This window comes from Salvelinus fontinalis, chromosome 37 (genome assembly GCF_029448725.1).
Source record: "Salvelinus fontinalis isolate EN_2023a chromosome 37, ASM2944872v1, whole genome shotgun sequence".
NCBI lineage: Eukaryota > Metazoa > Chordata > Actinopteri > Salmoniformes > Salmonidae > Salvelinus > Salvelinus fontinalis.
In genome coordinates this window covers 22,389,334-22,502,984 of record NC_074701.1, presented here as the reverse complement: position 1 = coordinate 22,502,984, position 113,651 = coordinate 22,389,334, and the positions used below count along the sequence as shown (strand labels likewise).

The 113,651-nt window shown below is 40.5% G+C and overlaps 6 protein-coding genes across 7 annotated transcripts; 2 read left to right on the top strand and 4 right to left on the bottom strand.

Annotated features, from left to right (window-relative positions):
• The first annotated feature begins 2,235 nt into the window (after window positions 1-2,235).
• LOC129836372 (serine/threonine-protein phosphatase 2A 55 kDa regulatory subunit B delta isoform-like) lies at window positions 2,236-7,189 on the top strand. The gene is made up of 10 exons (XM_055902436.1): window positions 2,236-2,415; window positions 2,566-2,640; window positions 3,446-3,543; window positions 3,711-3,876; window positions 3,954-4,066; window positions 4,182-4,359; window positions 4,664-4,828; window positions 4,959-5,128; window positions 5,275-5,366; window positions 5,506-7,189. Exons 1-10 carry the CDS (start codon window positions 2,409-2,411, stop codon window positions 5,783-5,785), a joined length of 1,344 nt encoding a protein of 447 aa, XP_055758411.1. The 5' UTR covers window positions 2,236-2,408; the 3' UTR covers window positions 5,786-7,189.
• A 2,473-nt stretch (window positions 7,190-9,662) lies between these two features.
• bnip4 (BCL2 interacting protein 4) lies at window positions 9,663-22,217 on the bottom strand. Its single transcript, XM_055902437.1, has 6 exons — window positions 22,018-22,217; window positions 21,517-21,676; window positions 13,246-13,306; window positions 12,967-13,073; window positions 10,628-10,777; window positions 9,663-10,314 (listed from the first exon to the last, which is right to left on the bottom strand). Exons 1-6 carry the CDS (start codon window positions 22,058-22,060, stop codon window positions 10,272-10,274), a joined length of 564 nt encoding a protein of 187 aa, XP_055758412.1. The 5' UTR covers window positions 22,061-22,217; the 3' UTR covers window positions 9,663-10,271.
• A 25,429-nt stretch (window positions 22,218-47,646) lies between these two features.
• On the bottom strand, window positions 47,647-51,388 carry LOC129836371 (alpha-2A adrenergic receptor-like). The gene has a single exon (XM_055902435.1). It carries the CDS (start codon window positions 50,854-50,856, stop codon window positions 49,645-49,647), a length of 1,212 nt encoding a protein of 403 aa, XP_055758410.1. The 5' UTR covers window positions 50,857-51,388; the 3' UTR covers window positions 47,647-49,644.
• A 464-nt stretch (window positions 51,389-51,852) lies between these two features.
• smndc1 (survival motor neuron domain containing 1) lies at window positions 51,853-58,320 on the top strand. Its single transcript, XM_055902434.1, has 6 exons — window positions 51,853-51,992; window positions 54,547-54,666; window positions 54,815-54,957; window positions 56,753-56,908; window positions 57,036-57,189; window positions 57,521-58,320. Exons 2-6 carry the CDS (start codon window positions 54,547-54,549, stop codon window positions 57,656-57,658), a joined length of 711 nt encoding a protein of 236 aa, XP_055758409.1. The 5' UTR covers window positions 51,853-51,992; the 3' UTR covers window positions 57,659-58,320.
• A 145-nt stretch (window positions 58,321-58,465) lies between these two features.
• Window positions 58,466-69,765, bottom strand: LOC129836369 (max-interacting protein 1-like). The gene is made up of 6 exons (XM_055902433.1): window positions 69,412-69,765; window positions 66,245-66,347; window positions 65,986-66,015; window positions 64,375-64,489; window positions 60,791-60,968; window positions 58,466-60,167 (listed from the first exon to the last, which is right to left on the bottom strand). The coding sequence occupies exons 1-6, from the start codon at window positions 69,626-69,628 to the stop codon at window positions 60,004-60,006; spliced, it is 807 nt and encodes a 268-aa protein (XP_055758408.1). The 5' UTR covers window positions 69,629-69,765; the 3' UTR covers window positions 58,466-60,003.
• Window positions 69,766-77,597: 7,832 nt separating this feature from the next.
• Window positions 77,598-111,752, bottom strand: add3b (adducin 3 (gamma) b). Of its 2 annotated transcripts, none has more exons than XM_055902432.1 (15): window positions 111,507-111,752; window positions 97,626-97,906; window positions 90,540-90,684; window positions 89,465-89,616; window positions 89,077-89,157; window positions 88,278-88,427; window positions 87,587-87,730; window positions 87,210-87,308; window positions 83,738-83,911; window positions 82,302-82,562; window positions 81,871-81,987; window positions 81,371-81,460; window positions 80,197-80,320; window positions 79,926-80,018; window positions 77,598-79,672 (listed from the first exon to the last, which is right to left on the bottom strand). In XM_055902432.1, exons 2-15 carry the CDS (start codon window positions 97,824-97,826, stop codon window positions 79,443-79,445), a joined length of 2,061 nt encoding a protein of 686 aa, XP_055758407.1. In that variant the 5' UTR covers window positions 97,827-97,906; window positions 111,507-111,752; the 3' UTR covers window positions 77,598-79,442. The 2 variants fall into 2 exon arrangements, with proteins under 2 accessions (XP_055758407.1, XP_055758406.1); XM_055902431.1 differs by lacking the exon at window positions 111,507-111,752 and adding an exon at window positions 99,273-99,536.
• Window positions 111,753-113,651: the final 1,899 nt, after the last annotated feature.

Here is a 113,651-nt window from a genome sequence, read left to right as displayed (position 1 = left end):
ACATTGTAGAATAATAGTGAAGACATCAAAACTATGAAATAACACATATGGAATCATATAGTAACCAAAAAGTTTTAAACAAATCCAAATTTATTTTAAATTCTACAAAGGAGGTACTGACAGCTATGCACACTCTGTATGTAATCAAGATATATTAGTGTTTATTTTTCATTCTTTTTAAAATTTTGAAATGTTTAAATCAATTTTAATCCCACTTTGTAAGACAACATTTTGAAAAAGTCAAGGGATGTGAATATTTTCTGAAGGTCCTGTATCTCTTCAAAGTGTGACTCAAGTTACTAAAATGATCTGTTTTGCTAGGCTTGAAGTACACTATATATATACAAAAGTATGTGGACACCACTTCAAATTAGTGGTCTCGGCTATTTCAGCCACACCCATCGCTAACAGGTGTATAAAATCAAGCACACCGCGATGCAATCTCCATAGACAAACATTGGCAGTCGAATGACATTACAGAAGAGCTCAGTGACTTTCAACGTGGCACCGTCATAGGATGCCACCTTTCCAACAAGTCAGTTCGTAAAATGTCTGCCCTGCTAGAGGTGACCAGGTCAACTGTAAGTGCTGTTATTGTGAAGTGGAAATGTCTAGGAGAAACAACGTCTCAGCCATGAAGTGGTAGGCCACACAAGCTCACAGAACAGAACCATAGAGTGCTGAAGCAGGTAGCGCGTAAAAATGGTTTGTCCTAAGTTGTAACACTCACTACCGAGTTCCAAACTGCCTCTGGAAGCAAGGTCAGCACAATAACTGTTCGTCGGGAGCTTCATGAAATGGGTTTCCATGGCCGAGAAGCTGCACACAAGCCTAAGATCACCAAGCGCAATGTCAAGCGTTGGCTGGAATGGTGTAAAACTCGCCGCCAATGGACTCTGGAGCAGTGGAAAAACGTTCTCTGGAGTGATGAATCAAGCTTCACCATCTGGCCGTCTGATGGCCGAATCTGGGTTTGGCGCATACCAGGAGCACAATTGCATAGTGCAAACTGTAAAGTTTGGTGGAGGAGGAATAATGGTCTGTTTTTCATGGTTCAGGCTAGGACCATTAGTTCCAGTGAAGGGAAATCTTAACACTACAGCATACAATTACATTCTAGACGATTCGGTGCTTCCAACTTTGTGGCAACAGTTTGGGGATGGCCCTTTCCTGTTTCAGCATGACAATGCCCCTGTGCACAAAGTGAGGTCCTGACAGAAATGGTTTGTCGAGATCAATGTGGAAGAACTTGATTGGCCTGCACAGAGCCCTGACTTAAACTCCATCAAACACCTTTGGGATGAATTGGAACGCTGACTGTGAGCCAGGACTATTTTCCCAACATTAGTGCCTGAACTCACTAATGCTACGACGCAAAGGTCAGGCTTAGCTATAATGCCACTAGACGAAGCTTTAGGCCTACTCCATCTAGCCACAAAGGTAAAACTTAAACAAACCATCTGTGGCAACAAACCATCAGAATCATAATACCCCTTCAAAGTAGGATTATACATATGCAAATAAAGGATGACTGGTCATTGGTCAGAATAATCCAAATCATATTGTGATGTCATGCTGTGGGCCAAAAACTCCATCCCACCAGAACAGGCAAAAATTACAGGTGTATTTTTTTCTCCAAAAGCTCTTACACTAAAGGGGAATTATCATCGTTTTTTTGTACAATTTCAGTGTTATTTCAACCTCAATAGGATGGAAATATATATTTTTTTAAACGGAAAATCTAGTTTTTGACTGCACTGACTGGTGCCATGTTGACACTGCCAGTGCAATACAGGTAACCACCAGGAGTCACAATAAACAAATAAAAAGTTGTTTCTTATAAACATTTTTATTTTTCCCGCAAATAATATATGGCACATTTCATAACATTTCTTATTTTTCATAATATTATTTCAACACAAATGATTGTTTATCAAATTGGCTCTAACAGTAGTAGCCAGTCACTTTAATTGCTTTACAGACTCTTTGAACAAGTAGTCTTCTTAGGTTACATTTACAACCATACATGCTTTAACTTGAACTTCAGTGATCAACATGAGGGGTGAGGAGCCATTTTAATTTATCCAGTTTTTCTGTTGTCTTAATTAAGTTTTAAGGAGTATGGCCAACTGACTTCAACACAGACAAAACTGCCTACAGCTGGGGATGGATGGATGGATGATAGATGATATAGATAACTGAAAGATGCTTGGAAGCGTGTTGAAATGACGTCATTGTGTTATGCAATGTGCGCCATTTTGGATGTAAAAAATCACGGACGATTTCCGTGATCCCTGACTCCTCACTTTGCCTGTGAATGTTGACTATTTTTACCTCACGCAAGTTGCATTGGTTGAATAAGCAGTGCAATCCGTGTTCAGTAATAGCTAACTCTGCTAAATGAAACAATGGCAGGTAAGCTACTTATGTAGCCGGGAAAGGGTCACAATACCACTTACTGCTGTGTGGCCTGAATGCAAGTTTTAAATTACACAGCATTTGACTCTAAATGGGTTGGTGAACTGACGCAAGCGAAGTAATGATTCCAATATTATTGTTATGCAGGAGTTGCCGGTGGAAATGATTTTCAGTGGTGTTTCTCACAAGTGAAGGGGGCGATAGATGAAGATGTTGCAGAAGGTGAGTACAGTTACGTTAACGAATGAGTTAGCTAAACGTTAGCGTTTGAGCTCAAATGTGATCAAAGATGTGATGCTGTTATCTTATTATTTCGCTAACTACGCCTTTGACTCACTGTCTTTCACGAACAAAGTCATGACACTGTTCATGTATATGAGTACCACTGCTGGGCAATGCTGAGTTTGTTTTTCTTACTAACAACGTTAGCATGTTAGCTAGCTCCTCTTGCTTGCAAATCAAGTTGGCTAGCATTATTAGCAAGCTAACGTTATACCCAAACAACTGTACCCTGTAACTTATGTCCCGCACATGTATGTAACATATATAATAAGGATTATGCAGTCAGAGTACGTCTTATTATTGTAATGTAGTAAGACACACGCACTGTCGTAAACTAGCGCGTCATCTTGCTAACTACTGTAGCTAGTTATTTGTGGGCGATTTTGTCAGTGACGTTGAAGGTCTGCGTCGGCAATATGGCAATTGAACGTTCTGATGCAGTAGGGGGGAAGTCAGTGTGTTTGATTCATTCAAAGTCATAGTCATTTTTCTTGGGTCGACTGATAAATCAATTATTTTCAGGGAGGTAGAAATCCAGACGCTGCTCTGTCGGCTACTATGCATAGTGTATGCATGCACCCATGAAAGTTGCACCAGGATTGTTTTTTTATATTGGTTTTGATGTTATTATTTACTAGGTGCTGTTCTTTTGCTGATGTGTATATATTTGATTAGAACAGCCCTTATACATTACACACAATAAAATTCCAGAATCCAGCTTTAATGGGACATGTCCTCCTTTCAGCTGATATCATCTCAACGGTTGAATTCAACCATTCTGGAGAGTTGCTAGCAACTGGAGACAAGGGAGGCAGAGTTGTCATATTTCAACATGAACAGGAGGTGCATTTTATAATTACCAGCGAAATGTATTTTCATGAACAATGGCATACATTTTTGGAGTTAGATATAATAGGTTGTTATGGAAAGGCACTGGATTAAATTCTAAACATAATACATGCTTAATATCCAAGTTTGTCACACAGTGCATATCTACTTTTCTCTTTCAGTGTAAAAATCGACCAAACCTGCGAGGGGAATACAATGTTTATAGCACTTTTCAGAGTCACGAACCTGAATTTGACTACTTGAAAAGTTTAGAAATTGAGGAAAAAATTAACAAAATAAGATGGTTACCCCAACAAAACTCAGCTCACTTTCTACTCTCAACAAATGGTAAGAACATTTTTGCTTTAATCTACTAACATTTTTGTTAAGTTCTCTTCACACTCAACATATATTTTTTTGTACAGATAAAACGATCAAATTGTGGAAAATCGGTGAACGAGACAAGCGGGCTGAGGGTTACAACTTGAAAGATGAAGACGGACGTCTCAGGGATCCCTTTAGAATTACCTCCCTACGGGTTGGTTTAAACTTGCTTTACCTTTTAAGATTTCAACCGACACTGCACAAGAAAAGACACAGTCTATGCATGCTTATAGATTCCTCCCCTAAATAAATCTGTCCTGTGGTTACAGGTACCAGTGCTGATGCCCATGGATCTCATGGTAGAAGCAAGTCCTCGTAGGGTGTTTGCCAACGCTCACACATATCATATTAATTCAATTTCTGTAAATAGCGATCATCAAACATACCTCTCCGCTGATGATCTAAGAATTAATCTATGGCACTTGGAAATCACAGACCGAAGTTTTAGTATCCTCTTCTGTCTTCTGAAAACATATCAGTCCTCATCCTCATGACTTTTAGATGCAAATGTTTGCTTCATCCAAACTGTCCTCTATTAGCGTAGACACTTCTCAATTTCAGTTTAGATTTTTTTCTTATTGGTCCTGTGCAGTTGTAAGTCAAACAAATACATGTGTGAACACCAAAAGTTTCTTAAATTTCAACTTATTTCAGAAGAGATAGTGAATCGTGCAAGGGAGCCTATGTTTGACCACATCGGTATGAGCCTTTAGACCTATTTCAGTTAATTTCCTTAACAGTGTCTTCTCAGACATTGTAGACATCAAGCCTGCCAACATGGAGGAACTGACAGAGGTGATCACAGCGGCTGAGTGCCATCCAAACCAATGCAATGTATTTGTGTACAGCAGTAGCAAAGGCACCATACGCCTCTGTGACATGCGAACAGCAGCACTCTGCGATAGGCACACCAAGTGTGAGTATTCATAGAGCCTAGTTCTCTGCATTCTAAATTATGTTCATTCACAGATAAATTAGTTTAAATTAATCTATTTTCAGGGGTTTTGTCTGTCATTTTGAATATCCCTCCATGTTTGTGATTGCAGTCTTTGAGGAGCCTGAGGATCCAAGCAGCAGGTCATTTTTCTCTGAGATCATCTCGTCCATCTCTGACGTGAAGTTCAGTCACAGCGGGCGCTACATGATGACACGGGACTACCTCTCCGTCAAGGTGTGGGACCTCAACATGGAGAACAGGCCAGTCGAGACATATCAGGTACCTGCCTTGCTCTGCCTAGTGATAACACTACCAACAATGGAATCATTTTCAGTGTGGTCCACAATTGTCCAGTTAGGTGTATGGAAATAGTTGGATAGATGCAATTATTATCCAAATACATTAATCAACATTCTCCCGCTCAGGTTCACGAATACCTTCGCAGCAAGCTTTGCTCGTTATATGAAAATGACTGCATATTCGACAAGTTTGAGTGCTGCTGGAACGGTAGCGACAGGTAAGAAACTCTCGCGCTTTCTGTTTAAGGCAATCTGCACCTACAATGTTGTTCTTTGGACAACCTTTCTGCCAATATGTAAGTTTAAGGAGTATCTTTGGAGAATTATAAATGACCCACTGTTTCCTTCCTTTCTCAGTGCCATCATGACCGGCTCCTACAACAACTTTTTCCGGATGTTTGACCGCAACACCAGGAAGGACATCACATTGGAGGCCTCTAGGGAGAGCAGCAAACCGCGGGCTACACTCAAACCCCGCAAAGTCTCCACCGGTGGCAAGAGGAAGAAAGACGAAATTAGTGTGGACAGCCTGGACTTCAACAAGAAGATCCTGCACACCGCCTGGCACCCCAAAGAAAACGTAATCGCTGTGGCGGCCACCAACAACCTGTACACTTTCCAGGACAAGATCAACTAAAAAATAATTGGGCTCCATCCTGAGGACAAGGCTTTACTGTTCCTGCATAGTTAAGCCTAGTGGTTTATCTGTAACAGAAACAAACAGCCCTCTCGTCCTCCTGGTGAAGTTTAAAGCACTTGTCTCCTTTTTTTGTGGCAGGCGGTTGATTGGTCGGCCTGTTTTCTTTTGAGTCTGAGGTTGATTTAGCCTTGGGTAAATCAGTGCCAGGGCCAAGATCGGACCCTGAGAGCCCACCTTGTGTTGAATCAATGGAACGGCACTCATAAGAGGTCAAACTCTTGAACATTGGTTTGTGTTGACATTTTCAGCCTTCATTTCATAATCTTAACAACCAAACTATGGAAAGCCCTGAAAATGACCTCTTGTCATTGTTGTAACACCCTCATTAAGCTTTTTTGGCCGTTCTGAAACATGGATATTTCATGGGTTATAGGCCTACCTGTTAACATTCCCCATTGACCATGCATTCAGGCTAAAGCACTTGCAACAGGTCGTAAATTTGGAAAGTGGACTTCTTCTTTTCTCCACCCACTCCCTCCTATCCAAAATTTATCCCCCAGACATGGTAACGTTATATCACAGACTGTATCTATTCAAATACACCTTTATGGTGTCATCCACTTAATAAAAGTAAATAGAACTACATATGTGTTTTAGAATTTAAATCATGTTTATAATTGCTTTGCATGTTTTTATGTTGTAGTGAGGTGGAAAAAATGTAAAGTCGCACCACAGTCTTTTGAGTAGTTCGTTCAAGCTATCTCTAAAATAACTACTCTTAAGTTTCAGAATCATCATTTGAGACTGACCATGTGCAAGTGTCAATATGTATTTATGTGTTGCTCTCATTTAAGATACAGGCTGGAAACTTAATGTGAAGAGACGCAAGACAAAGGGAATCTGCAGCCTTAAAACCTACGTCTATCAATGACAGCTACCGGTTATGTCCCAAAATGTTTTACAAACCTTATGTGCATTATTTTTTTATTCTATTTTATAGATTTATGTCTCATATTACTGCTGCTATTTGTGGCTGTCTGTGAAAACAAGGTGTATATAATAGTCAAAGAGTACTGCACACCATACAGATAGATCTAGTGATATACAGAGTTCCTCCAAAACATGGAAAGTTCTTTGTGTAGTAAGAGAAGGAGATTCAGACAAACCTCTTACATGTGCCCTTTAAATCATTCATTGGTATGCCACTAAAGTCAAAACTGCATACTTTGTTTTCCAAGTTATATCAATGCAAAAATGAAGGTTGAATAGACCTGTACTGATTTTATAAACAGGAACATCGGTAATAAAGCCTTTCTCTGTTTAATCATTCTGAACATGGTGGCAGTGTATTCACTTGTTTGATTATGTTGACCAAAGTTAAATAAAATCTAATTGTGTTCATCTGCTTTATGCCTCCATTACTTTAAATGCGTGAGAATAGTCCTGGAGCTACAGTTGAAGTCAAAAGCTTACAAACACTTAGGTTGGAGTCATTAAAACTTGTTTTTCAACCACTCCACAAATTTATTGTTAACAAACTATACTTTTGGTAAGTCGCTTAGGACATCTACTTTGTGCATGGCACAAGTCATTTTTCCAACAATTGTTTACAGATTATTTCACTTATAATTCACTGTATCATAATTACAGTGAGTCAGAACTTGACATACACTAAGTTGACTGTGCCTTTAAACAGCTTGGAAAATACAAGAAAATGATGTCATGGCTTTAGAAGCTTCTGATAGGCTAATTGATATTTGAGTCAATTGGAGGTGTACCTGTGGATGTATTTCAAGGCCTACCTTCAAACTCAGTGCCTCTGCTTGACATCATGGGAAAATCAAAAGAAATCAGCCAAGACCTAAAAAAATAAAATGTAGACCTCCACAAGTCTGGTTCATCCTTGGGAGCAATTTCCAAACATCTGAAGGTACAACGTAAATCTGGTACGCAAGTATAAACACCATGGAACCACGCAGCCATCATACTGCTCAGGAAGGAGATGTGTTCTGTCTCCTAGAGATGAACATACTTTGGTGCGAAAAGTGCAAATCAATCCCAGAACAACAGCAAAGGACTTTGTGAAGATGCTGGAGGAAACAGGTACAAAAGTATCTATACCCACAGTAAAACGAGTCCTATAGACATAACCTGAAAGGCCGCTCAGTAAGGAAGAAGCCACTGCTCCTAAACCGCCATAAAAAAGCCAGACTACGGTTTGCAACTGCACATGGGGACAAAGATCATACTTTTTGGAGAAATGACCTCTGGTCTGATGAAACAAAAATAGAACAGTTTGGCCATAATGATCATCGTTATGTTTGGAAGAAAAGGGGGGAGGCTTGCAAGCCGAAGAACACCATCCCAACAGTGAAGTTCGGGGGTAGCAGCATCATGTTGTGGGGGTGCTTTGCTGCAGAAGGGACTGGTGCACTTCACAAAATAGATGGCATCATGCAGAAGGAAAATTATGTGGATATATTGAAGCAACATCTCAAGACATCAGTCAGGAAGTTATAGCTTGGTCACAAATGGGTCTTCCAAATGGACAATGACCCCAAGCATACTTCCAAGTTGTGGCAAAATGGCTTAAGGACAACAAAGTCAAGGCATTGGAGTGGCCATCACAAAGCCCTGGGCAGAACTGAAAAAGCGTGTGTGGGCAAGGAGGCCTACAAACCTGACTCAGTTACACTAGGTCTGTCAGGAGGAATGGGCCAAAATTCACCCTTCCCACTTATTGTGGGAAGCTTGTGGAAGACTACCTGAAACGTTTGACCCAAGTTAATCAATTTAAAGGCAACGCTACCAAATACTAATTGAGTGTATGTTAACTTCTGACCCACTGAAAGAAATACAAGCTGAAATAATACTCTCCTATTATCCTGACATTTCACATTCTTAAAATAAAGTGGTGATCCTAACTGACCTAAAACAGGGAATATTTACTAGGTTTCAATGTCAGGAATTGTGAAAAACTGAGTTTAAATGTATTTCGCTAACGTGTATGTAAACGTCCGACTTCAACTGTAGATGATACTGTAGATGTATATTCAGTAAATTGCAGAATTCAGAGAAAATGAGGGAATTCATTTGAGCGCTCAAAAAAATACAATGTAAGTAGCAAAGATAGCTTATATGTCTTACTGATCATACAAAAAATTGGAGACATCTTATTTCACAGTGATATTGACTTGTTATTTGCTTTAAAACTGTATGGTAATTACATAACTTGGGATGCTTTGAAACAAGTGCCACTGCAGATGTGGTACCATGTACTTCATTCTTTACCTGAAAGTACCACTTCTTAGCATATTACGTACCAAATATAGTACCAGCTGAGACTGTAAAATAGTTACCAAATAAAAACATTGTTTTGTATTTGTAACATACTATAGCTATGAAAAACAAACAAAACATTATGATTGTACTCAAATAGTTGCTACATTTATGGACCTAATTGTAGACATGTTTTTATCTGATTGTCAATCACTGTGCACGTTCATCCACTCCACTAATTCCAGCATTCAAACAGTCCACTGTGCACCAGTCATTGGATGAATGGAAAGAGACAGTTGTTACAAAACACCAAAACATGTAATGACATCAGTGATTGTCATCGGGTCTTCACTCTTGTAGCCTGAATTAAATCATCTTGCTGACAAATTGAGCTTTTTTGTAAAAATAAAAAAGTTGGGACATCTGAAAAGGGGCTGATATACAGGAAGCAAACAAGTGTCTGTCCTGAGCTCATCAGCATGGGAAACTGAGGGCTCAGTTGACAATGTTGCAAGTTTGCTAGCTAGCTGAATCCAGTCAATACAATGTTGCATGTTTGCTAGCTAAAGCTCAAGACAGACATACAAGAGATGAATGCAATTGAAAGAACCTGAACCAACGGTCACTGGTTTAAACCATGACAGAGTGGTGAGGGTGTTCATTTAATTTGGAATAAGCTTTTATTTTTTTCATCTTTACCACTAACAGTAAACAATAGAATTTTAAACAAATAGGAGAATAGGTTAAATTGGAGACCCCCCAAAAGTTGGACTTTTGTTGCAATTCACACCCTGCCTTTCACATGTTGCATGAAATGTATTAACCCCAGCTTTTTTCAAAGAAAATGAGTGCAGGAAATTATTTCACAATTAATATTCATTCACATTAATCATTCCCTTAAAAATAACAAACAGGCAAAACACAAACTCAATATGCTTAAGAAAATGAGAAACAACAATGCCAATTGGCAGCAGTTCAATATAAAAAACATTCTAAATAGCGAGAGGAACAAGGCAGCACAAATCAGTTCCTGATTCAAGGCATTTCTGGGAGAAAGAAGCAGTCACAGCATTCAGAAAATAAGATGAGGCAATCAGCTAAAATGGAGAATGCTACATCAACCACCTCCTTGGATTCTGAAGTTTCCCCCATTTGAAGGCATGCCAGCTGTATGAGTCAGTGGTGTCATAATGCAGCGTCAGCTTCAGTAGGTGCTGTATGTGCTGAGGCGCCTCCCAATGTATATCCTGAGAAGAAGAACAAAATAGCAAAGGGCCATTCAAAATATTATTTTGATTCAAGTAAAAATGTATCATGGCTACTCTGAAATATCTATCCATGTCCAGCGGCAAGCTTTCACAAAGCCTACATTTCCTCTACAGGGTAGTGTTTCCTTTATTGTATTACAACTCTCAAAAGGCATTTAGCTAAAATACAAAACAATTCGACACCCATCTGGGGCACCATACTTTTAGGAATAGTAAAAGGCAGCTTTGAACGTATTCAATAGACTGCATGTATTTGTACTGTGTTTAAGTTACAAAATGCTCAGTCCCTTACCCCAGGCCAACTGCGAGTATATGAGAAATGAATAATGAAGGAAGGAAAAGCTTGAGGAAGTCAGGGGAGAGAACGCCTCCCTTCTTCATGACGCTGGTCTTCCTGATGCTGAGCGAGGCTGAGCGCCTGGGGTGTTTCAGCAGAAACTCCCTACAGAGACACAACACAGTTACAACTGGGTTAGTAAATCTTATATTAAATCAGTGATTACAGGTATCTTTCTGCGATTGAAATTCTTGGGTGGGCCACCTAAGCATTTTTTCTGGTCGCCTAAGTCTAAACAGTGGGTATGGAAAAACACTTTCAGTATAAAATTAAAACGACTAAAACCAGATATATAGTGCCTTCAGAAAGTACTCAAGACTTTTTCCACATTTTATTACGTTACAACCGTACTCTAAAATTGATAAAATAAAATAAAAATCCTCTGCAATCTTCACACAATACCCCACAATGACAAAGTGAAAACAGGTTTGAACATCTCTGGAGAGACCTGAAAATAGCTGTGCACCAACACCTGACAGAGCTCGAGAGGATCTGCAGAGAAGAATGGGAGAAACTCCCCAAATACAGGTGTGCCAAGCGTGTAGCGTCATACCCAAGAAGACTCGATGCTGTAATCGCTGCCAAAGATGCTTCAACAAAGTACTGAGTAAAGGGTCTGAATAATTATGTAAATGTGTATTTCAGTTTTTATTTTTTATAAATTAACAAAAATGTCTAAAAATCTGTTTTTGCTTTGTCATTATGGGGTATTGTGTGTAGATTGACGAGGGAAAAAATTATTTAATACATTTTTGAATACGGCTGTAACCTAACAAAATGTGGGAAAAGTCGTCTCGGGCTGGTAAACCGTGCCAATATATCCTCCAAACACAGACTTCGAGAGCATTATCACTTTTATACAACGGGTTACCAACATTTTTAAATAATGATTTACATATTTCCATTAAAAGCGTTATTTTGATTAATGTATTCATATTATTTCATCCTTCCACAAGATATAGTCCCGACACAAATATAGGGTTGCTACCCAAGCCGACAGGTCGTTCGTTCTATCGGTTCGTTTGCCGTAGACGCAACCCAGTCGTTCAGTGTTTTTGTTCTTCATGTATGGACACAACCCAGTCGTTCGTTCTAAATATTCCATTGCCATACTGGCTGGCAACATTCTTATCCCTTACTTGCTAGCTAGCCAACTACGACTAATTTACAGTCACGTCAAAAAGTGCAGCCAGAATAACCACTAAGTAAATGCATTTGAGTTTGTTTAAGCTGTTTTCTAGTGACATTTATTTGGATCCATCCACAACAATGAGCTAATGGTGAACAGTTTCGCCCGGCATAGAAAATGGGCTCGTCAGGACATGGTTGTTCAGAGGCGCTAGCCAACAACACAACTAACACAATCACTTCAAACTGAAGCTGGAAAGAAATCAAACTAGCTGCAATTCGTATTGCTTGACCTGTTTTCTATTGATATATATCCATAAAAATTATGCTGATTCATGATTTCGACTGGCTGAGAAATGCTGCCTGTCTGTCTGTCTCATCCCTCACACGTTCATTAATACAGGACAGCTGGAGATGTAATTTGAATATTGAAACAATGTTGCAAATGTCAGAGACAGACAGCAAGGTTTATACAAATCTCCACTGTTGAAAACTAAATGTTAAGACTAAAATAAATGTGAGATAACGTTTAAATGTTTTTATAGTGGAGAAGTTGATAAATTGCCTGGCTGGGCTGATGAGACAGTGGATTGCACAGGAAATGTTAACGTCATAGAATTAGTCGGTGGTACGTTGTGGAATAGACACCAGCTGGAATGCGGTTTTAACCCATCAGCATTCATGATGAGACACACTCGTTGTATAAAGATTATGGACCATTATTTTTTCATATATAATATAATCTTTGAGAATTTACAAATCACCAAAATAAAAGCTAGACAGTCAGAGAAAATGTAAAATTCCCAAAACAATGACTTTAGCAGTAATGATTTTGTTATTATGTTTGAGCAAAAGAATACAGCATTAGCTATGGCAAAATGCATATAATTGCAGGAAATTAGTTTTAAAACGGCAAGATTTTTTTTTCAGCTCCATGGTAGAATATGTAGAATTGCAGGACATTTGCAACATTTTCTCGCAGCTGCATGTCAAAATGTGTAGAATTGCAGGGAGTTTCTTTTAAAATAAGTCTCTCATCCACTAAGACCTCTAAAATTATCTATACAATTCAGTTGTGCCAAAATGTTCTCTCTCTACATTCCATTTCCATCTTCAGCATTATGAACATTGGGCCCTACTGTATATAATTACGAGGTACTATGCACTTTGGTGGGTTGTTCTCAGGACGACTGGACCAGTCCCAGATCCAGTCAGCATTCTTCTTCAGTAGATTCTCTACTTCCCGGATTCTTTCTTGGTTATCTTCCTCAGACTGAAATCAATGAAGAAATTCCTTAGTAAAACCACTTTCCACATTATAATCACAAACATGTTTCTATTATTCACCAAATGTAAAGTCTGGTATTATCATGAATTATTACCCTCTGAACATCACAATACATATCAGAAGACAACCTTACAACCCCTAAGGACCATGTATTTACCTGTGAACTGTTTCCCTCTGAGCCTCTAAACAGAAGAAGAGGAGTCTGTGACCTAAGCGGACTGGAAAGATAGACAATAAAGATGACTCAGGACATCCCTAGAACTTTTGAAATGTGTATGAGGTAATCTGCTAAGAAAGAGCATTATAAATGACATAATCCTTATCTCCACATTCTCAGGCCTTGAACAGGGATACCAAGGCTTTGCCTGGAAACCATATGTTGAAATGCATTTAATTGTATAAGGGGCAAAAACGAGCATTTGAATCAGGAAAGTTTCCTCTCACAACCTCTACAAGCCAAAATGTTGAATAAAATTATATTTTAATATACCTTACCGGTTTGCAGTAGGAATGTGAGACCATATATCCACTAAGATGGCGCCGAAGAGGATGGCTGACATTTTACATAATCCTGACCAAATTGTGCTATTTTGTTAGTTTTTTTGTAACTTATTTTTTAACTTCTTTTGTACATAATGTTGCTGCTACCGTCTATTATGACCGAAAATAACTTCTGGACATCAGAACAGCGATTACTCACCACGAACTGGAAGAAGCTTTTTCCTTTAACGAGTCTGACAAGAAGGATGCACTGCTCTCCCGGGAACAGGCCCAAATCCCTGTCATTTGCGTGAAGAAAATACGGAGCAAAAGAGGATGCAGATCAGGTTGCCTTCTGAGAATCCGTCGGCGAGCGAGTAAACTCCCACTGCCTTCCGTTCTACTTGCTAACATGCAAAATAAAATTGATAACATACGATTACCCTACCAACGGGACATTAAGAACTGTAATACCTGAACGACGACACGGATAATATAGAGCTGGCGGGATATTTCATGCACTGGCAGAACAGAGATGCTACATCTGGTAAGACGACGGGTGGGGGTGTGTGTCTTTTTGTCAATAACAGCTGGTGCGCGATGTGTAATATTAAAAAGGTGTCGATGTATTGCTCGCCTGAGGTAGAGTACCTTACGATAAGCTGTAGACCACACTATCTACCAAGAGAGTTCTCATCTAAATTATTCGTAGCCATCTATTTACCACCATAGACCGATGCTGGCACTAATTTCCCACTCAACGAGCTGTATAAGGCCATAAGCAAACAAGAAAATGCTCATCCAGAAGCAGCTCTCCTAGTGGCCGGGGATTTTAATGCAGGCAAACTTAAATCAGTTTTACCAGCATGTCACATGCGCAACCTAAAAAATAATTCAATTAAATTAAAACTCTAGACCACCTGTACTCCACACACAGAGATGTATACAAAGCTCTCCCCTGCCCTCCATTTGGCAAATCTGACCATAATTATATCCTCCTGATTCCTGCTTACAAGCAAAAACTAAAGCAGGAAGTACCAGTGACTTGCTCAATATGGAAGTGGTCAGATGACACTGATTCTACGCTACAGGACTGTTTTGCTAGCACAGACTGGAATATGTTCCGGGATTCATCCAATGGCATTGAGGAGTATACCACCTCAGTCACCGGCTTCATCAATAAGTGCATCGACGACGTCCCCCCCACAGTGAAGCCATGCATTACAGGCAACATCCGTATTGAGCTAAAGGCTAGAGCTGCCGCTTTCAAGAAGCGAGACACTAATCCGGACGCTTATTAGAAATCCCGCTATGCCCTCAAACAAGAAAGCATCAATACAGGATTAAGTTTGAATCCTACTACACTGGCTCTGATGCACATCGGATGTGGCAGGGCTTGAAAACTATTACGGACTACAAAGGGAAACCCAGACATGAGCTGCCCAGTGACGCAAGCCTACCAGATGAGCTAAATGCCTTTAATGCTCGCTTTGAGGCAAGCAACATTGAAGCATGCACGAGAGCAACTGCTGTTCTGGATGACAGTGTGATAAATAAACATTGGCTACCAAGAGGGTTATTTAAAAATATATATATATTTCACCAGGTAGGCCAGTTGAGAACAAGTTCTCATTTACAACTGCGACCTGGCCAAGATAAAGCAAAGCAAAGCAGTGCAACAAAAATAACAACAGAGTTACACATGGGATAAACAAACGTACAGTCAATGACACAATAGAAAATCTGTATACAGTGTGTGCAAATGAAGTAAGGAGGTAAGGCAATAAATAGGCCATAGTGGCAAAGTAATTACAATTTAGCAGTTAATACTGGAGTGACAGATGTGCAGATGAGGATGTGCAAGTAGAAATACTGGTGTGCAAAAGAGCAGGATTTTTTTTTAAATTTGGGGACGAGATAGGTAGTTGCTTGGATGGGCTATATGTCTGGACCTCTGGCAGTCTTTATGGGGGTGCCACAGAGTTCAATCCTCGGGCCGACTCTTTTCTCTGTATACATCAATGATGTTGCTCTTGCTGCTGGTGATTCTCTGATCCACCTCTACGCAGACGACACCATTCTGTATACGTCTGGCCCTTCTTTGGACACTAACCTCCAGACGAGCTTCAATGCCATACAACTCTCCTTCTTTGTGTCACTTCTCTTGCGTTCATTGCAAGCAGTCAGTGTACATGCAACAGTTTGGGCCGACTAATTTGCCAGATTTTTACGTAATTATGACATAACATTGAAGGTTGTGCAATGTAACAGGAATATTTAGACTTATGGATGCCACCCGTTAGATAAAACACGGAACGGTTCCGTATTTCACTGAAAGAAGAAACGTCTTGTTTTCGAGATGATAGTTTCCGGATTCGACCATATTAATGACCTAAGGCTCGTATTTCTGTGTGTTATTATGTTATAAATAAGTCTATGATTTGATAGAGCAGTCTGACTAAGCGGTGGTAGGCAGCAGCAGGCTCGTAAGCATTCATTCAAACAGCACTTTCGTGCGTTTTGCCAGCAGCTCTGCTGTTTATGACTTCAAGCCTATCAACTCCCGAGATTAGGCTGATGTAACCGATGTGAAATGGCTAGCTAGTTAGCGGGGTGCGCGCTAATAGCGTTTTAAACGTCACTCGCTCTGAGACTTGGAGTGGTTATTCCCCTTGCTCTGCATGGGTAACGCTGCTTCGAGGGTGGCTGTTGTCGTTGTGTTCCTGGTTCGAGCCCAGGGAGGAGCGAGGAGAGGGACGGAAGCTATACTGTTACACTGGCAATACTAAAGTGCCTATAAGAACATCCAATAGTCAAAGGTTAATGAAATACAAATGGTATAGAGAGAAATAGTCCTATAATAACTACAACCTAAAACTTATTACCTGAGAATATTGAAGACTCATGTTAAAAGGAACCACCAACTTCATATGTTCTCATGTTCCGAGCAAGGAACTTAAACGTTAGCTTTCTTACATGGCACATATTGCACTTTTACTTTCTTCTCCAACACTTTGTTTTTGCATTATTTAAACCAAATTGAACATGTTTCATTATTTATTTGAGGCTAAATTGCTTTTATTGATGTATTATATTAAGTTAAAATAAGTGTTCATTCAGTATTGTTGTAATTGTCATTATAAAAAATAAATGTATATAAAAAATAAAAAATAATTAAATAAAAATCGGCCGATTAATCGGTATCGGCTTTTTGGCCCTTCAATAATCGGTATCGGTGTTGAAAAATAATAATCGGTCGACCTCTAATGTGGATAATGACAAATACCTAGGTGTCTGGTTAGACTGTAAACTCTCCTTCCAGACTCATATTAAGCATCTCCAATCCAAAATTAAATCTGGAATTGGCTTCCTATTTCGCAACAAAGCATCCTTCACTCATGCTGCCAAACATACCCTCGTAAAACTGACTATCCTACCGATCCTTGACTTCGGGGATGCCATTTACAAAATAGCCTCCAACACTCTAAACAGCAAATTGGATGCAGTCTATCACAGTGCCATCCATTTTGTCACCAAAGCCCCATATACTACCCACCACAGCGACATGTACAGGTCGTGGCCAAAAGTTGAGAATGACACAAATATTTATTTTTCACAAAGTTTGCTGCTTCAGTGTCTTTAGATATTTTTGTCAGGTGTTACTATGGAATACTGAAGTATAATTACAAGCATTTAATAAGTGTCAGGGACTTTTATTGACAAGTACATGAAGTTGATGCAAAGAGTCAATATTTGCAGTGTTGACCCTTCTTTTTCAAGACCTCTGCAATCCGCCCTGGCATGCTGTCAATTAACTTCTGGGGCACATCCTGACTGATCGCAGCCCATTCTTGCATAATCAATGCTTGGAGTTTGTCAGAATTTGTTTTTTGTTTCTCCACCCGCCTCTTGAGGATTGACCACAAGTTCTCAATGGGATTAAGGTCTGGGAGGTTCCCTGGCCATGGACCCAAAATATCGATGTTTTGTTCCCTGAGCCACTTAGTTATCACTTTTGCCTTATGGCAAGGTGCTCCATCATGCTGGAAAAGGCATTGTTCATCGCCAAACTGTTCCTGGATGGTTGGGAGAAGTTGCTCTGGGAGGATGTGTTGGAACCATTCTTTATTCATGGCTGTGCTCTTAGGCAAAATTGTGAGTGAGCCCACTCCCTTGGCTGAGAAGAAACCCACACATGAATGCTTTCAGGATGCTTTACTGTTGATATGACACAGGACTGATGGTAGCACTCACCTTGTTTTCTCAAGACAAGCTTTTTTCCGGATGCCCCAAACAATCGGAAAGGGGATTCATCAGAAAATATGACTTTACCCCAGTCCTCAGCAGTCCAATCCCTGTACTTTTTGCAGAATATCAGTCTGTCCCTGATGTTTTTCCTGGAGAGAAGTGGCTTCTTTGCTGCCCTTCTTGACACCAGACCATCCTCCAAAAGTCTTCGCATCACTGTGCGTGCAGATGGACTCACACCTGCCTGCTGCCATTCCTGAGCAAGCTCTGTACAGGTGGTGCCCCGATCCCGCAGCTGAATCAACTTTAGGAGACGGTCCTGGTGCTTGCTGGACTTTCTTGGGCGCCTTGAAGCCTTCTTCACAACAATTGAACCGCTCTCATGGAAGTTCTTGATGATCCGATAAATGGTTGATTTAGGTGCAATCTTACTGGCAGCAATATTCTTGCCTGTGAAGCCCTTTTTGTGCAAAGCAATGATGACAGCACGTGTTTCCTTCCAGGTAACCATGGTTGACAGAGGAAGAACAATGATTCCAAGAACCACCCTCCTTTTGAAGCTTCCAGTCTGTTATTCAAACTCAATCAGCATGACAGAGTGATCTCCAGCCTTGTCCTCGTCAACACTCACACCTGTGTTAACGAGAGATCACTGACATGATGTCAGCTGGTCCTTTTGTGGCAGGGCTGAAATGCAGTGGAAATGTTTTTGGGGGGATTCAGTTTATTTGCATGGCAAAGAGGGACTTTGCAATTAATTGCAATTCATCTGATCACTCTTCATAACATTCTGGAGTATATGCAAATTGCCATCATACAAACTGAGGCAGCAGACTTTGTGAAAATTAATATTTGTGTCATTCTCAAAACTTTTCGCCACGACTGTATGCTCTCGTTGGCTGGCACTCGCTTCATATTCATCGCCAAACCCACTGGCTCCAGGTCATCTATAAGTCTTTGCTAGGTAAAGACCCGTCTTATCTCAGCTCACTGCTCACCATAGCAGCACCCACCCGTAGCACGCGCTCCAGCAGGTATATCTCACTGGTCACCCCCAAAGGGGGTTCTCTGCTGCCAATGACTGGAACTAACTGCAAAAATCACTGAAGCTGGAGACTCATATCTCCGTCACTTACTTTAAGCACCAGCTGTCAGAGCAACTCACAGATCACTGCACATAGCCCATTTGTAAATAGCCCATCCAACTACCTCATCCCCATACTGTTAATTTTTTTTCTTTTTTTCTCCTTTGCACCACAGTATCTCTACTTGCACACTCATCTTCTGCACAGCTATCACTCCAGTGTTTAACTTCTATGTTGTAATTATCTCGCCACTATGGCCTATTTATTGCCTTATCTTATCCTACATCATTTGCACACACTGTAATATACTTTTTCTATTATATTATTGACTGTATGTTTGTTTATTCCATGTGTAACTCTGTGTTGTTGTTTGTGTCGCACTGCTTTGCTTTATCTTGGCCAGGTCGCAGTTGTAAATGAGAACTTGTTCTCAACTAGCCTAACTGTTTAAATAAAGGTGAAATAAAAAAAAATACAGATGGGCTGTGTACAGCTGCAGCGATCAGTAAGCTGCTCTGACAACCGATGCATGAAGTTGGTGAGGGAGATATAACTCTCCAACCTCAGTGATTTTTGCAAGGCCTTTAAACAGGTAAACATTCACAAAGTCGTGGAGCCAGAATGATTACCAGGACATTTTCAACCTATCCCTGACTGAGTCTGTAATACCTACATATTTCAAGCAGACTACCATAGTCCCTGTGCCCAATTGTGCGAAGGTAACCTGCCTAAATGATTACCGACCCATAGCACTCACATTGGTAGCCATGAAGTGCTTTGAAAGGCTGGTCATGGCTCACAGCAACAGCATCCTCCCGGATACCCTAGACCCACTCCAATTCGCATACCGCCCAAACAGATCCACGATGACGCAATCTCAACCGCACTCCACACTGCCCTTTCCCACCTAGACAAAAGGAACACCTATGTGAGAATGCTGTTCATTGACTACAGCTCAGGTTCAACAGCATAGTGCCCACAAAGCTCATCACTAAGCTAAGGACCCTGGGACTAAACACCTCCCTCTGCAACTGGATCCTGGACTTCCTGATGGGCCACCCCCAGGTGGTAAGGGTAGTAGGCAACAACCCGTCTGCCACGCTGATCCTCAACACTGGGGCCCCTCAGGGGTGTGTACTTAGTCCACTCCTGTACTCCCTGTTCACCCATGACTGCATGGCCAAACACGATTCCAACACCATCATTAAGTTTGCTGACGACACAACAGTGGTAGGCCTGATCACCGACAACAATGAGAAGGGCCTATAGGGAGGAGGTCAGAGACCTGGCAGTGTGGTGCCAGGACAACAACCTCTCCCTCAATGTGAGCAAGACAAAGGAGCTGATCGTTGACTACAGGAAAATGTAACATCAACATCAATGGGGCTGTAGTGGAGTGGGTCGAGAGCTTCAAGTTCCTTGGTGTCCACATCACCAACGAACTATCATGGTCCAAACACACCAAGACAGTCGTGAAGAGGGCACGACAAAACCTTTTCCCCCTCAGAAGACTGAAAATATTTGGTATGGGTCCCCAGATCCTCAAGAAGTTCTACAGCTGCACCATTGAGAGCATCCTGACCGGTTGCGTCACCGCCTGGTATGGCAACTGCTCGGCATCTGACCATACAGTGCTCCAGAGGGTAGCGCGTACGGCCCAGTACATCACTGGGACTAAGCTTCCTGCCATCCAGGACCTATACAATAGGCGGTGTCAGAGGAAAGCCAATAAAATTGTCAAGTGGCTCCAGTCACCCAAGTCATAGACTTTTTTCTCTGCTACCGCACAGCAAGTGGTACCGGAGCGCCAAGTCTAGGACCAAAAGGCTCTTCAACAGCTTCTACCCCCAAGCCATAAGACTGCTGAACAATTAATCAAATGGCCACCGGACTATTACATTGACCCCCCCCTTCCAATTGTTTTGTACACTGCTGCTACTTGCTGTTTATTATCTATGCATAGTCACTTCACCCCTACCTACATGTACAATTACCTCAACTAACCTGTACCTCCGCACACTGACTCGGTACTGGTACCCCCTGTATATAGCCTTGTTTTTGTTATTGTGTTACTTTCCCAAATTTTTTTATTGAATTTTTACTTTAGTTTATTTGGTAAATATTGGCTTAACTCTTCTTGAACTGCATTGTTGGTTAAAGGCTTGTAAGTAAGCATTTCACGGTAAGGTCTACACTTGTTGTATTCAGCGCATGTGACAAATAAAGTTTGATTTGATTTAGTTTTCAAAGAGATGGTTCAGAATTCTATAACCTGAAGCATGTGCACAAGATAAAAATACGGGTTTACACAGTTCTGCACATGCTTCAGATGATAGAAATCTGAAAGCACTACCAGGGCTTTGAAATGTTTATTTAATTATACTCTCCTGTGGATATATTGTTTCACATTCCTAACCCCAAAAAGGTACAACTGCACGGGCAACAGGTAGTTTAAATATATAACTGTATTCAACATTCTTGCTTGTAGAGGTCGTGAGAGGTAACTTCCCTGATAGAAACACTAATTTCTGACCGACATAGAATTCAATGCAATTCATCTTCTGGTTTCCTAAGACACTAAGGCTCAACACTGTAACCATTTCCTTTCCCCATACCTGTCACATTGTGAGCTTCCTCTCGAGGTACTCCTGCTTGACTCGTGTTGGGCGTCTAGTAGTAACTTCTCCAGGTCTACATCAAGAGTGGTTGTTGAGATCTGCTCCTGGCACACCTGACTCCCACTGCCAATGTTATAGTGCAGCTCCACCCAGGAACCTGGGGATACATATTACCCACAGATAGATAGAAACTAGTTTGGCAACTTAGCTAGTAACGTTAGCTAGATATTTTCCTTTGTCGCGTTTAGTGTTGACGTTAGCTATTATTTGACAGGTTACGTTAGCTATTATTTGACAGTAGTTACGTTAGCTATTATTTGACAGGCCTTAACAATATTCCCCTGACCTGATAATTCCAGTTGAGGCCAACATTAGCTGAACTAACGTTAGGTATATTAACTAGTTTGTTAGTCAGCTATATAGACTTGCATACAAATTATGTGGTCAGCTAACGTTAGCTAAAAAGTAGCGTATTTGATATTTAATTTCTGTACTGACCCTGCAAGTTCTCCTCATACGGAATTTCCTTCTGAAGCGACATGTTTATTTAAAACGCGTTCGAATCTACCGATAGAGCTCTGTCGACGAACTATGAAAACGTTTGGTCTTATATTAATCGATCACAAGTAAGCACTAGAAGTTGTTGTGCAACACTACCAGGCAGCAGGAAAACAATTATAATGAAATCTTTTGTTGACATCGGCTAACTGAAATGTGATTGGCTAGTAACTTATGGGCTGTCGTTGGTGAACTTCATGCATGCACTGCTCACATGTACACTACTAGCACAGTGTGTACGGTCTTTGGTCAGAGGAAGAGAAAATTCGTCTCCCTCAAGCAGGTGGCGTTTATCACCCAGGAATCGATAATTTTTTTGTATGGAGGTCAAGAGAGAGTCAAATTTGGTCAACAAAAAAATGAGTGTCTTATTTACTGTGTCAGGTTTATTTGATTGAATATACGTTCCGTAATGCTTAGGTTGTTACGAATGCACTGATATAAGTAGGATACATGACATCCCCGCAATGTTTATTGAAAAAAAACACTTTATGTCGGAGTTGTGTCGAGATGGCTATGCATATTCATAACATGAGGCTAGTAGCATAGGATCTCTATCCATTGAATACAAATGATTGACGCCAACAACCCTTATCGAATATTCAATTATTAAAATAATGAGATGTATCTACCAATCCAAAGAAAGGATAGGCGGGAGCTAGACAGCCCGCTGTGCTGCTTTGTGGACAACTAATCCAACTGTTAGGGCAGAAAGACAATTATCTTGACATTATATCCATAATATTTGTTTAGGTACGAATGCACTGATATAAGTGCACACATGGAGCTGGTCGTCACTAGTTACAATAGCCACAAAGTCACAAACCCCACCTATTTCTACAATTAGAAACAGTGGGTTAACTGCCTTGTTCAGGGGCAGAGTGACAGATTTTTACCTTGTCGGCTCAGGGATTCAATCTTGCAACCTTTCGGTTATAAGTCCAATGCTCTAACCACTAAGCTACCTGCCGCTCCAGCTTGAGGCTCGTGGGGCGTTTAATCCCTGAACAGTGCCTGACAGGCAAAACTGTCTCCCAGGCTGCATGCTGCCCCCAAGACCACAGCCAATCGCATGCAAGGAACAACGAGCCATCGAGTGACAGTCAGAGACAGAAAGCCATCTAATGCACATTCAAATGTCATAAATCAACACTGCAGAGCTCTCCCTATCCTCTGCCTGATTGTTTTACTGCTTTTGATATCTGGCAATGTGCATTTACACCCTGGCCCATCTAACGTTGCTAGGCCCAATTCTGACTTGTGCTCCAATATCTGCTTCACTGATTTCTGCTCTCATAAAAGCCTGGGTTTTCTGCACGTTAACACTAGAAGCTTATTACCTAAAATTGATAAATTGAAAGTGTGGGTTCACAGCTCCAATCCAGATGTGTTGGTCATTGCTGAGACATGGTTAAGAAATAGTTTTTTGAACAGTGATGTTAACCTTTCTGGTTATAACCTTTTTCGGCAAGACAGATCTTCCGAAGGTGGTGGAGTGGCAGTCTTTACCAAGGATCACCTTCAGTGCTCGGTCGCCTCTACCAAGTCTGTCCCCAAATAATTTAATATGCTGTTTTTAAGCATTAACTTTCAAATAGCTCTTTGTTGCCTTTGCTGGGTGTAATCGTCCACCATCAGCACCGGCCTGTACTCCAAATGCCCTATGCACTCTCCTGGCCCCATACACTAAATCCGAATTTGTCCTGCTAGGTGACCTAAACTGGGACATGTTTAAACCACCTGTCGAAGTCCTAAAGCAATGGGACTCCCTAAATCTTTTTCAGATTATTAACAATCCCACAAGATAACTCCGGGGGGAAAAAAACAGAAAAGATTACTCTCCTTGATGTTATCCTCACAAATAATCCTGACAGGTATCAGTCTGGTGTTTTCTGTAATGACCTTAGTGATCAATGTTTTACAGCCTGTGTTTGTAATGGCTGCTCAGTGAAATGACCTGTCCTGATTTGTCAAAGACGCTTGCTAAAAAACTTTAATGAGCAAGCTTTCCTTCATGATCTGGCCTCTGTAAATTGGTCTGGAATCAGCTTGATCCCCTCTGTCGAAGACCTTGGACCTTCTTTTCTTTCTTTTTTTCATTGGTATTGTTGACAACTACGCCCCCATAAAGAAAATGAGAATTAAAAACAGGTTCAGTCCCTGGTTCGACCGTGATCTGGCAGAGTTACTCCACCTCAAGAATTCCATTTGGTGAAAGGCTCGGCACACGCATACTCAGGCTGACTGGCTCTAATTCAGGCAAATGAGAAATAAGTGCACTCAGGCTACCAAAATTAGTTACTTTAAGGAGCAGTTCTCTCTCTGTGCGTCTAACCCCAATAAGTTCTGGAAAACGGTTAAAGACCTGGAGAATAAACCCTCCTCACAGCTGCCCATGTCCCTTAATGTTGATGATGTGGTTGTTACTGACAAGGAGCACATGGCTGAGCTCTTTAATCACCACTTCATTAAGTCAGGATTCCAATTTGACTCAGTCATGCCTCTTTGCCCGTCTAACATTTACTCATCTCCCACCCCTTCTAATGTGACTAGCTTCTCCCTCTTTTACCCCTGCCCCACTGCAAAGGTTCTCCCTGCAGGCGGTCACTGAGTCAAAGGTGCTAAAGGAGGTCCTTAAACTTGAACCCAAAAAAACATCTGGGTCAGATGGTTTAGAGACCCTTTCTTCTTTAAGGTTTCTGCCCCTATCATCGCCAAGCCTATCTCTGACCTTTTTAACCTCTCTCTCCTCTCTGGGGAGGTTCCCATTGCTTGGAAGGCAATGACGCTGCATCTGTTATTTAAAGGAGGAGATCAAGCTGATCCTAAATGTTATAGGCCAATTTCTATTTTCCGCTGTTTACCAAAAGTGTTGGAAAAACTTGTCAATAATCAACCGACTGGCTTTCTTGATGTCTATAGTATTCTCTCTGGTATGCAATCTCGTTTCCACTCAGTTTATGGATGTGTCACTGCAACCTTAAAGGTCCTAAATGATGCCACCATTGCCCTTGATTCTAAGCAATGATATGCTGCTATTTTTATTGACTTAGCCAAAGCTTTTGATACGGTAGACCATTCCATTCTTGTGGGCCGGCTAAGGAGTATTGGTGTCTCTGAGGGGTCTTTGGCCTGGTTTGCTAACTACCTCTCTCAAAGAGTGCAGTGTACTGTATAAAGTCAGAACATCTGCTGTCTCAGCCACTGCCTGTCACCAAGGGAGTACCCCAAGGCTCGATCCTAAGCCCCATTCCATTATCTTGGTGTTAATGGACTTCCCCTTTGAGTTGTCTTGCTGAAATTTTCTTACTCTTTCAAATGACTGCTCGACTTGAACTTGTTTAGTTGTTGGTGTGCGCTTAGTATTCTTCTGCTTTTGTTCTTTGTAGCGCTGTATTTTTCGTGGCGTCATTACGTCATCTACCTACGTTATATAGGTATGCAAGTCAGCTTTGAAATCGGTTTTGCACATCGCCATTAAACTAGACATCGGGATGATGCTGATGTTGGCATTTTTAGCTAATATCGTCCGATTCTGATATGCTTACTGATATATCGTGCATCCCTAGTCCTTAGCCTAGTGATGAGCTTTGTGAGCACTATGTTGTTTAACGCTGAGCTTTAGTTAATGAACAGCATTCTCACATAGGTGTTCCTTTTGTCCAGATGAAAAAGGGCAGTGTGGAGTGCAATTGAGATTACGTAATTTGTGGATCTGTTGGGGCGGTATGCGAATTGGAGTGGGTCTAGAGTTTCCGGGATTATGGTGTTGATGTGAGCCATGACCAGCCTTTCAAAGTGCTTCATGGCTACTGATGTGAGTCGCACGGGGCAGTAGTCATCTAGGCAGGTTACCTTCGCTTACTTGAGCACAGGGACTATGGTGGTCTGCTTGAAACATGTAGGTATTACAGACTCGATCAGGGAGAGGTTGAAAATGCAGTGAAGACATTTGCCAGTTCGTCCTCGTACACGTCCTGGTAATCCGTCTGGCCGTGCGGCCTTGTGAATGTTGACCTATTTAAAGGTCTTGCTCACATTGGCTATGGAGAGCGTGATCACACAGTCATCCGGAACAGCTGGTACTCTCATGCATGCTTTAGTGTTGCTTGCCTTGAAGCAAGCATAAAAGGCATTTAGCTCGTCTGGTAGGCTTGCTTCACTGGGCAGCTCTTGGCTGGGTTTGCCTTTGTAGTCTGTAATAGTTTGTAAGCCCTGCCACATCCGACGAGCGTCAGAGCCAGTGTAGTAGGATTCAATCTTTTTTTATTTTTTTTATTTTTTTTATTTATTTTTTATCCCATTTTCTCCCCAATTTTCGTGGTATCCAATCGCTAGTAATTACTACCTTGTCTCATCGCTACAACTCCCGTACGGGCTCGGGAGAGACGAAGGTCGAAAGCCATGCGTCCTCCGAAGCACAACCCAACCAGCCATACTGCTTCTTAACACAGCGCGCCTCCAACCCGGAAGCCAGCCGCACCCATGTGTCGGAGGAAACACTGTGTACCTGGCCCCCTTGGTTGGCGCGCACTGCGCCCGGCCCGCCACAGGAGTCGCTGGAGCGCGATGAGACAAGGATATCCCTACCGGCCAAACCCTCCCTACCCCGGACAACGCTATGCCAATTGTGCGTCGCCCCACGGACCTCCCGGTCGCGGCCGGCTGCGACAGAGCCTGGGCGCGAACCCAGAGACTCTGGTGGCGCAGTTAGCACTGCGATGCAGTGCCCTAGACCACTGCGCCACCCGGGAGGCCCTAGGATTCAATCTTAGTCCTGTATTGAATGCTTTGCCTATTTTATGGTTAGTCTGAGGGCATAGCGAGATTTCTATAAGCGTCCTGATTAGTGTCCCATGCCTTGAAAACGGCAGCTCTATCCTTTAGCTCGATACGGATGTTGCCTGTAATCCAAGAATCAGGAGGATAGAATTATAGTCAACAAAATGCATTGTGAGCAATGATGCATATTGTGGAAAATACAGCAGTTCAGTCTAAGATTCTTATTGGTCTTGCACAAAACCCCATATGTAAATACTCAGTGTCTTCTTTTCATGACTCGGGACAAGCTCATAGATACCATTTGGAATTATAGATTCACAAAGTATATAAATAATTGAATCCTTATATCAGGAAAAGAAGAGAAGAAGAAGATTTGAAGAACATTGCCATAAGATTGGGCTCTTGAGTGGTGCAGCGGTCTAAGGCACTGCATCTCAGGGCTAGAGGCGTCACTACAGACCCTGGTTCGATAAAGATATCCTTCAAGGCAGTATTTTGTCTGTCTGCAAGTGGCAGTGAAGGTCCATTGTAAATTCCTAGTCCTGGTGTCAAATTCTCTCCCTCTCTGTGTGACTTTTTGTTTCGATTAATGTCCTGAATGGACAGATAATGTACTGTGCCTCAAGTCTGAAAGGCTCTGGAATAAAGACAAACTTAATTTGAACAACTTGTGAACTGTAGTTTTGTTTTCTTATCCTAGGGGGATAGGAAATATAGGGAGCTGACATTACAATTGGATGCCAGCTACCTCAAAGGGCTGGTTCTTGGCAGGATAAGATGGTTGAAGTTGGGCTTTTTGCTTATTGGTGAGGACTAGCTTAATACAAATTGCCCCAAGATAGAAGCTGTTAGAATCGATAGTCATTGTAATGTGGACTTGCTGTAAGGAGATAAATTGACTGAAATTAAATTACATTTGGCTATAACTTCAACCAATGGGGAACGTATCCTGATGCAAAGACTGTCCCTTTGGAGTGAGAAGGTTTACACTGGATCATTTTAATCCATTTATAAGAATATATCTTTCATTCCTCTCTGGGTGAAAATAAGATAATAGGATGAGAAAAATATAACACAGGTAATAAGATCCTTGAAGGCAGTTCAGTCGTTTTTCTGCAGATGGCAGTGAAGGTCTGTAGTAATTCCTGGATGCCCAACTCTCGCTTTCTTTTGCTTATGAGACCTGTCTTGTTTCAAACTGCCCCTAAATCGGAAGCTGTCCAATGCACTGGACATTTCAACTTCAACACTCCTGGGAATTTATTGTGATGCACTAATCAATTCAGCTTCAGATTCCATATACTGTACCTACATGTCCTCATTCTCTTTCTCTCTTCCCTATCTCTCCCACACTCACAGTTCAGAATGATATAACATGATATAGGAATTCTCTCCAGTCCATAGATGGAAAGAATACTTTTGTCGCACTGCACCACAAAATTACACTTCAAAGTTAGTATGGGAATTCACAAGCAAACCAGCGGATGCATCAAACAGATACATTTCACACCCTTATTATTATTATACATTCTCAGGAAAATGCATACCATATTATAGCCTGAAATCCAGTCTGTTTCCACTAACATTCCCTCCTTGTACTCTGTCATTTGTTTGGTACATGACAAGGAGTGACAAGCAGTGGAATGATAGCTAAACAGACTGGTACCCAGGCTAACTATTATGCATGGTGTGATTCTGTTGTTCAGATGGAATGGTGCAATGACTGCATGGTTAAAAGGTGCAATGCTTTGTGTTGAATCCCCTACAGTAAACATATTGCAAAATAGGCAAATATATTCAGAGAAATCCACATTATCAAAATGACTATGGCCTCAACAGTAGGTGACTTTTCTGAAAGGTTACAGGAGAGGAAAATATTTATCAAAGGATGGCATGATATTTTAATCACTGAACCTCTTATACCATCATTCATCTTCAGCTAGTATGGAGTTTAAAAAAAACTGCTCTCCAAAATATACTTATTTTTTTGGTGGAAATTCTAAAAGTTATTTGAACTTAGATTGACCTCTGTTTTATGTAAAAACAGTCTTACAGTGGATGCAGTTAGCCAGCCAGTCAAGATTCAGAGAGCTTGACATGTCACCCCGTTTTATATGCAACCTATACTTCCTGTTATTTACCTTCTTCCTTGTCAGTGTTTAGGAGAATATATACTGGAAAAATTGAATGTGATCATTCTGTAGATATCCGGAAAGAGACTAAATCGACACAAATATGAAAAGTGCATAGAAATGACATATCGTTTTTTTCTGCAGTTAGCACAGCAGATCTGTTTCGTATAAGTTTTGGTATCTTTCAGTGTTTGCTCCAATATTTGCACTCTTGGGGCCCGATTCAAACTTATGCCCCATTCATATTAATTATATAATAAGGTTTTACTATATAATTTCTTCCATCCTAGCCAAATTTACTCATCTGCTTGCATATGCCTCTCCTATATCATGGTGTTTTGGTACCTCTCTTATCCACTATGCTTTTCCGCTTGCTAACTTTTACTATACCATGGGTCAATATAGTCTACCAGTCTGTCTATCTTGCCCATTATCCACCATTCATAGTGACAACAGTAGTAGGTGGATCGTTTGTCCAGATTTGCAATTGGCTGACTAGCATATCACACATAAAAGCCTTCAATGCTGCATCAATTTTCAATATGAATCCACAAGAACAAATAGGAATAGCTGATAGGCAGTGGAGAAACCAGGTGTATCATTGCGCATGAAAGAACAGTGAAGACATGAGACACGCAGCTCAATAAGCTCCCCTATAGATCTTGTTTACGGACAGTACAATTATCCTAACTAGACAAGCCTACAACACCACAACGAATTTAATAATTTCATTATTATTTTCAAGTGAGTACAAAATTCCACTCTACAGTGAAAATGTCATTAGAATAATTCTGCAAAAAGCCCTGTATTTGAACATCCATTCCATGTGGATCAGTTGGGGGTCTAGTCAACAGTTTATAAGGTCTAGAAAGGCACAGTAGCAGGCCAGTCTGACTGTATTTCTACTTCTGATACTGAGATGTGCTGTCTGTTGCAGATCGTAATTCTCCCAAGTCGTCCTATAATAATGTGGAAACATACTGTATGTTCCCGGCATGCCCACACAGTTAGCCGTTTTTGTAATTGTATCAGTAACTAACTGTTTTAATCAACAGTATGATAATGTATGAACTGAATACAGTAAATTAATGTAGAATGCAGAGTAAAATACTGTACATTTGATTTACTGTGCATTCTAAGACCTTCCTGTAATCTCAACAGTAAAACACTGTAGAATGCACAGTAAAATACAGCAAATGTGTTTTACAGTATTAATTATGGTGTATTGTGAGAAAATGTGGGCGGTGAAAGAGTCTCTGGCTCATTAACATATTTTAAGGTGTAACAGGCTATATTTGTTGCACCCGTGAGTGAGAATGCTGTACCCCCACAGAATACGGTAATATCATGTTTTTTTTTAGGAATTCTACAAACTTTGCCAATTGCTGCCAGTAATTTACTGTAATTCAGAATATAGTACCATACTGCATTTTTGGAATGCCAAAAGCCTTTTGAATGCTAGTGGGTATATGGTATTGTTGTTTCTCACTCATTAACATATTTTGAGGCATGTCTTGTAAGAGCCTATATTTCTTGCTCCTGTTTGTGAAAGTGCTGTAACAATTTAAGTGATATGTGGTAGTGGTACTCTAACAATAAAATGTTTAAAAGGGGCAGATTAGAATGGCAGCAAGTCTCAAACTTTTAATGGTTGAGTGGCTAGCCAGGTCTTTTTGTTCTGTTTTGCTCTTTAGTCACAGTCAGTTTAGAAGCCTTTGTTAAGACTTAAAGTGCAAATGATATCAAACACCAAATATCAGTTGGTATGTTGTATAATAAACTGTGTGTGGTTCGAGCCCTGAATGCTGACTGGCTGACAGCCGTGGTATATCAGGCCATAGACCACGGGTATGACAAAACATTTATTTTTACTGCTCTAATTACGTTGGTAACCAGTTTATAATAGCAATAAGGCACCTCGGTGGTTTGTGATATATGGCCAATATACCACAGCTAAGGGCTGTATCCAGGCACTCCGCAAACAGGTACAAAAGTATCTATATCCACAGTAAACGAGTCCTATATCGACATGACCTGAAAGGCCGCTCAGCAAGGAAGAAGCCATTGCTCCAAAACTGCCATAAAAAAGCCAGGCTACGGTTTGCAACTGCAAAGGGGTCAGAGGTCGTACTTTTTGGAGAAATGTCCTCTGGTCTGATGAAACCAAAATAGAACAATTTGGCCATAATGATCATCGTTATGTTTGAAGTAAAAAGGGGGATGCTTGCAAGCCGAAGAACACCATCCGAATCATGAAGCACGGGGGTGGCAGCATCGTGTTGTGGGGGTGCTTTGCTGCAGGAGGGACTGGTGCACTTCACAAAATAGATGGCATCATGAACCAGGAAAATTATGTTGATATATTGAAGCAACATCTCAAGACATCAGTCAGGAAGTTAAAGCTTGGTCGCAAATGGGTCTTCCAAATGGACAATGACCCCAAGCGTACTTCCAAAGTTGTGGCAAAATGGCTTAAGGACAACAAAGTCAAGGTATTGGAGTGGTCATCACAAAGCCCTGACCTCAATCCTATAGAAAATTTGTGGGCAGAACTGAAAATGCGTGTGCGAGCAAGGAGGCCTACAAACCTGACTCAGTTACATCAGCTCTGTCAGGAAGAATGGGCCAAAATTTACCCAACTTATTGTGGGAAGCTTGTAGAAGGCTACCCGAAATGTTTGAACCAAGTTATACAATTTAAATGCAATGCTACCATATACTAATTGAGTGTATGTAAACTTATGACCCACTGGGAATGTGATGAAAGAAATAAAAGCTGAAATAAATCATTCTCTCTACTATTATTCTGACATTTCATATTCTTAAAATAAAGTGGTGATCCTAACTGACCTAAGACGGGGAATTTTTACTAGGATTAAATGTCAGGAACTTTGAAACACTGAGTTTAAATTTATTTGGCTAAGGTGTATGTAAACTTCCGACTTCAACTGTACATTTACTGCAGCATACTGTAAATGATGGTGCATTGTGGAGAAATATTGAGGAAGGAGAAAGAATCGCTGGAACATTAACATATTTTAAGACTTGTTTTAAGTGCCTATATTTGTTGTACCTGTTAGTGAGAGTCCTGTACCAATTTAAGTGATATGTGGTAGCAGGTCCCTAAGAATTAAATGTCGGTAGGGAACAGATCACACTGGTAGTGTGTCTTAAACCTTTTAATTAATGGTTAAATATTTACCCATGTCCATTTGATCTGTTTTGCCCTGTATTCACAGACAGTTTGGAAGCCTTTATTTAGGCCTCTACAAGTGCAAGTGACATAAAACAAGTATTATTTAATATGCAAATGCCTTTAGCCAACCTGCTTGCCCTAATCCCTTGCAATTACAGTAAAATACTGTAGAAATTATTGCCTTGCAGTTTAATAGTCACTTTGAATGTATTATACTGCGCTTCATTGCTTTGGCATCAAGTTACTGTGAATATCTCAGTATATCATAAGATAGCTTGTTGTCATTTTTTTTGCTCCTTCTTCAAAGTAGCCATCCTTTGCCTTGATGACAGCTTTGCACACTCTTGGCATTCTCTCAAACAGCTTCATGAGGAATACTTTTCCAACAGTCTTTAAGGAGTTCCCAAATATGCTGAGCACTTGTTGGCTGCTTTTCCTTCCCTCTGCGGTCCAACTCATCCCAAACTATCTCAATTGGGTTGAGGTCGGGTGATTGTGGAGGCCATGTCATCTGATGCAGCACTCCATCACTCTCCTTCTTGGTCAAATAGCCCTTACACAGCCTGGAGGTGTGTTTGTCCTGTTGAAAAACAAATGACAGTCCCACTGAGCGCAAACCAGATGGGATGGCGTATCGCTGCAGAATGCTGTGGTAGCCATGCTGGTGGGAACCACACATGCAGAGATCATCCGTTCACCTACACTGCGTCTCACAAAGACACGGCGTTTGGAACCAAAAATCTTAAATTTGGACTCATCAGACCAAAGGACAGATTTTTACCGGTCTAATGTCCATTGCTCGTATTTCTTGGCCCAAGCAAGTCTCTTCTTCTTTTTGGTGTCCTTTAGTAGTCGTTTCTTTGCAGCAATTCAACCATGAAGGCCTGATTCACGCGGTCTCCTCTGAACAGTTGATGTTGAGATGTGTCTGTTAGTTGACCTATGTATGTGAAGCATTTATTTGGGCTGTAATCTGAGGTGCAGTTAACTCCAATGAACTTATCCTCTTGAGCAGAGATAACTCTGGGTCTTCCGTTCCTGCGCCCGGTCCTCATGAGTGACGGTTTCATCATAGGGCTTGATGGTTTTTGAGACTGCACATGAAGAAACTTTCAAAGTTCTTTCAATTTTCCGGATTGACTGACCTTCATGTCTTAATGTAATGATAGACTGTCATTTCTCTTTGCTTATTTGAGCTGTTCTTGCCATATTATGGACTTTGTCTTTTACCAAATAGGGCTATGCTCTGTATACCACCCCTACCATGTCACAACACAACTGACTGGCTCAAACGCATTAAGAAGGAAATAAATTTCACAAATTAACTTTTAACAAAGCACACCTGTTAATTAATTAATTAAGTGACTGCCTCATGAAGCTGGATGAGAGAATGCCAAGAGTGTGCAAAGTTGTCATCAAGGCAAAGGGTGGCTACTTTGAAGAATCTCAAATATAACATATATTTTGATTTAACACTTTTTTTTGGTGACTACATGATTCCATATGTGTTATTTCATAGTTTTGATGTCTTCACTATTATTCTACAATGTGGAAAATAGTAAAAATAAAGAAAATGAGTAGGAATGGAATGAGTAGGTGTGTCCAAACTTATGACTGGTACTGTATGTACAGTATTTGTTGATTAATCTACTTCTACTTTATGCTTTTTGTTAAGTTTTACAATAGTTTTTTTGTTTTCGTGCATTCTGCGCTTTGAAGATCATTCAAAAACCTTTTTTTTTAAATGTCCCATCTTATTACAGGGAAGACCCCTCTCCCCATTCTGTTCCATCATCCTTTTTAGATCTGCTGGAAATGGATGACTCATTACTTTTTGACAAGATAGAGTGCCTTCCATCAAGTGAAGGACACACACACACTCACACATACACACACACACACACACACAAACACACACACACACGCACACACACACACACACACACACACACACACACACACACACAGAGAGAGAGAGAGAGAGACATTCTGACTTCCCAAAATACATCGGAATATATCCAAATTCATTAGCATTCACGGTCTGTAGCTCCTGGATGTTCTCAGTTCTTTTAATCAAAATTACAACCAGGAATATAATGAAGGCATGCGTCATGCATGGTCAGCTATGCATACATTACAATTAAAAGCAGTTTTTAACTGACACTAAAAAGGTTGAATGTGAATGCATGTGTATTAATCTCAATTGCTCAAAGTGTTGAGGAAATTGTGGAAGCAAAGACGGTAGCCTATTTGTTGAACCTTTGACTTGATAATTGCTGAAAGCAATGCCGTCATCACAGATAAGTTATGTTCATTTACATATGGATGTTACAGGCATGATCAAACAAGTATTACCTTTTGACCTATAACCCCTTTGATTGAGCATAAATTTAACGCTGATTTTTTCTTTTATTCCCGGTTACGATAGCACTGTAGCACTATCGTCATTGCTACACTTTCGCACACATACAGTTTTTACTCTGGATTTCCGTCAATGATTTATTTCCCACTCTAAGGTTCTCGAACATGGTCGCAATTTATGGCTGTGACACCAAGGCTGGTAAAAGTATGCTTTATAAGCTGCGTATGGCAGTAGTTCCCACTGCTTTCACATCGCTCTCAAGTCTGCCTCTCCCTATTTCACCCTTCTATATAAGCCACAGTAAGTCACAGTGATTCTGGAAAATTCGACTGCGCTGTCTGAAACATTGCTGGTGTATTCAGTGCCGGAGGGGGTTTCACGCAGTAGGGAGAGAAGGTCAAATACAATACTGAACAGGTTGAGGGAGGAGCGCCTGTAAGAATGAGAAAAAGTATGAAACCAAGGCACAAAGTGTCAGAGCACATGCCAGGAATACTGAGAGGGTAAAGTGTACATAATCAAAAAAAGATCCTGCAAGACCACAACAAAGAGTAGCTTCTATCATCACTACATGCAATTGTTTGGAAAGTTAATTGACATACAGTATGGATATGAAAACCATGAGAAGAGAGGTGGATTATCATCAGCATATACTGAGCAGAAGAAAAAGAAGTAGCATGACCGCTTCAGGTATTCCAAAACAACCACAGGTGCTCTTGGAGGGGAATAGCTAGGCCTACTAGAAAAGGAAAAGGAAAAATTCTAACCACAAATAGGTGCGAAGTGGCATACAAAATCCTAGTCCAGGGACTTGTTAAAAAGTCTAAGTGTGCTCCTGAGTGGCGCAGTGGTCTAAGGCACTGCATTGCAATGCTTGAGGCATCACTACAGACCCGGGTTCGTTCCCAGGCTGTGTCACAACCAGCCATGAGCAGCTCACATGTCCCATAGATCAGCTCACAATTGGCCCAGTGTTGTTAGGGGAGGGTTTGGCCGGGGGGACTTTACTTGTCTCATCGTGTTCTTGTGGCAGGCGGGGTGCCTGCAGGCTGATTACGGTTGTCAGTTGAGCAGTGTTTCCTCTGACATATTGGTTAAGCAGGCAGGTGTTAAGAAGCGTGGTTTGGCAGGTCATGTTTCGGGGGGCGCATGACTTGACCTCTCCTGGGCCTGTTGGGGAGTTGCAGTGATGAGACAAGATTGTAATTGGATATCATGGGGATGAAATATAAAACCTAAGTGGGTTAAGTTAGTTTTTAAATACACCCTGATGATGGTGTAAGCCAATAAACGTTTGTGTATATACAGAGTTGGGACAATTTATTGAATAAATACAAAATAATGATAATGAATTGAAAATATAATTCTCTTCTATGGACCATCTCTCAAAAGACAGTTGAAGAAGTTGGTCTAGTTTTTTCTTATTTCTGATCTTTGAGTGGACATTTGTAGATAAGGGAACATGGGCATATAGATTTATTCATTTCAGTCTTTTCTTAGCATGAAGTCGGCTAGGCTATATTGTGTTGGGGATATTGCAATATTTTTCCTTGTGTAGGACATACAGCAACTGTACCTCGCTATTGCCAAACAGTACCCTATCTTTGCCAAGGTAATTGATTGTGTTTTTCTTGCCCTTGAACAGTGCATTGCCAATATTCTTGAGATTTACCAGATACAACATAGGATTATATATGGCACATTTTCTATACCTCTACCTCGTTGAGTTGAGTTTATTTTTACAGGGACAGTGCACATTAATTAACGTTTCAGTAAAAGTGCAAGTTTTAGCCAGCCGGCTAATTTTCAACCGCAGTCCCTGGGTAGGTTATTAAAAACAATTACAATATAGACAATCATTGAGCAGTGAGCACATGCAGAGCAACATAGGACAAGCAAGACATAGCATACAGACAGAGCAACATAGGACAAGCAAGACGTAGCATACAGACAGACAAGACATTGATTAAAACGTTTCTATTTTCAGAGGTAGGCCAACTTATTATTCAGCCACTGTAATAGCACAGCAAGTTGTTGAATAACTCATATTTGTATCTCGACAGTCCCTTATTTACAATGACAGCCTACTAGAGAACAGTGGGTTAACTGCCTTGTTCAGAGGCAGAACGACAGATTTTTACCTTGTCAGCTCAGGAATTCAATCCAGCAACCTTTTGGTTACTGGCCCAACGCTCTAACCACTAGGCTACCTGCAGCATCAGCAAATGAGCTGCCAAGTATAGTCTGTCCAATTGGAGTGCTCATTCAGTGCCTCCCTACTGTTTGATGATCGATCAGGCTAAAAAGAGATTACTAACTTGTCTTGCAGTAACTCAGCTCTACTAAGCAGTGTTTTCTATTAGATTAAACCCCTGGTTATTCTCAGAAAGTTATGCTAGTGTACTGTTTTGTGGCCATTGAGACCACTCCTATTGGAATGTTATAAAACGGCTGCCTTTTAACAAGCATGAGATCTCTCTTACATGAGAAAGATAATGAGAGAGAGTGATCGCTTGGATGAACAAATTCCTTTGGTTTCTTTCTTTACTTTGCTCATCAGAAAATGCAAAACGTGCTTGTCTGATAAGGTTTCATGACCCCCATGGGAAACTCACAGAGCATAGAGCATGTGGATGTGACAAAGGATAACACACCAATCAAAAAATAAGATTTCAGTTTCTATGGGACAGCCGGGGGAGCTTCTGTAGAGTACACTCAGACTGTCTGTGTTTTACAGACTGTATCAAATAGAAAAGTTTGATTTTTTATTTATTTAGGCCATTGCTTTGAAAGTTTGATAAATTATTCAAACACTACACAACACTTTCACAGAGAACATCTCATCTGGTGTTCAATTTTACCATCGTGAAAAGAAAATACAGAATACCTTTTTCAGGTGCTAAGAGTAAAAATATGTGAGCATTTTTTAAAGTGATTACATCTGTACACTAAGCCAGGTGTTTCATTACTTAAAGATGAAAAGATCAGGACTATGGGACATCAAATCAGGATCAGATATCTCCAAGCAGTCGAAGATTATTCACTGTATGTTCTCAAAGCCATACCAGTTTTTATGTGCTTAAATTTGTCGATATTCACCTGATTAGAGCTCATCTTCATATTCATGTGGTTAATACATAGCTACTGTATATCAGCAGTAAACCTATCTCACACGTCAAAGACTTTATCAAATGGTGTATGATTGCTAGATGGTTTGGATCATCAGTTTGGATTACTTTCTCTGATTTGTCTCTGAAACCCCTACTGTGTAATGATTGGCCAGGATTCAATGTGGTATTCGTAAATCAAACATTCCTATGAGAAGTCTATTAAGTTTGCCTCACTAGAGGTTACTACTTTCCAGACAAATGAGGTACCAGGATTTTCTGGGGACACTCTGCCACAGATTTTATTTTGAGTGCATTGACACACATTTATAAAGTCCTCCCACCATATAAATGTAAACAACTAAAATACACTAATGGATCCTTTGAGTGAACTTCTCTGACCCCATGAGAGAGAGAGAGAGAGAGAGAGAGAGAGAGAGAGAGAGAGAGAGAGAGAGAGAGAGAGAGAGAGAGAGAGAGAGAGAGAGAGAGAGAGAGAGAGAGAGAGAGAGAGAGAGAGAGAGAGAGAGAGAGAGAGAGAGAGAGAGAGAGAGATATGAGGGCATTTTGTTTACAGAGGGATGTACTGTATCATAAGTTGTCAAGTCCTTGAACATTTCCAGTTGGTTCAACACTTAGAAAAAAAAGGTTATTTGGTTGTCCCAATAGAAGAACCATTTTTGGTTCCGTTCTTCAAAGGGTTTTCCTATGGGGATAGCCAAAGAACCCTTTTAGGTTCTCGACAGCACCTTTTCTTTACCCCGTTTTCTCCCCAATTTCGTGGTATCCAATTGGTATTTACAATCTTGTCTCATCGCTGCAACTTCCGTAAAGACTCGGGAGAGGCGAAAGTCGAGAGCCGTGCGTCCTCAGAAACACAACCCAACCAATCGCACTGCTTCTTGACACAATGCCCACTTAACCCGGAAGCCAGCCGCACCAATGTGTCGGAGGAAACACCGTGCACCTGGCGACCGTGTCAGCGTGCACTGCGCCCGGCCCGCCACTGGAGTCGCTAGTGCGCAATGGGACAAGGACATCCCTGCCGGCCAAACCCTCCCCTAACCCGGACGATGCTGGGTCAATTGTGCGCCGCCCCATGGGTCTCCTGGTTGCGGCCCGGCTGCGAGAGCCTGGACTCGAACCCAGAATCTCTAGTGGAACAGCTAAGCACCTTTTTTTCTAATAGTGTACACTCAATTCAAATAAAACTGCCAAAGAGTGTGTCTCTGCTCATAGTTCTTCTTACTAATGGAATGGTTTTTCATAACTCATCACATGAATCAGATGTAAAGATGCTCTACCCTGCATCCACTTGCAGCTCTCGTTTCTCTCTGTAACAAATTCTACAGTACATTGATGCCAAACCCTGCTCTGGCTAATCTCCCACTCTGGACGCCATAATTCTCTTTTAGCCGCCTCACCTTGTCTACACTATCGATCTACTTCAATTCCAGCCTGGCCTTTTCCTCTGCTCTGCTCTCCTCCCCTCCCCTGTTGTATCCACCTTCCCTGATGCCTGGTTCCACTGGCTACCTCTACCCAGCAGCTCAGATCAGATTCCCATCATTGCTGTACTTTATCTCTCTAGTCAGCAGTCAGCAGTGCTGGATCACAAATTACCCCTCAGTATGTTGTCTATTACCATTCCACTTGCTGTAGATTACAGTGCTATGTGCCATAAATCCCTCCTCAATGGTCTTTCTGCTTCTGTTAGCCGCTGCAAGTGGCATTGGATTGTCCAGACATCCAGATATTCTCTCATTTAGACAGGTGCTCTCTGGCAGAATGATAAAATACTACACATATCCATCCAATAGCTCTGTCAAGTGCTGCATGGCTTTAGCACTGAAGGACTTCAAGATGTTTCCATTGTTACATATCTCGTGACTAAACCTCCTGGTAGACACAAGAGCCTGAGAATTTATCAGCAAGAGGGTAGAAATGTCTGTCAACTAGGTGCAAATGTATGGTCTTTTAAAATGATAAACAACAACGGCACACATGAACACCCACAACAGAGGACGATGGTGTGATTAACCATCACACTCAGATTTGTAGGCGCAAGGAATCTCTCCAAAAGGAGCGGTGTTCTGATTTTGTTTACCTGTAAATGCCTCAAGTTATAACACATCATTTTCATTTGGCAGTGGTGAAGTAGGAACCTCTGGCAATGTGTTCCTTGAATACCAATGGGTGCACCTATCACTATCTTTAATATTTAACATTCTATGATGGAGAGAAAGTCAGTCACCCATGACCTGTCAGTCCAACTAAGACCCTCGCTCTACTATGTGGGATAATTGTCTTGATTTAACATATTTTTCATATTCATCATAATACCCCAAACTCTACCAAAGTCCCCAGCTATCACAGCGTTTGTTTTCATTTAAGGGAAATGTAGGTATGGAAAATTGAAGAATGGAAATATATGCCATACATGGAAAATCAAGACAATCTCAGTGAGCTAGCTATAACTTTTCCAATATTGTATCTTGTTTTACTCCCAAAAGTATCTGTAACCTGATTACAATATTTTTGTTGATAACATAACTGATTACAGTTACTGTTTTTTTGTTTTAATCTGATTACATGTAACCACCTTTATGCGCGATGAAACAATGAATAAGGTCGTGCAACCTGTCGTTTCCAAGTGAAACACCTACTTTTTTTTGTCCAATACAAATAACATTCTCCATGCACTGTAATTTACAAACTGATAAAAGGCTGAGCTGTTGATAAGAACTAGGTAAATGAGTAAGCTGTTTGGATAAGAGGATTGTAAATATAAATGAAAATTGTTGTCACGCCCTGACCATAGAGAGCCTGTTAATCTCTATGTTGGTTAGGTCGGGGTGTGACAAGAGTGGGTCATCTAGGCAATTATATATCTATGTTGGCTTGGTATGATTTCCAATCAGAGGCAGCTGTTTATCGTTGTCTCTGATTGGGGATCATATTTAGGCAGCCATTTCCCCATTGTGCTTTGTGGGATCTTGTCTAGGTATAGTTGCCTGTGAGCACTACTCTGAGCTTCACGTTTCGTTTGTTCGCGTTATTGTTTTTTTGTTCTTTTAGTTTCTCTTCTAAATCAAAGGATGGAAACATGCCACGCTGCATCTTGGTCCACTCCTTATAACGATCGTGACAATTGTTTTTGATATATTTTACCTTTTAATCGCTGGAGACATGGGAAACCAGTAATACGGCTGAGAACAGAAGCATATCAGCATATAACATTTTCCACAGTGAAGTTGGAGACTAACTATAGGCTTCTGTAGCCATGCGCAAATGACAGATATAAATGTACACTACCATTCAAAAGTTTGGGGTCACTTAGAAATGTCCTTGTTGAAAGAAAAGCACATTTTTTGTCCATTAAAATAACATCAAATTGATCAGAAATACAGTGTAGGCATTAACAATGTTGTAAATGACTATTGTAGCTGGAAACAGCTGATTTTTTTATGGAATATCTACATTGGCGTACAGAGGCCCATTATCAGCAACCATCACTCCTGTTTTCCAATGGCATGTTGTGTTAGCTAATCCAAGTTTTTCATTTTAAAGGCTAATTGATCATTAGAAAACCCTTTTGCAAATATGTTAGCACAGCTGAAAACGGTTGTACTGATACAGGAAGCAATAAAACTGTCCTTCTTTAGACTTGTTGAGTATCTGGAGCATCAGCATTTGTGGGTTCGATTACGGGCTCAAAATGGCCAGAAACAAAGAACTTTCTTCTGAAAGTTCATTAGACAAGTACATTAGAGTGTCTAGTATGAGAAACAGATGCCTCACAAGTCCTCAACTGGCAGCTTCATTAAACAGTACCCACAAAACACCAGTCTCAACGTCAACAGTGAAGAGGTGACTCCGGGATGCTGGCCTTCTAGGCAGAGTTGCAAAGAAAAAGCCATATCTCAGACCTGCCAATAAAAAGAAAAGATTAAGATGGGCAAAAGAACACAGACACTAGACAGAGGAACTCTGCCTAGAAGGCCAGCATCTCGGAGTCGCCTCTTCACTGTTGACGTTGAGAATGGTGTTTTGAGGGTACTATTTAATGAAGCTGCCAGTTGAGGACTTGTGAGGCGTCTGTTTCTCAAACTAGACACTCTAATGTACTTGTCCTCTTGCTCAGTTGTGCACCGGGGCCTCCCACTCCTCTTTCTATTCTGGTTAGAGTCAGTTTGCACTGTTCTGTGAAGGGAGTAGTTCACAGCGTTGTACGAGATCTTCAGTTTATTGGAAATTTCTCACATGGAATAGCCTTCATTTCTCAGAACAAGAATAGATGGACGAGTTTCAGAAGAAAGTTATTTGTTTCTGGCCATTTTGAGCCTGTAATCGAATCCACAAATGCTGTTGAAGGCCAGTTTTATTGCTTCTTTAAATCAGTACAAGCATTTTCAGATGAGCTAACATAATTGCAAAAGGGTTTTCTAATGATCAATTAGCCTTTTAAAATTATAAACTTGGATTAGCTAACACAACGTGCCATTGGAACACAGGAGTGATGGTTGCTGATAATGGGCCTCTGTACGCCAATGTAGATATTCCATTAAAAATCAGCCGTTTCCAGCTACAATAGTCAATTACAACATTAACAATGTCTTCACTGTATTTCTGATCAATTTGATGTTATTTTAATGGACAAAAAATTAGATTTTCTTTCAAAAACAAGGACATTTCTAAGTGACCCCAAACTTTTGAACAGTAGTGTACATTTATATCTGTCACTTTAGCTTCCTTGGATTTTTCATGTAATCAGTTAATTATGCTCCAACCACTTATTCTCAAAGAACATTGGAAACTATATGAAACCATGTTGTCCCAAGTAGAGACTCAAATAGGCAGCAAGACTTCTATTAAATTAAACTATTATATTATGTGACTCCTGGTGACAGCTGCAACTGGCCAATGATATTTTCTATGTTATCCGTAATGTAACTCAACTTTATATAGCGAGGTACCGTGGCCAGCAAAATGTTTACATCTTTGTGTTTTATTCCATAACAACAGGCATAAGGATATGTTTCTGGCAGAAAGCCTTTGTCTGTAGTTACCATGGAGATAACACAGCACCATTATCTCTCTGTCCATCCCAACAGGACAGGCTTGTCTCAGACTCTCAGCAGGATGTGACATAATGAGGTCACCACACTGCAAATGTCCTTATTTCAGCCAAGTTGCTCTAAATTGCCGTCGAAATTGGACATATTTCCATGTCCTAAGGACGTCGGGAAATTACTTCAAAACCAGACACTAGGGCAACAGTGCCATCAAGTAGGGTTGGGTTTTGCTAGGGCGTTGTGGATAGGTATAATCTCATGACTCTGGATCAGAAGGTTGTGTGTTTGATCCCAGTCGTAGACACATTGTTTTATGTTGACCATGAGAAGCAAGATTAACTTAACCATTCAGAATGATTGCCTAAACTTAACCCTTATTAACTTTAAAAAATGTGACTTTTGGAGAAACGGAATATACAGAGCAGCAGGAGCAACAAAAACACAGAGAACGTGGATCAAATCAAATCATATTTTATTGGTCACATACACATATTTAGCAGATGTTATTGCGGGTGTTAGAGAAATGCTTGTGTTCCTAGCTCCAACATGAACATCTGATTCTGCAGTGAGACTGTGAGAGCCTGTTGCTTATTTACCAAGGGGGTCATACCGACCTGAGTTAAGCGCAGGTAAATGGAACGTAATTCCCTTTTTATGCACTTTTCTCCCTAGGTGTATTCTGACCTTGAACTTAAGCATCAGAATAGCATGCTATTTTCACCTGCTATTCGTTTGGGGTGAATATCAAAGAAATCAAGGTGTGGCAGAGGTGTGTCTACAGATACACAGTATTTTGACATTGACTTAATTCCCTCATAATTCCACCACCTTTATGCGTGATGAAATTATGAATAAGGTTGGGCAACCTAGCGGTTCCAAGTGGAACAACATCTACTTTATTTTTTCCCATAGAAATAACACCAGGCATGCTCCATATATTGTAATTTACAAATTGATAAGAGGCTAAAATATTGATAAGAGCTAGGTAAACAAGGACATTCAGAGACTTGTCCTGAAGCCACTCCTGCACTGTCTTGGCTGTGTGCTTAGGGTTATTGTCCTGTTGGAAGGTGAACCTTTGCCCCAGTCTGAGGTCCTGAGCACTCTGGAGCCGGTTTTCATTAAGGATCTCTCTCTACTTTGCTCCGTTCATCTTTCCCTCGATCCTGACTAGTCTCCCAGTCCTTGCAGCTGAAAACAATCACCACAGCATGATGCTGCCACCATCATGCTTCACCGTTCTGACGGTGCCAGGTTTCCACCAGACATGACGCTTGGCATTCAGGCCAAAGAGGTCACGGTTGGTTTCATCAGACCAGAGAATCTTGCTTCTCATGGTCTGAGAGTCCTTTAGGTTCCTTTTGGCAAACTCCAGGTGGGCTGTCATGTGCCTTTTATTGAGGAGTAGCTTCCATCTGGCCACTCTACCTTAAAGGCCTGATTGGTGGAGTGCTGCAGAGATGGTTGTCCTTCTGGATGGTTCTCCCATCTCCACAGAGGAACTCTGGAGCTCTGTCAGAGTGACCATCGGGTTCTTGGTCACCTCCCTGACCAAGGCCTTTCTCCCCCGATTGCTCAGTTTGGACGGGTGGCCAGCTCTAGGAGGAGTCTTGGTGGTTCCAAACTTCTTCCATTTAAGAATGATGGAGGCCACTGTGTTCTTGGGGACCTTCAATACTGCAGACATTTTTTTGGTACCTTTCCCCCAGATCTGTACCTCAACACAATCCTGTCAACATTTCTAAAAACCTGTTCTCTCTTTGTCATTATGTGTTATTGTGTGTAGATTGATGAGAAAATGTTTTTATTTGATCAATTTTAGAATAAGGCTGTAATGTAACAAAATGTGGAAAAGGGGAAGGGGTCTGAATACTTTTCGAATGCACTGTCAGATGGTTCGTGGGAATCCATCAAAGATGGATCTATAATTTACCATCTGTGGTGAGTAATAGTTGTATTTTAAGACTGGCAACATGGCTAACCCCAAGTATGTGTAGCACAGGAATGTTAAACAGCAGAACTTCTGCAACAGAGACATAGTCCATCAACTGGAATGAGAAAGGACTTTTGGATATGAGTTATGAGAATACCAAATGGTGTGTATTTTACTGTGTGCCTTCCTCACTGGCAAATACAGATATGAAAATGTTTTATAACAACAACAAAATGAAATAACTAATATTTCAACTGATAATAAGAATGCCACCATCATTCTGTTGTATAAGACTTGAAGAATGAGTGCAAACTTGTTTCAAAGGGAAACAAATAGAGTAGCCTCTAACATTTCCACAGAAGAAAAGAGCATGCTAATCAAAGAAACTGTCTGGCACGGAGGCAACCATAAATAAGGTTGTGAATATAACCTCACAATGAAATTACATGCCCCATAATGTGTGTGCAGGGCCTATAACAATAACCAATAAAATGTGGCTCTTGGTATGTTCCTTGTTTGACTTGGGGGAAGGATGTAATGATATCTCAAACTGTAACGTTATCATTTCTTGAGAGCTGAACTGTTCTGTGTTCAATATTGTTGTGCCAACCATGACCTTGTAGGCATAATTTCCCTCTCGTTTGATTGCCTTGTTCTCATTGGTAGTTTGGAGAGGAGGGGGCTCTTTGAAGGCAATGCAATTTGTTTTGATCAAAAGTTTCATCACCCAATTGTGAGCAGATGATGAAACATAAGGAGATCTTGGCTCCTCGGAATACACTTATCATGTTCCAATTGCCCTCCTGAATAGGGCTTAATGTAATGTTCATGCTCTAGATTTTCTGCCATTTTGTATTGATTTCAGTGCTATATTCCCCTGCTCATGTTCATAATATGTCATTCTCAAATAAGCTTTTATTCAAAGGTTTATTCCTTATGGAGACCATTTCTAGTCCAATTAGCCTGATGAGCTAAGGAAGGACATAACACAGAATATGGCGTGTGATTAATTAAAGGAGAGTTCCACAGCCTGTTGCATATCCTTACTTATGTAATAACGTAAACAGAACAATTTACTAACTACAGCGCATTCGGAAAGTATTCAGACTCCTTGACTTTTTCCACATGTTGATACGATAGCCTTATTTTAAAATTGATTAAATAAATGCAAATACTGATCAATCTACACACAATCCCCCATAATGACAAAGCAAAAACAGGTCTTTAGAAATTGTTGCAAATTTGTTCAAAATAAAAAACTGAAATATCACATTTATGTAAGTATTCAGACCCTTTACTCAGTACTTTGTTGAAGCACCTTTGGCAGCGATTACAACCTCGAGACTTCTTGGGTATGGCGTTACAAGGTTGGCACACCTGTATTTGAGGAGTTTCTCCCATTCTTTTCTGCAGATCCTCTCAAACTTTGTCAGGTTGGATGGGGAGCGTCTCTGCACAGCTATTTTCAGGTCTCTCCAGATATGTTCGATCGGGTTCAAGTCCGAAGTCTGGCTGGGACACTCAAGGACATTCAGAGACTTGAGCCGAAGCCACTCCTGCGTTGTCTTGGCTGTGTTCTTAGGGTCATTGTCCTGTTGGAAGGTGAAACTTAATCCCAGTCTGAGATCCTGAGCGCTCTGCATCAGGTTTTAATCAAGAATCTCTCTGTACTTTGCCCCATTCATCTTTCCCTCAATCCTGACTATTCTCCCAGTCCCTGCCGCTGAAAAATATCCACACACCATGATGTTGCCACCACCATGCTTCACCGTAGGGATGGTGCCAGGTTTCCTCCAGACGTGATGCTTGGCATTCAGGCCAAAGTGTTCGATCTTGTTTTTCATGGTCTGAGAGTCCTTTAGGTGCCTTTTGGCAAATTCCAAGCGGGCTGTCATATGCCTTTTACTGAGGAGTGGCTTCCGCCTGGCCACTCTACCATAAAGGCCTGATTGATGTAGTGCTGCAGAGATGGTTGTCCTTCTGGAAGGTTCTCCCATCTCCACAGAGGAACTCTGGAGCGCTGTCAGAGTGACCATCAGGTTCTTGGTCACCTCCCTGACCAAGGCCCTTCTCCCCCGATTGCTCAGTTTGGCCAGGTGGCCAGCTCTAGGAAGAGCCTTGGTGGTTCCAAACTTCTTCCATTTAAGAATGATGTTGGCCACTGTGTTCTTGGGGACCTTCAATGCGGCAGACATGTTTTGGTACCCTTCCCCAGATCTGTACCTCGACACAATCCTGTCTCGGGGGCTCTACGGACAATTACTTCAACCTCATGGCATGGTTTTTGCTCTGACATGCACTGTCAACTGTGGGACTTTATATAGACAGGTGTTTTGCCTTTCCAAATAATGTCCAATCACTTGAATATAACACAGGTGGACTCCAATCAAGTTGTAGAAACATCTCAAAGATTATCAATGGAAATAGGATGCACCTGAGCTCAATTTCATGTCTCATCCTAAAGGGTCAGAATTTTTATGTAAATAAGGTATTTCTTTATATATTTTTTTCTATATATATATATATACACACACATTTTCAAACATTTCTAAAAAACGGTTTTCACTTTGTCATGTGGGTTTGTGTGTAGATTGATGAGGAAAAAATGTATTTAATACATTTTAGAATAAGGCTTGAACTTAACAAAATGTTGGAAAAGTCAAGGGGTCAGAATACTTTCCGAATACACCGTATATAGTATGGAAAACCGTTTTTTCTTTCAGTCACATTGATAAGGCAATAGAACTCCTCTATTTGAATTAATTCAAGCTATCTGAAATGGTTGTGTTAAAGCAAATGGAAGTCCCCAGAGAGAAGGAAGTGAAGACAACTGCATAGACAGGTTGGTTGTTTAGCAACAAAACCGATGCGTGCACAACTATGGGGCAAAACAGACAGGGTTGGCATAGATTGTTGACAACATGTAAACTATATTTTATCTCCAATGTTTATTGAAAACATAAATACATTTACACAGTGAGCACCTCTTGTCTCTCAAATACATTGTTACAGATGTTGATTAGTTGGCTCGCAAATATTTAGCTATATTAGCATTAGCATAGATATGACATCTGTCAAACACCTCAAAACAAGACATGGTATCAAGAACAAGATAAAACTAGCTGAAATGAGCCACATACGATTCCCCACATGGCAGCTTCTTGTCATTGTTGCTAGCTATCTGGCCATCCAGAATTATAACCACACACAGCCTTCTGCTCCATTTGAAGCACGCATCGTTTTGTGACATTGTCAGCTAACCTGTCAATACATATTATGATTATATAGTTCGTTTTGCTATGGATCATCAACAGGGGTTGCAGTGAGTCATGTGTGCATCCCTAACATAATTTACTATTCTCTGATGGCAGAAATCCAACACCCATCGATTAAAGGAAAATTCCAACCAAAAACTATCTTTTGGTATTTGTTTCATTAGTCCATTGTTGATATAGTTCCAAAATGTTTTGCTTGTCAGCAATCAAGTTTTCAAGATATGCAACTTTCAAAATAAAAAAATCATCCCCATATGATGCATTATGCATCATATGATGCAAAATGCACTATCATATGATGCAAAAAAAACATATATTTTGAAACTTGATCAGCTTGATCAGTGACAAGAAAAACATTTTGAGACTGTCAACAATGGGCTAATGAAACAAATACCAAAATACATTTTTGGGGTGGACTTTTCCTTTAATGTACTAATGTTTTAGTGAAAAAAATTATAACCTTTTCTTCTTTTGTGTTCATCCTGCCTTTTTGCAGGCTGTGAGTGAAAGATCATATAAATAATATACTGTATTTAGCATGCACCATAAAATCAGTTGATTCTGGGTGGATTACTGGCATGGTGTTTCCTCTCGCTACTGATAAAGACAGAAATAATCAAATTATACTGGTAGGGATGTCTGCAGTAGGATGATTCAGTCTGTCTTGCCATGTGGGAAACCAGGGATCTCTTTCTGTTATCTCCTCTGGGTCTGTGCAATATGGTACATGAAGGTTGAAACATTGTCCTTATTCAGTAGGTAGAATACAATGAACACATTTAGAGCGCAGTGTTTTGAGTTATAGTACTGGTTTTCTGGAACATTTACATAATGTACAAAAATCATACCCCTCAAACTCAATTGGTACCCCAATGCATGTATGCTTATAGAACTTACTGTAATATTCAGGGAATACTGTAATATTCAGGGAAGACATGTTTAAATATGTTTATTCATAATACATGCATATGCTCCCTGACATTATGCATGAAAGAATTATAGCCTAGATATTAACATTTAGCATTACATTATGGGCAGCAGTTAGCCTAGTGGTTTGAGTGTTGGGCCAGTAACTGAAAGGTTGCTGGTTTGAATACCTGAGCCTACTGGGTGAAAAATATTTTGCTCCATATTTTGCTCACCATACTACTATGGCTGATCCTGTAAAACAATACATTTCACTGCACCTATCTGGTGTATGTGACAATAAAAACATACTTTTTAAAATGTATTTTTATTAAGCAAGATCCATGGAGATATTAGCCAGCTCCCTCACAACATGCGTGGAGTAATAAACAACATGGCATTCATTAGTTTCAAAGTCAAATACATCTAAATGGTTGTAGTGGGATTAAAGATTGTAATGAACTCAAAACTATTGTACATTGACACACATAAAAACTGTAACAGATGCATTACAATTGATCACAGTTTGCTTGCAGCACCCCACTGGGCACAAATGTCAATTTAACGTATATTCCAAATTGGTTCTACGTAATTTCATTGAAATTACATTGAAACAACATTGATTCAACCAGTGTGTGCCCAGTGGGACAGAACTGAATATGGAACATTTTGGGAAGTTGGGAAGTTTTTCCCAATAGGTACATTTTCTTTCCATAAGAGACTGTACATGACCCCAACTTGTAAACAATGAAATCTGTATTCAGACAGGAAATAGTAGCTAGTCCAAAAAAAAGCTGATTCATAGCCCTCGTCGATCCCTTTTGCAAAGGATCTTTTTGAAAGACCTCCTGAAGTCATTGTTGAATATAGTGTATATGACTGGATTCAGCGAGCTATTGCAGTATCCGAACCAGAAAAAGAAATTGAACAATGTCTCAGGGACACAGCAGGAGTCACATATTGCGGTGAGTGTGTACGTGAAGAAGAAGGGGAACCAGCAGACAACAAACACTCCCATGACCACAGCCAGAACAAATGTGAAGCGCTTCTCTCTGTTCTGCCTTCCTTTCCACCGGCTCACTTTCACATACTGCTGTGCATCATCACCTTTAGGGGACGGTTCTCCTAGTTTCACCTGACACACTTTGGTCTTTTCCTTGCTCCGCTTCATTTTGATGGAGCACTGGTTCTCATTCCCATCAGACGAGGAGCACTCTTCCTCCACATTTAGTCCATTGACCTCCTCGTCCTCCTCCACTCCATCTCTCCCTCCTTTGTTCCCTCTCTCCAAAGGGTCCTGCTGAACTAAGCCATACTGACTTTTATCTGGATTATCGTTTTCTCTTCTCCTCTCACCCGGAGGGGCCCTGGTTCTCTTCTTGGCAACCTGGTAAATTCGAACGTACACCAGAATCATGATCACACATGGGGCGAAGAATGAGGCGGTGCTGGAGAATATGATGTACCACTTCTCCTCATTGATCTTACATGTGGGACCCTCCTCTTTGGCTCCTTCCTTCTCCATCGAAATGAGAGGTGGGAATGATATAATGGCAGCCAGCACCCACACGAATAACACTATACATTTGATCCTGCGGGGCGTCCTTTTTGAGTTGTACTCAATGGCTTGGGTGACCGACCAGTATCTGTCCAGACTTATGGCACACAGATGTGTGATGGACGAGGTGCAGAACAGAACATCCAGGGCCAGGTAGATCTCACACCACACTTGACCAAAGTACCAATATCCCATCAATTCATTAGCCAGAGAAAAGGGCATTACCAGAGTGGCCACTAAAATGTCTGCACATGCTAAGGACACTAAAAACAAGTTCTGAGGGGCTCTTAGGGCCCGGCTGGTGAACACAGCGATGACCACTAGGACATTGCCGAACACTGTGAGTAGAATAAGGATACCCACCAGTATTGTCAGAGGCACAGAAGTCTGCACAGTGTAAGGGAGCCTAGCAGGCAAAGTCCCGTTGCTGTTGGTCAAGTTATCACAACCCATAAGGATGAAGCGTGTGTCTGTATAAGAAGAGTCCTTGTTCGAAGAGCCACAACCGATCCACTATTTTCACACATTTGTTAATGAAGCAGAAGTAGCCTTCATTTTTGCCCACTGGGGAAAATAATGTCATATGAACAATCTAACAAACAAATCATCTCAATGTTAGTTATTTTTGCTGATAAAAAAAAGTTGATAAAAAAAAATAACCAGGTAAAAGAGAAAATACTCCTTAAACAGAACTGTAGTTTTACTCCCTCTTTGTTTTCCAGCATCAAAAAACTCAGCTTTACCAACTACAAATTCAGGAAAAAAGTGGTCAATTGTTATCCTTCAAAAACGTAAAATGGCCCCACGTTGTACGTAGAATAGCATCTGAGCAGGATGATATTTTTCTGCCCACTGAAACACTAGTTGGTGAAACAGACCTTTATGTGGCAGAGGATGGGATTGCTGCTTTATATATGGTTTGGAGCCTTCGCTCCTCAGTCAGTATATTTCAGTGGGAATTATGGGCGGGGTCCAACTCCTATCGCAGCTACAGATTAGTTGTATTGCTGCTTTCCAAACTGAACATTGACAATATATCGTCATTCCGAATATTCTTCGGATATACATATATATTTTGTATTTTGTGACTACGTCTACTGTTTATTAATGAGCCAAATTAGACATTGATACAAATGTTAATGACAGGAAATAGCCCAAGATAAACGCTGCAAGCAGTAAATTATTGTTTAATATACTAATTGGAGCGGGGGTTAAATTGACATGAAGACAACTTAATGGCTTTTATTTAAGAAGACAACATATTATAGAATAAGATTTACAGTCAGAGTTGACCTTTTACAGGTAATTCGTCAGGGAGTCGAATCAAAGACCCAATTGTTAAATTGAATCACCATGGACAAAAATTATTGGGATAAAGCCCCATCTGCTGACAAACCACGATATGACACTTTAGGATACTGTAGTATCGCGAGAAGAACATGTTATATCAACAAGCGGCATTTCCGGTAAAATTTGCTGAGGAGGAAGGGAACTGTTTTGTTGTTGTCTACGATTTTATTTTATTAGAAACAATTAAAGTAAAATCTGAATATCTTGAGTCTGTATTAATTTGACGCAAATACGGGAAGGTAAGATTATTAATGAACATTTAATCATTTTGAATGAGTTTTTTTATTGCCAAAATTGTCATTGCTGCCAGCGGTCGCTGTGTTGTGGTTGTGATGATGGCCTAGCTACTAACGTTAGCTATCTAGTGGTAGCTAACATTCTAGCTAGTGATGCCTATTTGAAATGAATTTGAAAGTCGGTAGCTAGATTTTATACCTATCAGAGTATGGAAATATAGGTCAATAACTAACTAGTTACTTTAAAAACGAGTGAAAATGTGTTAACCTTCCCCTAACACCGAAATGTAACTAGCTAACGTTAGCTAAGCCTACTACTACTTAGCTTTGTAGCTAGCTAACTTATTTGCTATTTGTTGGTCGTCACAACTTGCCACAAAGTCATAATTATAGATAAACTGCCTATTTTTACATTCTGTTTAAAATCCGTTTTTAACCATAAACTTTACGACACTGCTAACCTTATGCCCAACCATATCCCTTGATCATGACTCTGTCATTCAATTTCACACAAGTAACGTTATTTGCTTTGGACAAAGCCGTCTTCTGAAGGGGGGGACTTTTGTTAAGAGCAGCGACGCTCGGTCTGAACATTAACACGCATCGCTTGCGGTTATGTTTTGGAAGCATAAGGAGCAGAGATCATATATTTTCAAATCGGCGGAAAAAATGTTAAATTGATATTCACCTTTTATGGGTTCATGGTTCCCACGGGGACATATTTCCATGTTACAGCGCTTGTTTATGAAAACAGATGGAAGACCGAGTGGAGTAGCTGTGCTAATTGGCTGTCAAACACCAGTGGCGTAAAGTACTTTTAAGTATTACTTTAATGTATTTATACTTCAAGTTGTTTTGGGGGGTATGTCTACTTCACTATTTATATTTTTGACAACTTTTCCTGAAATACATTTCTAAAGAAAATGTTGTACTTCTTACTACATACATTTTCCCTGACAACCAAAAGTACTCGTTACATTTCGAATGCTTAGCCAGACAGGTAAATTGTCAAATTCATGCACTTATCAAGAGAACACGTGGTCATTCCGTCTGCTTATTGCCTGGTAGACTAACTAAACACATGCATCTTTTTGTAAATAATGTCGGGAGTGTGCCCCTGGCTATCCGTAAATTGTAAAAACAAGAAAATTGTGGTGTTTTCTTTGTTTAATATAAGGAATTTTAGATGATTTATACTTTTTTCTTTTGATATTTAAGTATATTTTAGCAACTACATTTACTTTTGATATGTAAGTATATTTAAAACCAAATATTTTTAGACTTTTTCTCAAGTAGTATTTTACTGTCTGACTTTTACTTGAGTAACTTTCTAATTAATGCATCTATACTTTTAGTATGACAATTGGGTACTTTTTCCACCACTGTGTTTTAACGGAAGGCAGACGCCTCAAAGGTGTTATTTTTAACTGTGTTAATTAAGCGATAAGGCGTGGTATATGGCCAATATACCACAGCTAAGGGCTGTTACGCGGAGTGCCTGGATACAGCTCTTAGCCATGGTATATTGGCCATATACCACAAACCCCCGAGGTGCCTTATTGCTATTATAAACTGGTTACAAACTTAATTAGAGCAGTAAAAATATGTTTTGACATACCCGTGGTATACAGTCTGATATACCACGGCTGTCAGCCAATCAGCGTTCAGGGCTCGTTACATCCAGTTTATAAAACCGGTTAAAAAATTGTCGAGTAAATGTGTATTTTGTATTTGTGAAATCATTTTTTGTGATTGGAAGTAGCGATTTCTGTTTATAGAACAATACTGTAATTGAGAGTGGAATCCATAGCCAATTCATCCTTTCCACAGAACATGTAATGTTCTTTGATTAAGGAGTAACGTTAGTCCAATATTGAGCTAGCCTAACCCTAGGAAATATGACGTTTGCTTCCAAAACCGGACTGCCACTCATAACCCCCCCCCCCCCCTTACAAAAGAAGCCTTCGTCCAATGACTCTTATGTGTAATGTAATGGCACTAAGAGTCATAATCAACGGCTAACCTTAAATTAAGACAAAAAGCACATTTTAGTTTAAATTAATTTTTACGATGTAGCCCATTTTGACTTTGTGGGCATGGTAACTAGTGACAACCATATTTGTTGTTAATGTATAGATAGTTAGCACCACTAACAAAGTAGTAGAAATGTATTGATTTTATTTGACACTTTAAAAACACAATACAAGCACATGTGGATACGATGCATTCAAAAATGTCTAGGATAACACAACTTATTTCCATTGTGGTCCTCTTCAAAAATATAAATCATGTTACCCATTCACAGCTAAAAGCTGAATTGTAATAAACATCACCAAAAATAATGAAAGAATGCAAAGACCAGAACAATAACACATTTAAATAGTCCATCAATGTCCAAACCCCGTTAGTTGCGACGCCTTGCGAGTAGCCTGGCTCCGCCTTGCAAATCTTTCCACTGCCTTGCCATCCTCGCTGAGTTGTTTATTTGCTATTGTTACTTTGTTTCAAGTGTAATTTTACTCTGTTGTATCCCCCCCCTTTCATTGTCCATTATTAGATGTCAGAGGATTTGTTGAAACAGTTGGGCAGCTACAAAGCCCAGTTACAACAAGTGGAAGCCGCCTTATCAACCGATCCTGAGAATGAAGACCTTCTCAAATTACAGAAAGACTTATCGGTAACTAGCTATCCATGTCACGAGTATTAGCCATGACATTTTTTGGTTTTTAAGTCAATGAGTGTCAATAGGTTTCTTAGTGTGTCTGTCTTCAAATGTGATTATTATCTCGGAACAAAATGACCTCAATGTTATGTATCCTTCACAGGAAGTCATAGACTTGACAAAAGACCTCCTGACGTCGCAGCCCTCTGAAGGTACTGCTAGTGCCAACAGCTCCGATGCAGCCCCCCTGAAACACAGCTGGAGCGTTGGGGACAGGTGTATGACTGTGTGGAGTCAGGATGGACAGTGAGTGTCACCAGAAGTTCCTCAGTCAATATTAACCTACACTGAACAAAAATATAAATGCAACCTGCAACAATTTCAAACATTTTACTGAGTTACAGTTCATAAAAGGAAATCAGGCAATTTAAATTAATTAATTAGGCCCTAATCTATGGATATCACATTACTGGGAATACAGATATACATCTGTTGGTCACATATGCCTTAAAAAAAGGTAGGGGCGTGGATCAGAACCAGTCAATATGACCACCGTTTGCCTCATGTACCGCGACACATCTCCTTGACATAGAATTTGTCAGGCTGTTGACTGTGGCCTGTGGAATTTTGTCTCAATCTTCAATAGCTGTGTGAAGTTGGTGGATATTGGCGGGAACTGGAACACGCTGTTGATCCAGAGCATCCCAAACATGCTCAATGGGTGACAGAACTGGGACATTTTCATCTTCCAAGAATTGTGTACAGGTCCTTGCGACGTAGGGCCGTGCATTATCATGCTGAAACATGAGGTGATGGTGGCGGATGAATGGCACGACAATGGGCCTCAGGATCTCGTCACGGTATCTCTGTGCATTCAAATTGCCATTGATAAAATGCAATTGTTAGTTGTCCGTAGCTTATGCTTGCCCATACCATAACCCCACCGCCACCATGGGGCACAATGTTGACATCAGCAAACCGCTTGCCCACACGATGCCATTAACGTGGTCTGCGCTTGTGAGGCCGGTTGGACGTACTGCCAAATTCTCTAAAATGACAGAGGCGGCTTAACATGAAATTATCTGGCAAGAACTCTGGTGGACAGTCCTGCACAGTCAGCATGCCAATTGCACGCTCCCTCAAAACTCCTTCAAAACCCCACCACGGGGCACTCTGTTCATAATGTTGACATCAACAAACCGCTTGCCCAAACCATGCCACACACGGTCTTCCATCTGCCTGGTAAAATTGAAACCGGGATTCATCTGTGGAGAGCACACTTTTCCAGCGTGCCAGTGGCCATCGAAAGTGAAGATTTTCCCACTGAAGTCGGTTACGACTGAACTGCAGTCAGGTCAAGACTCTGGTGAGGACGACTGGCACGCAGATGAGCTTCCCTGAGAAGATTTCTAACTGTTTGTGCAGAGGTCCTTCTGCAAACCCACAGTTTCATCAGCTGTCCAGATGGCTGGTCTCAGATGATCCCGCAGGTGAAGAAGCTGGATGTGGTGGTCCTGGGCTGGCATGGTTCCACGTGGTCTGCGCTTGTGGGGCCGGTTGGACGTACTACCAAATTCTCTAAAACGCCTTTGGAGGTGGCTTATGGTAGAGAAATTAACATTAAATTCTCTGGCAACAGCTCTGTTGGACATTCCTGCAGTCAAAATGCCAGTTGCACGCTCCCTCAACTTGAGACGTCACAACACAACGCCATAAACAATTACACATTTTAGTGGCCTTTTATTGTCCCCAGCACCAAATAATTATGGGACCAACACTTTATGTGTTGCGTTTATAGTTTTGTTCAGTGTAAAATAATCAACTGATACATGACCAATTTTACAATGCTGCTAAGTGGGAAGGTCATCTTCTTGCTTGCCCACTATGGTCTTGACTTACCATTTGACCTACACTCTTGTAATTTATATATTCAATGAAGCAGTGATAGTCCTGACAAAACTGTTGTGAGATATTTTTAATTAAGAGCCTAGGCCCTGAATAACAATAACAAACACTCAACTGTATTTCTTCACAATGTTGTGTAGTAGGGCTTGGGTCTGTGGCTCGTACTCACCTGCTTACAGCCGTGATTCTTTGACAGGGTGTATGAGGCTGAGATTGAGGAGATAGACGGCGAGAACGGCACGGCGGCCATTACCTTCTTCGGCTACGGGAACGCAGAGGTGGTGCCACTGCAGAACCTCAAACCTGCCGAGGAGGGCAAGCATTCTGAGGAGGATGGAAAACCCAAGTCCAGGTAGGGGAGACAACGCTTATGTTAAATATGTTCTGTGTAGGGTCAGAAGTTTTTCACTTTTCCATGATGTCCCGAACAGTCCATGGAGAATCTAAAATTGTAACTTTGTGTGTGCGTGCCATGACAGGAAAGAGCAGATAGCAGACCAGAGGGAGTACAAGAAGAAGAAGGCCCAGAAGAAGGTGCTGAGGATGAAGGAGCTGGAACAGGAGCGAGAAGACCAGAAATCCAAGTGGCAAAGTTTCAACAACAAGGCCTACAACAAGAACAAGAAAGGACAGGTAACACATGTCTACTTTACACACACATCTTAACACTAGAAAACATTTCCTCCCCAAACTGCTTATAACACTAACTCTGTCATATTGACATTCTAACAACGTCAGTGTTAAATAGACTTATTTAGGAAAATGTAAGGATGAATGGGGACACGACTTAAAAAATGGCAAAGATATTACAATTTGAAATTCATGTGAAGTTAAAATGACAGTCTGCGCTTCTAGTCTTAACATATGAAATGTTACTTAGTTTATTTGCACATTTTCAGCCATTGCTTTGTTGCAGGAGTGAGTACCATCACAAATAGTCTGAGATTTCCATTGTGTGTTGCAGGTGAAGAGGAGTATATTTGCATCGCCGGAGAGCGTAAATGGAAAGGTGGGAGTAGGAACATGTGGCATAGCAGACAAACCCATGACCACGTATCACGACACATCCAAATATAACGTCAGGCATCTCATGCCACAGTGACAAAATGTTTTCTTGGTGTTTAAAGTATCCCATTGTATAGTAGGAGGATCAGTGTTTACCATTGTGTTTATATGGCTTAGGTTACTCAAGTAAAGGAGCTTTGAAACTAATCGCTTACTCACCATTGGTTGGCTCATTGGAATATTGTTCTTACCGGTATGTCATATAGAACAGCAGAATTCTTAATAAAATAAATTACCCCTGTAATGGATCAGCACAAATAAGTGTACTCAAGTGTTTAGATTGTGGTGACATTAGTCTGGGTTACTGTATCTTTCTGGATGCAACAAAGGCAAAAACTATAAGATGTGCATGTTTCAATGTTACACATTTTTTATAGCTTTTTCTGGGTGAACTGGACTATATTAGACATTTTTACTTTTTTGCTGTTTAGTGGTAATAACTCTTTTTAAAGCATTTCAGTTTTGTACATTTACAGTAAAACAAATTGTCATTTTTGTTGAGGTAAGATGTCCCTCTCATTTTGCCCTGAAATTACGAGTAGGTTTCCATATTGGTACTGAATGTTTAACAGTTCCTCCAGATGGCAGTAATGCATTTTGTACCATCTTTGTTTCCGTGATGTACATCAATGACCTTGTATCACTGCTGGCGACGTAAGCTTTTCTTTTTCTCAATTAAAATCAGGGATGAGTTGTGTAGTCTCCTATGTTTGTGATTTATTGCATCTGTCTGGTGCTAGCGCAGAAGTGTACTGCAGAGAAAATACACGATTTCAGTAATGAATAGTGTATATATGATTATAGCTTTGGACACACCAATAACAAGGAACAACTGGACACTGTATAAGTACATGGGGTGGTAGAAGTTTATTGATCAAGTTTAAGGGACCACTACCAGGAAACACAAAATGGTGGCAGGGGGCCAGCAACATGTTCTTTTGTAAAAGTCACCTTTGATGGCTGATTTAGCGCAGTAGTGTTAAGAGACACTTTCTTAGAACAAGTCTTTTTCATAGTGCATTTTACAAATTACCCAACACTGACATTGAATAAAGACTTGTAACTAAGAAACCTGTGCAAGAGTCAATTTAGCCATGTTAAGACACAGTTGGTGGTGATAATCTATTTAGTTGTACCACAAAAATATGGGTATGGTCATAAAATGACATTTCCAATTTGGTTAGTGGAATAGTCTTGCAGTGCAATTGGGGGAAAGTGTGATTTTTGTACATAAATACTCAGAATATAGTGTCAGGGTTTTAACATTGGAATGCTTCTCAGCTACAATGCAACAAATAAGTTACTAAGTAAAAACTCTGCCATGTGTTCATCAATCCAAAGCCCATGATGAAAAAAATGGAGAACTACATTCAATACACATGCAACATGACTTTTGTTCAAACCATTATCTTAATATTGATTACTATTTGTAATTAAAGCTATTGAAGTTACAAAACAAGCACATTCAATTTGGTGTTGGTGGCCAAAATGGTGTGCCTAAAACAGCCAACTCAAGAGTTGACATGAAATGGCAAGTGTTATTGCTTCAGAATTGTGCTTGGGCCTTGAAGTGCGGTATATCTCATAGCTGCCTAATGTATACAAACAATTATTTTGACATCTCAACGGGGATAAATGTCAATCTCACAACAGACCAGAGTGATACATTTAGCGTGTCATGTACCATTGCACTAGCTTTTGTCTAAGAACTTGTCAACGCTCAGTTCATAACCACAAGACTTATATAAAACCAAACATTACAGTTGTCAAAATATCCAAATAATATTATCCATTCATTTCATAATTCAAGTGTGACCAAGACAGTACAGCATGATAAATATTGGGAAAATAAATACATTTCTTAATCATAAAGGTAGGAATAACATTGGTGGCTTGTCAAAGATTAGGGGTATAACTGTGGGTACTGTATAAGAAAAATGGTTTGGATTGGAGATAGAGAAGCCCTAGTAACTTGCTTGGTGATTGACAAGAATTGTTTCTTTTCTCAGATGGTCATCTGCTAGGGGTTTCCAAAGTGGGGGAAAAAGTTGCCCTTGTCACTGGTGCGTTTCTGGCTGGTTTTATATAGTTTTTGTGCTGGTTTTAGGAGGAGACGGGTAACAGACACATCAGAGTCAAGATTTTACAGTTGAGGTAAGATCTGTCCTGCCAAACTGTAGGTGGGGTTTAGCTTTTAGCTGGTTCTTGATTTAGGCTGGTTCTTAGGAGGTGAGTCCAGATTTAGACTGCATAAGGAGTTGAACTTCAGGTTGGTTCGTAGTAGATGACCAGTTATAGACTGCAGGTGGAGTGGAGTTTTAGACTGGTTCTTAGAAGCCCAGTTTAGACTACAAGGGTGGATGAGGAGCTTCAGGCTGGTTCTTAGGAGGAAAAGGGCAGTTTTAGACTGCAGGTGGAGTAGCCCTCGTCGCTGGCCAGGCTCTGCCGACTGTTGTGGTCTTCCAAGTCACTGCAGCCATTGGTGCTGATACTGTCCAAATCTCCATGGGAGAGGTCAGTGCTTTCCACGTCCACCTTGATCTCTTCTACAGAAATTAGAGTCAGAGGAAAATATGTAATAATGATACTCCCACACTTATTAATCAGGTAAATGTATTGAGTGACAATTAATGCTTAATGACACCCAATGCTACATTATATAGACTGTAACACATGTACATTCTATTGACTGGTTTGAAATGGAACTGAACTAAACTGTCTTAGTATAATATAACATTGCCACTATCAGACAAAATACCGTGAGCTCCAAAAGTATTGGGACAGTGACTGTTTTGTTTTGGCACTACACCAGCACTTTGGATTTTCAATTTGAAACAATGACTGAGGTTAATGTGCAAACTGTCAGCTTTAAATTGAGGGTATTTTCATCCATATCGCGATGAGCAGTTTAGAAATTACAGCACTTTTTGTACATAGTTCCCCCCCCCCCCATTTTTGGGGACCAAAAGTATTGGGACAAATTCACCTATATGTATTAAAAGAAGCAAAAAGTTTAGTATTTGCTCCCATACTTATAACACACAATGACTACATCAAGCTTGTGACTACAAATGTGTTGGGTGCATTTGCTTTTTGTTTGGGGTGTGTTTCAGATTATTCTGTTCCCTCTATCTCTAAGGGACTAAGCTCTGTGGAATGGTTGGCTCACCTTGGTCCGAGTCAGAGTGTTCTGAGGCCAAAGGGGAACCTAGGCTGTCCATACGGACCCTGTCCCTGTCTCTGCCTCCGGGGGTCTGCAGGTGGGCCAGCTGCCTCTGCAGGTGCCTCTGCTCTCGCTCCAGGCTTTCCAGCTGGTGCTGGCTCCTCCGGTCCATCTCCTCTAGTTTCTACAAACATACAGAGAGGAGAGAGAGTTAATCAACCTAATGTGTGCATAACCCTTAATATTTTATTAATAATAATTGCATATATATATATATATATATACTTTTTAAATGTAACCTTTATTTAACATATAAATGGTGTAGGCTAAAGAGCAGCTATTTATCAAATTTCCTCAGACATCTGCACATCGCGAGTGGCACAGCGGTCTAAGGCACTGCCTCTCAGCGCTAGAGTGGTTCGATCCTGGGCTGTATCCCAACCGGCCATGATCGGGAGTCTGATAGGGGGGCACACAATTGGCCCAGCGTCGTCAGGGTTAGGGGAGGGTTTGGCCGGGGTAGGCAGTCATTGTAAAATAAGAATTTGCTCTTAACTGACTTGCCTAATTAAATAAAGGATAAATAAATACAAAAAAACACAGCACTCTTTCTCACAGTACACATTCAGTTTTACTGTACAAACTATAGAATCTTCAACAGCTGCCATTTACAATTTTTTTTTAATTTAATGTTTTAATTTTAATTTTACTCTACTCTTGCAACATTCAAGATTGAGGGATAAACTGTGTGTTGTGTTCTTCTGAGCCTGAATAATCATATGTGAATTCATCCACATCAGACCAGGCTAAAAATACCAACAGATCCAAACGGCTGTAGTGGCAAAGTAATTCCTGACATTTTTGTATGATGGCCAATTGTAGACCTGTATTTGCTGCTTGGAGGAAAAAAAAGGCAACAGCTGTGTTGGTTAAGGCTGAACATACAAGCCACACTTCCTTTAATTTTGTATTTTAACTCTGAAACACAGTAATGTGCCAAACATCTAAGATCCATTGCAAAGGCTTTTTCTGAGTTAACAAGGGGGAGACAAATAGGTTCTCCAGACTCAGGGCCGGTTGCAGGCTTAAGCAGTCACCCCCCCCCCCCCCCCCCCCCCAAAGAATACATTGTATTCGTAAAGTACTTAGACCCATTGACTTTTTACACATTCTGTTATGTTACAGCCTTGTTCTAAAATGGATGTAATTGTTTTTGTTCCTCATCAATCTATACACAATACCCCATAATGACAAAACACATATTTGCTAATGTATTCAATATAAAAAACTGAAATATAACATTAACACAAGTATTCAGACCCTTTACTCAGTACTTTGTTGAAGCACCTTTGGCAGCAATTACAGCCTCAAGTCTTCTTGGTTATTACACTACAAGCTTGGAACATCTATATTTGGAGTTTCTCCCATTCTTCTCTGCAGATCCTCTCAAGCTCTGTCAGGTTGGATGGGGAGCGTCACAGCACAGCTATTTTCATGTCTCTCCAGAGATGTTAGATCGGGTTCAAGTCTAGATTCTGGCTGAGCCACTCAAGGATATTCAGAGACTGGTCCCGAAACCACTCCTGCGTTGTCTTGGCAGTGTGCTTAGGGTCGTTGTCCTGTTGGAAGGTGAAGCTTCGCCACAATCTGAGGTCCTGAGTACTCTGGAAAGGTTTTCATCAAGGATCTCTCTCTACTTTGCTCCGTTCATCTTTCCATCGATGCTGAATAGTCTCCCAGTCCCTGCCACTGTTAAACATCCACACAGCATGATGCTACCACCACCATGCTTCACCGTAGAGATGGTAGCAGGTTTCCTCCAGACGTGACGCTTGGCATTCAGGCCAAAAGAGTTCAATCTTGGTTTCATCAGACCAGAGAATCTTGTTTCTCATGGTCTGAGAGTCTTTCGGTGCCTTTTGGCAAACTCCAAGCGGGCTGTCATTTGCCTTTTCCTGAGGGGTGACTTCCGTCTGGCCACTCTACCATAAAGACCTGATTGGTGGAGTGCTGTAGAGATGGTTGTCCTTCTGGAAGGTTTTCCTATCTCCACAGAGGAACTCTGGAGCTCTGTCAGAGTGACCATCAGGTTCTTGGTCACCTCCCTGACCAGGACCCTTCTCTCTTGATTGCTCAGTTTGGTCGGGCGGCCAGCTCTAGGAAGAGTCTTGGTGGTTCCAAACTTCTTCCATTTAGGAATGATGGAGGCAACTGTGTTCTCGGGGACCTTCAATGCTGCAGAATAGTTTTTGTAACCTTCCCCAGATCTGTGCCTTGACACATCCTGTCTCGGAGCTGTATGAACAACTCTTTCGACCCCATTGCTTGGTTTTTGCTCTGACATGCACTGTGAGACCTTATATAGACAGGTGTGTGCCTTTCCAAATCATGTCCAATCAATTGAATTTACCACAGTTGGTTTCAAGTTGTATAAACACATCAAGGATGATCAATGGAAATGGGATGCACCTGAGCTTAATTTCGAGTCTCATAGCAGAAGGGTCTGAATACTTATGTAAATAAGGTATTTCTGTTTTTGCTAAAATGTCTAAAAACCTGTTTTTGACTTTGTAATTATGAGGTGTTATGTGTAGATTGATGAGGAAAATGTTTTATTTAATCCATTTTAAAATAAGTCAAGGGGTCTGAATCCTTTCCGAAAGGTACTGTATATATATATATATTTTTAGTTACTCCATTGGGGTCTCAACTTACTATTGAGAGTAAGAATAGGAAAATACACCTGGTGACATTTGGTTGTGCATCAGCAGGTTCTCTCTTGTTAGAGTAGGCTATGTCAGTCACTCAATTAGGCATGTCGGCTAACTATTTTTAGATTGGTAGTTAGATAGCTGGCTAGACTATCTAAACTTGTAGTAATCATGGCCGAATACCAACCGGACATGCAGGGCACATGCCCAGGGGCCCTGACCTCCAGTGGGCCCCCATAGATTTTGTCATTCTCACTCAGATATAATTAGGCATAAGTCATTACAAAATATGTAAAATTTCAGGAAATTAGCTGTAAAACTGCAAAAATGTCCCATAGCAAAAAGAATAGAATTGCATGACATTTTGTATAAAATTGCAAAGTTCACTCTGCCTCATTGCAAAATGTGTAGAATTGCAGAAAACTTAATTCAAAACGGCAAAATCTTCTGTACACCCATTGCAAAATGTGTACAATTTCAGGAAATTAACTTTAAAACGTAAATGTTTCTCTCGTTAGAGCTGGCCCTGTCCAAACTACATCTACAACTAGATAGAAAGGTTTCCCCCCCATTTTAACCAATCATGTTTGATCAATCAGTTAGACCCATTAAAGGTATATTCACATTTTCATTGGATTTGCTTAAGTTCCATTGGATTTGCTTGAGTCAGGCCCAGAAGTGTGCAGTCAGGGGTAGCAAGTGATTTGCAGGCTGAGAAAGTAGATCACATTGTGTTTCTGTGCTGCAGTGCTATGGCAGGTCATGGGAGCACAAAGCTTCTCTATCCATAGGCTAGGGGCTTCAATTTAACCATTCACCAGATCCCATGACACCATGGTCCCCATGACACCACCATGGCGGCATTGTTGACTACAATACCTTAATGTGACCCTTGGCCTTGTTAAGCAACCCCAGGGTAGTGTGCCGACTGCAGTCTGGTCCCAGTGGGATCAGCATCTTTAACCTCTCCAAACACAGGCGGAGATGTGCTCGTCTGAGAGGGGGAAGAAACAATAGAGGACTAATCTTTAGTGAAAACAATAATAGGAACAGTCTCTCTACATCCAGATGCAATTCCTGGAATTGAATGACATGATTGATTTTATACATAAATTAATTCCTTGATGAGACCCTATTATTCCCATCCCCTCCACATTGATGGATGAATAAATTCATATATTTGGACAAATCAGACATTGAGCTGTTTTTTAGTAATGACTTTACCTATAAAAGCAGACCCTTCATATATTTTTTTCAATTTTGTTGGATAGACAGGCTAATCCATTACTTAGTTGGAATACATAGTCTGTGCCCAGAGCTATGAGCTGACAGGAAGGCAGGCAGACAATCTCATTTTAAGGCCAGGGCCTTTGCACCATAAAAACTGAACATCCTAGTGTCTAGATTTGGAAGGGCATTATTCTTACTATCAAATGTATTGAAATGTAAGTCAAGTTGGGATGTCAACTCCTGTCTGGCTAATGATGACCAAACCTTTGTAGTACAAAGAGTCTGTTTGAGATTACGTTTTTATCATCCAGATGCCTGGCCCTTCGCTCTGTGATCTACATGATTCCCACACTGGCTGCTCTCTCCAGATTAGCACTTGTCACTGTATTTTGGGAACCGTGCCCTGACATGTGCTTTTCATTGGAAACAAAGATCAGGTCCTGTGCAATAAGCTGGTTTTCAATGCACAGAAAAGCTTAGTTTATGTGGAGGGAGGGACACCATCTAAAACAAGCAGTTCCAGTTCCAACTGTGGCAACGTATGGTTAAGAACCTGTACTGGACTACACGCCCTAATTTGCCTTGCAAAACAGACATCTTTGTTCTATGCATTATGCTACCCCCAGAATGCTAGCATGACCACCACTGTACAAACAAGCTTGAAATTGTGAAGATGTTGATCAAATAAGTGGTGTTTGAAGTCCAGCCATGAAATAATAAATAAGTCAGTATTACATTTCAAATTGTGGGTCAATATATTTAGCATATCACCAGGATATCCAAAAATATATGCAGCCTCCAGAGTATTTTGGATTATCAGCTTGAAGTTCCATTTTGACAAGACAGATTGCTCTAGAGATAAACTCCCCGGAAATAGCTATTTGCCACATTACTTAAAATTGCATGAAATCTGTAGAAAAACAATATTTCCATCCCTGTATTATATGTGTGCTATCAAACCATGTATCGGTCTGCACAGTTGAATGATTTTGTGGACACATAATGCACCATAAGATATAAGCACAATATCTCTTTGACTAATGAATTATCTTGTAACTCAAGTGTTTTACCCCGTAGTACACAGTTGTGTGAGCAAATCACAGTTCGGTAGGGAACGGAGTAGAGAAGAAAATGGCAGATTAATGCAAATGTAGTACTTACGGAGATCTTCAATTGATCAATAATAACCATTTACTATCAATGGAAATACTCGTAATGGACTCTAACACAGAATGATGGTCACAACCCCTTCTCACTCACCTGTTTTTTTCCAGCTCATTGTGTGCTGACCTGGGTGTAAAAGAAAATGGACAGGTTATAGACATAAATCAAAAAACAAGATATGTTAGCAAGAGAGAACAAAAGACTGGTTTGACAGTTTCTAGTTGCAGTGTTTTTCCCCACATTTGACTGATGTTGGAGCCAAGTCCAATAATGAAGGGATAAAAACTAAATGTTATCATGCAACTGTAACATGGGTATTTATAATAAGAGTTATGAATAATTATGATTAATTTACCTGTTGTGAATATTGTCAATTTTTTTATTCTTGAATTTCCGTTGTCTCTGATGATGCGTGCTCTGAGTTGCAGGGTATGTTGAGGCATATCCATGTTCACATTCTGGTGATGAAATATACACTAAGTATACAAAACAGTAAGAACACCTGCTCTTACCATGACATAGACTGAACAGGTGAATCAAGGTGAAAGCTATGATTCATGTTGGATGTCACTTGTTAAATCCACTACAATCAGTGTGGTTGAAGGAGAAGAGTTAAAGAAGGATTTTTAAGCCTTCAGACAACTGAGACATGATTGTGCATGTGCGCCATTCAGAGGTTGAATGGGCAAGACAAAAGATTCATGTGCCTTTGAACGGGGTATGGTAGTAGGTGCCAGGCGCACAGGTTTGTGTCTAGAACTGCAAAGCTGTTGGGGTTTTCAAGTTCAACAGTTTCCTGCGTGTATCAACACTGGGGGGGGGGGGGTACCTAATATTTGGTATACTCAGTGTGTAAGTACAACCGTTTTCAGCTGTGCTAACATATTTGCAAAAGGGTTTTCTAATGATCAATTAGCCTTTTGAAAATGATCAACTTGGATTTGCTTACACAAAGTGCCATTGGAACACAGGATTGATGGTTGCTGATAATGGGCCTCTGTACGCCTATGTAGATATTCCATAAAAAAATCTGCCGTTTCCAGCTACAATAATCATTTATAACATTAACAATGTCTACACTGTATTTCAGATAAATTTGATGTTATTTTAATTGACATTTTTTTCTTATTTTCTTTCAAAAACAAGGACATTTCTAAGTGACCCCAAATGTTTGAATGTAGTGTGTGTGTATATATATGCCTGTAGCTTGACCCAACACTGTCGTTTACCTTCTCAACAGCTGACAAGAGGACAGTTTTAAAGCCACCTGCAATGCATTTTGGGATAAATTCGATCAAGATTATTTTGTTTGAGCAGCAACAAGTGATTTATATATACTGTATATACACACTAGATTACTGATAGGGGGCTCTGTGTTGAAGCCACTGTTCCTCCATCTTGGCACTCCCCCACCATTCAGGCAGTCGTCCTGATGAGCCCTTCCCAGGCCCAGCAAGGTTATGCTGGCAACAGCAGCATGGTGCTAGTTGAAACTTGTCATCTGGATTTGTTCACCATCTCCAATTCTTTCCATTCCACTTGATTTTATATAGAGTAGTATAGCTGCCTACATGAGAAATAACTTGTAATATTGATTGTTACCATCTGGATGTCACTGTGATGCAATCTACACTGCTCAATGGGGAGAGTTTGCACTGAAAGCCGGCAACACAACCACACTGGACACAGTGTCCATTGCTCCCGCTTGCCACAGTAAGGAGAGGGAAGCGGCCGCTAGATAGTGCAGCCAATATCAGGCCAGGGTGACAACTAAAGAAGATGTATTGTAGTGATTTTCACCGAAAATGTACAAAGTTATGGCTTTAACATCTAACATTTCATTTTTGTAAAATAATAATCACTCTTGTAAAAACGGAATTATTCTAAACACTCCCATGTCCTAACTTTGGCAGACAAGTTTAAAATTCCAGTTGAAGTTCCTATCCACAAGCATAAAATAGCTGGAAGGGATGGGCTCATCAGGACAACTGACTGAAACTGACTGAACCAAATCTGTTTATCTCCACTCATCAGATGTCATCCATTTGGGCACCAAGCATGTCAGTATAGCTTAAAAATGTTTTGGAAGCTATAGAAATGCATTTATTAATATCTACATTCGTTTTTGACACATTGTATTATATTACAGACACATTAATGCATACTTTTAAATTATATGTGAGCTAAACAAAGTATAATTATTTGAGATAACTAATGTTACTGTCCCCACTACAAAAACAAAAAATATTAAATACATGTAATTGTGTACTTGAAACGTTTAATTGAATTACTGTATAAGTCATTCCTATGGAGGCCTGCTACTACTGGGGAGTGCCAATATGGCCGACATGTGGCTTCAAACCCCCCCAAATGCCAATAAATAGCAACGTCATCGATCCAGTTTATATACATCATTAGCAGCAACCTAGTGTTCGTGCTGCAAAGCACGTAGGACTAAACCTATATTTTGTACATGGTTTATTGAAAAATACCATCGAACTCTTTCTTTAAGACATAGGCCTATTCATTAATTAGGTAATGATGGAATAACACATAGTAGAATATTACAGTACGCAATCAAATGCATATAGAAGACTAGTGTCTATAAGCCTACAAATCCCAGAGACACTTTGCAAATCGGAATGCGACGTCAAAGTTGAACCTGTGTTTGGTTGGATAACTGCAAGGACTCGGAAGATGGGAACATGTGTTTAGTCCAATCAAAACGGTACATTTTGCTCCATGTGGATAGAGAGGAAGCGCAAATGACAGGAATAAAGAAATTATAGGGATGGAATTATAGGGTTTCTCTATTCAGTTTCTGCACAATATGTCGAGTTTTCTCAAAGAAAATTAACATTTGTAAAAGGTTTGATTTGCCTCATTTGACTTTGGTCTGAAATAAACAGGCCGCCTAGGAAATAAATTGCTTTTCTTCGGCCTGCAGGCATCCACAGATAGAAGTTGAAGGAAACCCTATACTAAATGTTGAGTAGGCTAGGTAAAAATAAAAAAAAGTGAGTGAGTTTGATAGATCGATTAGCCTATTATTTAGCCTAAATATTTTAATACATAATTCGACGTGCTCAAATGAAGACAGTCTATTTTACAAACACAGGGATGCCTTCACGGATACCATTAGGCTGCTTAGTTTAGACTGTCTCTAAGGAAAGGAATTCATGGAGCCATAGGCAAGTCTCATCCAATTCGAAAATGCGCAATTTAATATACATTTAAATACGGTTACCGTTCATGGAAAATGCCAGAGGGTGAGAAAGTAATTCGATGTCACGGGTTTGTTTTTGACCATGTATTGTTATTTGTAGGCTATAGGCTCTCTTTCATTTAAACCAATTTGCATTGGCATAATAGGTTTAAATATGATTCACAATCAGGCAAATTGCCTCATGTTTACGGTTGCCTCTCATGTTTGCGTCTTTTGTCGCCATTTCGGTCCATTGCATTGTTGTCTGCCTTGGCCAGTCTGCGTCTGAAATCACCAGAATAGACCACATTACTTACTTCCATTGTTCTTTTCATGGTTTTCAATGTAATTTGCTGCATCCAGCAACACCTGAACGTTTTTCATAAAAGTGTCGATTTGCTCCATTGCGGAACATTCGGAGTATATGACGTCGTTAATAGAATAACCAGACATCTCGCTAAAATCTTGTTGGTCCATGGACTCATCCGACTCCAAAACAACCTCGTTGGATTTCAACTCGCTCTGCTGTCTCATATATTTAACTATTTTATTTTATGACAACTGCCAGTGAGACTGAAGGTCCTCTTGTCCAGACTGTAATGTGCAGAGAGAGAGACTGAAATGAACTGGAGTAGATGAATTGTGCAGTCCTTGAGCCACTTGCCCTACCTACTTGGTGGTTAATCCCTCCCACCAACGCATGCGTCGCATTCAACTTTGTCAACTGTATTGAAGCGTCATAAACATATTGCTGGAAAGTAACATTAATACATGTATCCTATGTAGTCTTAAACGCACTACATCATTATGCACAATATAGATAAACCCGATGAACAATTACAACTCCCTGAAATGGACTGAATAATATACCGGTACTTAAAATGTTTTGCTCAAGTGATCACTCCACCTTCATGATACAAATAGTTCACATAATTTGTAACACATTATTTAATGTATTTGGTTTTAGACTGGTTCAAATAATTGCTTTACTTGTCTTGTATATTATTACCGTCATTATGACTAGCATCTGTATCAAAACACAAACTTAAGTTATGAGGTAAAAACAAATGAGGCTGGAGGGCATTGGATGTTATCAGTTCTAAAAAATCAAGTGTGACCAAGGAGAGGGGAAATTAACCTGCTGGAAATGTCTTCTACCTATCACATCAAGTCCTCACATAAAGTGCATTGTCATCCGGCCTCAATCACTTTGATGTACTGAAATTGGATGCTCTGCAGGGCCTTGATGTGATTGGGAGTGTGCCTCCAAAGTTACAGTTTAGAGTATGAGTACACACTGTGGAAGCATTTGGGATTATATATCCCACGTGTTCCTTCCCCAAAGTTTAGGGCTCTATTCAATCACGCTGTAAAGTTCAACTTCCGGGATGCGGGTTGAAAAGAGCTCTTAGTTACTTTAGCACCCCCTGTTGCTACTTTGAGCCAGGTTTAAAACATACAGTGCCTAAAGAAAGTATTCATATCCCTTGACTTATTCCACATTTTGTTGTGTTACAGACTGAATTCAAAATGTATGAAATACTTTTTAACCCATCTACACACAATACCCCATAATGACAAAGTGAAAACATGTTTTCAGAAATTTTTGCAAATGCATCCACCACCGTGCTAGAAAATATGAAGAGTGGTACACAGTGATATGTTGTGTTGGATTTGCCCCGAACATAATGCTTTGTATTCACAACACAAAGTTCATTACTTTGGCAAATGTTTTGCAGTTTTAGTCTAGTGCCTTATTGTAAACAGGATGCATGTTTTGGAATATTTGTATTCTGTACAGGCTTCCTTCTCTTCACTCTGTCATGTAGGTTAGTATTATGGAGTAACTACTGTCACGATCGTGTGGCGGATTGACGGACCAAAACGCAGCTTTAGGAAAATAAGCCATCTCCTTTTTATTAACGAAGAAGGCAAACGAAACAAAAACACTTAAACACTAAACAAAACAAGAAAACGATCGTGAAGCTAAACAACGATGTGCACACACTGGCTACAAACGTATCACATAGACAACTACTCACAACAAATGAAAGCCTATGGCTACCCTAAATAAGGCTCCCAATCAGAGACAACCGAAATCAGCTGTCTCTAATTGGGAACTCATTCAGGTAACCATAGACTCTCATAGACAACTAAACATACATAGACAACGCTAGACACATGTACTCAACACAAACCCATATACTACACCAACAACCCCTTTACCATAGAAACACCCAAAACCAACAAAACACAAACATTCCCCATGTCACACCCTGACCTAACTAAAATAATAAAGAAAACAAAGAATACTAAGGCCAGGGCGTGACAACTACAATGTTGTTGATCCACCCTCAGTTTTCTCCTATCACAGCCATTAAACTCTAACTGTTTTAAAGTCAACATTGAAATCCCTGAGCGGTTTCATCCCTCTCCAGCAGCTGAGTTAGGAAGGACACCTGTATCTTTGTAGTGACTGGGTGTATTGATACACCATCCAAAGTTTAACTTCACTATGCTCAAAGGGATATTCAATGTCTGCTTTTTTTCCTTTTTTTTTTTACCCATCTACCAATAGGTGCCCTTATTTGCAAGGCATTGGAAAGTCTCCCTCATCTTTGTGGTTGAATCTGTGGTTGAAATTCACTGCTCAACTGACGGACATTATGTATAATTAAATGTGGGGTACAGAGGTGAGGTAGTTGTTAAAAAATCATGTTAAACACTATTATTGCACACAGTGAGTCCATGCAATTTATTATGTGACTTGTTAAGCAAATTTGTACTCCTGGACTTGCCATAAGCTTGCCATAACAAAGGTATTGAATACTTATTTACTCAAGACTTTTCAGCTTTTCATTTTTTTTCAATTTGTAAAAATCTCAAGACATTCCACTTTTACATTATGGGGTATTGTGTGTAGGCCAGTGACACAATCTCAATTTAATCCATTTTAAATGCTGTCTGTAGCACAACAAAATGTGGGAAAAGTCAAAGGGTGTGAATAGTTTTTGAAGACAATGTAAACATAACATATTCTGGAGACGAGCTTTATTTACCAAGTTAACATTTTGTATTGTTATGTTTGACTTCAATAGACTTGACTTCTGAAAGAGTCAACTCTAAATAAATTGTTCCATTGTGGGACCACTTCAAATGAAGTACAGAATAATATTTATTGGCCCATATATATAGGATACCATGAAATGACCATATTTCACCATCTAAAATTGAAAGCCCCAGAGCTCTACAATAAAGCTTACTTTGAAATTGAATTAATTTCTAGTTGGACAGTCTATTACTATTGTGCCTTTGACTGATTAAGAAGTCATTTTTTCCTTGGCAGAGAAGTAAGGGGGAGGACAGAGGGTAGAGGGGCTGGCTTTTAAGGGGCAGCCATGCGTGTGAGCCTGTGTTGAGCAACTGAGACAATGGCCGCAGATGGCTGCCCCACTGCAGAAGTGACCGTGGCTGTGGCTGTAACGGATGCCTGGAGAGAGAACACCCTCCCACGGAGTCTATTTCAGCTGCCTGGCAAGGACTGACACACACACACACACACACACACACACACACACACACACACACACACACACACACACACACACACACACACACACACACACACACACACACACACACACACACACAGCGAGAGAGAGTTAGAGAAAGGGAGTGAGACAGATGCTCATGTTGAAAGCGTATGAGGACTGGGTTTAGGTACGAATAGTCAAGGCCTTTTAGTATAACCCGTTTTGTGTGGTACACTGAGGCACATCTTTTCTTTAGAAAAACTATTTCAACTAGCACTCTAGCAGGCCTTTCCAACAGTATGTCCCTTGCCAGGCCTTGCTCGGTGCAATCCATTGTTATTAACTATATTCGTTGGCTTGCTGAGACGCATGCTCAGGGATAGTCAGCTGTGTAGTGAGGTTAACCAGGTTAATCCGCTGTCTTTTTCTTATTGGATAGATATACACTTTGATTTCTACCTAATGAATATGCAAATTAAAAGCACACTCATAGAGCAGAGAGGGTGAGAATTTTGTCTAGACTAGAGAATGCCCTGTCCATATTACAGACTGGGCTAGTGGACAGACTGTCAGCTCTCTGCTTTGACACAGACAACATAGAAAACTGACCCAGAGTAGGATGGTGTAGAATATGACCTCAACTGGAGTAATCTGAAAAGCTTGAGGATTACACCAGTGGCTCGGCTGTCACAGAGGAGTCAAAGTCACGCGTTGTGTGTGTGTGTGTGTGTGTGTGTGTGTGTGTGTGTGTGTGTGTGTGTGTGTGTGTGTGTGTGTGTGTGTGTGTGTCAGTCAAACCAGCAGTCCCTATGGTTACCCTCAGTAGGGAGTGTATCACATGTAATGTTCTGAACAGCAAGCTGTGTGTTCTTAAAGAGGAAGGAAAACTATAGATAATAGGCATGTGGAAATTACTAACATTGTCTCTTTCAGCGTGTACAGACATAATGTGGGTGATTTGTCTAATGCAGGTCACATTTTGAATGCAATTGTGTCTCCTGACTAATAACAAATGCTATCACATAGTGACCAGAAATCAGTTATACTGGACAAAAATATAAACGCAACATGCAACAATTTAAAAGATTTTACTGAGTTCCAGTTCATACAGTGTAAGGAAATCAGTCAATTGAAATAAATTCATTAGACCCTAATCTGTGGATTTCACATGATTGTGCAGGGGTGCAGCCATGGCTAGGGGTTGGAGGGCATTGATTCTAACATACAGTGGCAAGAAAAAGTATGTGAACGCTTTGGAATTACCTGGATTTCTGCATATATTGGTCATCAAATTTGATCTGATCTTCATCTAAGTCACAACAATTGACAAACACAGTGTTCTTAAACTAATAACACACACATTATTGTATTTTTCTTGTCTATATTGAATACACCATTTAAACATTCACAGTGTAGGTTGGAAAAAGTATGTGAACCCCTAGGCTAATGACTTCAACAAAAGATAATTGGAGTCAGGAGTCAGCTAACCTGGAGTCCAATCAATGAGACGAGATTGGAGATGTTGGTTAGAGCTGCCTTGCCCTATAAAAAACACTCACAAAATTTGAGTTTGCTATTCACAAGAGGCATTGCCTGATGTGAACCATGCCTCGAATAAAAGAGATCTCAGAAGACCTAAGATGAAAATTTTTGACTTGCATAAAGCTGGAAAGGGTTACAAAAGTATCTCTAAAAGCCTTGATGTTCATCAGTCCACGATAAGAAAAAATTCTTTATAAATGGAGAAAGTTCAGCACTGTTGCTACTCTCCCTAGGAGTGGCTGTCCTGCAAAGATGACTGCAAGAGCACAATGCAGAATGCTCATTGATGTTAAGAAGAATCCTAGAGTGTCAGCTAAAGACTTACAGAAATCTCTGGAACATGCTAACATCTCTGTTGATGAGTATAAGATACATAAAACACTAAACAAGAATGGTGTTCATGGGAGGACACCACGGAAGAAGCCACTGCTGTCCAAAAAAAACACTGCTGCACGTCTGAAGTTCTGAAGGGAGCACCTGAATGTTCCACAGCACATCTGGCTAAATATTCTGTGGCCAGATTAAACCAAAGTTGAGTTTGGAAGGAACACACAACACTATGTATGGACAAAAAAAGGCACAGCACAGCACACCAACATCAAAACCTCATCCCAACTGTAAAGTATGGTGGAGGGAGCATCATGGTTTGGAGCTGCTTTGCTGCCTCAGCTCCTGGACAGCCTGCTATCATTGACGAAAAAATGAATTCCCAAGTTTATCAAGACATTTTGCAGGAGAATGTTAGACTATCTGTCCGGCAATTGAAGCTCAGCAGAAGATGGGTGATGCAACAGGACAACAACCCAAAACACAGAAGTAAATCAACAACAGAATAACTTCAACAGAAGAAAATACACCTTCTGGAGTGGCCCAGTCAGAGGCCTGACCTCAACCCGATTGAGATGCTGTGGCATGACCTCGAGAGCAGTTCACACCAGACATCCCAAGAATATTGCTGAACTGAAATAGTTTTGTAAAGATGAATGGTTGAAAATTCCTCCTGACCGTTGTGCAGGTCTGGTCTGCAACTACAGAAAACGTTTGTTTGAGTTTATTGCTGCTAAAGGAGGGTCAACCAGTTATTAAATCCAAGGGTTCACATTTATTCCACCCTACACTGTGAAAGTTTACATAGTGTGTTCAATAAAGACATGAAAATGTATAATTGCTTGTGTGTTATTAGTGTAAGCAGACTGTGTTTGTCTATTGTTGTGACTTAGATGAAGATCAGATCAAATTTGATGACCAATTTATGCAGAAATCCAGGTAATTCCAAAGGGTTTGCATACTTTTTCTTGCCACTGTACTGTCTGCTGACTGACTGTTCTCAAAACTGTTACACAAAATGAAATATTGTGTAAGTGTTCTAAGATATTATATTTTACTTTAAGAGTAAGATATTTCTTATCTGACCTTATTGGAACATATTGTCTATATATAACTATGTTATTACATACCATGGTGGTCATCTGATCTGAGATACTATTTATGTCTGTAGTGAGGCATTATGCAGTTGTGCCTATTGTCTGAACACAATGGTTGTTCTTTGCCCTGAGGTCACAGCAGACGGTCACTCCACCAGGCCAGAGTGTCACCTGTTCCTTAAAGCGTACCACCACAGACTCCTCCTACTGTTAACACTCAGACAAAGCGGGGGTTGTTGTTCAGAAAACTTTTGAAAGTTTGTCACCTACTTTTTCTGAATTACATTCTGAATGATTTAATCCTCCATGTTTGCCTGTCACTTATTGTGTGGTTCACTAGAGGATACAAATATGCCTCTTATATGAATTCCAAATAAAACTGGATTACAAATGTTTCTTTGACTACTTTAAGAATAATTTAAGTTACTGCTTAATGCAGGGAGATCTCACTCCCAATTATAGTCAATCTGTCACCTCCTGAGATGAGCGTGGTGGTATGATCCTGTCTCACACCCCTTACAGGAACACCTGTCGGATTGTAAATCACCTCTTTGTCTCCATGGCCCCACTCATTGGATTACCATGGCAACCTCTATTTAGGTACTACAGCAATAGACCGAATGAATATAGAAAGGGCTTCACAGGCAATTATCAATCAGGAAGATGCATAGTTTTTTGGGGTGATACCACCATTTTCTAGTACACTGCTGTGTCTGCTAGAAAATGAAAGCCTTATTACCTGCGGTATTGTATGCGCGTGGGTATTGCCAGGGTTATTCTACCTGGAGCCTGTTGATAGGAGCATGCAACATTATAGAATGTTCTGATCTAAAAGTGTTATGTAGAACCAATATGATTGACTGTAAAGTATCTTCAAATAAGAGGCAGCTTTATTCATGACATTTCCATCTGCAATATTCTGCCATCTAACATCACGGAATACACCTCTGGTTGGTGTTCCCATTTGGGTTTGAAGATGGTCTCATACCGCCAGATATACACTGAGGGGACAAAACATTAAGAATATGTTCCTAATATTGAGTTGCACCCCCTTTTGCCCTCAGAACAGCCTCAATTCGTCGGGACATGGACTCTACAAGGTGTCGAAAGTGTTCCACAGGGATGCTGGCCCATGTTGACTCCAATGCTTCCCACAGTTGTGTCAAGTTCGCTGGATGTCCTTTAGTGGACAATTCTTGATACACACAAAAAACTGTTGAGCATCAAAAACCCAGCAGCATTGCAGTTCTTGACACAAACTGGTGCAACTGGCACCTACTATCATACCCCGTTCAAAGGCACTTAAATATTTTGTCTTGCACATTCACCCTCTGAATGGCGCACATACACAATCATGTGTCAATTGTCTCAAGGCTTAAAAATCCTTCTTTAACCCATCTCTTCTCCTTCATCTACATTGATTGAAGTGGATTTAACAAACGACATCAATAAGGGATGATAGCTTTCACCTGGTCAGTCTGTCATGGAAAGAGCAGATGTTATGTTTTCTACACTCAGTGTATGTGTCACGCTCTGACCATAGATAGCCATTGTTTCTCTATGGTGAAGTAGGTCAGGGCGTGACTGGGGGTGATCTAGTTTGTTTATTTCTATGTGGTGTTCTAGTTTATTTTCTATTTTGGTGATTTGTATGATTCCCAATTAGAGGCAGCTGGTGATCGTTGTCTCTAATTGGGGACCATATTTAAGTAGCTGTTTTTCCCACCTGTTTGTGGGATATTATTTTGTGTTTTGTGCATGTGCACCACTTCGACACGTTTCGTTGTTTCTTTATTGTTTTGCTTTGCTTAAGTTTCACTTAGAAATAAAGATGTGGAACTCAACCTCCGCTGCGCCTTGGTCCGTCTCTACACACGGTCGTGACAGTATGGCAATGTTTGTTGCATGATTTAATGACATAAAAATGCAAAACTATATTAAAAAATGCAAGCAATACTGTATGTTTCAATCAACAATGGACCATGGTAAAATAAAACAATCACGTAAACGCACACTGTTTTTATTATATGTTGTGAAATGTCATTTCCTAAGGAAAGTAATGAAATTCTATGAAGCTGCTATACAGAGCACAAGTTATATTACAAAAGCTCAGTCCATACAAAAGCAATTCAAACAAAAGAACAAGGACAATATAAGCATTAGTAATGCAGGTTACAAACTGGGAATGTGAACACGATATACTGGTTTTATGCATCTAAACTTGTAATACTTCAACAGAAGATAAACGGACAAGCATCAAAACATACTAAGTAAAATGTTAGACCGTTGCAAATTGATCAACCATCATTTCAGTATTACATTTAAAAACAGCTTCACAAAACACAGTATTTACAAAGGAAAACCATGTTTCTCCTTTTGGATCGAAGCAAATCATTCACATTTCTTACTGGGATAAATCCAATCCTCGATTTATAACATCTCTGAATGTTTTACTTTGTCTTTAGGTTTAACTCAGAACAGTTTTTTTTATTTTTTATAAATAACATATTGCTATTAAGGCCACACACATTTAATTAAATGTTTGTGAAAAGTAGACTCCCTCTTGTTAAAATACTATAGTGACCTTAGTTTAACACCTGGTGACCTAATCAAGAGATTTTAGCATCTTGGGGAGGCAAAAAGAGGTACAATTCAGCCATAATCAGAGAGGAAGTTGTATATCTCTACTCGAAGCTTCACAACATTGTTTTTTGCTATAATCTTGCATTTCTCCCTTCAATGTCAGATTTCTCCCCCCAAAAATATATATGTTAAGAGGGGCATCCGTTAAAATTTTTATTACATTTGTATGGCCTAATCAACTTTCAAATGATCTATCAAAATACTGTCTCAACAAATCTTTCACACACACAGCACATTCATATAACATTTCCATAGCCTTATATAGGCCTAGCTATCTCATATCATTACATTTGTCATTTCACTTTCAGTCATATGATATCCATGCCTACATATCGGTGAATGTGGTAAAACGTATTCAGCAATATAGAGCTCATGAAGATTGTATTAATCATCATACTTTCAGTCCATTTAGTCACAATAACAAATAAGCAGCAACCACTAAAATAATATCACTGGCATAAATAAAAGTTGAAAAGTTTCTGCCTAGCTAAAACTGCCTTCTCTGTCTTGCATTGTTAAAAGTATTATGTATAACAAATGGATTATTAAGAACAGAAATATGTACTGTAGTGTATATCAAAATGTTAACCGAATAATCCTAAACACAACTACAACCCATACTTTATCCTACTTACTTATCCTAAAAATCTACTAAAACAGCATTATTATGTCTAGGTCCAGATACAAACCAACCACACTTCTTATACATTCAATACATCCAGGCACCAGGATACAACACTCACTTGACACTGCCTCATGACATTTACATGTCTTACCTTCAACTATGGGCTACTGTACATTCAAGGATGAGCCGACTGGAAAAAGGATCTGACCACAAATACATAGCAGGCTAAATGTGGTATTTCAGTGCGTTTTCTATTTTAAAGAATGAGTTTCTGTAGCTATATACTATCATGTGTTTTGATTACACTATGGCGAATTGGCTATTGTACATACTGAGAACAATAAAGCTGATACACTACATGTTCATCACCATGCCTGCTATTCATGTGTGGAGTCCTCAGAGGAAGTAATTGAGTAATAAGAAGATTGTAATAACAGACTTATTGTCACAGTTGCTTCCTCCCAAAAGCTGGAGATCTATTAAGATCTTAGTGACTCATACATTCCCCCTCTAAGGAACGCACCTCATCCTATGATCCCATACCAAACAAGCTGACCTGGCTTTCTTCAGGTTCTCTCCCTCTAGGCCTCAGCCTTCTCCTTCTTTTTATTCATTTTTAGGAAGGAAGGAGTGCGAAACTTTTTCTTCTTCTTTGGGGACTTGGTTTGGCTCTCAGGGGTCTTGTCTCCCCCTGATTTCTCTGTTATGGAGATTTCAACCGTTTCTGTGGTGCTGATGCTGTTCTTGGATACCTTGATGTTCAGTTTCTCCTCCAGTTCTTCCATATAGTCTTTCCCATTGGGTATGATCTCTGTTAACAGGAAGAAACCAAGGCAGTGAGGAAGGGTTGGTGAACGAAGCACTTATACACTTAAAACAAAGAATACTCCTTTACAGGAAGTATGAAGATGACAATTTTGTCTGTAGTGCACCCTTTCCAAAACGATATGGATTAGAACCAATTCAATGTTTAAGAGAAGGAATGACCCGATTTAGGAATTAAGCATCTCATTGAAACTTTTTCACACAATGGTCTTGTTACTTTCGAATGAAATAGCCTATACCTTTGGCTGGAGACATGAGTGGAGACAGGGACAGTGAGATGGTGGACTCGTCAAAAGTTGTCATCTCATCTGCATCTGTGACATCATCAGCATCTGCAAGTTCAAAGTTCAAGGGTTATCAATAGGGCCTGGAGTTTTATCCTGACCATGTGACCTGGCCAGGTAAAACTTTGGGCCCTAGTCTTCACTACTGTAGATAACAGAGGTGGCAATAAAATGATCTTCATCATGACAGAGTTGATATTTGTAATGAGATAGGGGAGAATCATACCATCCTGACCCAGCTGCCTTTGCTCCAAAACACTCTTATACTCTTCTAGCATTTTCTCTGTCAGCTCACTGAAGGGGTTGGGAGGAAGAGAGCGTGTCTGCTCCTCATCCTCAATGATAAAGGCCTGAGGGGAGAGAGGTATATAAAAATGGGGTTCAACTTTAAACTGCTAGACATACATGCAGTTAAACCTAAAGCCATTGGTAAGGCCAATACATACCCGTGATCTCCAACCCAACTACTTCACTGAACACATAATATAAGGATGGACCAACGAAGACCCACATTAGTCTTCTGATCATGACAACTATGAAACTCACTACCATATGGGCCGGTCCACCAATTAGGTGCCTTTTGAGAAGTGCAACTTACAAAACTTTTTTTTTTTGATTTCACCTAATTTTAACATTCTGTCATAAAGAGCACATTTTCAACTTTATAAAAAAACAAGTTGGAATGGAAGCGTGTTGTGTGCAACAGGGATGGCCAATTGAATGCAAGCTTCACAACAAAACAAAAAAACATTTCTAGCCTATGGATAACAGGGTTGACGTGGTGTGCTCGACACACTCAGTTTTCCACCACAAAACACCAGAAAATGGCCAAAAATAGTAGAACCATCTCATCTACTTTTACACTATGATATGACTATTAGATGTTCAATGTTCCTTTTGAAAAAAATATTTTAAAAAGGAATAGTTTCACCATTATAAAACGAGAAATGAGTTCAGGTAACTGGATTGACTTTATAATAAGGGACAGACGTAAATTAATCACGAATCACATTAAATAAATAATCATCTTCAGAAATGACCTTGTCAAAGCAACAAAATAACTTGGGCTTTAGAATGATGGTGAAAACTTGGCGAAATGATGGGGTTAAAATCTTCCTAGAGGTGACACAGGGTTGACGGACATGTCAAAATGGACATGTCAAAATGCTTAATTTTGGCACTTTAGCAAGTCCCTTAGTCATAATATACATCTGATTTATTGAATTCTCCATGTGGTCTATATTAGAGGGCACTTCATTTAATATAACAGGCTTTTTAATTTATTTTATTGGTGCACAATTTCTACTTAAAATATCAAAGGGACGCAAAAGGCAAACATTTCGTGGAACGACATATATCATGTTAGGGTTGTGTGGTGTGAAGTTGATCCAAGTACTTACAGGTCCTGGTATGGTGTCCACAACGATGCCAGCTAGAAGATGGGACTTTGGTCCTGAAGTCATGTGATCACCAGTGTTCTGTTGCCTTATCTAAAAAAACAAATTTCCATTACAAATAATTGTAAGTTCTGTTTTCAAGACATTGGCATAACTCTCTGGGTAATTAGAACTATCTACTACACCCAAATGAGTCCCTAGACTAACGGGTGTCTATTTTTTTGTCTGTTTTTGTTCTGAAATGATTCAGTGACACCACATTTTGACTCCATAAAAATTAACAGACAGGTTTTATGACTTATTGATCCTGTGGTCCACCCAGCTGTCATGCCAGAGGGAGACAGGTTGCACCCTATAGGTCACTGCGATCAATACTAATTTTCTTGGGAAGAGAGTTCAATAGTACCTCCTATGGTCAGGCTGTTGAACTCAATATTTATCCCAGCCCAATGTCTGAACTTTCAATCAGGAACATGATTAGAAAACACAATGTTCTAGCTCACCAGGTTCCTCTTCTCCAGAACATCAGTGGGGTTTGTGTTAAGGGGAACAAACTGGTTGGGGTCCTCGATCTTTATGGGAGTGCCAGTGCCATTGCTGGTCTCTTCAGATTTCATCCACTAAAAGGAAAGATATTGGTTTAATAAAGACATTTCAGACTGGAGCTCATTAACACATTTGATGCATTGGGTAAGCTAAGAAGATTTTGTGTAGAAAGATGTTGGTGTTTCATACATACACAAGATTCCACAAGAGGGCAGGCTAACCCACACATTTAAAACTGCTCTGGCAACCTACAAAAAGCCTTATATTTGAGCAAATAGTTTAGCTCTGCCATAGGAACACAGATTGTCATGTTGAAGCAATAGAGATATTACTGCATGTCTACCGGTACACAAGGTAGATTGAAGAAGACTGGTTTATAGCAGCTCACCATGGTCTTGGTCCTGGGGCTGCACTCTCCACTGGTTGAACGTTCAGGCACATTGACCTTCAGGTAGCTGTTGGGAGAGTTGAGCCAGCGGGTCCTCTCCCTCCTCTGTTTCTGCACCAGGACGTTAAACGGTTTCCTCTGACCCAGATCACTGTCCACCAACGGGACAGTGTAGACTGTGGCAGGAATCTCCACGTCGTTTTTGGTCCGAATCTTTTCCCTCACTATGGGGTGGTGGTACGCGTAGCCTGTCCGGTAACCCTAGCAACACAGAGACATTGTTTCAGTCCACCTGTCAAAATGGACTCCATGAAAACTCTGTTATCCATCAACTGTAAAGCCTTTATACATGAATGTTAATTAGGAAATGTGATTTTCAAGGAAAAGGTTTGTGCAACATAATTACGCTCAGTACCACGAGGTGTTCTCTGTTATGTGATTTGCACCGTGGCAGCATATAAAATCAATCTCCCAAAGACAGGTTTTCGGAGATTGGTCCTGCAGTTTTCCACCACAAAGTTTGTAAGATTATTTCCATCTTTAACCATGTGAAACATTACACTCCATAAAAATGACTTAAGCCAGTGGTTTAAGCAGTTCCTAGAACACCCAATGTTCAGCCTCTCCAGTGAAGACAGTCTTTACATTGTTGGAACACTTTGTACAGTACATATAAACAACGCTTTCAGAAGTGCCTGATTTCAAAGGGAATAGATAAAGTGTGGCCACACAGTGCAGTTGGCAGGGGAAATGTTGTGTGGAACACATCAAAGAAAAGGGGGGTGGGGGACCGCAAACCCCAAACTCAACCATGTTGAGCGGAACCCAGGGAGTGTGTTGAGTTTTCCAGTCAATCGACTCTGAAGGATTGTGTGGTCTGTGCTCTTTACTCCACACAGCATGGCCTGCCATCTGGAATCCATGATGGGGGGGGCGGGCTATGATGACACAGGGCTGTACAAGCTAACACAGCTGTAGCCTACCCAGGAAGTAGCATGTCATTAGTAGTTTCAATAGAGGATTTCTCAGAGTAGGGTGTGCTGTGCCCAGAGATTGTGTCTGTCCCTTATCATTAGTAGTGATGTTGAGATAGTAGTGTTTAAAGGGGAGAAGCCCTCTGAACATCACAGTTATCTACAGGGGATGCTAAACAGACCCAGCATTAGCAAACAGTCTGCTAGCCGCAGGCTAAGATTGGACATTCGTCTTTGATAAACCCCCAACGGTGTGGCACTCTTTAATAGGTTATATGGGACAATAATCGTGCATTAGTTCAAGGAGCTACAGCTGGCATTCATGATCTCCCATGTTTGATTCATGGGAGATCTGGTTGGGATTATGATGTCAATGTATTCCCACACATCCTCAGGATGTGCATGGGAGAGGAAATGCTAAGCATTGTGGGAAAAGTCAGATAAAATAGTGAGGTCACTTACCAGGTTGTCCAGCATCCTCATGAGTGACTCGAACTCTGCCTCGCCCACTTTCCACTTGACCTCGCTGTCCACGGTGAACCCAGCAGCAGCCACTCCGTGGGTCAGGGGCTTGAGCCTCTCCCTGTCCAGGAGCACCAGGTCCTCCACTCCTGCAGAGCACTGCAGAGCACTGACCTGAAAGACCACATCAAAAACACATATCATAGTTAAGACCAGGAGTTTGTCTTGACCATGTGAAAAGACCAGGTCTGGTGAATAATGAGTAAAGTCTAAAACTACAGACGTAGGATCTTAATTTGAACCAGTTTGCTACAGCAAGAAAAGTGATCCTGCAGCAACAGGAAATGTGAATTATTATGTGGATAATAATTAATGGACATCTTTGTAGGAGTTGATACATTTTTTGTAAGGGAAAAAAATCCATTCAAATTTCAAGGTGCAAATTACAAACTTCAGAAGCCCTTTTAAGCCTCAGATACACTACACGTTTTACAATTCCTGCATTGGATGAAAGTTCTCCTGCAAAAGGGTAATCAAATTAAGATCCGACATCTGTAGCTATTATAGTGAAAATATGAGGTAAAAATGTGTGTCACAAGGTGACAGTAGAGTCTAGTAAAGCACAGGAATCCAAAACTGACCACATGTGGAATGACCTGCTCAATGGAAACACTATCCCAGACATATGATGATAGGAGAATACTATCTGTCTGCTCCACATAGAGCTATGAGCTACAATGAGACTCAGCCAAGTCGTAGAACACTAAACTCCACCTGGTGCTCTTTGAGAACAGTGGTTTCAAAGACACATAGAGTCCTGTTAAAACAAAGCTAAATCAAGATGTCTGACTTATCACAAATTTTTCTCTCATGCAGGGAAAACGACCAACACCAAGTTTGATTCCTTTACAAAACCAGGGACCATTTTTCTTTACACGAGGGAAACCATTCTACAAGTATAACCCAGTGATTTATACAGTATATACACTAGGGATGCACGATATCAGTAAGCATATCGGTATCGGCCGACATCAGCTAAAAATTCCAACACCGGCATCGGCCTGATGTCTAGTTTAACAGCGATGTGCAAAACCGATGTTAAAGCTGACGTGCATACCTATATTAATGTAGGTAGATGACGTAATGACGCCACGAAAAATACAGCGCTCCACAGCATTTCTAACCTAGCCCACAATGTCTGCTGTGTGGATCTATTTTTGAAGTTCAGCGACTACTTAGAACAAAAGCAAAAAAACTAAGCTACACTTCCAACAACTAAACAAGTTCAAGTCGAGCAGTCATTTGAAAGAGTAAGAACATTTCAGTGAGACAACTCAAAGGCGAAATCCATTAATGCCAAGATAATGGGATTCATTGCCCTTGACAATCAACCGTTCTCTGTCGTGGATGATGTTGGCTTTCGCTGACTGGTCAAGCACCTCGAGCCCTGGTACACACTACCAAGTAGGCGCTATTTTTCAGATGTAGCCCTAATGGAGTTACACAATATTGTTGAAACACACATCCATGAGCTACATCCATGAGCACTGCTATTAGCTTCACGACTGACATTTGGACCAGCGATGTCAGCCCCATGAGCATGCTGCGTCTGACAGCACAGTGGGTAGACAAGGATTTCGCACTGAGGAAAGTCGTATTGGATGCTCAAGAATGTGCTGGTTCTCATACCGCTGCTGCCATTTCAATGGCATTTGAGAACATGAACTAAATAAGCTCTTCAACTGCGTCTGCAGCAGACGTGATGCCCTCTGTCACGGCATTGAAACGCCTGCTCAACAAAACTTCCGACAGACAGTGGGGTTAAACTTGCAAAAGTACTCTACTAGAGGCTGTGAACAAGCGATTCGGTGGCATTCTCTCTGAGCCTCTTTACTGTGTCGCCACCATGCTCGATGCTAGGTACAAGGACCGCTACTTCGATGCAGACAAGAAACAGGGTTTACGTGAAATGTAACAGACACAGCTGGACAAGATGGAAACGGACACAGTGACAGTGCGCACCGAGGAAGAGAAGCCAAGGACACACAGAGCTGAAACTTTCCTGCTTGACATGTATGATGAAATCCTGGTTGAGAATGAAACGACTGAACAAACGAGCAACGAAGCAGCACAGCAAGTAAGTGAAAAAAATAGGTTTTGATTATGTTTTACTGGTAACGGGGACATACGTAAACTCCAACAAAATAACTTTTTGGCCAGGGTGTGTGTGTTTAAACTATTTAACTTAACTAGAATGCTTAAAATGTTTAATATCGGTTATCGGTATCGGGTTTATTGGCAAGGAAAATATTGGTACATACCTAATATATACTATATATACAAAGTATGTGGACACCCCTTTAAATGAGTGGAATCAGCTATTTCAGCCACACCTGTTGCGGACAGGTGTATAAAATCGAGCACACAGCCAATGTGTATAAAATCGAGCACACAGCCACGCAATTTCCATAGACAAACATTGGCAGTAGAATGGCCTTACTGAAGAGCTCAGTGACTTTCAACATGGCACTATCATAGGATGCCACCTTTCAAAGTCAGTTTGTCAAATTTCTGCCCTGGTCAACTGTATGTCCTGTTATTGTGAAGTGGAAACGTCTAGGAGCAACAACAGCTCAGCCGCAAAGTGGTAGGCCACACAAACTGGCAGAATGGGACCACTGAGTACTGAAGCACGCAGCACATAAAAATCGTCCATCCTAGGTTGCAACACTCACTACCGAAACACTAAATTCGAAACGTTTTTCAAGGTTCAGGCTAGGCCCCTTGGTTCCAGTGAAGGGAAATCTTAATGCTAGAGCATACAATGACATTCTAGATGATTCTGTGCTTCCAACTTCATGGCAACAGTTTAGGAAAGGCCCTTTCCTGTTTCAGCATGGCAATGCCCCCGTGCACAAAGTGAGGTCCATACAGAAATGGTTTGTTGAGATCTGTGTGGAAGAACTTGACTGGCCGGCACAGAGCCCTGACCTCAACCCCATCGAACACCTTCGGGATGAATTGGAAGGCCGACTGCGAGCCAGGCCTAATCACCCAACATCAGTGCCCAACCTCACTAATTCTCTTGTGGCTGAATGGAAGCAAGTCCCTGCAGCAATGTTCCAACATCTAGTGGAAAGCCTTCCCAGAAGAGTAGAGGCTGTTATAACAGCAAAGGGGGGACCAACTCCATATTAATACCCATGATTTTGGAATGAGATGTTCGACAAGCATGTGTCCACATACTTTTGGTCATGTAGTGTACAAGTAGTTATTAATTTAATACATACTGATGTGTTTAGACCACACAGGTTAAGTGAAGCAAAATAACACATATATTCTGTATATTGGATCGCAACACACCCGCATCGAATTTACACGATAAGAACACAGAAATAGCAGTGAACTAACTATTTCATGACCTATACAATGATGTGGTAGAACAAGTGTGGCTGATTAATTAAAGTGTTACCTGGATTTCACAAGCCTGCTGTAAGTGGTAAATGTAGTGGAAAGCCTCCTCTATAGTTTCCCCCAGAGCAACCAGGCCATGATTCCTCAGAACAAGCACCTGCAAAAAGATGAAGAGCGGGACAACAACAAGTTCAAAAGGTGAAATGATAAGTGAATACAAATAAATGAAGACAAAGTGAAAACAACTTCCAGTAACACATTACATATAGAATGCTCTTATACCTGTGTAAAAACACCAATTACTACAGTAACAAAACAGTTTGATTAAATGGGAGGCAGTCTAATCTCCATGGTGATGGAATTCTGTGTGTTCTGTTTCCATGTATGGCACACACTACAATACCTGTTGGTGTTGTTAAGGAAACCAATAGTTACCTTGGCAGTGGGCCCTAGGGCTTTCTGGAACTCCACCTTCTCGTCTTGATCATCCAAAAAGCCTTGGTAACTGAAGTATGCAACATCGCCCAGAACCAGAGCCTCTTGGGAAATTGGCAAGACGCCACATTTCATTGAGGACACCTGTGAATTCAGGATAAAAGCAACCGTGACTATGCTGTGTCAACAACAACTACCTAAAGGCACCTTTTATTTTATTTCTGGCTGGTAAAACATCAGACATATTGCTTGAACTATAAGAAACGACCTCAAAAGGCAACAGTACTAGTACATTAGGTGTACTTACAGTACAAACAATAATGAAACCAAGAGGTTTCTCTTAATTATAAACTGAGTGGTTCGAGCCCTGAATACTGATTGGCTGACAGCCGTGGTATATCAGACCGTATAACACGGGTATGACAAAACATTTATTTTTACTGCTCTAATTACGTTGGCAACCAGTTTATAAAGCAATAAGGCACCTTGGGGGTTGTGATATATGGCCAATATATCACGGCTACAGGCTGTGTCCAGGCACTCCGCATTGCGTCGTGCTAGGAACAGCCCTTAGACCTGGTATATTGGCCATATACCACACCCCCCTGGGCCTTATTGGTTAACTCAGTCATTGAGTATCATGGCCAGGTGACATGGCCACTCACTGAGTTTTAGTTGAGAGTGTACTCACTGCAGCGGTGGCAGAGGTGTGGATGTGTATGATACACCTGATGTCAGGGCGCATGGAATAGATAGCAGAGTGAGGGCTGAAGCCAAAGTGGTCCACCTCCAAATAGGTTGGTCCCTGGTCGACAACATCCCCAATCATGTTCACTTTCACCTGGAAACAGACCAGGACACAATATCAGTAGGGTTACCATGGCAGCCAGATACTGAGTCAGATGCAAAGCCGCACAACTGTATTGGGAATTATTCCAACTCACTGTAGGCCATCATTGTATATAAGAATGTTCTTAACTGACTTGCCTAGTTAAATAAAAACATTTTAAACGGTGCTACCATATTGCTGCACTATTAAAATAGATTCATTATTCCACTCTTGTTTTTTCATATTTGAATTCAACTATATTCAGTTGTTATTATGATATTGCAAGAGGATTACAAGTGATCTAGTTATCATTCTATTGGGACTTAGCGCTCCATCAATACTGTAACTATTGGCAACTACATGCTGACAAGCTGAAAAACATCCATTCAACAAAACTGTAATTTCTCCTTGACCCCTTGGTGAAGTAGAGTGAGGCGTGTCTCAGCACACCCAGAGGCTGTCTGGGTGGCTGGTTATTGATTATGTGGCCATGTCAATAGTCTGAACACATATTCTGCATGATTCACATCTCAATGGGGTTTTCTGGATACTGTTGGTAATGATAGTGTTGTTCACCCACTGGAGAAAAGCACAAACTGTTATTTTCTATGGTAGTTCTAATAAATCTGGAATATGAAAAAGCATGCACCATTATACCTACCAGATTGCCAGCCGTCACTTCAGTGAAAGAGAGCCCTTGTGGGATGATAAGAACATGGTCTTGTTCTTTGCTAACCCGGACCTGTACAAGGAAAAGGTCAAAAAGCAAAATGTCAAAAGGCATTGCCAAGAACAACATTGCACCGGTTACATACAGTAAACTGGATGTAGACTATTCTCAAGATAAAAATGTCTAGACTATTTATTTGTATTTCAACAATGCTTGACAATTGCTCAAATAAAATGTGTATTGGGTGACTGAGGACTCTGTGTCGTTTTGACATGCCTACAGTAAGCACAATTCCTACTGTGCTTATAATGCTACAGTAAGTTCGTGTTACATGTAAGTAGAGAGGTCTGATAAGTTTTTTTACGAGGGTAATACTCACAGTAATGTATGAGCTGGTGAAATGGGCCCAGCTGAAGAGGTCCACCAGTCTGTAGACACTGGCTAGCTTACAGCGACACTGTTTCTCCCCTTTAGTAAAGGATGCAGACTCTACCCCATAGAGGTCATTGACCGGGGTGACCATCCCTAGGCCTGGAGAAAACACATGCATTCATAGTGAACTGATGTGACAAGAGCACAGTGACTAACATCCCACAGCCTTCGTGACAACCACCACAAATTACAGCTTTCTTTGTGTGTCTAAACAAGCTGGTGTGTTAACCATTCATACTTCAGAGATAGAACATTTATGAATGTTCATGAAACAAGAACATTCTTCATGTTGAAGTTGCATTATGACACGGTCAATGTCATTTGCTTTCTCTTTGGTTTGAGCTTACAAGCACCATCTATGCTTACTTGTTTAACTTGAGCAGCTCTTAAATGGCCGTGCCTCTCTCTTACAACATTTAGTTCAAATGATTGCTATAAAAAAAATGTCTTCCTCATAAACTCACTACATCTCAGCATCCCATGCTTAACTTTTGGATCATAAAAGCGGCTGTTCTCAGTACTTCTCATAAGAGCTGTGAGTAGTATATTTTTCCTACTGTATAAGGGCATTGGACAAACCGGAACCCTATTCTTTTACAAGTACTTTAGGAGGGACTGTTGATTTATAAAGAGACAGTTCTGCCTCCATTACCTCAAAGTCATAGGAGACGACAGTTCCTTTTACATTTCCTAACAGTCACAGTAAGCATTCCTAGTGTTTTTAAAATTGAACTTTTTAGCCCTAGGGTTCATAGTGACCCCCATGGAAAGACGGAGGGCAACATAATTTACGCTCCAGACAGCTGTAATTCATTATAAAGCCGGGAACATTTGGTTCACTTAGAAACATTCGGAATGTGGTCAACAAGTAATTGAGCAGAATTTTGCTGCATAAAGGGCTCTCAATGTCACACGTTTTTGTGAATTCCATGTCCCAAAACGTTGACAATGCAGAGAGAATGAGGATGCATCACTGAAAGACTATGCAGAATGTGCAGACCTACACGCACACAGCTACTTACTGAGAGGAGATGTGAAGGAGCCTGGCCCTCCCATAGAACTGGCCATGATCAGATCAGCGATCTGCCTCAGAGCCAGCAGCCCTGTTGGATTATTGCCCTTTGTCATCTGATCCTGGATCAGTCCTTCCAGTTCATCCTTAAACACCTGGAAACCAAACAACGACATATTAAAATGACACACTTTGGAATCCATGACTCAGTGAAAATAGTTCCAATGACCACTGGCTTACATCTATCAATGCTTACCACTCCAGGATAGTGGTCACAGGTCACAAAGAAAATGAGGAAAGCTGGGTCATTCCTACTCTGCGGTGCCTTTTCTGTCCCTAGGAAATATAATTTCTTATTTAGTGTAAAATGTGGATTTAATTATAAGGTCAGGTGTCCTTTACCTTAAAAACACCAAAATATGGATCCTGAAAGGGAATTTTAAGCATTTTAAACACTTTTTGTCCATGGATGTAGGAGTGTTTGTTTGCTGTCCACAGGTGTTATCAACTTCCACAAGAAATATTAGGCATGAAATAAATCAAATCTTTCTTCATTATTTTATAGTCCTAGTTAGTCTCTTTCATAAAAAAAAAAATGTCTTCATGATTATTGTATTTATTATTATAATTTTATTTAAGATTTTCTGTGTCCCTGATACCACTTTCCACCCTGTTAGTTTGTTGTACTTTAAGAAAACAACCTCTTCCTACAATGACCCCACATTCAGGAAGTGTCATCATTTATTTGGTGGGAAACTATGGTGCAAAGCTAAATAAACATCAACACTCAGTTTTATCTGTTTGTCCATGTTTCATGTTGTTAGTTTGTATGTCCCACCCATACATTTCCACCCTGTTAGGCTAAATTATATATAGAAAAATATTATTAAAACTGCTGGTATGGTCTGTGTATTTACGCAATACTTTTCACCTTGACCCTGTTCCAATTCCATGTCTATTCAGCCATCCGCATTAGGACAGGGTGCACAGTGTACTTTCAGTGTACTCTCAGGCCTAACGAGGCCCTCTTTATTACAAGTTTACACAAATCACATTAGAGGTTTCTAAACCCTTCTTTATGTCCATGTGAATAGAGGTGACTGGGAGGTAGCCCTCCCATTAAGTCAGCCTATTAATTTATGCTCACAGTATTGTTGTGAATCTTGGGTATCCTTCCCCCAAAAAAAGACGATTATTCTGCAAGCCTCTTTGGTGGAACGCCAGCATTCCACACCATCTCAGAGCGGTTCCCATGGTGATGAGCTGAGTTCCACTTGTTGGGGTCTGTTATGCAATCACAGATGAGCGTGGGCTCATCTCATTTTTTACAGGCATGTGTTTGTTGCACCTCCTAGCAGCCTCTCTAACCACATTTTATTGCTTGATTATCTGCCCCTCTGATTCACAATGGCATATATGATGCATTTATCATCAGTGCACATAGGCAACATTTTCTCCTTATACTCAAGGGTTTGAGTCAAATAGGAATACATAGAGTGGATGCCAACACTTCTTCTGTTCATGCCTATATGTTGTTGTCTCTCCATTTGATTTAATTAAAGGCCCAGTGCAGTCAAAAACGTGATTGTCTTGTGTTATATATATATATATATATATATAAATAAATATTTCCACACTGTGATGTTGAAATAATACCATAAAATTGTAAAAAGGATGATAATGCCCTTTTGGTGTAAGAGCTGTTTGAAAAAAACACCTGAAATTTCAGCCTGTTTTGGTGGGATGGCGTTTTGGCCTTCCTGGTGACATCACCAGGTGGTAAATTAGTAGACCAATAAGAAAAAGTTCCAAACGTAGAAATAGATTGAATAGACGGGCGTTCCCATTTAAGTCATTGATGGCATAATGGGTGGACTTGTGGCCATTGCGAGTGTACCCATAGGAGCAAAGCAGGAAGTAAAAACAGGAAGTGTACCCATAAATCTGTGCTGTGATTTGTTGAATCAACTCAACTGACATTACAAAAAATACATTCCATTACATGAGGCACATCAGTTAGAATGAACATTCTACATTACCATGGAAATTATTGCATCACAATACCAGGCATCCATCATCACATGATAATAAGCAATTCCCCATCGACCACACCCACAAATTGGGGAAAACCCCCCCCAAAATACTATTGACCCCCATTGTAAAAGAGACAACTTCGCCGTAGATTTTTTTGTTATACAGAAAGAACAAAACATGTCGAAGTGCTCCTGTGTTGTTCAATGTACATGTAACCAGCTAAAAAATCCAGACCTAAGGTTCGCAATGCTCTCACGTAGGGAAATGGAGCCTGTGAGAAAAGCCCTGTGACTTCTGGGCTACTCAGCGTGGAAGAGTTGGAAATGTGGGGACCCGTTGTCCATGTAGGCTACACGTAACTATATGTGTGGAAAGAATTTCCCCACAGGTAAGACATTTAACTTGTTTAGTATAGTCCGTTTGTGTTGTTGGTCTTGACTAGCTAGCTAGCATCATGGGGCATTAGGGAAGCCCTAAAATATAACGTTTTTCTAAGTAGTGAGAACAATCGAGAGCAGGCAATGTTGAAAAGTAATCTTTAGACATGTTGTACTTTTCTTAAAATGTAGTTTTTTTAATTGACTAAAACAAGCAGACAACAATAAAATGTTAACTTTTTTTGCTGTGAGCCAATGGGGTAACCTAGGTAACCACAGGTTGTTTCCCCACAAATTGCCTGGGTTAGAGGTTCTAAGCCCATTCTGTTTCCCAAACCTCTCTGCCAATAACAGCTAGTTTTCATTCTTCCCCTCCCCACTCAGACCACTCCCTGACAGTCCTAGCAAAATTCTTGCTTGAGAAAATGGCTCTTTGCTAAGAAGCAATTTTTTTTAATAATTTATGACCATTTCAATTGAAAACAATCACGGTAAGATACTTAACGGTTACCCAGAAATTATTTGAAATTTAAATAAAAATGGCTGCATTGGACCTTTAATAATGCTAAAATGTGAACTTGGTCAGGCAATATATATTAAAGCTGACATTTATTTTTGGACTGGTTAATATTTAATATTGTTTCCTCTGACAGTAGCACATTTCACTTCATTGCAACAAATATTAACACTAACACATGGTGTCAGTTGATTAAATGTTTTGCCACCATTGCTGTTCTGACCAATCGGAATCCACGCTTCGGCATGGCCGATTAATTAGGGCCGATTTCAAGTTTTCATAACAAATCTGCCTTTTTGGACGTCGATTATGGCCGATTAGGGTGCAATCCATGAGGAAACTGCATGGCAGGCTGACCACCTCTTACACAAAAGCAGCGTCAAAAGGACCTTTTGGCTGCAATGAGCCAAGGTAAGTTGCTAGCTAACATTAAATTTATCTTACAAAAACCAATCAATCTTCACATCATCACTAGTTAACTACACATGGTTGATGATATTACTAGGTTAACTAGCTTGTCCTGCGTTTCATGTAATCAATGTGGTGCCTGTTAATTTATCATCGAATCACAGCCTACTTCAACTTTGCCAAACAGGTGACAATTTAACAAAAGCGCATTTGCGAAAAAAGCACATTCGTTGCACAAATGTACCTAACCATAAACATCAATGCCTTTCTTAAAATCAATACACAGAAGTATATATTTTTTAACCTGCATACTTAGTTAAAATAAATGCATGTTAGTGGGTAATATTAACTAGGGAAATTGTGTCACTTCTCTTTCGTTCAGTGCAAGCTGAGTCAGGGTATATGCAACAGTTTGGGCCGCCTGGCTCGTTGCGAACTGTGTTTCTTCCTAACAAAAAACGTAATTAATTTGCCAGAATTTTAGATAATTATGACATAACATTGAAGGTTGTGCAATGTAACAGTAATATTTAGACTTACGGTTGCCACCCGTTCGACAAAATACGTAATGGTTCCGTATTTCACTGAAAGAATAAACATTTTATTTTCTAAATGATAGTTTCCGGATTTGACCATATTAATGACCAAAGGCTCGTATTTCCGTGTGTTTATTATAATTAAGTCTATGATTTGATATTTGATAGAGCAGTCTAACTGAGCGGTGGTAGGCAGCAGCAGGCTCGTAACCATTCATTCAAACAGCACTTTACTGCATTTGCGAGCAGCTCTTAACAATGCCTGATGCACAGCGCTGTTTATGACTTCAAGCCTGTCAACTCCCGAGATTAGGCTGGCAATACTAAAGTGCCTATAAAAACATCCAATAGTGAAAGGTATATGAAATACAAATGGTATAGAGAGAAATAGTCGACGCGTCATAATTCCCATAATGACTACAACCTAAAACGTCTTAACTGGGAATATTGAACCATCAGCTTTTATATTCATGTTTGAGCAAGGAACTTAAATGTTAGCTTTTTTTATGTGGCACATATTGCACTTTTACTTTCTTCTCCAACACAGTTTTTTTTCATTCATTAAACCAAATTGAACATGTTTCATTATTTATTTGTGACTAAATAGATTATGTTTTATATTAAGTTAAAATAGAAGGGTTCATTGTTCATTCAGTATTGTTGTAATTGTCATTATTACAAATATAAAAATCGACCGATTAATCGGATTCTGCTTTTTTGGGGTCCTCCAATAATCAGTATCGGCGTTGAAAAATCATAAATCGGCCGACCTCTAGTACAGAGACAAAGTGGAGTTGCAATTCAACGGCTTAGACATGAGACGCATGTGGCAGGGTCTACAGACAATCACGGACTACAACAGGAAAACCAGCCACGCCACGGACACCGACGTCTTGCATCCAGACAAACTAAACACCTTGGCCCGCTTTGAAGATAATACAGTGCCACCGACGCAGCCAGTTACCAAGGACTGTGGGCTCTCCTTCTCTGTGGCAAACATGATAAAGACATTTAAGCGTATTAACCCTGCTGCCGGCCCAGACGGCATCCCTAGCCGCATGCACAGACCAGCAGGCTGGTTTGTTTACGGACATATTCAATCTCTCCCTATCCCAGTCTGTTGTCCCCACACACTTCAATATGGCCACCATTGTTCCTGTACCCAAGAAGACAAAGGTAACTAAACTAAATGACTATCGCCCCATAGCACTCACCATCTGTCATCATGAAGTGCTTTGAGATGCTAGTCAAGGATCATATCACCCTAGACCGCCCTAATAGGCCCACAGATGATGCAATCGCCATCACACTGCCCTATCCCATCTGGACAAGAGGAATACCTATGTAAGAATGCTGTTCATTGACTATAGCTCAGCATTCAACACCATAGTACCCTCCAAGCTCATCATTAAGCTTGAGGCCCTGGGTCTCAACCCCACCCTATGCAATTGGGTCCTGGACTTCCTGATGGGCCGCCTCCCGGTGGTGAAGGTAGGAAACAACATCTCCACTTCACTGATCCTCAACACTGGGGGCCCCACAAGGGTGCGTGCTCAGCCCCCTCCTGTACTCCCTGTTCACTCATGACTGCGTGGCCATGCAAGCCTCCAACTCAATCAACAAGTTTGCAGACGACACAAGTAGGCTTGAATACCAACAACGACAAGACAGCTCACAGGGAGGAGGAGGTGAGGCAAGTCAGAGTGTGGTGTCAGGAAAACAACCTCATACTCATCTCATATGTACACTACCGTTCCAAAGTTTGGGGTTACTTAGAAATGTCCTTGTTTTTGAAAGAAAAGCACATTTTTTGTCCATTAAAATAATATCAAATTGATCAGAAATACAGTGACACATTGTTAATGTTGTAAATGACTATTGTAGCTGGAAACGGCTGATTTTTATGGAATATCTACAGAGGCGTACAGAGGCCCATTATCAGCAACCATCACTCCTGTGTTCCAATGGCACGTTGTGCTAGCTAATCCAAGTTTATCATTTTAAAAAGGCTAATTGATCACTAGAAAACACTTTTGCCAATATGTTAGCACAGATGAAAACAGTTGTTCTGATTAAAGAAGCAATAAAATTCGCTTTCTTTAGACTAGTAGAGTATCTGGAGCATCAGCATTTGTGTCGATTACAGGCTCAAAATGTCCAGAAACAAAGACCTTTCTTCTGAAACTCGTCAGTCGATTCTTGTTCTGAGAAATTAAGGCTATTCCATGCAAGAAATTGCCAATAAACTGAAGATCTCGTACAACGATGTGTACTACTCCCTTCACAGAACAGCGCAAACTGGCTCTAACCAGAATAGAAAGAGGAGTGAGAGGCCCCGTTGCACAACTGAGCAAGAGGACAAGTACATTAGTGTATCTAGTTTGAGAAACAGACGCCTCACAAGTCCTCAACTGGCAGCTTCATTAAATAGTACCCGCAAAACACCAGTCTCAACGCCAACAGTGAAGAGGCGACTCGAGGATGCTGGCCTTCTAGGTAGAGTTCCTCTGTCCAGTGTCTGTGTTCTTTTGCCCATCTTAATATTTTCTTTTTATTGGCCAGTCTGAGATATGGCTTTTTTCCCCTCCAACTCTGCCTAGAAGGCCAGCATCCTGGAGTCGCCTATTCACTGTTGACATTGAGACTGGTGTTTTGCGGGTGCTATTTAATGAAGCTGCCAGTTGAGGACTTGTGAGGCGTCTGTTTCTCAAACTAGACACTAATGTACTTGTCCTCTTGTTCAGTTGTGCACCGGGCCTCCCACTGCTCTTTCTATTCTGGTTAGAGCCAGTTTTCGATGTTCTAAGTTACCTCAAACTTTTGAACGGTAGTGTATATATTGTATTTTATACCATCTATTGCATCTTGCCTTTGCCTCTCTGTCATTGCTCATCCAAATATTTATATATTCATATTCCATTCCTTTACTTAGATTTGTGTGTATTCAGTAGTTGTTGTGGAATTGTTAGATTACATGTTAGATATTGCTGCACTGGAAGCACAAGCATTTTACTACACTTGCAATAACATCTGCTAACCATGTGTATATGACCAATAACATTTGATGAAAACATCAAAGGTGTAGTGTCTCTACAAGAGCCAAAGACATAGGCCTGGATCTCAAGGAGCAAAACTTTTCAGGCAATTTGATGGTCTGCAACCAGATAATGAAAGTGACTGTACTGTGTACACGCATTAACATAGACAGAGAACAAGCAACATACTGGACTCTGTAGAATCTGAGTGACTCTCTTCTTCTGCTCCATCATGTTGAAGTCCTGCTGTACTTCAGGTGACATGTTCCTGCTGCGGAGGTACTCAGGGTCGCTCTCATCCACCCGGTCAAAGTACCTCTCCTTGGAGTCTGTGCTGGATAAGGACAGGGTCATGGACCCAACAGCCTGTCTGATCTCCACCAAACTCATACTGTCCAAATTTTCAGGATCGCGCCTCACCTCTCTCTGGTCCTCACCTGCCACACTGCAGGACAGCTGGCTCTGGGAATCTGTTGGGGACAGACCAAAACTTCAGTTACTCACCAGAGCTAATCAACAAGTGGGGCCAAATGTTGAAAATGTATTTATTTCACAGGAAACTTGTTTGATACTAAATCAGTTCATTTTATTGCTGAGGAAATCTAATAGGAGGCTTACACCAAGTTGCACACACACACACAATTTGGGCTCCTGAGTGGCACAGCGGTCTAAGTCACTGCATCTCAGTGCTAGAGACGTCACTACAGACCCTGGTTCGATTCCAGGCTGTATCACAACCAGACGTGATTGGGAGTCCCATAGGGTGGCGCACAATTGGCCCAGCGTCATTAGGGTTTGGCCGGGGTAGGCCGACATTGTAAATAAGAATTTGTTCTTAACTGACTTACCTAGTTAAATAAAGGTTAAATTAAATTTAAAAAACTCTAACCACTATCTCTGCAGGCAGATAGAGAATCCAGTGTCAAATGTTATCTGTGAGGGAAGGAAACGACAACCACCTACATCTACTGTCATGCCAACAGCCATAAAGCATGTCAATAAAACATCATAGGGGTGCTTTCTGTTACCACCTCATGTAAATCAACTAGTTTTGGAGGGCAGTTAGCACCTCGGTTGTTAAAGTAACACCCATTGGGGTGGTGGGCAACATACTTTTTTGTTGCTCTACTATGCCTGATCAATGGCATGGTCGTCAGCACGTTCTCATCAACACAACTAGATGTGATGAAGGCTGGACAAAAATTGTGGCAACAAATATTTTACTCGTTTTACAGTGTCAAACGTGGGCTATTCAATGTACTTTTCTGCAATGAAATGCCAAAGATTCCTGTATATTATTTTCAGGTAACAGTTTAAGTTATCAGTAAACATCAGCAGAGCATTTCCTGTATTGTACCCATAGAATAACAAATGATGGGGGGCTTCTAATCAAAATAAATGGTAAATGAAATCAACCATTTGTTCAAAAATGAGTAAAACAATACCATGCTCTGCTAATTCGTACTGGCAAGCAGCATACCGAGGCACTCAATAGAGTTAACGCTTAAAATCACATCCAACAATGTGATGTGATGGAAGAGCAGACTAAGCGAACATTGCATGCATGAGATCAATCAAAAGTTTAACGAAGATACTCAACTCACTGGAAATAGAGATTATGTATATTATGGACGTAGTCGAGTATACTTAGAAAACTCGAAATCGGCTAGCGCATCAAGACAAAAAGTTAAATGCATGCCAATTTATAGTCGACAACGACTAGTGACTTTCACCTTCCATGAGTATTATCAAGACGCAGTGTTACAACACTTTGCACAAAACCAGTCCACAGGAAACAGACAACATAGTATGCAGTAACTATTTGAAACATCAAACCTTTTTGGCAGTGATCGTATCCTCGTAGGCTATCTAACCGAAGAAGAAACCACAGTCCTGGACAGAATTAGAATTCAAAGATCGAGACGGAAAAGTGTTAAATGTATTCCAGATTTCGATGCATTCTGACTGCAATGGTGTAAAACATTTATCCGTATGTGCATTGTAGCTAGTGAATATCTAAACATCTGTGTGTGCACGATGCAAGTACGTCCGCGTGTTGTGTGTGGGCATACTGTACTCTCTTTGAAGTGGGTGTGTTTGTGTGGGGGAAAAGGGAAAAGAGAGACCACGTGACTTCTCATATCCGCCTACTAATTTGCCAATTTGGCGGGACAAAAAATGGAAATTCGCACCCCCTCTCAATCTAACCGAATCCAACTCATGATCAATTGACTGACTTCAGTAAGAGTAGGCTAATTACATATAAAGTGAAGTGAAACTCAGTTATGTTATCAAGACCTCCAATAGGCTACAGTAAAACAGATCATGAATAGATCGTATTGCTGGACTAATTTCCTGAATACTTATACTTATAACAATGGGAATAGGAATGATGTCACTGTTGGGAAAAGTGTGTGTGCACGTGAGTGTGTGTGTGTGGAAGTGCGTGCGTGTATGACGATCTTGAAAATAACTATCGGCTATTTAATTTCATAAATAATTGAGAAATCTGCCTTTCCCATGGCCTTGGAGAAGAGGTTGACGTCAAGTCTTTGGCCCAACATTACCAACAAATAAAACTTAAAAGCCTCAATGTGCTGTGTATCTCCCCTGGTGAATACAGTCAAAAAGTGAATGCAGGCAGTAAGTAGTAGGCTATTCTACATCAGGTGGTTTGCTCTGTGGCTCAGTGGAAGCAATGCAACACAAATGTTCACATATGCATGCCTCAATAATACACATTACAGGATTGTCCTTTCAGTTCACAGTGATCAGACATCCTTTTAGGAACAGGAGTATTGTGTATGTGTCACACTGAAATAATCCCATTTCCACAATCTTGGGTTTGTCAGAACAAAGCACTTTGAAGGGCAACGCATTTCATACAATTGCATCACTTACTGAGAGAGCTCTTGAGTCAAGACATCATAGCTACACTTGATCTGTTTCTTGAATAATCTGACTATTCTATAAATACCATTGACACCAAGTCTAACTCAAGGGTATATTTCACAACTCTCAGAACTTTAGATTGAACAATTATGTATCAAATGGACAAAATTATATTTCCTGTGCCATAGAGGGCTCACATAGACATCACATTTCAAACAGCAACATAGTGATATGCCTCTCAAGCACTGGTGGGATTGTGCAAATAACGTGTTGATTAGCCTACAGACATAGATAAAATTATTCCAGTTCTAGTCAAGGGTTGAATGAATTAAGAACATTTAAAAAAAAATAGAAATTACAGTTCACTACCTCTTCAGATTGATGTAAACATTTTATTCCTTACTTGAATTAAATGTAATAGTATATTCTGGCATCCTTTTAAAACTATATTTTGATCAAATGTGTATCTGTAGCCCCTGTTTTGGTCCCTTGGGAATGTGGTTCACTAAGCCATTCAGGAAAGAATACTACTTAACACTATTAACTCTGTTAATCAACTCCCACTCTGGGTTGTGTTCTAACCACACGCAAAATATTTTTGCTCTGAGAAATTAAAATGGCTTTGTTGCACAAAAATAGAAATAAGATTGACACAAAAGTTGGCAGAACACAAACACAAAGACATACAAATGACAACAAATCATTGATGTGCTCTGGCAACTTTTAGGATCAATTAATAACATTGACTTACAATATGAACACAGATGCACTCACTCCTACGCAAACACACACAGAAAGTTTAGAGTAGAATTTGGTCTCCAAATGCACCAAACGTAAACATTTCTTACTGCACCAAAGACCTCTAACCTATCGGTTCAAAAGGTGACACACGCACACACACACTTGGGGAGAGGAAGCAGAGTGGAGTCTCCACGGCGAGGCAGATACGGGGACATATGGGTTGATTTAATGAAAAGCAGAACATTCTCACTGCAGAGTTGTGTGACCCTTCAACTCCCAAAGGCTAGAATGGTTTCAACCCTGCCTGCACACTACACTAAACATGTAGTGCACATACACACACATACTCAGCATCCTCCCACTGAACCCTTACATTCTCTGTAACACTATTTTGACTTTTTTAACAGGGCAATCCCTCTCGTGTAGCATTGACCAGATGTCTTGTGTTATTACTAGAGATCTTATTCATAAACAGTAAGAAATATATATCAGAAACACAAGCATACCTCTTTCTTATGATTGATTACTAAGGGTCTAAATACAATCCCCCAAAACACAATATATTCCACTCAAAAACAATATATTGTTATTTGTTTCATTAGTCCATTGTTGACATAGACCCAAAATGTTTTGCTTGTCAGCAAACAAGTTTTCATGAAGAACTGAGGAAACCCACATTATCTTAGGATAACAACTAGAGAGATAACAGCACAAAAGCGTTTATGAGATCCTACGTCATCCCTGACATGAACTTGACCTCACTCCTTGGCAGAGGGAACCATATAAAAGGCTGATTTATAGAATAAAATGGGTTTACAGTAACAAGTCTCGCTGTTCTTCCAAAGGCTTCCAATAAACTTCCAATATGTCCACTCTAACATTATTAACAAGTAGAAGGAGACAAAGGAGATGATCGTGGACTACTGGAAAAAGAGGACCGAGCACGCCCCCATTCTCATCGACGGGGCTGCAGTGGAGCAGGTTGAGAGCGTCAAGTTCCTTGGTGTCCACATCACCAACAAACTAACATGGTCCAAGCACACCAAGACAGTCGTGAAGAGTGCACGACAAAACCTATTCCCCCTTAGGAGACTGAAAAGATTTGGCATGGGTCCTCAGATCCTCAAAAGCTTCTACAGCTGCACCATTGAGAGCATCCTGACTGGTTGCATCACTGCCTGGTATGGCAAATGCTCAGCCTCTGACCGCAAGGCACTACAGAGGATAGTGTGAACGGTCCAGTACATCACTGGGGCCAAGCTTCCTGCCATCCAGGACCTCTATACCAGGCGGTGTCAGAGGAAGGCCCTAAAAATTGTCAAAGACTCCAGCTACCCTAGTCATAGACTGTTCTCTCTGCTACCACACAGCAAGCGGTACCCGGAGCGCCAAGTCTAGGTCCAAGAGGCTTCTAAACAGCTTCTACCCCCAAGCCATAAGACTCCTGAACATCTAGTCAAATGGCTACCCAGACTATTTGCAGCCCCCCCCCTCCCACTCCCTCTTTACTCCACTGTTACTCTCTGTTATCATCTATGCATAGTCACTTTAATAACTCTACCTACATGTACATACTACCTCAACTAGCCGGTGCCCCGCACATTGACTCTGTACCAGTACCCCCTGTATATAGTCTCGCTATTGTTATTTTACTGCTGCTCTTTAATTACTTGTTACATTTATCTCTTATTCTTGTCCATATTTTTTTAACTGCAATGTTGGTTAGGGGCTAATAAGTAAGCATTTCACTGTAAAGTCTACACCTGTTGTATTCGGGGCATGTGACAAATAAAATTTTATTTGTTTTGACTCTAGACTCATCGCAAAGTTATGCATTTACATACAGAGCCACTGATTAAAACTTGTGCGTCAATCTAAGTAACATAATTTAAAAAATGCCCATCAAAATCCGTAAATGTAAGCTCGAGATATACGTTTTTTTGCAATCCACTGCATCCGCCTATGTCGGCTTTCCGCATCTGTGGTGGAAGGTGGAAGGTGACCGAGCTCCAGCGGTGTTTGTCAGACCATGAGACATCCCAAAAATCGGTCTTCTCATGAAAACGTATGTAGCATCCAAACGGTTTGGCCTACAAACTATTATGACCACTCCATGGAAAGTGGAGACTCCCACAAGTGTCACGGGACTCGTTGAAGGTAACCCATACAAACAAATGGAAGTATGTTTTGTGCCAACAAAAATAAGGGGTTAATTATGTGTCCATAAAAACACATATTTCCTGAGCTTTCTTATATCTCCTAGATACAGGACAGACACTTCAAAACCTTATACCTTATGATTTATTTTTAGACGGTCTTTTTGACCATTTATGAACGTGTTATTCAATGCGTTTCTGTGGGCTATAGTAGTAAATGCCAAATTCAATATTTTATAAAATATTTTTTATATATTTTGGGGGGATACCTAAAGGGGTCCTCAAAATGAAATAGCTAACTGATCCATATTAGGACCATCTTAAAACAATTCCATATGTTAGCTTAGTAAACCCCATGCCCCCTCCCCCTCCCACCTTCCACCCAAATGGCTTAGACTTTTAGATTGGTAACATGTGAATGGCACATATCCACTCCAGAAGATGCAATATGCTGCACGTCTTTTGGGTCAGTTATGTGGTTTGCTCTTTTCTGTTCTCATTGTCAAAATGTGCATAATAACTTCCAACCAATGTTTTTTACAACTCACAAAATAATTGTGAAAGAGAAAGTTTGGCAGGAATTCAATTAGATTTCAGCTTTAATGAATCACTGGATCCGAACTCTGGCAGGCAAGACATACAGTAGTATATCCTAATAAACTGACTGTAATGGCAACTCAAATCATGAAATTATACCTTTCTCTCCATTTGGTTCTTGCCACCATGTGTTAATTTAGCTTTTTGTTTTCTTTAGCTGTTTTTCCCATCAGAGCATCTAAATCAACAGTGGTCAAACAGGAATGTTTTGGCCAGTGTTTTTTTGTTGTTGTTTGTTTTTTAGCTTACTCCGTCAGTAATTGTTTGATTGTCACAAGAACTCTTGATGAAAATGTGTTCACATTTTATTTTCATCATTTTCTAACAGACTTTTATTTATCAAGCTATGCTAATAGTTATTACTGTACTAATCTGAAATGTAACACAACATTAACTATCAAGGAATCTAATCATAGAATCTCCTTCACATACTGCGCCAAATGTTTCTAGCTCACAAGACTTCTGGTTCGTTGGAGGCCATTAAAGTTTATAGACATTATTATTATGTCTGTTGCTCAAACTGAGGAAATAATTTCCACGTCATGGTGGCTGTCAACTTAAGTGAGGGGATAATGAGAAAAACGACATGTCTTCACAGGAAGCCTCATGGTGAACTCCGGGCTTCCAGCCAGAAAATCATCTGTTTGTCATCGCAGAGAAAGAAAGAAAAGAGCGAGAATCATAATAATGTAGACCAGCCAGCCCTATCATCCCCCAAACTTCCTTTTTCAATTAATCAATCACATTTTCTTTATAAAGCCATTTTTACATCAGCAGTTGTTACAAGTCCTTTTCAGGGGGAGTCTAGGTGTCTTGGAGGTGGAAACATCCTATTCTCATCAGTCAATATTACAGGTCATGTTGCCTTCTTGACTGATTATTCCTGCCGTCAGAGCAAAATGTTAAAGGTCATATCCCCTTATCGGCCATTCACATTCGCTCTCATTTCTGTTGATTTTCTTGTGTCTAGTTAATGACTCTTTAAAGATTGAAAGGGCAACTTTTCTCTCTAGGGTCTATGAAATATTTCCAGAGACTTTTACGTCCATGTCTGTCCCCTCCCCTACCTCAATTTCTGGTAATTATCCTTTGGCCTCTGTGATGGGGAACACCATATTATATTATCAACAAAAGGACCTTTGACCCAAACCCAACTAATTGATACCAACTGTTGAGAACCAACAGACACCACAGTCCTCTTGGGAGAAAAATAACATATGTTGTTTATGAGTCAATTTGATACAGTAAAATATCCCACCGCATAGTTTCAGAGTTTGAGGAAATGGATACCTCATCGAATTTCACCAACAGCGCCTTCAAGTCGGTTCCACTGAGAAAAAATATCCATCAACAACAGTTCTCTCAAGAGAATACCACCATGGACCAATGTTGAACAACTTCACAACTCCCTAGATACAGCATGCATAAACATGGACATTCTTAACCTTTACACATTTGCTTTGAGAGCGTCTTAGCCACTGAATTTGTTACCCACTTCAAGCCTTTTTGTAAGTAATGAAATAGGATTAAGCCTCTGTAATGCTGATTAAATTGATGCCTCGCTGTAAATGGGTGGTGCACAGCTTTCTCATATAATGGAAATGTAGATAATTTCCCCCAAGAGCCTTATGTAATAACCAAGTCAGTGTCAAAGGCCTGAGAACCATCTATTTCTGAAAGCCTATTTCAGGATATTGAACACTGCATAGCTTAACTGAAGGCTACTCCTTCTGCCTTTGGTCTGAGCTATTGTTCCCCCTTGTAGTGTTCTAAGTTTACTGTCAGATGCACAAACAAGAGAACTACTGTTACAAACATTTACATGTATGCTGAACTCTATAATATGAAGAACATGCTATACGGGAACATAATCATATGGAATTTCTAAATAATAAACCCTCTGACTGCAAGTCTATCTTTTCAATACAATCACACTACTTATGAATATGCATTGTACTCTCCACTAGACTTGAAAAAGGTTCTGCTATTCACTTTAGCAGTGTGGGTGATAAGCAGCAATATACATGTACAGGCAACTGGGACCTGGAGCAATTTACATTGCTGCAGTCAGAACAGTATTTTCCACAGCCTTATATAGAATTTAAAACTGACAGATACAACACATAAATAATGACTAGCAGAGAGGATTGAGCTGGATGGGGGAGAATGAGGAGACGGCCAAGCTTTGTTTATTTACAGTACATGGAGGACCTGGCAGAGACTGGACTGGCCTCTATTGCCTCCATCATAGGATGTGGTCTAGGGTGCGGCTGACTATTGGGCTGGAGTAAGGGTCTGGCCAAGTTTAACTCCTGGTGGGTTTATCATATAAAACTAGACCATGGGAAGATGAAGCTGAAAGCTAAAACATATACACTGAGTGTACAAAGGACATAGACTGATCAGGTGAATCCAGGTGAAAGCTATGACTCCTTATTGATGTCACTTATTAAATCCACTTTAAACAGTGTAGATGAAGGGGAGGAGACAGGCTAAATAATATTTTTTTAAGCCTTGAGACAATTGAGACATAGATTGTGTATGTGTGGCATTCAGAGGGTGAATGAGCAAGACAACAAATTGAAAGGCCTTTGAACGGGGTGCCGGACGCATCGGTTTGTGTCAAGAACTGCAACGCTGCTGAGTTTTTCACGCTCAACAGTTTCCCGTGTGTATCAAGAATGATCCACCACCCAGAGCACATCCAGCCAATTTGACACAACTGTGGGAAGCATTGGAGTCAACATGGACCAGCATCCCTGTGGAACGCTTTCGACACCTTGTAAAGTCCACGCCCCGACGAATTGAGGCTCTTCTGAGGGCAAAAGAGGGTGCAACTCAATATTAGGAAGGTGTTAATGTTTTGTGCACTCAGTGTTTACCAAAATAACTTTACTTTTAAGAACATGGCAACTATTTGAGTAAAATTCATGGCTAAAGAGACTTGTGTTGTGTAGAAAATATCCAATATGTTCCAAATTATGTCTTTCTCATTATGATATACTGCATCTGTCCCTCCCACCCCCTATTTTGCCGAAACATTGCTTAAACTTGACAAATTAATTGCTAATGCTCAATTACATGGTTAAAATGGTTTGGGTCACGACCCACTGCATGTGAACTTGATGGGTGTCTGAAAACCTAGATTAAAGGACACAATTAACTATGAAATCGTGCTTGTCTCAATTCCACTACACACACCTACCCAGTGTATAATATTTCTAGAGAGAGAGACATTCATTGAAACAGCTGTTGGTAACTTAATTAACTCAGCATCTGGAACTGATGAGGTTCTGGTCACAGAAAGACCAGACAAACAATAAAAAATATATCTCGACAAGATTGTAAAAACAGCTTTAACTATAGAGTACATCAGCAAAAAAAAAAACATCTAGATGGTTCTTACCTAAGAAGGGGTACTATAGCATCTCTTTGGAAAATCTGACCATAACTCTATCCTCCTGATTCCTGCTTACAGGTAAAAACTCAAACAGAATGTAACAGTGAAGTGCTCAATACGGAACTGGTGCGATGAAGTGGATGCTAAGCTACATTGTGACACCAGCCTACCAGACAAGTTAAATGCCTTCCATGCTCTCTTCGAGGCAAGCAACATTGAACATTGCATGAGCGCACCAGCTGTTCCAGATGACTGAGTGATCTCGCTCTCATTAGCCGATGTGAGTAAGACCTTTAAACAGGTTAACATTCACAAGGCCGCGGGGCCAGATGGATTACCAGGACGAGTACTCAGAGCATACACTGATCAGCTGGAAAGTGTCCTCACTGACATTTTCAACCTCTCCCTGACCCTGTCTGTAATGCCTACATTTTTCAAGCAGACCACCATAGCCCCTGTGCCCAAGAACGCCAAGGTAACCTGTCTAAATGACTATTGCCTCGTAGCACTGACATTCCAGACACCCTAAACCCACTCCAATTCTCATATGATGCAATCTCTATTGCACCCCACACTGTCCTTTCCCACCTGGGTAAGAGGAACACCTATGTGAGAATGTTGTTCATTGACTACAGCTCAGAGTTCAACACCATAGTGCATTCCAAGCTCATCACTAAGCTCAGGACCGCAGGACTGAACACCTCCCTCTACAACTGGATCCTGGACTTCCTGAATGGCCGCTCCCAGGTGGTGAGAGTAGGCAACAATTCATTGGCAATACCGGCCCACAACACGGGGGTCCCTCATGTGTGTATTCTTTGTTCCCTACTGTACTCCCTGTTCACCCACGACTGTGTGGCCGTGCATGACTCCAACACCATCATTAAGTTTACTGACGACACGAAGGCGGTAGGCCTGATCACCGACAACGAAAAGAAAGCTAATAAGGATGAGGGCAGTGACCTGGTAACCAGGACAACAACCTTTCCCTCAACGTCAGCAAGACATAGCAGCTGATCTTGGACTACAGGAAACAGAGGGCCGAGCACATCCCCACATTGACAGGGCTGTAGTGGAGTGGGTTGAGAGCTTCAAGTTTATCGTTGTCCACATTACTAATGAATTAAGATGGTCCACAGAGACATCAACACAGTCATGATGAATGCACGGCAATGTCTCTTCCTCCACAGGAGGCTGAAAAGATTTGGCATTGGCCCTCAGATTCTCAAGTTCTACCGCTGCACTATTGAGAGCATCCTGACTGGCTGCCTCACCGCTTGGTAAGTCAACTGTGTGGAATCTGACCATAAGGCGCTACAGAGGGTAGTGTGTACAACCCAGTACAACACTGGGGCTGAGAGCTCCCTGCCATCCAGGACCTCAATGCCAGGTAGTGTCAGAGGAAGGTCCTAAAATTGGTCAAAGACTCCAGCCACCCAAGTAATAGACAAGGGGTATTCAACTCTTACCGTACGAGTGTAACGGATGTGAAATGGCTAGCTAGTTAGCGGGTACGTGCTAGTAGCATTTCAATCAGTTACGTCACTTGCTCTGAGACTTTAAGTAGGGTTGCCCCTTGCTCTGCAAGGGCCACGGCCTTTGTGGAGCGATGGGTAACGCTGCTTCGTGGGTGACTGTTGTTGATGTGTGCAGAGGGTCCCTGGTTCGCGCCCGTGTCGGGGCGAGGGGACGACGTAAAGTTATACTGTTACACGAGGTTCAGAGCCTGCTGGTTTTACTTGATAATTAATTGCACACACCTGGTGTCCCAGGTCTAAATCAGTCCCTGGTTAGAGGGGCACAATGAAAAAAGTGCAGTGGAACTGGCTTCAAGGTCCAGAGTTGAGTTTGAAGGTCGTAGATTGTACTCTCTGCTACGACAAGGCAGGAGTACTGATGCGCCAAGTCTGGAACCAACAGGACCCTGAACAGCTTCTACCCCAAACCCATAAGACTGCTAAATAGTTAACCAAATATCTACCTGGGCTATTTGCATTGCCCCCTTTGCACTAACTCTTTTGACTCATCACATACGCTACTGCTACTGCTTATTATCTATACTGTTGCCTAGCCACTTTACCGCTACCTATATGTACATATCTTCCTCAATAACCTCGTACCCCTGCAGATCAACTCGGGACTGGTACCCTGCGTATATAGTCAACTTATCGTTACTCATTGTGTATTTATTCCTTGTGTTATTATCTTTCTGTTATTCAATTTTTTTCCTCTCTCTGCATTACTGGGAAGGGCCGGTAAGTAAGAATTTCACTGTTACTCTACTCTGTTGTTTATGAAGCGTGTGACAAACAACATTTTATTTGATTTACACAGCCTTATGTACACAGTACTACTGTATACATACTATTACTGTATACATACTCTATACAGTTATTACTGTATACATACTGTATACAGTTATTACTGTATACATACGGTATACATACTGTATACAGTAATACTGAATAAGATACTGAATAAGATGTCAAACATAAAAGCACAGTTGAAAAATATATGGTACATGAAAACCAAATGAGGGTGGTATACAGTGATAGGTGGGATGGGCTGAGAGTAGCTAAGGGGTGGGATTAAAGAGCTCATGATCGGAAAATATATTATTGAAAACACTACATGTAGTATAATGTATACCGGAGTAAAATCTAATGTTTTTATGTATTTGTGTATGTATATACAGTACCAGACAAAAGTTTGGACACATCTACTCATTCAAGTCACTCAGGTGACTACCTCATGAAGCTGGTTGAGAGAATGCCAAGAGTGTGCAAAGCTGTCATCAAGGCAAAGGGTGGCTACTTTGAAGAATCTAAAATCTAAATTATATTTTGATCTGTTTAACCGTTTTTTTTGTTACTACATGATTCCATATGTGTTATTTCATAGTTTGATGTCTTCACTATTATTCTACAATGTAGAATAATAGTAAAAATATAGAAAAACCCTTGAATTAGTAGTTGTGCCTAAAGTTTTGACTGGCACTGTATGTGTATATATACTGTATGTATGTACAGTATATATGTACACTACCGTTCAAAAGTTTGGGGTCACTTAGAAATGTCCTTGTTTTTTAAAGAAAGGCAACTTTTTTATCCATTAAAATAACATCAAATTTATCAGAAATACAGTGTAGACTTTTTATGGAATATCTACATAGGCGTACAGAGGCCCATTATCAACAACCATCACTCTTGTGTTCCGATGGCACATTGTGTTAGCAGATCGAAGTTTATAATTTTAAAAGGCTAATTGATCACTAGAAAACACTTTTGCAATTATGTTACAGGTGAAAACATTTGTACTGATTAAAGAAGCAATAAAACTGTCCTTAGACTAGTTGAGTATCTGGAGCATCAGCATTTGTGGATTCGATTAAAGGCTCAAAATGGCCAGAAACAAAGAAACTTGTCAGACTATTCTTGTTCTGAGAATTGAAGGCTATTCCATGTGAGAATTTTTCCAATAAACTGAAGATCTCGTACAACCCTGTGCACTACTCCCTTCACAGAACAGAGCAAACAGGCTCTAACCAGAATAGAAAGAGGAGTGGGAGGCCCGGTGCACAACTGAGCAAGAGGAGAAGGACACAGGAGGACTCACAAGGACACAGGAGGACTCACAAGTCCTCAACTGGCAGCTTCATTAAATAGTATCTGCAAAACACCAGTCTCAACGTCAACAGTGAGAGGTGACTCCGGGATGCTCACCTTCTAGGCAGAGTTGCAAATAAAAAGTAATATCTCAGACTGGCCAATAAAAAGAGAAGATTAAGATGGGCAAAAGAACACAGACACTGAACAGAGGAACTCTGCCTAGAAGGCCAGCACCTCGGAGTCGCCTCTTCAATGTTGACGTTGAGACTGGTGTCAAAAATATATAAATATATATTTTTGTCCTCCGAAGAAGGGAGGGGGGCTTGTTGGGTTAATAAAAAAATAAGTAAAAAAGACTACTGAATAAGATAACACATCTGGTAAGTGAAAGCCTTATCAGTCCAACGTTTCCTTCTAAACAGACTCACAGGTGATTAATTCCATTCACCCATGATATGGATTGTCATTCTGATCAGTCATTGAGCAAGTCTTTATGAAGTCTATATAAAGTAATCGTCTTAAAATGAGGAGCTACTTTCAAAACATTTCCTGATTCACAGATATGACATAAAATATCAAATAACTTGCCCTGTTTGCAGTTACAAACTATTGTTATAGTTCAATACACTTTTCTCAACAACCACCATTGCAAAAACTTGAATTCTGTTCCACTTACCTCTCTGTGGGGGAATTTGTCACGTCAAACTCCCACAGTTCTGCCAGTTGTCAGTCTGCAGTTTACATTATCACAATGGGAAGGGTAAAAATCTAGCTCCAACTAGGATGAAGGACTGCTGCTTTGCCTGTCATCTCCTATTCCTTCAGTTCCTCACTGACATGTACTGTACATTCTCACAGCTTGCTCGGAAAAACCTCCAAACGTCAGACGAGGTTGTGGAGATACCAATCTGTTGTAAGGGACTGTATTGTGCAAAAGTGGGAGGAGCAATACAGTCACACACCCACCAGATATGTTCTAGCAAAGATGACTAGAACAGGAATATTCAACGTTTTGAGAGTGGGCTTTAAATGACTAAATTGTTCATATCAAATTAAAGAAATGGTAGTAATGGAGTGTTACACAAAGTTCTGTGCCATTACAATGATGAATCAGGGATTACCAATTAAATAAATCATTTTATCAATTCATACTTGATTGCTTTTTTCACTTTCTGTTGTCTGGATGAGATATTTTCAACCTGTTTTCTGTGTGCAGCTAGGCTACATGTTGTAAATTGTGCAGCTCGGAGGACAATGCAGAGAATGCTTGCCCACTATCACCTAATCCTCCCACACAGGAGTGGATGAGTAAAAGAGCACTGCTTCCCTTCTCCACTGGCTGCCTGCCTGAATACATGACATATAGTACATTTTATTCAGTACATTGTGGCCTAGAGCCAAGCATTTGCATAAAGAATCAGTAAAGCAATACAAAGACACTAACCAAAAGAAATACAACATGAGAGAGAGAAAGTGTGTGTGTGTGTGTGTGAGAGGGAGAGAGAACGAGGTAGAGAGAGAGGGGGGAGAGAGAGAGGGGGAGAGAGAGAGGGAGAGAGTGCCAGAGAGTGTTTGTGTGGGAGGAAACAGAGAGATGGAGAAGAGGAATATTATTTTTGATATAGGAGACATGAACAACTATCATAGGGGTACTGGGTATTCTCACGATGTTATAGGGGAATCCAGTACTGTAGACATTGTGTGGGACCGACTAACACGTTGTTCTTTTATGTATCTATTACACATTTGATTAGACGACAATCGAATACACACATATAATACACAAGTATAGACAATATAACTTTAACACAAAGAATCAACATTGATAATGAATCATAAACTTTAAGGAAAGAAAAAGGGAAGAGCATCAGTAGTGATTTTACGGCCTCTTTACGCGACACTGCTTTCACAACATAAAGCAGGTTCAGGAGAGATACTTGTAAAATGTATTAAAGAGCCAGATGTAGATTCAAATCTCTCTTTGAAGACATCAACCGGAACTTTGGAGACTACTAAATATTTTTGAAACCTGCATAAAACATGCATAATCTATGAACAGAATTACAGACTTACCTCAATTAGCCATGAAATCCCTAGTTTGAAAGTGACTGTTTTTCTGGAAGCTGTGTGCCATTTTCACTACATTTTCCGCTATGTGGGCCAGCCTCTAGCAATTCGAGCAGGTTGACATAAAGTGTAGTGAACTTTTCTCTAAGGGCAGAAATATTCTGATTGGTTTAGGGCAGAACAAATCCAATTGGTTTCAAAAAGATCAATGGGCGGAGTTTAACAGATGCATAACTTTTTAAAACAAGGGTGGAGTTTTCAACTGAGAATATTGTAAAGAAAACTTTGAGTTACAAGTTGTAATATATCATTATTGTATTACAGTAGTCAGGCAAAAAGTGACAAAATCTCTAAGATACAACTGGTAGAATACAGCAAGCTAGCAGCAACATGCTAAACTACGCAGAGCAAGCAAGCATTTAGCAACCTCTTACCTACCAATGTTGAATTCATAAATAGAGCTAGCTAGCTAGGTGTCAAATATGCAAGAAAGTCAGCTGACATCGGCTTTATTGAAACGTTATGTTGAATAATATATATGAACATAAAAATTAGGGATGGACAGTTATGCTGCCCAAGGGGCAGCAACGTAAAATGCTAAGCTTAGCAGAGCTAGTTGGCTAGCAGATAGCTATCTCTTACTAATGTTGAGTCATAGAATATAACTAGCTCAGTCTCAAATATACAAGTAAGTCATCTCCCACTTACTTTATCAAACTATTTAGTTGAATAAGTAATATAAACTTAAAAATTG

Excerpts from the sequence above, each read along its gene's own strand:
- LOC129836372 (XM_055902436.1), top strand. Across the intron at positions 2,641-3,445 it reads AGATGAAGATGTTGCAGAAG|CTGATATCATCTCAACGGTT; the intron begins GTGAGTACAGTT and ends TCCTCCTTTCAG. Across the intron at positions 3,877-3,953 it reads CTTTCTACTCTCAACAAATG|ATAAAACGATCAAATTGTGG; the intron begins GTAAGAACATTT and ends TTTTTTGTACAG.
- bnip4 (XM_055902437.1), bottom strand. The coding sequence starts at position 22,060 with ATGTCGCTTCAGAAGGAAATTCCGTATGAGGAGAACTTGCAGG. Across the intron at positions 21,677-22,017 it reads GTATGAGGAGAACTTGCAGG|GTTCCTGGGTGGAGCTGCAC; the intron begins GTCAGTACAGAA and ends ATGTATCCCCAG. Across the intron at positions 10,778-12,966 it reads CCTGAGAACAACCCACCAAA|GGAGTTTCTGCTGAAACACC; the intron begins GTGCATAGTACC and ends GTGTCTCTGTAG.
- LOC129836371 (XM_055902435.1), bottom strand. The coding sequence starts at position 50,856 with ATGGGTTGTGATAACTTGACCAACAGCAACGGGACTTTGCCTGCTAGG.
- smndc1 (XM_055902434.1), top strand. The coding sequence starts at position 54,547 with ATGTCAGAGGATTTGTTGAAACAGTTGGGCAGCTACAAAGCCCAGTTA. Across the intron at positions 54,958-56,752 it reads GTGTGGAGTCAGGATGGACA|GGTGTATGAGGCTGAGATTG; the intron begins GTGAGTGTCACC and ends ATTCTTTGACAG. Across the intron at positions 57,190-57,520 it reads ACAAGAACAAGAAAGGACAG|GTGAAGAGGAGTATATTTGC; the intron begins GTAACACATGTC and ends TGTGTGTTGCAG.
- LOC129836369 (XM_055902433.1), bottom strand. The coding sequence starts at position 69,628 with ATGAGACAGCAGAGCGAGTTGAAATCCAACGAGGTTGTTTTGGAGTCG. Across the intron at positions 66,016-66,244 it reads ATTGACAATATTCACAACAG|GTCAGCACACAATGAGCTGG; the intron begins GTAAATTAATCA and ends TTTTACACCCAG. Across the intron at positions 64,490-65,985 it reads AATGAGCTGGAAAAAAACAG|ACGAGCACATCTCCGCCTGT; the intron begins GTGAGTGAGAAG and ends TCCCCCTCTCAG.
- add3b (XM_055902432.1), bottom strand. The coding sequence starts at position 97,826 with ATGAGTTTGGTGGAGATCAGACAGGCTGTTGGGTCCATGACCCTGTCC. Across the intron at positions 87,731-88,277 it reads ACACCTCTGCCACCGCTGCA|GTGTCCTCAATGAAATGTGG; the intron begins GTGAGTACACTC and ends CTGAATTCACAG. Across the intron at positions 87,309-87,586 it reads CCCTAGGGCCCACTGCCAAG|GTGCTTGTTCTGAGGAATCA; the intron begins GTAACTATTGGT and ends ATCTTTTTGCAG.